We start from the raw sequence: 107,500 nt of genomic DNA on the forward strand, positions 1-107,500 counted from the left end.
AGAACGTTTTAATGGTAAGCCAGGAGAAGGGGAAGTGGTTGGGCAGCTCTTTCAGTGGGTTGGAAAAACAAGTAGGCCTTGCCACAACAGGCACGTTGTGGTGAGAGAGATGGGAAGGGAAAAACAGCACTTGATTACCTTGACTGATTCGTAATCACGTACGGTGGAGCACAATTACCCTAAATACGAGTGAACATTGCTCTCGCTGCTGCTGCCGATGGACATGGAAGCAAGCCCCCTATAACTACATTACAAAGCAATTTCTTCAATAATAAACAGTCAATTACGGTAATGACGTTTGGACAGGAGTGCTCAAATCCCCCCCGAACGTAGCGCCCACCGTCGAAATGCGAGAATCTGGTTTTACCACACATTACAGAAACAACAATAAACTGAACTCGAGTGGAAGTTTCAAATGACTAAAGAAAACAAGACTTCATTCTTTTGGCCTATCCTACTACTTACCCACCCCATACACTCCCATCCAAGTCTTAAAATTGGAAGTCTTCAACCTAAAACGCTAGTCCTTAAACTAAAAGCCCTTGATGAGAGAACAAAAGGAGTTAGGAGAAAAAAACAACAGTTAAACTCTGTAGGCAGTCTGGCGAGGGAGGGATGAAGTGCATTGTTTTGTTAGCTGGTTGCCAGGTTGGAAGCGGGTCTTAAGATGGACACTCAAGGCCAGAGCCATGTGAACCCACTCCCTCCAATCTGGCAGCTATTTTATTTTATGCTCCTCCCCGGCACATGTGTAAATATCCTACTGTGCCTTCCCTGGATTTATATTCCTGCTAAATGTACTAAATGTTTTATTACATTGAGTTTATTTTGAATTATTCTTAACTTGCTTACTCTTATCATGTGGCATCGTCGATAGGGAACCTGCAAGTAAGCATTGTACCATGCGTACCATGTGTATCCTGTGCATACAATGCCTTCAGAAAGTATTCACATCCCTTGACTTTTTCCATATTTTGTTGTTATAACCTGAATTTAAAATGGATTAAATTGAGATTGTGTCACTGGCCTACACACAATACCCCATAATATCAAAGTGAAATTATGTTTTTTGACATTTTTACTAACTAATAAAAAATGAAAAGCTGAAATGTCTTGAGTCAATAAGTATTCAATCCCTTTGTTATGGCAAGCCTAAATATTATTAAATAAGTTCAGGAGTAAAAATGTGCTTAACAAGTCACATAATACGTTACATGGACTCACTCTGTGTGCAATAAGTGTTTAACATGATTTTTAATGACTCTCATCTCTGTACCCCACACATACAATTATCTATAAGGTCCCTCAGCCGAGCAGTGAATTTCAAACACAGATTCAACCACAAAGACCAGGGAGTTTTTCCAACGCCTCGCAAAGAAGGGCACCTATTAGTAGATGGTAAAAAAACTAAATAAGCAGACATTGAATATCCCTTTGAGCATGGTGAAGTTATTAATTACACTTTGGATGGTGTGTCAATACATCCAGTAACTACAAAAGATACAGGCGTCCTTCCTAACTCATAGTCACTTTAACTCTACCCACATGTACATATTACTTCAACTACCTCAACTAGCCAGTGCCCCCGCACATTGACTCTGCAACGGTACCCCCCTGTATATATAGCCTCCCTACTGTTATTTTATTTTACTTCTGCTCTTTTTTTCTCAACACATTTGTTGTTGTTTTATTTTACTTTTTTATAAAAAATAAATGCACTGTTGGTTAAGGGCTGTAAGTAAGCATTTCACTGTAATGTCTGCACCTGTTGTATTCGGCGCATGTGGCCAATAAAATTTGATTTGATTTGATACCGCTCAGGGATTTCACCATGAGGCCAATGGTGACTTTAAAACAGTTACAGAGTTTAATGGCTGTGATAGGAAAAAAATTGAGGATGGATCAACAACATTGTAGGTACTCCACAATACTAACCTAACTGACAGAGTGAAAAGGAAGCCTGTAAAGAATAAAAACATTCCAAAACATGCATCCTGTTTGCATCAAGGCACTAAAGTAATACTGCAAAAAAATGTGGCAAAGCAATTCACTTTTTGTCCTGAATATGTTTGGGTCAAATCCAAGACAACACATAACTGAGTACCACGCTCCATATTTTCAAGCATAGTGGTAGCTGAATCATGTTATGGGTATGCTTGTAATCGTTAAAAACTGGGGAGTTTTTCAGGATAAAAAATAAACATAATGGAGCTAAGTACAGGGGAAAACCTGGTTCAGTCTGCTTTCCACCAGACACTGGGAGATTAATTCACCTTTCAGCAGGACAATAACCTAAAACACAAGGCCAAATCTAAACTGGAGTTGCTTACCAAGAAGACAGTGAATGTTCCGAAGTGGCCGAGTTACAGTTTTGACTTAAATCTGCTTGAAAATCTATGGCAAGACTTGAAAAAGGGTGTCTAGCAATGATCAGCAACCAATTTGACAGAGCTTGAAGAATTTTGAAAAAAAAAAAAAATGGGCAAACATTGTACAATCCAGGTGTGCAAAGCTCTTAGAGACTTACCCAGAAAGATTCACAGCATTAAATCGCTGCCAAAGGTGATTCTAACATGTATTGACTCAGGGTTGTGATACTTATGTTAATGAGATATTTCTGTATTTAATTTTCAATACATTTGCAAAAGTTTCTAAAAACATGTTTTCACTTTGTCATCATGGGGTATTGTGTGTAGATTGGTGAGAAAAAAACACAATTTCATCAAATGTGGAATAAGTCAAGAGGTATGAATACTTTCTGAAGGCACCGTATGACAAATAAACTTGACTTATGATGGATGGGAATGTAGCATATGTAGTCAAACGCACATAACATTTCATAGGGTATTGGATGAGGCCGGAAAAATATTGTAGTAGTTTGTTCAGTTTATTTTCTTCTAAATGTATGGTTATGGACTGCACTTAGGCATGTTGTATAATTTCGGGCACAGCAAGTCTTTATTTTGTATGGGTGTAGGGCATCTGAAGGGAAGGGATCATTACCACTACCTCGCTTTCCAACAACGGTGAATGAATTGTGGAGACAACTGAAGTAGAGAGAAGATGCAGCATCTCTTGGAGGACAATGGAATTACATTAAAAAGCTTCTTTATCCTCAGAAGGCCCCAAAAAAGCAGAAACGCGTTGGATCTACTTTTAACAATAAGGAAGCTTTTGTGGTGCATTTGATGCCAGGCTGTAAGATCACACAGACAGATGATGGGCCATTTCTCTTCAGGCTGCATTGTGTTCCCCAGAACAGAACTGAACATAGCTCAGTCTGGTCTCAATGATCATCTCCCCATAACCCTGACTACATGATTAAAGCACAGCAGCAGACTTCAAACAGCTAGACAAGCATCAAGTAAAGACAACACAAAGGGACAGAAATAATATTCAACTTTCTAAGTCTAAATCGGACTGTCCCATTATATTACATCACTGTGACCATCAGGCAATTTAAGTAGCCTCCAGTTCTCGAACTGTGCTCCCAAGTGTACTCATTACTTTGGCTTGTGTTACAGACTTTGTCAGGTCCATAGAAATAGAATCCATGGAATGGACTTGGCTGCCAGTCCACCCATTATTTCAACCATTGACTTGAATGGGGAGGACCGTTCTATGGGTTTTATTTCTATGGTCAGGTCACTGCTAGCTTACCTCAGTGGGGCCGGCGTACATCATGGGCGACGGGAAGATGGCCACGATGGTGTTTTGGGGTTTGAGCACGCCCTCGTCCAGCACGGCGGCGTGCTGCTTCATGCGCCACTCTAAAGGCACGTCGTCGTCCTTGGTCCAACCGCCCAGTGGGTGCAGCAGTAGGACGGGCCGGCGGTAGCCCCGTTCCATCAGACGCCTGTGGGTGTCCTGCATGAGGAGGGCGTGGCCGTTGTGCACCGGGTTACGCAGCTGGAAGGCAAACACTGCGTCTGGAGGGAGAAAAAGGTCAGAGAAAGACTGATTGAGATCCTGCTTTTCTTAAACTGAGAGGAGAGGAGAGGAAAGGAGAGATGGAGGCTCAACAGATGGTTAGGCTGTTCTCTGTTCGCTAACTCTCTTCACATTACCTGCATTCATCTCCTTGAACTTGTGTTTGAGCTCAGTGGGGGTGAGTCTGTACTGGTCCAGGCCATCGTTCCAGCTGATCTTGTCCAGGACCTGCAGGTCTCCTCCTACCAACCAGTCTCCACTCTCCATTACCATCTAGACCAGACAGAGACAACACTCTGACCATCAGCATCATACAGTACTACACCCACTTCACTGTGACCCATATATTTTCCAGGTATCCCACTTCTTTTTTAAAACAACATTTTCCAGGACATTACAATTACCTTTTACCAGAACTTATTTCACTCCGGGTATTGTGCAGATCTGAAAGGACTGGATAGGTGTAAGCAATATGGTGAACATTTCAGATAGCCTATCAAAGAAGAGCAAGGTGCAGTAATGGTCATATTGCTTATACCTATCCAATCCTGTCAGAGGTACATGAAGAGCCTGAGGCTATGGATCAATTTGAAACTGAGGGTAAAAAACTCCTCTACCATGTTCATACTGCAGTTATGACATCCATTAAGGACTGTTCAAACAGTAAACCTTCCCAATCTGGCAACCGCTGCAAACAGTAAACCTTCCCAATCTGGCAACCGCTGCAAGTGGGGCGGGATTACGTATATAAAATCAATAACAGCCCCAGACAACTTTAAATACAACATATAAAAAAGTTGAACGAGAGACTCCTACAAATTGGAACCCAGTGAGAAAGAATGAAGAATCCCCTTTGCTTTATGCCTTTGACCGCATCTCTCTCTTGACTTTCGCAAAAAAAACTCAGAGGAAGACTAAATATGATGTGTAATGTAATCCACAATGAGACACCATCCATGATGAGCTCATGGACCGCATTTAAGCGATTTTTCCCCTTACAAGATTGTTCTAATGTCCCCAAAGTACTGCTAAACTCAGGCAAAGCCAGCTTTGTTTCAGGCTATAACTCCTGGTCTGCCTCTCTGGGCATTTACTACTGGAGTCTGTGCTGGCTACACTGTAACCACTGGACCTGCCCCGTAATAGAGCTCTCTATGGAGTACACTCTGCAGGGTAGGTACTAAAGCCATCAAAGCGTCAGGACTATGGATAGACTATGGCAGGACCAGGGAGTCCAGAAGTACACAACGGTGTCTTATAGAGATGGCTATTCAATATTACTCAAGGAGTTAAGGTTAGAAAATAATATGAGCCTGCTAGTGATCAGTTATGATGTCCCAGATAACATGGTCACACTGGCATGTAATGGTTTTGATTTAAAGGGGGGGGGGGTTTATTCATATGGATTTAACTGTATGGGGGCTGAGTCTTAGATTTCACTGGCTATAATTTTATATTCTGAGGAGGATTCCACAGTAGCACTGACTGTTTCTGACAGACGTTGGTAGTGCACTTGGCCCAAGCCTTTGCAAGTTGTGGAAGGCAGGGGGTTGTTTTTCACAACACAACTAAGAAAATGGCGCTTATATTATTCACAAGATGATGTACACTGCATATATCTTTAGTCTTCAATGAAACATATTTGAGAGAGAGAACAGAAGTGGCTACAAGTCTGCCCTCTTTTTATTATCATGAATAAGCCAGAGAGGAAGGATGGATGGAGGAGTTTAGTGTAACGATGTGAAGAAGTGCATTCATTCCACTAAATCCAACTACATTTTTACATTTTAGTCATTTAGCAGACGCTCTTATCCAGAGCGACTTACAGGAGCAATTAGGGTTAAGTGCCTTGCTCAAGGGCACAGACAGATTTTTCACCTAGTCGGCTCGGGGATTAGAACCAGCGACCTTTCGGTTACTGGCACAACGCTCTTAACCACTAAGCTACCTGCCGCCCCTAGTCTGATCTACTGGCTTCAGATCAGTGGTAAAGCAGACGAACAGCCCTTACTTTGGAGGCTGAGACAGAAAAGACCAATCTGAGGAAAACCGGCTTCAATTCAAATCCCAAACACACATTAGATCTTTTTTAAACATTCTAAGATGGAAAATGATAGTAGTATGCTAGCTCAGGGTAACCCAAAGCAGCATTTACACGATAATACACACACACACACACTGTGTTTTAGATATAAGGGGGCTCCTGCTAAATTAAACAATTCAGCATGCTGTAGTTTCCGACGTGAAGGCTCCTGTCGCCCTGACAGGAGTAAACAGGAAACGTGGATTAACCGCAACGTAATACGGAGCAGGTTATTCCTAGTCTCAGAGAGAGACGGAGACGGGATGAGGGGCTGCCGCCCGCGAGGGGTGTGTTGATGGATCGGCTCCAGCGCAGGGAGTTAAACACACACACACACGCTCTTTAACGAGTGACACCTTAATCATAGCAAGCTGTACACACACAGCGGAGACAGGACAGGAGGCACGGTTGGAGAAACAGAGTGAGTGACAGGTCTGGGAGAACCCACTACCCAGCATGCATTGCCTGCAGCAGGGCCAGAGCCACCAGACTCAGAAGCACTAGAGGATTATGGGTAGCTGATGGACAGCCAACCACGCTGCTTTCTTGGTAAACTGAGTGTCTCCAACTGAACACCAACCTAGAATGGATGACAGACGCTGAAGATAGTGTTGACTGTTCAACTCAAGTCTTTGTTGAATTGAAGGTCAGTTTGAGTGAAACAGGAGAGACGCCTAGCTCACTAGGCCTATGTGGTATTCAGATTCACAGTACCTCACCCAGCCAATGACTTTCAACAGGGCAGGGCTTTACAATTAGGTTAAGTGTTAAGTGTGTCTGTTCAGTGTGTTTAAAATCATCAGACTGAGTTAGGCTGAAGACAGTATAGCACTACTCCAGCTCCCTCTGTGTGTGTGTGTGTGTGTGTGTGTGTGTGTGTGTGTGTGTGTGTGTGTGTGTGTGTGTGTGCAACAAGGCACAAAATTGTCCCGAGACAGTTAGCAAAAATAACCCTAGCCCGGCTACTGCCACCATCAGTCTAGAGGATAGGGTTTAGGTCTCCGGTTATAGGTCTCCAGTCCTGCTGTGTGACGTGGCGGCGTGTGTGTGCAACTGCACTTGTGTGTGTGTGTGTGTGTGAGAGATACAGCTTTTCCAGGTTTGATCCCTCGCCACGGCTCGGCTGGTGCCTGTTATTTTTTTTAAGCAAAGGGTTGGGATAATTTCACTCGCCATCAAGTCTACCTGAGCACCCACTGATATAATAACAGTCAATATGAGGCAGATGGAAACAATTGTTGCTATATTTGCTGGGGTATATTTGGAATGGATAAGGGTGGGTGGCTGCTGGCGAGGGTTAGCGTGTGTATGTGTGTGTTCAGCGGGGCCAGCTCCAAGTCCAGGATAGCTTTACTAAAAGCCCTGTGTAAATAAAATGCAGTTTGAAGGGGCCAGATGGAGAGAGAGGGCCGAGAGAGAGAGACTGTGATCCAAATAAAACATGTGTGCGAATTGAGGGCGGTCCGAGGGGGATGGAGCGATTACACAAGCAGTTCTGACAGGGGAAGGAGGCGAGAGCAGCTCCTTTCTTTATTCAGTCCTTCCATAAGCAGCATTGAGGAAAAGGGTCACCTAGAATCTGTCTTCTATTAGAACGAATGTGTGTGTGTGTGTGTGTGTGTGCGTGCGTACAAGTCCAAGGGGAGAGTTGGTTGGGTTGGACATGGGGAGAGTGTTTACCAAACAGCACGTTAAGGGTAACCGTCTCAGGGCCCTGCCTGTATTGTTCAGTATTATCACCAGGGTTCCATTTCATAATAACCATCAGTGGGATATTCTAAAGAGCTCTGGAGACTGTGTAGCCGTAACAGAAGGTATGGGTGTATGATAATAAACGTGGTGGAGGGAGGTGTGAGAACTTCAAGGCTCCTCCCTGTCACACATGACATACACTGTCACCTGAAGCTGTCACGAGCACCAGTTTGAGCAAAACAAAGATAACAAACACTGTCGTTTCAACATGTTACATGACAGTTTTCAATAGTGACAGCTTTCGTCGGCAAGTCAAGACACCCCTTTCTGTGCAGTGGAACGGTCCGTAGCCCCCACTGTCCGTTTATGTGATAGGCTCTCTGGAACTAACCACTGACCTTGATGCAGGGGTGTTACTCAACAGTTTTCAACATTGACAGCTTTTTCCTGGCACAACACCCCTCGCGCTGCAGTGGACCGGACGGTGGCTGCCCTGCCTGTCTATGTGGTAGGGGTATCTGGAACTAACCACTGACCTTGATGTAGGGGTGGTCCTTGCAGGTGGTGCCCCACTGGCGGGCGCAGCGCTCCTCCTTGCGGTGCTCGTAGAACTCGGGGTTGCGGAGGATGGCCACGCGGCGGCCCTCGTACACCAGGGCCATGGCCGTCACGCCGTCCAGACGCTCCTTGTCCGCCCCGGACACCGGCAGCACCACCGGCACCGACAGGTTTATGACGCCACCTAGGGGACGGGAGGGGAACAGGTGGGTTGGTTGATTGAGGGGGTCAATTGTACTTGATACATTTGTAAAATACGACAGTGGTTGAATGAAGGAAAGGAGACGTGGAAGTTAGCCGTGTTAGTGCATAGAAACACAGACTAAATCAACTTCAGGCAGCTAATAGAGGAAGTTGATAGGTCAGAAACCAGACAGCCCCATCAGCAAAACTGCAGCATCACAGTCCCTCTTACAATAACTTCAAGTACAGCATACCTACTGCATACTATGCCAGGGAATACTTAGAAGTTTTAGATATACGAGGTGATTAGTGAACAACCACCATCCAGTCTTGTGCATTCAGCTGGTTTCTGACCCTCGTAGAAAGAAAGAAAGAAAGAAAGAAAGAAAGAAAGAAAGAAAGAAAGAAAGAAAGAAAGAAAGAAAGAAAGAAAGAAAGAAAGAAAGAAAGAAAGAAAGAAAGAAAGAAAGAAAGAAAGAAAGAAAGAAAGAAAGAAAGAAAGAAAGAAAGAAAGAAAGAAAGAAAGAAAGAAAGAAACAGGGAGAGAGAGAGAGACAGAGAGAGAGAGAGAGAGAGCACGAGAGAGAGAGAGAGAGAGCACGAGAGAGAGAGAGAGAGCACGAGAGAGAGAGAGAGAGCACGAGAGAGAGAGAGAGAGAGAGAGAGAGAGAGAGAGAGAGAGAGAGAGCACGAGAGAGAGAGAGGCCCTGTGTTGACATGACGTTGGCAGATTAATTTAGCCCTACACCTTGATTAAACCAACATGACCGGCACGCTTTTCACATCCTATTGGATCAGATGGTGTGTTGTTGGATGGGATGCCATTGCTGCCAACCCCCACCCCCCCGCCCGCCCCACTCCTTGGTCCTCTGTCACTGAGTTAGCACACACAGCTGGCTTCAATAAGACACGCAATCACAGACCTGCCTGCTGTCCCAGCCTGGCCCATGCTAAACATGGAGCTGGCACAAACACACAACACAGTCGTACACCAGGGAAATGCTGTTGTCCTTGTCTCTCCCACTAACTGGGACTCCAAATCAGGGACAGATTACAATGAAGTGACAGTAGGGTTGCAAAATTCCGGTAACTTTACCAGAATTCCCTAGTTTACCAGAAATCCTGGTTGGAAGATTCCCGTATTTCCTGCTTATTCCCTCGTAATTCCAGGAATCTTCCAAACAGAATTTCTGGAAAACCAGGGAATTTTGGGAAAGTTACCAGAATTTTGCAACTCTAAGTTAAAGTGAGGGTAAAAGGGTCATTTAACTACAAAAGTTGTTATTCAAATGAACGAATGATCTGAAGTCTATCCGATCATGTTTGGTTCAGTTGTTATTGTGTGGAAGGAAGCTCCTCCAGCATTGTGAAATCCCTAGAAGGAACTGGAAATAGACAAGTGATCGTTTGTGGAGGCAATCAATATTGAGGCTTCATCCTTTTCCTCCGCTCACATTTCCCTCGCTAGGACAAACACGCCAAACCCGAGTGAGGACACTGCACATCGACACATTTCATTCAGCGTTCTCTCCCAAGCACACACACACTACACAGGCCCAGTTCCCTTTACTTTCCACAGCATAGTCGCCATTAGCTCTGGTCCAAAACATATTGAAACGATATCAAAAGAAAACCCAGACCTGATCCCAACATTTTTTGGGACGTTCAGACTCTTGTTGGATACAGTGCTGTGAAGAATGGAGAGTTGTTGTTGTAAGGAACACCTGTGATATCGGACAGCTAATGAAACACTGGCTTGGTTATCATTTCGGCTATTTAACAAATTTTTATGCTGCGTGTGTGCGTTCGCGCCAGTATGTATTGGCAACACATCACACACGTCGCCTTAAGGGTCAGTGTTATGTGGGCAATAAAAGCAAATTGACTATTTTTTGGAAATTCAAACGCTGTGTAGGAAATTGGTGTAATTACACAGTTTCAACAATACCAAGACTGGGTTACAAGACGGAGCGCCCCGCGGCGCTCCTTTAGCCCAACTCAAAAGATACCGGTTATATTTGTTTCCAGAGAATATAAATGACTGAGTCTTGAGCCTGAAGCGTAAAACGATCCCGATGACTCAACACAATAGCATGGTCAAATTATCCCTCTGTTTCTTTCATCTAAAATCAGACTTACTTTTGATTGACTAATGTATTCAATTGTATTTGGTCATTTTGAGGTAATATATTGAGGATAATCCGACCACTTGTAAAGTTCCACCATGTCCTTTTGTGAGCCTTCATCTCCCTCTAGTGTCCATTATAGAGTATGACACCCATCAATTCATTTGACTTCACTGTGAGAGAAATACACCTGTGTTTTTCACAGCAGATTTACAACCTCCTCAAAATGTCAGTGGGAGGACTAAGAAAGGCGGACATTTTGAGAAGGAGGCGAGGACAATAGGAAAACATGAGGGGATCAAGGAAAGACTATTGAGAAAGGGCCGCCGTGCTGTCTTACCGTCCAAGAGACAGTCAAAGTGGAGACACTGCAGGAACTCCCTCTCCCTCATGAAGCCGTTCAGGGGCGTGGCCCAGCCCTCAGCAAGCACCTGAACCCACTGCATGTCCACCTGTGGTCAAACGGCGGTCAATCAGCACTCAAATAATGGTTCAACAGCATTCAGAGTGTGGTCAAACATGCTTTCAGAAATGTTCTCATCACATTCACTTATCACTTTCACATAGGCCTTTAGAATCTTACAACCAATTATCTTTCCATACCCCCTAGACTCTCGAAAAATACCAGAAGGTGTTAGCACAAATGGTATTTGATGATAACGGTTACCTTTCCAATCTGCACAGCAGGCAGTGTCTCAGCATCTGTCTTGGCCAGGTCCAGCTTGTTCTCCACTACGTACAGCTCCTTCACTTCATAGGAAGCATCCACCGGCACTATATCCTACAAATATTCATTCATTATATCAGTGAAAATGCACAAAACGTTATTGCAAAACGAGTACATCCAAGAGGTTGATTGCGTTGGATATGAATTCAGGGGTGTGAAAGTGGCAGTTATACAGCTGTGAGGAGTTAGTTTTCTGGAAATGTGAATCCCAATCTGAAAGTGTGAAGACATTACCCTCTAGTGGTGGGAATTAAATGTGACACCATGCCTCCATGTTTCAGGTTTCAATTCATCTGTTTATATCAAACCTCATCTATGAATGGATGGATGAATGGATGGATGTTTCTCTCACCTTCTCCTGTAGCAGGTCAATGAGCTGCTGTATAGACTCATTGACACTGCAGGAGTCAGTCTTCAGCACCAGCTCTGGGGCCTCTGGTTTCTCATACTCCGAGTCTATCCCAGTGAAACCTGATACAACACATGGAGAAAACATTCACAATGCATTCATAAAATAGCTGAATCAGTCACTCAATTGGCATGAATAACAATAGCTGAATATGAATCAATATGTAATTTCCTAATTTGCAGAAAGGTTGTGACTTCATTAAAGTTGCAGGGAAGGTAATATCTATCCACTAACATTTACATTTTAGTAATTTAGCAGACGCTCTTATCCAGAGCGACTTACAGTTAGTGAGTGCATACATTATTTATTTTTTTCATACTGGCCCCTGTGGGAATCGAACCCACAACCCTGGCGTTGCAAACGCCATGCTCTACCAACTGAGCTACATCCCTGCCGGCCATTCCCTCCCCTACCCTGGACGACGCTGGGCCAATTGTGCGCCGCCCCACTAAGTCAGTGGTTCCAAAACTTTATCAGTTACTGTACCACGAACTGAATTCTGCTCTGCCCGGAGTACCCCTGAAGTACCTCCTCATGTGCATTTTAACAGTAACCCTACGGTCTCATTAGTCTCCTCAAGTACTCCCAGGGGTCATAGTACCTCTGGTTGGGAACCACTGCACAAGTCACACAAATTAAATTAAATCAGGCTTTTTGTAGACATGGTTCACACTGCTTATCATCCAGATTGGCATGACTTGAAGAGACAAGCTTCTTAATAGTGTGGTCTGAGGACACGCTTGATCGGGGCTGAATCCCACCCCATCCCCCATTCAATGTTTCATTCCACAACCTGGCATACAGCACATGGTAGATCATGTCTTGACCAGTTTGACCATTAGGACAGCATAACTAGGCTTCACAGTACGTTGTCTCATGCGTACAACTCAGAGCTTAGCATGAAGGAACCTACAAGTAAGCATTTCATTGGACTGTGCACACCGTGTTTATACTGTCTACACCGTGTTTATACTGTCTACACCGTGTTTATACTGTCTACACCGTGTTTATACTGTCTACACCGTGTTTATGCTGTCTACACCGTGTTTATACTGTCTACACCGTGTTTATACTGTCTACACCGTGTTTATACTGTCTACACCGTGTTTATACTGTCTACACCGTGTATATACTGTCTACACCGTGTTTATACTGTCTACACCGTGTTTATACTGTCTACACCGTGTTTATACTGTGCACACCGTATTTATACTGTCTACACCGTATTTATACTGTCTACACCGTGTTTATACTGTCTACACCGTGTTTATACTGTCTACACCGTGTTTATACTGTCTACACCGTGTTTATACTGTCTACACCGTGTTTATACTGTCTATACCGTGTTTATACTGTCTACACCGTGTTTATACTGTCTACACCGTGTTTATACTGTCTACACCGTGTATATACTGTCTACACCGTGTTTATACTGTCTACACCGTGTTTATACTGTCTACACCGTGTTTATACTGTCTACACCGTGTTTATACTGTCTACACCGTGTATATACTGTCTACACCGTGTATATACTGTCTACACCGTGTTTATACTGTGCACACCGTGTTTATACTGTCTACACCGTGTTTATACTGTCTACACCGTGTTTATACTGTCTACACCGTGTTTATACTGTCTACACCGTGTTTATACTGTCTACACCGTGTTTATACTGTCTACACCGTGTTTATACTGTCTACACCGTGTTTATACTGTCTACACCATGTTTATACTGTCTACACCATGTATATACTGTCTACACCGTGTTTATACTGTCTACACCGTGTTTATACTGTCTACACCGTGTTTATACTGTCTACACCGTGTATATACTGTCTACACCATGTATATACTGTCTACACCGTGTTTATACTGTGCACACCGTGTTTATACTGTCTACACCGTGTTTATACTGTCTACACCGTGTTTATACTGTCTACACCATGTTTATACTGTTTATACCGTGTTTATACTGTCTACACCGTGTTTATACGGTCTACACCGTGTTTATACTGTCTACACCATGTTTATACTGCCTACACCCTGTTTATACTGTCTACACCGTGTTTATACTGCCTACACCCTGTTTATACTGTCTACACCGTGTTTATACTGCCTACACCATGTTTATACTGTCTACACCATGTTTATACTGTCTACACCGTGTTTATACTGTCTACACCGTGTTTATACTGCCTACACCCTGTTTATACTGTCTACACCGTGTTTATACTGCCTACACCCTGTTTATACTGTCTACACCGTGTTTATACTGCCTACACCATGTTTATACTGTCTACACCATGTTTATACTGTCTACACCGTGTTTATACTGTCTACACCATGTTTATACTGCCTACACCCTGTTTATACTGTCTACACCGTGTTTATACTGCCTACACCCTGTTTATACTGTCTACACCATGTTTATACTGTCTACACCGTGTTTATACTGTCTACACCGTGTTTATACTGTGTATAACTTGAACTCAGAGCTTAGCATGGTGCACTAGACTAGATTGAGATCTTAACCCAGCAACTTCCTTAGCTTGTGACTCACTGTTTCACTGAGCGATAAACGACACAGCACTTTGTCTGGTAACAACAGCCAAAGACATGAGATCATGTACCTTCTGGTCAAAACCAATACACTTTACATACTTTCTCTAGAGACTTTTCTCGTACACTTTTTCATACTTACTAATGCTATAAGAGATAAAGATCAGAGATAAAATGCCTACATGTATAAGCTATATGCATGTGTTATTTAGCTTGCGTTACCTCTGATCTCTCCCGCCCTGGCTCTCTTGTAGAGACCCTTGACGTCTCTCTGTTCACACACGTCAAGCGGCGCGTCCACAAACACCTCGAAGAAGGGCAGGCCTGCAGCCTCGTGGATCTTCCTGGCGTTCACACGATCCTGGACGACGGGGAGACAAACAACGGGATAGTTAACTCCTGATGACGATAGAGTGTTTCTGAAATCATCAACTGGGAATTACAGGCAAAACATAAGTAGCAGCATATTAACTCTCCCCATCTCCACCTTCATTTTTCCTCTCTTCCTCATGACTTGTCTCCTCTTCCTCTCTGTCTTACTATATCCCCCTTCTATTCTGTCCTCTACACCCCCCCCCCCCCCCAACTCACCCGTCCGTAGGGCGAAATGAAGCTGGCGATGCAGACGAGCCCTGCGTCGGCGAACAGGCGGGCCACCTCGGCTATACGCCTGATGTTCTCCTCGCGGTCCTCGGGGCTGAAGCCCAGGTTCTTGTTCAAGCCTTGGCGGATGTTGTCTCCGTCCAGCGAGTAGCAGGGGATGCCGTGGCACACCAGGTACTCCTCCAGGGCCATGCTCACCGTGGTCTTCCCAGCCCCAGACAAACCTGGGTGGGAGAGAGTGGCGAGAAATAGGTGTTGATGGTGGTTGGTCAATATTAGCATTGAGTGTAGCCAGCTAGCAATACCCAATTTGAGCATTGGGTCAATATTACCATTGAATGAATGACAAAAATGGTGGCCATCAATGTTAGCATTGAATGCATGATAACAAATGGTGCCTGTCAATATTAGAATTGAAGGCAGAGCGTGGATGAATGTGATGCATTCTTTAAAAATGCTACCGTTGATTGAATGCTAATATTGTCTTTTGGTAGTACATGAAACCCAAATACGTCAGTAAACCTTGTTCAATGGTGAGTTACAATGTGAGTGAATATAAAGTGACTGAAAGAAAGGCTTGATAAAACATTTGTATTTCATTGAAGACTGTAACTAACGATAACCTGGTCCCAGATCTGTTTATGCTGTCTTGCCAACTCCTATGGTCATTCTCACAACAACCAATGACCCTAGGAGTTGACAAGACAGCACAAACAGATCTGGGACCAAGCTAACTGAACTTTAGTTATTCTGTATACCTGTGAGCCAGACAGTGCATCCACGGAAGCCTCCTCTCGTCCCCACCACCTGACCACGCTTGTTCCTGCTGACATGGTGAGCCTGGTAGGTCACATTAGTCGCCCTCTGCATTCCCTGCAATCACAATATTGTTCTGTCCTTTAGTTTCATATCAAATTACACTGACTTAGCCCCAAATGCAAAGGAACAAATAGGACTAACACTGACTGACTTTGCAACATACAGTAGCCACAGAGTCCAGGACAGGACAGGCACATCTCTTACTCATTAAGCAAAAGGTAATCAGCAATATTATGACAAAAACGTTGAAGGACTGGTTTGCACCTAATGTACAGTAAGGTGACATAGGGCTAAGTTACATTCCAATGCATGTTCTCTGTCACTAGGCTGCTGCTGAGTAGATTAGCAAGAAGCATTTTGAGGGTCACACAGAAATGTACATCAAGGGACACGGGTCATTTTGCAGCAGATACAGGATCATATAGTTAGTTAGCTAGCTAGCTAACTGCAGCATGCTTTTGGAATGTCGTGCAAGATATAGCTAGCTAGCTACAAATGGCTGTCTGTCTGGCATTTGGTGGCAATACTAAGAAGCTAACTAGTTGCATTTATCCAATCCTAGTAACACGACCATTCGCGCAGCTAAGAAATTATTGCATAATTTAATCATAGCAGTAAATGTTTTACTGGGAACAGAAATTGCAGAAACAAGAGACAACATTAATAGTTTCGCAACATATTAGTGGACGTGGCAATGGTCGTGGGGGTGTGAATGAATGCAACAACTCACCCAATTCTCGCTCGACGCGTTGCTCAGCTTCGGTTTCTTGTGAGAGTTTCCGGTAGTCTCCATAACGGTCTATAATGAAAGCTTTCTTCACCAGTTACGGTTTATGCGACCTACAAAATAAATTACTAACGCGTTATCTTTTTACGGACAGTTATCTCTTTGAATGGAGGAACCTTAAACAGGAACCGAGGAGGACGACCTACGTCATCAGAATCGGAAGTGATGTCTATCGGCTGGTGAACTGTCTGTTATTTGAAAACTGATTTGGAGTCAGTTTTATCCGCGCAAATCTCAAACGACACCGTGATGACATCAATGGATGACATAGCTAGATTACATAACATATCCTGGACCAGTTATTAATGACCTGTGGTGTGTATCGCAGAGATAAATACGGAATGCACATTGGATAAAAATATGTTCAGATTAGACTATACATTTCGATTGAGACATTTTTGTTTTTTTGGCTCCAGGTTGAATTTTTTCCAATTCAATTATATGATTGGAAATGACCTTTTAAAGAACTATATCATGCACTGTGGCAAATCATATTCAAAAATAATTAAATAAATAAATATAATCCAACATTTAAAACAGTTGTCGGAAAGACAGACTTGATTACAAAATATTAAAAGCTATCTATGAAGAATTGAACTGTAAACTAAGACTTGTAGCCAACTGTATGTTGCATGTGGTTGGCCCTGTAGTTTACACGTGGATGGAGACTACTTTGGAAAACGCCCACCCCCACATCAAAGGATGAAGTGTGATGATAGGCTATGTACTTATTCAATGCCCTCATTACAGGACAGGCCTGGGAATAAATAGCCTATTTTTCTTAATCATCATGTAGACCTAGTTGGCTAAGCATAGGCTTTACCGCTTTTGAAGCGTGAACAATCTTGCTTCAATATAGCATGTTTATTTCTTATATGTTTTGTATGACATTTAAAAATATAAATATTTTAAAATAAATTGAATTGCAATCAAATATCCAGTTATATACATTGTAGGCCTAATTCATTATTGAACGTTAGAAAAAGATTGAAATGGATATCTTGCATTTGAAAATGCTATGCAATATATCTTTGAATGGATGGGCATTGGAAGGTTGCTTTATCATGTCTATCACCACTGGTCAGGTGAAACAATTGTATGCTTGCTGTTAAATAATCTTTCTACAAAGGAGTGGGCAGGTAAGTAAAGAAGTGATGGTTTTGGCGACAGTTTCTGCAGCTGACTGTAGGCTAGGCTATACAGTAATGCAGAGAGGGGTTGTATGTTTGCGTATGGGAGGAGCGCACGCTCAAAGACAGAGTTCATTCCAGCCATGTAAACATTATGAGTTTGAACGCGAAGAGAACAAGGCGCACGACTGGAGAGGATCTCAAGCAAGACAGGTAGGTTGATAAACGATATGCTCTACATAAAATGAATAGTAGCCAAATGCACGTATGCTAGGCTACTGAATAGCCTAGAGTGAATTGCATTATATGGAATGAATATTACAACCTATGAAGATAACTATTGTGATCCAGGTTGGTATCACCAATGTATATTATGTTGCTAGTAGGCTACATCATTGTAGTTATGATAATCAAATTATTTTTCGACAACAAATATACGTTTTTCTTTTCTTTCATTCACTGTGTAGCCTGTAGTCATGGACAGTACTAAATAGCCTAGTTTCCAAATTCAAACATGATCTTTCCCAATATTAAATAAGCAAGCAAAGATGCCTCAGTGGTGAAAGAATACTAGCCTAATCTTGTGCACGGAATGATGATGTCATTTGAAGATGCTTTATTACGGGCAAGAGAACAGGTTCCTTATCGTTCATTGGCAGCATGACGTGGGACAGGAAATACTGTAGACAAGGCACACCTCTACAGGTGATATGTTCTTTTTGAACGTCAAAACTATGCTAACTATACAGTATTTGAATAGAAAACATTTAATGTACAAGCTAATGATGTAGGCTACAGTGGATGTTGAAATGTTTCTTCTTCTAATTACATTACATTAATCCAATACCAGACCATTTCCAATTTCAGCAGGTCTATGATAGTCTGTTAATGGCCTTCCGTTGAGTTAATTACAAGAGACAGAACAGCTCATGGAACCCTTAGAACCCTTAGAATTAAAATGACTATTTCCATGGTGGAACCTTTGCCTCACGCTGGTGCCCCTTTTAGAACATGGTGGTTAATGAAGGTGGTGGGGGGGTGTTCCTGAAAAGTAAATGTTAAATGTGGAGACCTGCTGCTCGGCACACAGACACACCCCCGCCCGGCGCCCGCCTTGTAATACTGGAGCCCTAGCAGTCTCCCATACCCTGAAATTATCCACCAGGCACCCACCCATGTGTGGCTAAGCCACCAGGGCGTAACAGAGTGGTTTCACCCGAACCGAGACCGGAGACCTGCCCATGTTGGTCTTCTAAGGAGAACAGTTAAAGTTACTGTGTAGTCTACTGCTGTGTGTTGTTGGTGAATTCCTTTTTCATGTAAAAGTGTAGGAACATGCACATGTTCTTTTGTCCCATGTCTTGATGGAAGACAGACATGCGCTTGTTTACAATGCTAATCGGCTGAACTTCCGATGCGGTGGCCCCTCTTGTTGAGTGAGAAGGAGAGGTATCGGAGAAAGAGAGCGATCACTGCAATAAGAAGAAGACTCAATGATACAGAGCTGAACTCTAAGGAATTAGAAGAAGGCAAAGTAAACGTGGACATTTGGGGTGTTTCTAAAAAGGCCTTCTTAACAGACAACAATATCGCAATATTCCTCTGTTAGGCAGTACCTCATCTTGATCACTGTCCATTATCTATTCACTGACTGACCTTTATTTAAAATCAACCTCATTAATTGGACAGAGGGAAAGGACATACACTGAATCCTAACCTACAGTGGCTTGCGAAAGTATTCACCCCCCTTGGCATTTTTCCTATTTTGTTGCCTTACAACCTGGAATTTAAATGGCTTTTTGGGGGGGTTGTATCATCGGATTTACAAAACATGCCTACCACTTTGAAGATGCAAAATATTTTTTCTTGTGAAACAAACAAGAAATAAGACAAAAATACAGAACTTGAGTGTGCATAATTATTCACCCCCCCAAAGTCAATACTTTGTAGAGCCACATTTTGCAGCAATTACAGCTGCAAGTCTCTTGGAGTATGTCTCTATAAGCTTGGCACATCTAGCCACTGGGTTTTTTGCCCATTCTTCAAGGCAAAACTGCTCCAGCTCCTTCAAGTTGGATGGGTTCCGCTGGTGTACAGCAATCTTTAAGTCATACCACAGATTCTCCATTGGATTGAGGTCTGGGCTTTGACTAGGCGATTCCAAGACATTTAAATTTCCCCTTAAACCACTTAAGTGTTGCTTTAGCAGTATGCTTAGGGTCATTGTCCTGCTGGAAGGTGAACCTCCGTCCCAGTCTCAAATCTCTGGAAGACTGAAACAGGTTTCCCTCAAGGATTTCCCTGTATTTAGCGCCATCCATCATTCCTTCCATTCTGACCAGTTTCCCAGTCCCTGCCGATGAAAAACATCCCCACAGCATGATGCTGCCACCACCATGCTTCACTGTGGGGATGGTGTTCTCGGGGTGATGAGAGGTGTTGGGTTTGCGCCAGACATAGCGTTTTCCTTGATGGCCAAAAAGCTCAATTTTAGTCTCATCTGACCAGAGTACCTTCTTCCATATGTTTGGGGAGTCTCCCACATGCCTTTTGGCGAACACCAAACATGTTTGCTTATTTTTTTCTTTAAACAATGGCTTTTTTTGGCCACTCTTCCGTAAAGCCCAGCTCTGTGGAGTGTACGGCTTAAAGTGGTCCTATGGACAGATACTCCAATCTCTGCTGTGGAGCTTTGCAGCTCCTTCAGGGTTATCTTTGGTCTCTTTGTTGCCTCTCTGATTAATGCCCTCCTTGCCTGGTCCGTGAGTTTTGGTGGGCGGCCCTCTCTTGGCAGGTTTGTTGTGGTGCCATATTCTTTCAATTTTTTAATAATGGATTTAAGGGTGCTCCGTGGGATGTTCAAAGTTTCAGATATTTTTTTATTAACCCAACCCTGATTTGTACTTCTCCACAACTTTGTCCCTGAGCTGTTTGGAGAGCTCCTTGGTCTTCATGGTGCCGCTTGCTTGGTGGTGCCCCTTGCTTAGTGGTGTTGCAGACTCTGGGGCCTTTCAGAACAGGTGTTTAAAAACGGAGATCATGTGACAGATCATGTGACACTTAGATTGCACACAGGTGGACTTTATTTAACTAATTATGTGACTTCTGAAGGTAATTGGTTGCACCAGATCTTATTTAGGGGCTTCATAGCAAAGGGGTGAATACATATGCGCGCACCACTTTTCCGTTATTTATTTTTTAGAATTCTTTGAAAAAGTAATTTATTTCATTTCACTTCACCAATTTTGACTATTTTGTGTATGTCCATCACATGAAATCCAAATAAAAATCAATTTAAATTACAGGTTGTAATGCAACAAAATAGGAAAAAACACCAAGGGGGATGAATACTTTTGCAAGGCACTGTATGTTTTGGGACATGCCCTCATTCCACTAGTGTTTGCTGTGCCATAAAGCCTGCACAGTGTATGTAAACCACTGTCTAAAAATGCATAATTAACTGCTCTCACGTAAACATAAAATCATAGTTTCAATGCTGCATTTAGCATCATAGTCCACTTAGGGCTCCCCATAAAATGTCTCCTCAAATATGATGTGATTGCTTTCCAAACATTTCTAAACTAAACCAGAAAGCTCTTGAATAGTGTATGTATTTTCTCTGTGGGAGCAGAAGCAGTAGCTGTGTGTGTGTGTGTGTGTGTGTGTGTGTGTGTGTGTGTGTGTGTGTGTGTGTGTGTGTGTGTTTGTAACTATCCTCAAGTGGGGTCATTTTGCCAGTCCCCACAAGGAAAAAGTATATTTTAGGCTTCGGGGTTAGGGTTACAATTTGGGTTAGGGTTACAATTAAGGTTAGGGTTAGGGGTTACGTTTAGGGTTAGTAGTTAGGGTTAGGTATAGTTTTAGGGTTAGGGGTTAAGGTTAGGTTTAAGGTTAGGGTTATGGTTAGGTTAAGGGTTAAGGTTAGGGGTTAGGGAAAATAGGATTTTGGATGGGAATCAATTATTTGGTCCCCACAATGGTAGCAATACAAAACTGTGTGTGTGTGTGTGTATGAGAGAATGTTGAACCTTGCTGTACACTACAGTAGCTATAGCTACATTGCCTGTGTCTAACTCTTCACTATGATGAGCTCTGATTGCGACAGGGCTGGGTCACGTCTGGTAGTGACTCTGCTTTATTTTTAACCCTCCCTTTGATGGTGAATCTGACAAAATAACTGGACAGCTATCATGTAACATGTCATTACGCGGGCCCCAAAATGGCGGCCTCAGTTGCACAACTCCTCTAGAGTAAAATACAGCTTTCATGGCAACTGGGGTGGCTCCTCTCGAAATAGCTAGTATAGCTAACATGGGGAGAGTGAAGTGGAGCCGGCCAAGCCATCCATTACTCTGTCTGAGAGCATGTGGGATAGGTTTGGCTGCCCATTTTCCCATCACCACCCATCCCTGTAGACTCAGAGAGAGCACTGGGTGCAGCAGTAGGGACTGGTGGGAAAACAGGCTGTGCTGTGGTACACTGCTGGGAGGACCAGGGGAAAACTAGCGTGGTGGAGAGGCTCACTGTTGACCTCACTTGGACAGTACACACTCAGTACGGTCATGCGGAGGACGCCATTGGAAAGAAATATCTCCAATCTCCTCTGAAAAATATTAGTTACAGTAAATACGAATAGAAAGCAATTATAGACGTATTACTTATATCCACACCTTTACTTACTCATAGAACCCCTGTAGCATATTTTAACCCTCGTGACATTCTCTGCACTGTCTGTAACCTTGGGAGAGCATTGAGGGACCTGCCGTTGTTTGATAGCCTTGAGTGAAGCATCAAAACATTGAGTATTGGCCTCAGTGCTACAGAAGGAGAGGAGACTGAGAAGGCTTCTTGAAAAGGATATGCCAGGGGGAGGGGGGTTTGTACAGTAACATTTGTCTGTTGCCTTTGATGTGGTTACCTGTCTATATAATTTACTGATATAGGATTCCTATTAGAGCTTTGTTCAGAGAGTAACAGTTATTGGTTTACAGCCAACTTCTCAGAAGTTTGTTACATAAGAGAAAGCGAACCTTCTGTGAGTCAGGGAGATGGTGTTCTATACGAAACAAGAGCTGCAACTCTTAAATGCAATAACATTTACCCCCCTCGTCGAAATAGATTAGGAGGAAATTGGTGCTTTCATGGATGGACGGCGTCCGCAGTCTCTACCTTGTGTACACATTCTCTCCCTTCCATTCCTTTCCTCAAGTGCCTCCTTTGTAAGTAAACATGACATTCTGTGTGCATCCTGAAATGACAGTTATTATGATGAACAAAACTTGCAACAATTTCAAAGATTTTACTGAGTTACAGTTCATATTAGGAAATCAGTCAATTTAAATAAATTCATTAGGCCCTAATCTATAGATTTCACAACTGGGAATACAGATATTCATCTGTTGGTCATGGATACCTTTTTTTTAAAAAGGTAGGGGCATGGATCAGAAAACCAGTCAGTATCTGGTGTGACCACAATTTGCCTCATGAAGCGCGAGACATCCCCTTTGCATAGAGTTGATCAGGCTGTTGATTGTGGCCTGTGGAATGTTGTCCCACTCCTCTTCAATGGCTGTGAGAAGTTGCTGGATATTGGCGGGAACTGGAACACGCTGTCGTACACATCGATCCAGAGCATCTCAAACATTCACAATGGGTGACATGTCTAGTGAGTAGACAGGCCATGGATGAACTGGGACATTTTCAGTTTCTAGGAATTGTGTACAGATCCTTGCGACATGAGGCTGTGCATTATCATGCTGAAACATTAGGTGATGGCGGCGGATGAATGGCACAACAGTGGGCCTCAGGATCTTGTCACGGTATCTCTGTGCATTAAATTGCCATTGATAAAACGCAATTGTGTTCTGCGGTTGTGAGGCCAGTTGGACATCCTGCCAAATGTTCTAAAATGACCTTGGAGGCGGCTGCTTATGGTAGAGAAATGAACATTAAATTGTCTGGCAAAAGCTCTGCTGGACATTCCTGTAGTCAGCATGCCAATTGCACACTCCCCTCAATCCTTGAGATGTGTTGTGTGACAAAATTGCACATTTTAGAGTGGCATTGTATTGTCCCCAGCACAAGGTGCAGCTGTGTAATGATTATGCTGTTTAATCAGCTTCGTGATATGCCACACCTGTCAGGTGGATGGATTATCTTGGCAAAGAAGAAATGCTCACTAACAACAGGGATGAAATACAAATTTGTGCCAAACAATTGAGAGAAATAAGCTTTTTGTGCGTATGGAACATTTCTGGGATCTTTTATTTCAGCTCATGAAACATGGGACCAACACTTCACATGTTGCATTTATATTTTTGTTCAGTATAAGATGCATTGTGGGAGCCGGGGAAGCCGGGGATGCACTCGTATCTGTTAATGGAGCTTTTAAAAGGCGGCAGAAGCTTTTGAAGTGCAGAAGAATGGAAAAAGGCCATTCCTGAAGTGCTCTCACTTCATTAACTGAAAAGAGGTAGAGAGCAAGAACAGGCAGAGATGAGCCCCATTATTTAAAGTACATTTTACTGGCATCCATTTCCATTTTGGTTCATGTCTCCTGTATTGGAATAGTGGAATACTATACCATGGTTTATACTTCATTATAAACTGGGTGGTTCGAGCCCTGAATTCTGATTGACTGAAAGCCTTGGTATATCACACCGTACACCACGGGCATGACAAAACATATTTATTCACTGCTCTAATTATGTTGGTAACCAGTTTATAATAGCAATAAGGCACCTCCCGGGTTTGTGATATATGGCCAATATACTACAGCTAAGGGCTGTATCCAGGCACTCCGCGTTGTGTCGTGCTTAAGAACAGCCCTTAGCCGTGGTATATTGGCCATATACCACACCCCCTCGGGCCTTATTGATTAAGTATCTTCTCCTTCAGTGTTGTTGTTGGGGTGATTTTCCCCAGTGAATTAAACAATTTTTTGTACTGTTAGGTCAATCTGCCTAAGGCTAAATGACACCACCATACAGTAGATAAACAGTGCACTACAATACATTTTACATTTACATTTTACTCAGTTGGATACTCAGTTGGAAAACCAGGATGCAGCCTGTTTCGGGTCTGATGCAAAGTACTCTACTTTGCTATTCAAATTCTGTGAGTAGTCCTCTCTTATAATAATAATAATATGCCATTTAGCAGACGCTTTTATCCAAAGCGACTTACAGTCATGTGTGCATACATTTTTACGTATGGGTGGTCCCGGGGATCGAACCCACTACCCTGGCGTTACAAGCGCCATGCTCTACCAATTGAGCTACAGAGGACCCTCTCTTCTGAGGGACCTGTTCATACCAGTTTGGACCTAGTATCTAGTGGGTGGGTTAATAAGCAGCATGTGGAATTGAGTGTGTGGGCCTAACTATTTGGTATTTTATTAGGATTCCCATTGGCTGTTGCAAAAGCAGCAGCTACTCTTCCTGGGGTCAACATGAAACATGACATAATACAGAACATTAATAGACAAGAACAGTTCAAGGACAGAACTACATCAATTTAAAAACCATAAATAGAATAGTGCAGTGCCTCCACCTAGTGGGTAAAATACCCCTTAAGAATAATATATGGTCCACCTGAGGAAATATAACATGCCTCCACAGTATATGAAACAGCACAATCAGACAAACACAAGGTAAAGTTATGAATTATTATTCAGCGCAAGTCATATCAATTCAGTTTCAACTTGGAAACATGTTATAAACCAACCATTATTATCAACCCGTTTGGATCACAGATATATACACACTAATGAGTAAGGACCTGGTACCAGGGTTTAATACCTCAAAGGGCTCATAGCTGCTTTAAATGTGGATCCTCTTCGACACAATAAAAGAAACAAGAAAAAATGCTCAGTCCCAAATAAACTCATGGTCCTGTGTCCAAGAATCCGTGCTTTATACTGGCGTGTGACTGAGACGAAGCACGCGAATGGAAACTACTAGTCAACGGACCTGTGGCTTTAGGTAAGTCATGGTCCTTTGTTTTGGCTAGTTTGTCAACCTTTGGAAAGTTGACAGTAAACTATCTACAACTCCCACATCAAATTAACAATTCTTGAATTATTTTTGTAGCTACAGTTGTTCATTTTTTGAGAGTTTAAGCACGTGGTTGCAATAAAATGTTCTCGAATAATTAAAGACAACAGAGAATAATGAACTTTGAATTTCTGAAGATTTCATTTGTAGCATGCCTTGGAGTCAGAGGTTATACTGTAGCGTAGGACTCTTCAATCAAGCCAGATGCCCTCACTTTGAAAGATGGATAAGCAATGGGTTGGGCTCTCTTTTTTTAGCTCAAAGAAACCTCAAAGTACAGTGCAGTCTGTGTAATGTATGTATGTGTAAAGTGTGTATGTGTAATGTGTGTATGCATTGTGTGTTTGAACGTGTGTGTGTGTGTGTGTGTGTGTGTGTGTGTGTGTGTGTGTGTGTGTGTCAGACTAATAGCCCTGTGTGTCCTTTACCTGAATGGGCAGCTGGTAGAATGGGATTGTGTGTTCTTGTGCATCAGGACAAAGCCCTCTGATTGGTGTCCCCTCCCTGTACCAGACAGTCCATAGGTTCTACGGCATTCCACAGATACCCTCTCTCTTTCTCTCCTCTATCTCTCTCCCCCCCAGCTGTCTACCTCCCTCTCCTTCCCTCTTCTCTCACTCTTTTTTACCTCTCAAGTCTCAGACCTAGCCTACAGTACAGTGACTGTCCGGCCAACACACTACATACAGCAACTACATACACATGTGCTACATGCATCTCACAACCAATCTCCATTTCCTCTATTTCCTGTATCTCCAAACATCCATGCATGGTGGACCACACAAGCCAAGTCACATGGTGTACAGTGAGCAGCCTCTACACTGTAACTACTTGAGGCAGTCATGCAGAACATAAGGCTATACATGTGAAGCCTGCATTTGGACCGCTCCTGGCTGGAATAGATATAGTCAGACAAGAGGAGAGAGGAAGAGAGGAGGCTGGGGATATAAGCTCAGGCAGCGGAGGACAGAAAGAGAAAGAAAGAGAACAACGTTGCCGCGGCGAAGTCACTAATCATTTGATAAGCGTTCCAGATCCTCCTTGACGGAGCGAACAAACATGCAGTTCAAATAAAAGCACCAGGCCCGGGTTCAAATACTATTTGAAATCTTTCAAATACTTTGAGTGTTTGCTCTAGCCTGCCTGTAATGCCAGGTGGGCAGGGTTTGCAGTTTTTGGACTATTATACTGGTCCATTAAGCCATGCAAGATCAATCAACCACAGATAAAGCATTTGAAATGATTTCAAATAGTATTTGAACCCAGGTCTGAGAAGTAGGCTGTCTGGCACAATTGTCCGAGTCCCCAAAATAAAAGCCTTCAAAGAGTAAATGATCCAGTGCTTCTGGGAAATATCCAACTACAAAAGGTTAAAATAAACACTAAACTGCCTCCACTCACGTCAACACCCCTAGAGTAGCCTGCAGTTGTAAACACCACAAAGAGCATTTTGATAAGATTGACTCAAAAGGAACATTAAAGTTGATACAGCCAGGAACGACTAGTACAGTAAACTCCATCTCCTTCATTTGCTAATCCTAAATATAAAGAGTTGTGGAATCAAAGTAAACATCTAGAAGTTTCCACCACCTCCCTGCTTTTCATCATCCTAATCCTAAATCATCATTATGGAGCCATGGGTTTTCATGTACTAGTGTTCTATTGCATTAAAGGAAACCATCAGCCTTGCTTAGGCTACATTACGAAAACTTTTGGGGAAGTGATTCCTATTTTGGTTCTGGCGTCATCCCTGGACTACCTATTTTGAGACACGACAGTTGTGTTTCTTTGCCTGGAAGGTTGGCAGCTTTTTGGGGGAAAAATATGTGGTATTTAAATCCAAACTATTTAAATCACAGGACAGGTGCTGGTAGTTGAAGAGTTTGCAGTGAAAGGGACATACAGATAGAGGATTTGTTAGTTTGCTAGAGCATGAAGATAATCCTGCAGCAACAGGAAATGTGAATTATTATGTGGATTATAGTTAATGGAAATGTTTGTAGGTTTTGATACATTTTTCAGAAGGGTGAATCAAGTCTGAAATTTCAAATAGGAAATTACAAACTTCAGAAGCCTTTTTAAATCTCAAATACACTACAAGTTTTAAATGTCCTGCATTGCAGGAAAGTTCTCCTGCAACAGGGTGATCAGATTAAGATCCTACATCTGTAGCCTACTAGCATTTCGCAATGATGACTTCCTTGACCTCTGGTATTATTAATTAGTATCTCAGTTTACAACTGTCCTTTTGCTAATGTAATGGTAGTGGATATTAGTGTACTGTACGGCTGCTTGTTGTTTCCTGAAGAATGAGAAGAGGTTGTCATAATGACTTTCCAACAGACATCTCCAGCCAAATAGAAGACAATGAGGGAACATTAGCCAGTGATTACCCTCAGATAGACATTCCATCCTTCCATTATGGCTCAAGTGTCTCCAGTGTCTCCTTTCTGCTTTCTCCTGCAGGAAACAAGCACACAGTAAACTCCTATTGAACCAAAATGGCTTCCCTTGTTGATTGAAATGTGGAAATAGGCTAATATCCACATCAGATTTAATATGTTGTCATGGTCTTTGTGAAACTGAAGTCCTAACCTCTTGTCCTTCTTCAGGGGGAAGACATTTTTGCCTCAGTCAAACCAAATACAGTAGGCCCAACAACAAGGACTAATTCCTATTTATCCAGGGCCCTCAGAGGCACTAGCTGACTTTGGGTGAACCAGAGAGCTCTTCATTGGTACAGCAGTGTGTGTGGACAGTAGACAGTGTTGGACCATGGCGCTTGTGGACCCGACTGCATCCCATCTGGATCCGGGCATGGATGGTGAGAGCGGGGTCCTCGCAAGTGTCTTTGGGGTTCTCCCCAACGCCAACTGCCCCAAACACGGGCAAAACACCCCGGCGGACACCAAACGATGCCTCCGCAAGGTCATGGGGCACCACAGGGACTACGTCAAGATCTCGCTGCCCGACACCAAGGGCAACCGGCTGCCCATGGAGTGGTGGAAGACGGCCATCGCGTTCTTCTACGCCATCTTCAACCTGGTCCTGACCACCGTGGTCATCACAGTCGTCCACGAGAGGGTCCCGGAGAAGGAGAGCAGCCCGCCACTGCCCGATAAGTTCTTTGACTACATCGACCGGGTCAAGTGGGCGTTCACGGTCACCGAGATCAACGGCATGCTCCTGGTGGGGATCTGGGTTATTCAGTGGCTTTTCCTCAGATACAAGTAAGAGAACGGTTATCTTGGGATATCTGTGTCAAAGACTATCCCCATGTATATGAAATTCTAACCAGACTATACAACATTCAGCTTAAACAGTATAAGACAGTGTTTGTAGGCTACATTAAGTGCTACAGTATGCTGAACATTACAGTTTCATTATTTCTATGTCATAGGAGGTTGGTGGCACCTTAATTGGGGAGGATGGGCTCGTGGTAATGGCTGGTGCGGAGTACGTGGAATGGTATCAAATACATCAAACACATGGTTGGATGCCATTCCATTTGCTCCGTTCCAGCCATTATTATGAGCCATCCTCCCCTCAGCAGCCTCCACTGGTCTATGTCCAAGAGAAATGTTCCGCAAGCCCTTTTTAACAGTGGCCTGTTTGATGACATCATTTATTTACACTTTGTGTGTTTGTTTCCAGGTCGATTGCAGGTCGGAGGTTCTTCTTCCTGATTGGCACCCTCTACCTGTACCGCTGTGTCACCATGTACATCACAACCCTTCCTGTACCAGGCAATCACTTCACCTGCGCCCCCAAGGTAGGTAGAGGGGTGTGTGTGTGTGTGTGTGTGTGTCAGCTGTGGCATGTGAACCAAGTCCTGCCGTGATCTCATCCTGGCTCCCTCCAGAACTCATATCGAGCTGCCTGCCACGCTCAATAGCTGCTCATAAAAAAACAATTTTGACTCAGGATAAGATTCGAACCCTGGGGACACAAACGTTATTGCATCCTGTCTTGAGTTCGATGGGAAATATATGCCCCGGGGATTAGAGGTTTTCTGGGTATTGTGGTACAGTGATCCAACGGGAGAAAGGCGACGACAGGAGTTTAATTGGAATTTCATTGGATAGGTACAATTCTATCCATTAACACAGGCTCATAGTAATCCAGAGCGATTTACAGTAGTGAGTGCATCAATTTTTATATTTTGTTTGTACTGGTCCTCCGTGGGAATCGAACCCACAACCTTGGCGTTGCAAGTGCCATGCTCTACCAAATTAGCCACAAGGGACCATTGTTTGTGTTACAGAGATGTTTTGTATAATGTTCTTCATTTCACTCCTGTAACTGAAGCTGCTTAAATTGTCTGTCAAGCTAATCTCTCTCTCCTTCTACCTCTTTCTCTCTCTTTCCATCCATCTCTCTCTCAGCTGTATGGAGACTCTCACGCTAAGATGCAGCGTGTGCTGACGTTGATCTCCGGCGGCGGTCTGTCCATCACCGGCTCCCACCTCATGTGTGGCGACTTCCTCTACAGTGGACACACCGTCATGCTCACCCTCACCTACCTGTTCATTAAGGAGTGTGAGTATTGGATAGAAAATCACACACAAACACACACACACAGTGACTCCACCACCACTCAGTCTCATCAAGGGTTCCCACTGGTACTGTCACTCCTCTGCAGCCTATTGGGGAGATTAGATCTGAATGTTGTTAATTATTGATTACTATGACTACACACGTATATAATATTCTCATCTAGATTAGATTAAATTAGATTATATGTTAGGTCAAACTAGGTCCCATAGCTACGGCATCATGATCTCTGAAAACGTTCTGGATTAGTTAGTACCGGGCAGATCCACATTTTGTTGATGGAGGGACATTTTCTAGGTGTGGCCTGATCCTCTATTATAGGGTTTCCCAAACTCGGTCCTGGTGCACATTTTGCCCCAGAACTACACAGCTCATTCAAATAACCAACTCATCATCAAGCTTTGATCATTTGAATCGACTGTGTAGTGCTAGGGCAAATACCAAAACGTGCACCCAGGGCAGGGGGGCCCCAGGACCGAGTATGGAAAACCCTGCTCTAGTACACGTGCCAAACTCATTCCACGGGGGTGTCTGTGGGTTTTCACTCCTCCCTTGTACTTGATTGATGAATTAAGGTCACTAATTAGTAAATAACTTCCCTCACCTGGTTGTCTAGGTCTTAATTGACAGGAAAAACCAAATCCAGCGGACTCTAGGCCCTCCATGGAATGAGTTTGACACCCCTGGACTATTACCTTCCCTCCCATGTGGGGCTTGTTCAAAAAGGATGCAACATCTGACCTCCCTGACGACATACACAACCCCCTGTTTCTGTCCCCCCTCTCCTCCAGACTCATATGTTTACACAGCCATCCACTTAACATTGACCAGGTTAATGAAATGAAAGAACGTCTAGGGCAGGGCTGCCCAACCCTCTTCCTGGAGATCTACCGTCCTGTGGGTTTTCAGTCCAACCCTCTTCCTGGAGATCTACCGTCCTGTGGGTTTTCAGTCCAACCCTCATTTAACACACCTGATTCTACTTATTAGCTGCTCAACAAGACCTTAACTAGCTGAATCAGATATGCTAAATTAGGGTTGGACTGAAAACCTACAGGACAGTAGAGTTCCAGGAAGAGGGTTGGTCTGAAAACCTACAGGACAGTAGAGCTCCAGGAAGCGGGTTGGGCAGCCTTGGTCTAGTGTGTGTTCTGTCTCTCCTCTCGCCCAGACTCCCCGCGGACGTTCTGGTGGTACCACCTGATGTGCTGGCTGCTAGCTGCTGTGGGGGTGGTGTGTATCCTGGTGGCCCACGAACACTACAGTGTGGATGTGGTGGTGGCCTACTTCATCACCTCACGCCTCTTCTGGTGGTACCACACCATGGCCAACGTCCAGGTGAGATGTTGATACTAGAATCTAGAATGATGCTGATACTGATACTAGATATGGTAATGGGGTGGCAGGTAGCCTAGAGGTTAAGAGGGTTGGGCCAGTAACCGAAAGGTCACTGGTTCGAATACCCAAGGTGAAAAACGGTCTGTGTCCTGAAACAAAGCATTTAACCCTGATTTGCTCCAGTGGCGCCGTACTACTTTGGCTAATGCTGTAAAACAACACATTTCACTGTATTTCTGGTGTAAGTGACAATGTAACATCTTTAAAATTACATATTCTCTTCTGGTCGTCCAGGTGAGATATTGATCAGTGGAGACTGCTGCGGGGAGGACGGCTCATAATAATGGCTGGAACAGAGCGAATGGAATGGCATCAAACCATATGTATGATACCATTCCACCGCTCCAGCCATTAACACGAGCCCGTCCTCCCCAATTAAGGTGCCACCAACCTCCTGTGATATTGATACTGTAGATCAGTGGTATTCAACTCTTACCCTATGAGGATTGGCGCCTGCTGGATTTCTGGTCTGCCTGATAACTAATTGCACCCACCTGGTGTCCCAGGTCTAAATCTGTCCCTGATTATAGGGGAACAAAATAAAAAGCACTGGCTTCGAGGTCCAGAGTTGAGGGCTGTAGATAGTTACACTGGTACCATGCCAATGTCCAGATGAAATATTGATACTGTAGACCAGGGGTGTCAAACTCATTCCATGGAGGGCCTAGTGTCTGCTGGTTTTACCTTTCAATTAAGACCAGGACAACCAGGTGAGGGGAGTTCCTTACTAATCAGTGAACTTAATTCATCAATCAAGGACAAGGGAGTAGCGATTGTTGTAAGTATGTTGAAGAGAGGGAAAGATTGAAGTGTAGGGTCATTGAGGTTGGGGGTTGGTTGGGGGTTGGTTGGGGGGGGGGTTATTAGAAGTTAGTAGAGTTCTTCTTTATTTTCTCAGAAGTACTGAGTTAGGTAGGAGGATTTAGAAATGTTGTAAACCGTGATTGACCACACACTCCAGCACAGTAGGTGGCGGCATGCACCTTTAACGTTTGTTTGCGGACACTCGGTCCTCTGTGGAATGAGTTTGACACGTGTGCTGTAGACACTAGAATGATAGAAGACAGAGTAATAGTTTATCTTCTGGTGGTGCCACACCATGGCCAACGTCCAGGTGACATTATACTATCATGTAGTAGAAGCAGATAGATAATACAGCAGATGGATAGAGATCATAAAGTCGACACTAGATGATACTGCAAATGGACTGATACTGTCCAGCAGAAACTGCTTACCAGGCTTCAGAACCTTCAAACTCAACTCTGGACCTCGAAGCCAGATCCACTGCATTTTTTTCATTCTTCCCCTATAATCAGGGACTGATTTAGACCTGGGGTGCAATTAATTATCAGGTAGAACAGAAAAGGGTAAGAGTTGAATGAACCTTCTTTATAAGGTGAATTGAATTACACCCAAGTGTTTATTTGATTTTTTTTTTAGGTGTCCCTTTTGAGAAGCAGCTTGTTCAATATCTACTGCTGACTTCTGTGGATGTGTTGACAATACAGCAGCTTAAAGGCCCAGTGCAGTCGTCAACTTGATTTTCCTGTATTTCCTTAAATATTTCCACACGGATGTTGGAATAATACTGTGAAAATGATGATAATGCCCTTTTAGTGTAAGAGCTGTTTGAAAAGACTGGCTGAAATGTCAAACTGATTTAGTGGGATGTAGTTTTGGCCTGCCTGTTGACATCACCAGGTGGTAAATTAGTTAATAGACCAAAAAGAAAGAGTTCCAAACCTCTCTGCCAATAACAGCTAGTTTTCAGTTTTCCCCTCCCCACTCAGACCACTCCCAGACAGTCCTAACACAATTCTTGCTTGAGAAATTGCTCTTTGCTAAGAAGCTATTTGTTTCTTTGTGACCATTGTATGTCAAAACACAGTAAGGTACTGAATTGTTACCTTTTATATTGAGATAAAAATGGCTGCATTGGACGTTTTAAGAATGCTTATCACCATGCCAGTTAGAGCCTTTCAAAAGTGTTTTTTACAGAAAAGACTACAAATACCACACAACAAATGAGGGCTATCTGTCAATTACCTTTTTAGAGTGTTTTTGAAAAGTCAATCAGAAGTGGTATTATCTCAAGACGTCAAAAGTACAGCATTGTCTATAGTGTTATGTGTATGCCTTGGTGTTGTAAACCAACCTCATGCGGTAGGTAGGTATTTTAACCCCGTACATTACTGTGTTTAGAGTATAGAATGTTGGTCATCTAGTGACCTCAGGGGTGTACTGGAACACTTCCGTGCATTAGGGGTTGAGCTCAGACGAGCTCTCTCTCTGTGTGTGTTAGAACCAGACCGTGTGTGCGCGTGCAATGCCAGAAGCACTCACACACTCCTCTGAACCACCTACCACAGTGTTTACACAACTCAGAGTACACCCTCATCCTCGTCCATTAAGCCTGGCTAGGCTTAATGATCGATGGCTCTACCCACCCTGTGAGATTCACCTCAAGAAAAGACCGCTAGCGACTTGTTAACATAATGATTAACCTAATGTTAACGGAATGACCTTCATGTTTCAGGGAAATGTTTATGTAAACCTCCCATAGTTCTGTGAATTACAAGTGTGAACGTTTTGTTTGAAAGCAGTGTCAACAATGTTGTGTTGGCATGGTGTTACTCTCGCTGCTGGTCAAAACTAAGACTGTTGGCATGGTGTTCCTCCCTCTGCTGGTCAAAACTAAGACTGTTGGCATGGTGTTCCTCCCTCTGCTGGTCAAAACTAAGACTGTTGGCATGGTGTTCCTCCCTCTGCTGGTCAAAACTAAGACTGTTGGCATGGTGTTCCTCCCTCTGCTGGTCAAAACTAAGACTGTTGGCATGGTGTTCCTCCCTCTGCTGGTCAAAACTTTTACTGTTTACTGTTACAGCTCCTTCCCTTATAGTTGTCAGTTACATGATCATCAACATTTTCATTGGTTATTGAATTGCACAAATTAGACACCACAAAATTACATGTTCTACATATCTATATTAGTACTATTGCTAGGCAACGTTTATGCCAAAGTTTACAATAGTTTTGGGCTTTAGCCTGCGGAGAAATAAAGAGGCCTATTTATTCTTCAGTAAGGCTCTTCCTACACTTGACTTTGTTTATTGTGCTAATGCTCACATTTTAAAGTAGTTTTTTGTTGACAGGCCCTGCGGTGCTCGCCCAACAACTACCTCACCAACACCTGGTGGAACCCAGTGTTCAACTTCTTTGAGAGGAACGTGCAGACCCAGGTGCCCTGCTCCTTCTGCTCACCAATCACCTGGCCCCCTGCCTGCCTTAAGAACTCCTGTAAGAAGTACAGTGCAGTTCAGAGCCTGCGGGAGGAGTAGGGGCTCCAGCCCAGCCCAGTCCAGGTTCATGTTCATTAGGGCACACACGTTGCAAAATGTTTTGCAACAAAAAAAACATATGAGCGTTTCTCATTGGACAAGTTCAGATAGTTTTTGGGTCCGTTTTCTTCTGTTTGGTGTCTAATGAACACGATCCAGTCCAGGCATTCACCGCCAGTGTTGCTTTGAACACACCAACCTATTTTGTATTTATGCTCTATTATGTGATTTTAAGGTATTATGTGAAGGATATTTCAAGTTTGTGAGGAAATGAAGGGTCATATAGGGAAATTATGTGCAAAGAATAACATACTCCACATTTGGTCCTTCTGTTCTTCACCACTACAATGTATTTTATTTATGAGGTCAAGTTGATCTGTTTATTGCAAAATGTTCTTTATTCTTGTGAATGTTACTGTAACAAACTCAACTGAAGTCATCATGTTGTGAAGTCATGCAGTGCTTTGCCATTGACTTGCAGATTTACTCAAAACTCCAATATTATTTTATAGCGCTATACATTGTTTAAATCAATTTGATTTTATAAAGATTTGAAGAACTTTTTAATTTCCAAAATGTGCATTTAAATACAAATGCATGCAATTTAAAATAGCAAACTTTAAGATGTTTGTTTTCACAATTGTTTTAATTTGCATTTAGTCTTTAGTCTCTGCATAAAGAGTAAGATATTGTTTTTCGTTATAATAAACTTTTGACAAAGCTTTCTCATTTTCATTTTGACACAGTCCTCTGTGATTTCAATTGTGTGCGAATGACGGTGTGTTCTAATGTACCATAATTTATACCTTCATAATAAAAAATAACACGTTGTCTTCAGTTTGTCCAATCAAAGTGCAGATATTAGGAGGAGACGTATGAAGCTCGCTCGGGTCAACCCCTTTGCCTCCGTCATCTATCAACGCACCAATCACACCACCCGTACTCTCCCCCTACCAATAGGAAGCTAGAAATCACCATGCGTCGTTTTCTTTCACAAATAACATGGCAGACACTTTATCCTTTCAGAAAATACTTCGAATATTTTGACGAGTCAGAATATTCAACTCGCTTCTAAGTATTACGAGGTTACATTTTTTGCTTTGCAGCCGAGATAGACACCATGGTTATTGAATCATGGCACGAGCTCCTGCGCACTTCTGCACTGTCCCATGTCTGCATTCTGGCCTTGACAGTATTCGTGGCAGTCTATTATCTAATGTACACATTTCGCGAACACCAGGATTTCTCCAATATTCCTCCTGGTCCTAAACCATGGCCAATAGTTGGCAATATCGGGGGGTTTCTGGTTCCCAATTTCATCTGGAGGACGTTTGGAGGCCGGGGAGAGGAGAACGTCCCAAAGTCAAAGACACGAACTGTAATATCGCCTCAAGTTATTATCACGGAACAAGCTAAAGTTTACGGTAACATCTACAGCATGTGGGTAGGGAGTCAGCTGGTAGTAGTACTGAACGGATATGAAGTTGTCAGGGATGCCCTCTCAAACCGGGCAGATGTGTTCTCCGACAGACCAGAGATTCCCACCGTTACCATCATGACAAAGCGGAAAGGTAAGTGCTGATTCTAGACACAACCTGTGCGTAATAACGCATGAAAGCATAATAGTCAATACATTTTGGAGAGGTCGACTTTTACTCATCGTATGAGCGGTCTTGGATGAGCGTTTTGCTCAGTGAATATTATATTGTTCTATAAAACAAAAAATAATTTGATGCTGGATAGTAAACAATGCTGGAAAAGCCATTGTGCAAACGAACTTCCAGAAGTAATCATGTAATGGAAAAATTAAAACGCCTTCATTGTTTTATGGCTCATGCATGGTAAGAATAAAAAATGTTTTAAAAACGACGTTGCGGCTACAACAGCCTTCATCGGGGTGACAAAGAATAGTGGTGGACAAACAGGTGTATATCCCAACTCTCACAGAAAGTGACTCACTTCATTACCATATGTAAATGTTAAAGTAAAAAAAAAACTTTGGGAAAAGACACATTCAAGATACAAAGATAAACATGGCATAACAACAATACAACACCACAAAATAAATGCAATATCATAAAAGGAAAAAACTAACTGAACACATGAGCTCATGTTACCAAACTTAAGAAGGGAGAACCAAAAAATAAACCACATATCTTTTACAGGAAGGGAAAATAATCAATTTCCTCATTTAGACCTGACAATACAGTGGCCCTTAGTTTAAAGATCCAGAACGTTCCACATTTTAGGAGGCGTTTGAGACGTTAGCAGTCCTTATAGCACAGACATGTTCAGACACCCTGTCCTTGAGCCTTCTCTTAGTATGTCCTATGTAAAAGTAAGTCCTATGTAAAAGTACCCATATGGACACTCCAGCCTGTACAACACATAGTCAGCCCAAACTCTCTGAAGGCCATGGCCATTGAAGTGGTTCCCAGTTCTCGCAAAACATTCTGGATCTTTAAACTAAGGGCCACTGTATTGCCAGGTCTAAATGAGGAAATTGATTATTTTCCCTTCCTGTAAGAGATATGTGGTTTATTTTTTTGTTCCCCATTCTTATATTTGGTAACATGAGCTGATGTGTTCACAGTTAGTTTTTTCCTTTTATGATATTGCATTTATTTTGTGGTGTTGCATTCTTGTTCTGCCATGTTTATTTTGTTAATCTTCATATCTTGAATGTGTTTTTCCCCAAGTTTTTTTACTTGATCAATTACATACAGTATGGTAATGAAGTGAGTCACTTTCTGTGAGAGTTGGGATATACACCTGCTTGTCCACCACTATTCTCTGTCACCCTGATGAAGGCTGTTGTAGCTGCAACGCGTCAGTGATTTTTTATTCTTGCCATGCATAAGCCGTAAAACAATAAATGCTTTTTTTTTTTTTTACCACTACATGAGAGTGCCTTGATTACTTCTGGAAGTTTGTTTGCACAAAAGCTGTTCCGGCATTGTTTACTAACCAGCATCTACTTCTTTTTGTTTGATAGTATTTCATCCCATGATCAAAGAGCACTTCATGGATGAACTATAAACCGAAGAAGCCCTCCTCTCCTGTGTCCCTGTTCTATTATTATATTATATTATTCTCATCAAAGGTCTTCCAAGCAGAAAAAAAAGATGAATTCTATTTTGCTCTGTAAATAATTACATATGTACTAGTGCGTAGTGAGGGCATTATTAGCCGACCTCTCCTCTTATAATTTCTCTGATCCTTAGGCATAGTTTTTGCACCTTATGGCCCAGTATGGAGAAGGCAGCGCAAGTTCTGCCACACCACGCTGCGGAACTTTGGCCTGGGCAAGTTGAGCCTGGAGCCCTGTATCCTTGAGGGGCTGGCTGTGGTCAAATCTGAGCTGCTGCGTCTCAGCGAGGAAGATACTGAGGGTTCTGGAGTGGACCTGACTCCTCTGATAACTAACTCTGTGTCCAACGTCATCTCCTACATCGCCCTGGGCCAGCGCTTCCACCACGCTGACCGGGAGTTTGGCGCCCTGCTGGACCTGATGGCCCGCGGCCTAGAGATCATCGCCAACAGGTAGGCTAGAGGTTAGAGAGGCAGATCAGTAGCCGGCAGGTTGGCTTGTTCAAACCCCAGCCGGGCGTAAGAAGTGGGAACTGAACTGGTAACTGGAGGGCTGCTGGTCACTGATGTCAAGTAGCATTTCCTGTGTGCCATTAAGCACTTAACACATTTCAGTTTCTCTCAAAAAACAGGAAGTAACTTATCTATCCTATTCTAACAGTGCAGCGGTCCTCATCAATGTCTTCCCCCTGCTCTACTACCTGCCCTTCGGTGTCTTCAGAGAGGTACGGCAAGTGGAAAGGGACATCACTGCCTTCCTGAAGCAGATCATCACCAAGCACAGGGAGACGTTAGACCCAGCCAACCCCAGAGATCTCATAGACATGTACCTGGTAGAGATGCTGGCCCAGGAGGCCGCTGGGGAGACGGACAGTAGCTTCTCAGAGGACTATCTGTTCTACATCATAGGAGACCTCTTCATCGCTGGTACTGATACCACCACCAACACAGTGCTGTGGATGATGCTCTACATGGTCGTGTATCCAGATATCCAAGGTACTACATCATCAAACAGGGTTCCTGAAATACAGAAAGAGGGGTGTGGAGGACCAATTCAATGTAACCTAAAGAGAACTCCTTGTTGTAACATGATGATGCAGTACAGTACCCAATCATTATGCTATGTGTAACTTATCCAGTGTCCCGTTTCCCAATGCTCTTGTTGCTTTGTAATAATGTTTCCCATGTCATTTGTACCCGTTTACACCACAGAGAGGGTGCAGGCGGAGATCGATGCGGTGGTGGGCCCAGACAGGGTCCCGTCTCTCACTGATAAAGGCAGCCTGCCGTTCACAGAGGCCACCATCATGGAGGTGCAGAGGATGACTGTGGTGGTCCCCCTGGCCATCCCTCACATGGCCTCAGAGACCACAGGTGAGGAGAGAGAAACCGTAGCGATAGAATCCCATACTAGTCATTCTAATTCTATGGTAGAACCTGACTCTTCCGTTATGCACAGTCAGATCAATAAAGTTGTATTGAATTGCTTTCTCAACAACTTGGTCAGTTCCACCAGACTAACACTACAACAGGGACTAGGCTGCTGCAGCAGAAACAGAGGAAAGTACAACCCTTTTACTATGGTTCTTCTGTTGTTGTCTTGCAGAGTTCCGTGGCTATACAATCCCTAAGGGCACAGTGATCATCCCCAACCTGTGGTCTGTCCATAGGGATTCCACTGTGTGGGAGGAGCCAGACGACTTCAACCCCTCTCGTTTCCTAGACGACCAGGGGAAGCTCCTGAGGAAGGAGTGGTTCATACCGTTCGGAATAGGTAGGTCATAAGGAAGTCTCTCGACAGACGTATGTGTGTGTCCTATTAGAGACGTGCTCTACAACTGGCAAACTGAGTGTAGTCACACGGTATACACTGAGAATGAAGCATTTCTACTGTGGACATTAACAGTTAGGCTACTGTAAAATCCACAGAAACAAGTTTTAAAAGGTTAATTCACACTCTCTCTGGGTTATTGAAGTCCCACAATACCCCCTGCATGACTATGGAGCAGTTAGGCCACGACTGAACATTTTAATAATTTTATTTCACAATTTTACTGGATTATTGGCATGCATGTAGTATGACCATGAGTTTTTTATTTTGTTAATTTTTATTGAACCTTCATTTAACTAGGCAAGTCAGTTGAGAACAAATTCTTATTTACAATGACGACTTAATGTGTATCTTTACAGTGTTCTTTTCCCTCTTTCTCAGGACGCAGGGTGTGTATGGGCGAGCAGCTGGCTAAGATGGAGCTGTTCCTGATGTTCACCAGCCTGCTGCAGGCCTTCAGTTTCAGACTGCCCCAGGGGCTGCCCCCTCCTCCCATGCACGGGCGCTTTGGCCTCACCCTGGCCCCCTGCCCATACACTGTGACTGTGAGGCCCCGGCGGTGAGGCCACCAGACAGACTACGATCCCTGGTACCGTAATTAAGCCATAAGGCACAAGAGGCAGTGGTGTATCATGAATACAGTCACAGGTAAATGACGTTGTTCGGGCCGACGCGATATCCTTATTGCTTTTATAAAACTATTACCAACATATTAAAATAACAATTAATTACATATTTTCATGAAAACTTTATTTTGATAATTCAATTCATTCCATTTAATTCTTCCATCAGAAGATATAGTCCAGACAAAAATCTGGTTGTTAGTTCTTTTGGTCATGTTGCTACAGATGCCACCCAGTCTTTAATTATTTTTGCATAGTTGCTATGCAAAAGTACTGGTAGTCCGTTCTAAACAACATTGGTGCTATGCAGGGGGACCATGTCTGTTACCTCGGCCCTATGTTACCTCGGCCCTATGTTCCCTCAGCCCTATGTTACCTCGGCCCTATGTTCCCTCAGCCCTATGTTACCTCGGCCCTATGTTCCCTCAGCCCTATGTTACCTCGGCCCTATGTTCCCTCAGCCCTATGTTCCCTCAGCCCTATGTTCCCTCGGCCCTATGTTCCCTCGGCCCTATGTTCCCTCAGCCCTATGTTCCCTCAGCCCTATGTTCCCTCAGCCCTTTAAACCGGTCAAATTGGTGTAATTTGGAAATCTCCCTGGTCCCTAAACGCCTTTGCTCCGCGAGAGAAGCAGAAATTTAAGAGAAATCTTTACAAATGTCAACTACATTGTTGATGATGCAATGATCATTCTATCGATTTATGACATTTCTGATGAGCGAGGCTTTATTTAGTATTCTAGATGAGCACCAGGTAATGACAGAAGAGAAGCTGCATGTATCTAATTATAGACAAGTTTACTACCAAATAACCTACCAAATGTCCAAAATTATAAGCAGAAAAAGATCTAAATGAGCCATTCCTGAGTAGCGTGTGCTGGTAGCCTAAATTAGCATTTTGAAGTAATTGTTTGACAACCTGATGAAAACATCATGACTGGTTGTGTTTATGACACATTAAAAAGGTAGGCTAATACATTTAAAAAGTTAAATGACAAATCTTTTACTATTTGGCCAATAGAGATCCTATTAAATTAATAGGGATTCTATATGTAATTCTATGATTAGGCCCATAAAAAAAAGTGTTTGCAGACATAGGAGGTCCCCCTACCGAGAAGTGTGATGCCACTATGGTGTAATAAAAGTGTCTGCTAAATGACCAAAATGTTATGTGAACATGAACACTTGCAAAGCAAACTAGGTATTATTCTAATGATATCCGTCCCCAAACAAGGCCAAATGTAATTACAATACAAATTATTTGGGGCTGAGCTCATTAGAATAATTCCCAGTGTGCTTTGCAAGTGTTTATTTTTACCTTTACATTTTGGCCATTTAGCAGACACTCTTACTCAACTAAGGTAGATAAAACAACCACCGTTACTAAGAATTATGTTGTTGTTAAGGGGGCTACTTGCAAATGTGATGTGTATTTTAATTACTTTGCAAAAGTATTTTATAATTTATTTTGAAACATTGTTCTTTAGAGTATTTTGTAATTGTATTTTGTATTATATTTTGTAACTTTTGCCCATCCCTGTGAATTAGTAAATAAGCACCATCAATAACAGATCAGATGCATGTTTATTGTAATATCGTTTTTGTACCTTGCAAAAACCAATAAACCATCAAAAAAACGATGTTCATTGTCTGTGGTAGGTTTTCCCTGTTTCAAAAACTTTCAAAACTAGCAGCACATTTGACAACTCCTGTTCTAAACTCAAGTTGACTTTGTGGGTGTGTCACAGCACATGCCACTCAAAGTTGTCTGAGCAAATGAATCCCGTTAATGTTAAAATAGTAAGAGTATAAGCGTGTTCAAACATTCTCTACATATAACTTAGTCATTGTCTTAACTCTTTCCAAGGGGTGACAACATTCAGTGGAGGTGCTGAAGATGCAAATCCAAATATGAGTACTCGAGGTCCATGACCATGTGCATCCCCCAGAAGTGGGAATGGTGAGCACAACCCCATCCTGACAAAGTGTTACAGCAGAGGTGAGGTGGGATCTGACTGGACCAATAAACCAGGTTTACAATGCGGAATGTGTTTGACTGGGCCGGCAGGGAGGTGGTGTGGCCACCAAAAGCCTCAGATCAATCAAGTCCATCAGATCAATCATGCAAAGAGCCAGGTCTGAAGCGATGCCACCCATTCCACTGTGGAAGAAGTGGTGATCGAAGGCCAATGGGCTGAAACATGGGCCCAAGAACGATTTTTGTTACACACCGACAATGACTGGGGAATAATGGTGTTTGCAACGAATGAAAACCTGACAGAGCTGCAACGTTGCAGAACAGTCTACATAGATGGTACCTTTAAAAGTTGTCCTCGACCCTACAGAAACATTTTAACCAAACTGGGGAGCCATCGTGGTTTTGTAGTACATGTGCTGATGGAGCAATGCACCATTAGACACTACAGGCAAGTGTTCCAAGCTATCAGAGCAGCCATCAGGCGAGTGACCCACCACAGCTGGCGCCCTCAACTTGTGGTCTGCGACTTTGAAAACTTGTTGAAGACTGCACTGGAAACCGAGTTTCACCAAGCCACCGTCGGTAGCAGTTACTTCCATTTCAACCAAGCTCTATGGAAGAGGTTCCAACAGCTCGGATTGGCTGTTCCCTTTCAGCAGATCGTCACCTGGCTGAGGTCATCCGCAAGATCACGGCCCCGGGGTTACCTGCCTCTGGTCCAGATTAACTTTAGCACGCTTATTAATGACAGACGCACCTGGCAAGTTGTGAGACGCTACCCTGAGGTGTAGAACGTCATGTTTGCAAACGTTTTGTGTCCTGTTTGCTCTTTCTTTTAATGTTTTAATATTCTCTCTCTCTGTAGTTTACCACCGGACACTAAATGATGCAGTGCAAGTGCGCCATCCTCCTCTCTGGCTATTCATCTGTCACCTGACAGATTGTCAGTCACTGGCAGAGTGAAAAAACACAATGGCAGAGAGAGGTGAGGCACCTCCACCGAGGAAACGGAAGTGGAGGGATTTGGAGGCCCAACTTCTCAGACTGAAGGGACAATGTAATAATGGGGATAGAGACATTGAGTCCAACTGGAGAGCAGTCAGCCGCTGTGTCCTGGAAGCCATGTAGAGTCCTTTCCAGTGTGAACTGTATTGCATTAAAGACTGCATCCAGGTAATTTCGAGAATGTGTTCATTTCGCATTTTGAAACTGAAAGTGACTGGGAAGCTTTCAAAGTCAGGTGCCACTCAAATGTAAGTGTGTTAAAGTTCATCTGGACCAAACGGATACCAGTTTTGAAGAAAAAATGCAATGTTCCCTCAAAATATTAACATCATGACGATGTTGGTTATTACCTTTTTTTTCTTTTCTTTTTTTTTAAAAATCTGTTAACTTTGTTGGGGATGCCTATTGTTGTGTTATGCATAATTAAATTAGTTATTTGTTTATTTCATGATTTGTTGGTAATTTTTTTGATGCTCTCACCCAAAATTCTTTCATATAATATTCCTTTCCTGAAACAAATACTTCAGTCTACTGTTGTTTACAAAAACACAATAAACGTTTTTCTATTAGCATTTATGATAATGACGTTGATAGGTGATTTCGACTGGCTCAGAAAAAGTTGTCTCGTCTCGTCTGGGCACGGTTCACCCTATGTATGGTCCTACAGAGATCGAAATTCAAAAATGAAACATTGTTGCGGAGGTAGGACGGGCAGACAGCGAGGTTTATATTAACCCCCGCTGTACCAAATTAAATGCTATGCTGGAAGCAAGGGGAAATCATGTGCGAGTTGAGATAAATACAAGAGATGATTAGGACAGCAACATGAGCATGATATTATTATGGAGGCGCAGTGACCATTTTCAGATGAAACTGTTAGCAGGCATAGGTGTGTCTGTGACGGCCAATACAGCAAGGCTTGGAACGCTGCTCGTCCAATCAGCATCCAGGATCCAAACAACTAGATTTATAATTCTCGTGGCAGGGCACTCACTACTTGGATTCCAGTGATCATGAGGTTCTGTGACCCATAGAAAACTCATAGAACACTAATTGAACCCAAATAACACTATGAGGATTTTATTTGAAAGGGGAATGTGAGGAGATGCATCATGGATGGACTTGAAGTTGATTGTCAACAATAGCTGATTGTGATTTGTTGATTAGCACAGACCTGTTTTCAAAGAAGCCATGATGTTGATATTATTATAGGTTTCATCTTACTCATTAAGGGCTGCTTACTACCTTCTCACAAGAGCTGTCTCATTTGGAACCGTGCAGTGTTTATAGCTATTTAATTTCTTTATTTTGATGCTGAAAATGTGCACAGGGAATGTAAAAGTGTGTTAATGTAACATTTTGCAATTTTAAATGTTTTAACTGAACATTTTAACGGAACATTTTATTACAGCTTGGAATATCTATTAACTGTTTGAGGTTTTAGTTTAGGCCTTTCTGCGTTACGGAATAAACGAAAGGATTATGGGTGATTTATTTGCATTCAGGTTACCATAGTTATTTTGAAGAGAGCTGTCTATTGCATTATGGCAATAAAATAAATGAAATGATGATCTTGATTTGCTTTGATGCAACAGTTGCACACACTTCTTGTTTTCTCAGTAGAAAGTGCTATTGCATCCTATCAAACTACAATGTTATTATTGACTTATTCCTATATTAGAGCAATAGTAGGGATCTCTAATAAAACACGCCTCATCAAAACTGTGTGAAAGGTCGTGGAATGGGCTAAATAGTCACGTGACCACTGCCTACAACGACCTTCCACGCTGTCTGAGTGTCAGTCTGCCTGTACGTTCAGCCACAGCCAGCTCCTTTATTCTGGTGCGGTCCTCTCCCCCTTGAAAACCATGGCTTTCTTCACTCACCAAGTCATCAGAGGTCTCTCCTCTTCTGCAGTCCGAAATGCAGCGATCAAACACGTTACGATCATCGGGGGTGGTCAGATGGGTGCAGGTATCGCACAGGTGGCTAACTGTTAATGACAGAAGTTTGTTTGCTAACATTAGCTTGCAAGCTAGCTAGCTAGCTAGCTAGTTAGCTTGTAAGCTAACCAGCTATGTAGCTAACGTTGCAAGCCAGTTAAATATAGTAATGAAGTGCACGAACTTGCCGACTACTTGCTGGTTAGTTAACCGCTAGCTTGATATTAGCTAGCTGGATACCCACTTGAGAAGCCAACCAAGGCAATTCCCCTGATGCAGGGGAGGAGTTACACAACTTTGTATTATAAACAAATGGCAATGGGTTGTTCATCTCTGGGTAAGAAGTACAGTATGTATCACAAGCTGTCTCCGGTTGATCAGTGCAAAACAGATTGTGAAGATAGCTGCATGAGGTGGACTTTGGCCTATATCTACTGTAACTAGTTAGTTATATAAGGGATTTTGGTGCCTATCTGACATTTCCTCTGCATTCAACATCCTAATATCTTACTTTCGTGGCCCTTCAATTCAGGAGTTGTATCACCAAAGTGACTTTTTGACAATCAAACCTGGAACACCAGTCCCACCCACTCGTGACTGACTCACACTTGTGTCCCCCCTTTCTAATAGGTTGCTGCTACAACGGGCCATTCGGTGGTACTAGTTGACACAAATGAGGAAATCCTGAATAAATCCGCCAAGGGAATAGAGGGCAGCCTGAAGAGGGTGGTCAAGAAGAAGTTTGCTGACAAGCCAGAAGTTGGTCACTAATATGTTAATGTTGCTGTTTCCAATGAGGAAATGTTGGAAGAACCACATTTTAATAACACCATTGATTCAAACAGGGTTTTGACCGTCATCATGTACGTTTCAGGCAGGAGCAGAGTTTATCGCGAAGGTGATGGCCAACGTGTCGATATCGACAGACGCGGTGTCTGTGGTGGGGAGTACAGACTTGGTGCTGGAGGCCATCGTGGAGAACCTCAAGATCAAACAGGGCCTCTTTGGTGCTCTGGACAAAGTGGCACCAGCGTAAGTATGACCGACTAGGGCTTGAACCTGTGTCTCCTACACGCCACAAGACTGTCTTATCCCACTGAGCTAAATCCTAGGCATTAGCTTGTGGGTCCAACCCACGTCTTTGGTCTCAAGGTTACTCACCAAGCGAGCGTGAATCCAAACCATCCCTGCTAGACTACATAAGCACTGTTCTGTCTCCACTGCCTGCGACTTGAAATCTCCATTATTTTTAGTTTATGTAAATTCTGGGTTGCCATTTTGAATATTTAGCCTAAATATCAAAATTCCTTTATCTGCATTTGAGCTTTTTTTCTATACTTACTATAAAGCTATGCTGGTATCCTTGAAATGTGCTTAAAATACACTATTTCAAGACTATTCTAATTAAAATAAAATATTTCAAAGGGAAAGGCGTTGTGTAGCCCACTAATTGATGTTACTAATTGGGGTGTACCTCATGGGAGTTGCTTGCTGCTTATTGCCTGATGTGTTTGGTTCCTCTAAGACACACCATTTTCGCCAGCAACACGTCCTCTCTGCCCATCACCGACATAGCCAGCTCCACCAGCAGGCTGGATAGATTTGGAGGGCTGCACTTCTTCAACCCCGTCCCCATGATGAAGCTGGTAGAGGTAAGGATCAACAGTACGGTGTACATTTTAGGACATCCCTCCCTATCATAAGTCTCTATATAGTCTCCCTCTATGTCATGATGGAGATGTTTAAATTAGAAACATATGTATCAGCAAGATTCAATTGAAAGATGTTGAGTTGTTTACATGTCCTCTTCAGGTGATTGGAACATCAGCCACAAGCCAGGAGACCTTCGATTCCCTCCTCGCCTTCAGCAAAGCACTGGGAAAGACACCAGTGTCCTGCAAAGTAAGATCCTCGCTTCTTTTAATACATATAAAGTATTTCGCTAGTATGGTACAACCTTAAAGATAATACAGTCACATACCATATTGCACCATACATTATGTTCATCATCTGCAGTTATAAACGGTTCACTAACATCACTACGTTCTGTTCATCTTCAGGACACTCCTGGGTTCATTGTGAACCGCCTGCTGGTGCCCTACATGATGGAAGCCATCAGGTTACATGAGAGAGGTACACCACCCCTGCATGACTGAAAGATATATTCAAACTGATTGCCTGTATATTAATCAAAATAGCATCAGAGCCAAGAGGGATGTGACAAATGGTTGTGTATGAACATCTATGGTTAAAAAAAAACTGTGCTCTGTATATGAAACCATTATGTCACCCTTCATTCAAAATCAATGGCTGAGTTTGTGTGCTCTTCTCGTCAGGCCACGGGTCAAAGGAGGACATTGATATTGCCATGAAGCTGGGCGCTGGGTATCCCATGGGGCCCTTTGAGCTGCTGGACTACGTAGGACTGGACACAGCTAAATTCATAATTGACGGTGAGTGTTGGGCTGCTTCACAAGTGTGTTCCTATTACAGACTACAATCCCAGTTAAGAGGACTATATTAGCAGCTAGGGATAGGGCCAATAGAAAGAACTGCAGTTCATATGGCACAGAGGAGGAGCACTGTTTTGGTTATAGATGTTGAGATGGACGAGAGGTGCCGGTGGTCTTTGAAAATTGTGATAAATATTTGAACAAACAAAATGAAGCAGATGCAGGAAGTGTGAAACCTGCAAAAATTCAAATGAAATGTTTTTGTGATGATTACTTGATTCCAGGCTGGGTTGAGAAGGATCCCGACAACCCTCTGATGCAGCCCAGTGAGATGCTGAACAAGCTGGTGGCTGATGGCAAGTTCGGCAAGAAGACCGGAGAGGGCTTCTACAAGTACAAGTAACCCCGCCCCAGCATCAACACTAGCTGGAGCCTGTTCATTAAGGCACACCGTGACAAAATGTTTTGCAACAGGAAATGAAAATGAGCACTTCCTATTGGACAAGATCATGTAGTCCCTCCCATTACTGATAAGGGCATGAGTGATAGAGAAAACGCTGGTTCATCTTGACAACGCTAGAACAGAAATGCAGCTGGTACAAACCTCAGTGCCTTCCTGAAGAATGGTAGACTGGTATTATGAATTCAAATCCACTGTCTTTGACTGTATATTCTGAATGTCATCTTTACATGTGGTGGTTTGTAAGTAGTTTGTGGCATTAAACGGACTTTTCCAAATGCTTCCCATAGATTGTTCTATTCATACAGTTTCCCAGGGAAGGATGAACTCCAAGGCAACCTTCAACTATGTAACATACTGGTGTATAAACACTGCTCCAAAAAAATAAAGGGAACACTTAAACAACACAATGTAACTCCAAGTCAATCACACTTCTGTGAAATCAAACTGTCCACTTAGGAAGCAACACTGATTGACAATAAATGTCACATGCTGTTGTGCAAATGGAATAGACAACAGGTGGAAATTATAGGCAATTAGCAAGACACCCCCCAATAAAGGACTGGTTTTGCAGGTGGTGACCACAGACCACTTCTCAGTTCCTATGCTTCCTGGCTGATGTTTTGGTCACTTTTGAATGCTGGCGGTGCTTTCACTCTAGTGGTAGCATGAGTCGGAGTCTACAACCCACACAAGTGGCTCAGGTAGTGCAGCTCATCCAGGATGGCACATCAATGCGAGCTGTGGCAAGAAGGTTTGCTGTGTCTGTCAGCGTAGTGTCCAGAGCATGGAGGCGCTACCAGGAGACAGGCCAGTACATCAGGAGACGTGGAGGAGGCCGTAGGAGGGCAACAACCCAGCAGCAGGACTGCTACCTCCGCCTTTGTGCAAGGAGGAGCAGGAGGAGTACTGCCAGAGCCCTGCAAAATGACCTCCAGCAGGCCACAAATGTGCATTTGTCTGCTCAAACGGTCAGAAACAGACTCCATGAGGGTGGTATGAGGGCCCGACATCCACAGGTGGGGGTTGTGCTTACAGCCCAACACCGTGCAGGATGTTTGGCATTTGCCAGAGAACACCAAGATTGGCAAATTCGCCACTGGTGCCCTGTGCTCTTCACAGATGAAAGTAGGTTCACACTGAGCACGTGACAGACATGACAGAGTCTGGAGACGCCGTGGAGAACGTTCTGCTGCCTGCAACATCCTCCAGCATGACCGGTGTGGGGTGGCATTTCTTTGGGGGGCCGCACAGCCCTCCATGTGCTCGCCAGAGGTAGCCTGACTGCCATTAGGTACCGAGATGAGATCCTCAGACCCCTTGTGAGACCATATGCTGGTGAGGTTGGCCCTGGGTTCCTCCTAATGCAAGACAATGCTAGACCTCATGTGGCTGGAGTGTGTCAGCAGTTCCTGCAAGAGGAAGGCATTGATGCTATGGACTGGCCCGCCCGTTCCCCAGACCTGAATCCAATTGAGCACATCTGGGACATCATGTCTCGCTCCATCCACCAACGCCACGTTGCACCACAGACTGTCCAGGAGTTGGCGGATGCTTTAGTCCAGGTCTGGGAGGAGATCCCTCAGGAGACCATCCGCCACCTCATCAGGAGCATGCCCAGGCGTTGTAGGTAGGTCATACAGGCACGTGGAGGCCACACACACTACTGAGCCTCATTTTGACTTGTTTTAAGGACATTACATCAAAGTTGGATCAGCCTGTAGTGTGGTTTTCCACTTTAATTTTGAGGGTGACTCCAAATCCAGACCTCCATGGGTTGATACATTTGATTTCCATTGATAATTTTTGTGTGATTTTGTTGTCAGCACATTCAACTATGTAAAGAAAAAAATATTTAATAAGATTATTTCATTCATTCAGATCTAGGATGTGTTATTTTAGTGTTCCCTTTATTTTTTTGAGCAGTGTATTTGCCTCTGGACCTTTCAGCCAACACACACTGCCATTAATGTTAATGATACCCAGTGATGCATATGGGCAGTTTTAACCCCTGCCTGTTCAACCCCACTGTTAATTTCCAATATTGTTTCAAGAGTTCCTTTGATGTTATCCCTACTATTCAATTAGAAAAAAAAAAAAACATTACCCTCTTTATATCCCGACATTAAATTGATCATCTTGGAGGATGAGACATCACGTCTCACCTTTTTCCATGGATTTATTTTACAAGCAGCTTCAATACTCAAGATGTGGATTTCCCCTTTCGTTAGCATAGCCATAATACTGTATGAACGTAGCCTCAGTCAGTATGCTGCTGGAGTTTTAATTGGTCGGTTTTAGAGCCTTTTGAAGTTTCCCCTCAAGATTTGAATGTGAGTTATAGTCAATAATTCTGCTTGGTAGTTCTATGTAAGACCACTAAGTGGCAGTGTTGACAAATGCTGAATTTCTGGATATGAACCATATGATAGGCCTACTAATGATCACACACTACAAGATTATTGGGCTGGTTTCCTGGACAGAGATTTAGCTCTAGACTAAAAACAATGCTCAATGAAGAATCCCCATTCAAATAAGTGTTTAGCCCAAGACTAGGCTTAATCTCTGTCCAGGAAACCAGCTCTGTCAGTAAGGTATACCTTCTATCACATAATTCCGGTCGGGAGATCAAATGAGCCAATGCCTTTTTATTTTTCTTTAAAAAAACAAAACATGTTGAAACTGTTAATGTGACCACTTGGGAAGCAAAGTGCTTATACCAAGATGACAGTGATTCAAAATACGACAATGAATAAAAAATGAATCAAGTAATACTAAAAATAGAGCATAAAATCAATCAAATGTTACAGAAATGCTTGCATGGAATAAACAACATGGGCAAAAAGACCACACTATTAGCTACCAGATAGAGAAGAGACAAAAGTCCATCGTAATCAGGCTTGGGGTCAATTCAGGAAGTACACTGAAATTCTCCAACTTCTCTTCAATGCTTTCCAATGAGGAAAATGTCAAATTGCAATTGGAATTTGGTTTACTTTCTGAATTGACCCCAACCCTGATAGCAATAAAAGAAAAACACTGCCAAGTGCTGGGGTAAATATATATCTGCTTCATATGTCAGTTTAGAACAATAAAATATAGGCCTCTGAGCAACCACTTGCCTTTGTCCTAACGTTGCCTGCAAAAATACCAAGAAAAGTGACATATCCTGACAGTTTCTTTAAAAAGTACACATACTGAGCTTTATTTTACATCTGAGCAAGACTCGAGTCAAGGTCACTATTTGTTACAAATAGTATCAAAAGAAGCCTTAATTTTCATTTTTCTGCAAGACTCTAACAAGAAAAAAAATGGCTTTCCTGTGTTCAAAGCTTATTTTCATATATACCAGTATATATATATATAAAAAAATAAAAATAAAATAAACAATCACTGAAAATATACACCAAGAAATTTAAACCAAGTTCAAAATACAAAAAAGCATTCCATTAATTCCAACTCAAAAGTAAAAGCTATAATCATAAAACGTTGATCTTTTTTGCACCAACTGGTCGTTAATAAAAACAAAATGGAGGATAGGAGCCTTGAGAGGATGTTTCCTTGACAACCTGTGATTGACATCCCTCCATCTTCCTTGTGATAGTGCAGTCAGTCTAAAAGGTGGTGTGGGTCAGGCCGCAACCCAAACATGTGGTCTGAAATCCAGTGAGAGAGAGGAGAGGGGAGTGTTGAGGGTCGAACATAGTGGGCTGTACAAAGGAAAGGAACGGAGGTGGCAAATAACTTAGAAATAACTTAGAAACTGGTGTTTTGTGTGTTGGGGTATGTGTGGGGAGGTGTTAAGTGTGTTTGACAATGTGAAATCGCTGAACTGTTTTCAGTGCAGTGCCTTGGATTGAGATAAAGCTGCTTGTAAGAAAACAAAACCAAAAAACACGATACATTGGATTCATCTTTTTGTTCGATGTGAGGAGTGAGGGACTGGGGAGTGAGGGGGCTGGGGTGTTTGAATGCGGTTGGTTGATGGTCTTTAGTAGTGATTGTCTTGTTCAGTTCAGAGTCTCTACATCAGATAGGAGAGTCACTGCAGGAGAGGAGTGTAAAGTTAAGTTCGGGGGGGTGGTATTCCTCTGAGAACGGGAGTTGAGGCTTGGGGGTTGGGGATAAGGGGGAGGGTTCATGGAATCTAGCAGGCCTCCATCTCTAGCAGGAGGCCCATAGCTGCTGCCTTCGCTTTGCATGACGTGGAGAAAGTGTTCAGTTTTCCTCCTGAAGGACAGAGAGAGAAACATTGTCAGTTCAATGGGCAAAAACAGAGGGCCTAAACGTGTCCATAGTGACTGCTGTTATACGTCATTTGCAAGTGCTGACTGTCTTTTTCATACAAGTCAGAAACAGAGAGATGCAATGAACTCATAACCCATTCAAAAATCCCTCACTAACTAAAAAGGAGCTCAAACATGAAACCACAACACATTGCTGTCAACGTCATCTGAAATCAGACAGTCTCACACATCCCACATACAGTGACTGAGTGCTGCGTCCTCTGATGTATGTAACCTCACAATGCTAGCTCTGCCTCCTGTACAAACACTGGAGGAGTGAAGGAGCCCTACAGTTCTGCCGTCTTCAGAGAGCAGTAATGGCGTTGCCGACTGAACAGTAGGTCAAAAGGTTAGTGACAGGATGTGGGTTGGCTTTAGCTTTGATCTCTCTCTGACATCAGGTCACTGTGACCCAGCTGGCTCAATCTGCTCTGCCCCCCTCTCTGACTCACACCCTGATATCGTCTACCTACTGCTACCCCTCTCTCTCTGAACGCAACCAGCCATCTAGTTAGGCTATAGCTTTTTGTTGACATTTATGCTGCCACCGCTGTGTGTGGGCAGTGGAGAGGTAGAGAGAGTCTTCTCAGCCTGCTCGAGTCCACTTCACAGGGCCTTCTAAAAAGCCCCGCCGGCCACCATCCACCCGTCCATGCAAGGGAAATTGTTTGTCAAACCACAAAAGCGGTTTTGCTCAAAATACTGTTCTGTGGCGAACGTAGCTAACAGAGTTAGCTTCAGTTATTGACGGACAGGCGGTGTTGGTTATTTTTGAGCATCAAATGGAATCAGTGATCAAAGTCAGAGAGGGGGAAGAGATTCAGAGGTAGCTATCCGACCGGGTAGTGAGTGAAAGATGTGAGGAGAGAAAGATAGAAAATGTATTAGTGGAAGGACTGCTCCCTTGTGGTGAGGTCAGAGAAGTGTGTTTGTGGGTAGAGAAGTCAGCTGAGCCCTGCAACTCCACCCTGGTACCACACACACTCACGCTCTTCCCCCCCCAGATTGCTTTACCACACGTGGATGAAAGGGACGGAGGACGCCTTTTCCAGGGACGGCTGACCCTGAGCCTCCCGCACCAAGGAGAGGAGGGCCGCAGAGAGAGAGACAGAGCCTCTGTCGCTGTTCATTTACCTCCACTGCCCCCTTTTTATCCCAGGATCTGAGAGCCCAGCCCTCAGCCCTCAGCCCCAGCACCCTCTTCTCTTCCTGGGGAGCTTTTTCCTTCCCTCCCGGCCACAAGATGAAAAGCCCTGGCCTGGTCTTTCCGGTCTTGGGAAAAAGCCTGAGGGGCTTGGGGGGGGGGTGGGTGGTGGTGGGTCAGGAGGGGGCATCAGGCCAGGTCTTCATAGCAGACCCACCCGACACCAACACACAAACGCGGGATTCAGGAGCAACTTGACCCCTTCCCTGCCCCCTCCCCCTCTACCCACATCCTCTCCCCCCAGTTAGCACTCAGGAATGCCGGCTGGACTTCTTTGCAGGAAATGAAACGCTCCTCTGTTCCAGTGGAGGCCGGGTCCTGGCTCTGGCTCTCTCTCTCCTTGGCCCAGGGAGGGGATGGGAGGTGGGGGGAGCGACTGAGACCAACGGCGCCCAGGCTCTGGGTCTTTGAAGCGTGGGAGGTTAAGATAACTGGCACGGCCCCGCGTCTCACAATCGCCGCCTCCAACTTCCCGGGGCAAATCAAAGAGCCCGCAGCTGGGCCCGTCCCGCCTGCCTTACACTACTTCTTCCTCCTTCCCCTCCTCCTGTCCTCCCTCCTTCCCTGCACTGCAGCGGAACTCTGGGGTTTATTTTGGTGCCATTAAAAAGGAAAACACGGCCGACAAATTACTAAAAATAAGCCAACTGGAGCGAGGGGTCTCCAACCCAGGCAGGAGTGTAGACTTTACAATGGCAGAGGGAGAGGGAGAGTGGGGGTCTGGAGGAGGAGAGGAAAAAGAGAAAGAAAGAGTTCTGGGAGAGAGAGGAGAGGAGGAAATGCCAAATCAGCTGACTCAGTTGCCATGTCTGTCTCGACCACAGTCAGAAACCTAGACAGACAATGTTCTTATTTTATGAAATATGGGTTTAGTGGGTTCAGAGATCAACTCCAAATCACTGAAACACGGGAATTTGTACATCTAGACTGAAATGTTTTCCAAGATGGCATAAAAGCTGAAAATGAACCTGATATTTCTCTGCCAAATTATCTAAATGGTCAGAATCAAGTTAACAGCATTGGCTGGCTGGAAAGAAAAGGAATATATTCAAATCCAACCAGTGATGGAGACAATGCATTAAGTTCAGGAAACAAAGTCAGTCGATGGAAAAAAACAGAGATAGCCAACCTTTGCACTGACTATTGCTCCGTATTGGTGAGATATTCACCTTGCTGTGAAGAGTTTAACTATGGTTTTGTTTGGCGATGCCCTCTCGGGTCAGGCAGTCTCACTCTCTCTATAGAATTGTGACACTGCCACAACCGGCAACCCTCAGCTTGAGGAGGAAGAGGTAAAACCAAAGAAGAAAATGTATGTTTTAAACAAACGGCTTCATCCTTCCAGCACTTTCTCTGGCCGGGAGACAGAACATTAAAAGGAAAACCTAGAATAGTTACATCTGTAATTTCTAACCTCCAACCAAAAGTCAGGGTGGTTGTGTGGGAGAAACGTCGTTGTTGTTCTGTCTGGGCTGGGAACACTGACAATGGTATCATTGCTAACAGGGGGATGTTTGGGGGAATTTAGTTAAAACAGAACGAGGGAGAGGGGGATGAGAAGAAACGAGAAATGAAGATGAAGGGAAGTGGATAAAGGAGGTTTCTGTCTATGCAAGGCTAGAGGAAGGGAGAGGGGAAGGGTTTTGGTTGTGGGGAGAGGAATGGTAGGAGGTAAGGCTCCCCCCCCCCGAGCCACCAAAAGCCCAAACCTCAGGCATGTGCTGGTGAGACTGGGGTAAGGGGTGGAGTTGGGGGTCTGGCGGTAGGAGCCCCCTCTCCTTATCCCTCTACCCACATCTGATGCTCCGTCGCTGGGGGCCCGAGCCGCTGAAGTCTGGCCAAGCGCGGCGTGGTGTAGTGTGTGGTGTGCCCCCGCAGTACTGCACAGCTACAAAGCTGGAGCTGGGGGCTGGAGGCCAGGGCGGCACTATCAAAGGGCCCGCACAATGACTGTTCCCTGTGCTGCGGCATACTTCAAAGGAGCTCAACCGCCACTCACACTCACCATCGGATGGGAGGGAGGGAGGGAGGGGCAGGGGGAGAAAGCGAGAGAGAGTAGGAGGAAAAAAAAGAGGGAGAGAAGGGGGTTCCACCTACATCTACAATAGGAGCCACATTTTGTTCAGCAGCCACATCTCAAAACAGAGTTTCACGTTTATAAAAAAATAAAGAGAAAAATTATATCTTCCTGCGACCTCTCTCCCCTTCCTGTCTCTCCCCTCTGTTACCTGGGGGCCTTTCATGATCCAGAGATAACGACTCAGAAGGGGGGACGTTTTACAAGGCAGCCCACCCCCACCACCCCCTCAATCTGCAGCGTCTCAAGGAGCCACCGGGGAGAGACAGAGAAGGGGGGAGGGAAGGAGAAGGAGAGGAAGTAGAGAAGACATGATAAAACCTGGCAGGGAGGGAGAGGCTCTACCCTCATACGGTCGCTCCCTGCAGCTGGCCAGACCTCGGCACAATAGGCCAGTTACTCAACCAAAACAAACCCACAGACCCAGTCTAAACAGAAAGCCCCGCTATAGGTGATTCTCAGAGTCCCAAATGACACCCTATTCCCTTTATAGTGCACTACTTTTAGCCAGGGCCCATGGGGCTCTGTTCAAAAGTAGTGCACTGTATAGGGAATAGGGTGTCATTGGGGTTGCACATCTCAGTCTCACACATATAAACTAGAGCCCCCCAAGAAGTATCAAAGAGACCCCTTTTCTCTGAAGGAGGAGAGGCAAGAGATCAAGTCCAGGAGTTGACTAAAACGGTGTGTTAGACACCTGCATAGTTGAGCGTTTGACATTCCACTACTGCTACTACACCCCTGGAAGGACAGAAGTGCTGAGGTTGTCTATTTCTCCTTCACAGAGCTCTGCTGTGTGTGTGAGAGAGATTGAGAGAGAGGGGAGCAGACGTTTCCGTTTCTATTTCCTAACCCACAGTAACATTAGCCGGTGGCTGTCGCCCTGATTTATGCTAAGGCCACTCTTTTCTTCTTCTTTGTGAAGTGTAGTTTTAAAAAGAGGAGACAGGAGCTCCCTCTCCTCTCCTCTGCTGAGCTGAGACACTCAGAGCAAGACCCTGAGTGTTTCACAGCCCCCGAAACCATTCCAATTATCCCAGGTCACTAATAACGCTGTGGTGGTGGGGGGGTGTATGTCCTCCACCAAATCCAACCGGCTCTGGAAATGGAGGCAAGACTCTGAACCTTGCCTAATTGCAGCCGGAGAGTGCGGCTGGCTGCTTGAGAGAGAGGAACGACAGTTGGGAGAAAGAGAAGAGCGAGACCACTACAGCTCCTGCTAGAACAGCACTTTCTTTCATGCCGTGTGTGGATCCTGGGTATGTTCTCAGAATGCCTTCACCTCAACGCTCCGCACTGCACTAGTTCACCAGCTACTTACACAAACACACAATTTTTTAGGGCAGTTTAAAAAAATACATTCAAAACAGCCCCCCCCTCCCCCCTAAAGATGAACTACCTCGCACAAAAAAAAAAAAAAACAGGGGAATTTCAAGTTTGCTCTCACAGAAGTTTCCGGTTACCGGGTGGCAAGAAAAGAGCACGTTCATAAGAGTTGGACTGAGATGACTCAGTCAGTTCCAACGCTGGGGAGTTTTTATGAGTGTTTGTGACTCCTGGCCCACGCTGTTCGTCGGATTAAAAGGCCACCTATATTATTGGTCGTCTCCCTCCCTTTGGGACAAATGTAGATAGCCTTAAGGACATGTCCCGACCAGATACACATCTCAAAGGCCTGTGAAACAGACCGGCTTAGTCAGACAATGACACTAACAGAGGGAGGGAGAGAATGAGTCAGAGTGAAAAGTTCTGAGTGTCAGACAGAACAAATGAGTGTCAGCGAGAGAGGAAGAGCGAGAGAGAAAGCGTCAGAGAGCAAGAAGGAGGAAACACTAATTTCACAATGTCAAAAATAATAGCTAGATTCCCAGAGAGCTATTTAACTGCAAGGTAAGAGAACCAGCAGTGTGCCAGCAGTGTGCTGGGTCTGGTGTCTGACCCACTGGGGATAAACAATCCACTCCAAGAAATTAAACACTGTTGAACTGCTGCACTCTTTGGCGTGGCCTTTTCAGCCAGACATTTAAAATCAGTACACCACCGATATGCCAGAAGAGAAAACAAGGACGTTTTATTGATCCTTACCCTACTCTCCTTTAAAAGGGTATTCTGATTAATCACGCCCTGAAAATTAATGTGCAAACAATATCAACAAAAATAAAGAGGGAATGGATAGACGCACTCCATTACAAAACCCAGGTCTGATTTCTCGGGGTTGGGGGGGGGGGGGGGGGGCGGTCAAGAATCAATCAAGCGGAAAATCTTTGTCTGGTTCAGGGTTTGATTTCGTTATAAGATTTGCCAGAGAGCGAGAGACTTTAACTACTATTTGCACATTGTTGTTACAACACTGTGTATATATTTATATACAGTGAGGGAAAAAAGTATTTGAACCCCTGCTGATTTTGTACGTTTGCCCACTGACAAAGAAATGATCAGTCCATAATTTTAATGGTAGGTTTAATTGAACAGTGAGAGACAGAATAACAACAAAAAAATCCAGAAAAACACATGTAAAAAATGTTATAAATTGATTTGCATTTTAATGAGGGAAATAAGTATTTGACCCCCTCTCAATCAGAAAGATTTCTGGCTCCCATGTGTCTTTTATACAGGTAACGAGCTGAGATTAGGAGCACACTCTTAAAGGGAGTGCTCCTAATCTCAGCTTGTTACCTGTATAAAAGACACCTGTCCACAGAAGCAATCAATCAATCAGATTCCAAACTCTCCACCATGGCCAAGATCAAAGAGCTCTCCAAGGATGTCAGGGACAAGATTGTAGACCTACACAAGGCTGGAATGGGCTACAAGACCATCGCCAAGCAGCTTGGTGAGAAGGTGACAACAGTTGGTGCGATTATTCGCAAATGGAAGAAACACAAAATAACTGTCAATCTCCCTCGGGCTGGGGCTCCATGCAAAATCTCACCTCGTGGAGTTGCAATGATCATGAGAACGGTGAGGAATCAGCCCAGAACTACACGGGAGGATCTTGTCAATGATCTCAAGGTAGCTGGGACCATAGTCACCAAGAAAACAATTGGTAACACACTACGCCGTGAAGGACTGAAATCCTGCAGCGCCCGCAAGGTCCCCCTGCTCAAGAAAGCACATATACAGGGCCGTCTGAAGTTTGCCAATGAACATCTGAATGATTCAGAGGAGAACTGGGTGAAAGTGTTGTGGTCAGATGAGACCAAAATTGAGCTCTTTGGCATCAACTCAACTCGCCATGTTTGGAGGAGGAGGAATGCTGCCTATGACCCCAAGAACACCATCCCCACCGTCAAACATGTAGGTGGAAACATTATGCTTTGAGGGTGTTTTTCTGCTAACGGGACAGGACAACTTCACCGCATCAAAGGGATGATGGGACGGTGCCATGTACCGTCAAATCTTGGGTGAGAACCTCCTTCCCTCAGCCAGGGCATTGAAAATGGGTCTTCCAGCATGACAATGACCCAAAACACACGGCCAAGGCAACAAAGGAGTGGCTCAAGAAGAAGCACATTAAGGTCCTGGAGTGGCCTAGCCAGTCTCCAGACCTTAAGCCCATAGAAAATCTGTGGAGGGAGCTGAAGGTTCGAGTTGCCAAATGTCAGCCTCAAAACCTTAATGACTTGGAGAAGATCTGCAAAGAGGAGTGGAACAAAATCCCTCCTGAGATGTGTGCAAACCTGGTGGCCAACTACAAGAAACGTCTGACCTCTGTGATTGCCAACAAGGGTTTTGTCACCAAGTACTAAGTCATGTTTTGCAGAGGGGTCAAATACTTATTTCCCTCATTAAAATGCAAATCAATTTATAACATTTTTGACATGCGTTTTTCTGTCTCTCACTGTTCAAATAAACCTACCATTAAAAGTATAGACTGATCATGTCTTTGTCAGTGGGCAAACGTACAAAATCAGCAGGGGATCAAATACTTTTTTCCCCTCACTGTATACATACTATGAAATTTGAAATGTCTTTCTTCTTTTGGAACTTCTGAGTGTAATGTTTACTGTAAATATTTATTGTTTATTTCACTTTTGTTTACTATCTACTTCACTTGCTTTGGCAATGTTAACATACATTTCCCATGCCAATAAAGCCCTTAAATTGAATTGAGAGAGGGAGAGGATGCTATAAAAATGTGCACAGCAGGATGCTATAAGACTAACCTCAGACCGAGAGAGAGATATCTAATGGTAGAAAGATCTAATGGAGTGCATGCACTCATTTCAAAACTTGGTGACACTTTGGTACAAGAGCCCTACATGTTTGTCTGTTACTGTCGCTTGTCACAACTTACCTTTTCACAAAGAACAACCCCAACCAAATAAACCCCAGAACATTTGACTGATTACGTCGTGCTTTGTGTGTTATAGTGCTCGTACAGCACAGCAGGACCATCCACACTTCACACCAAACCGCCAACAAATCTCTATCAAACTATGTGATTTGACAGTGTTCTAGTGGAGCGTGGTGTTTCATAGCCTTCTGATCCCAGATGTAGTCTGGAAGGTCTAGTCTCCATTCAGTGTTGGTAGAACAGAAAACATGCAGACCATCTGGGCCTAGGCTGTATGCGTCCCAAATGGAAGCCTATTCCATATAGTGCACTACTTTTGACCAGTGCCCATAGGGGTATGGTTAAAAGTAGTGCACTATGTAGGGAATAGGGTGCCATTTGGGACGGAACCTCCCACTCCTCCAGGAATATCTGCTGCTATGAAGACGTCAGACTAGGAAAAAAAAGCTGTGTTTTTTTACGTTTTAGATAATGCAGAGCACTTTGTCCATTTTCGTGTTTGAGTTACATCTAATAAAGGGCATCAGTTTGAATTTAAGAAAGGACTCAACAACAATTTCTCAGCCATGCACTGCAACATTCACACAGTGGATTCAGATGATCATCTCACTAACCAGACAAAAGACTGCCATTGGAGTGCCCAGGTCAATATACACCCAGAACACAATCACACACATCTCACTCCTTGAGACTTAACACCATTGACACCACAGGAGGTTGGTGGCACCTTAATTAGGGAGGACGGGCTGGTGGTAACGGCTGGAGCGGAATGGTATCGAATACATCAAACATATGGTTTGAAGCCATTCCATTCACTCCGTTCCAGCCATTATTATGAGCCGTCCTCCCCTCAGCAGCCTCCACTGATTGACACAATGACCATGGTGAGTTTAGGGTGGACCCTTTAGGATTAGTCTGTGAACAGTATACAAGGCTTGATACATACTACCAGACCAGACAGGCATGACTGGAGAGGAGGTGGGGGGGGGGGGGGGGGGTTGTCTTACCATTTATGCTCAGATGTACGCCGTTTTCATTCTCTGGCCTGTACCTGCAGAAAATGGCATCTTTTAACATGTTTGTCTTTACATAAGGCATGTCCAGCTGAGGAAAAGAGAGCCAACTGGGCTAATGGAACGCCTCACCACAAACTAAAGCAGAAATTCAATCAAATGTATTTATAAAGCCCTTTTTACATCAGCAGATGTCACCAAATGCTTATACAGAAACCCAGCCTAAAACCCCAAACAGCAAGCAATGCAGATGTAGAAGCAAATTGATAATAGGCATCTAAATGGTAATATAGCACGTGGTCTACATGATTTCTAAATATATATTTCCCCCCCTATAGGTTCCTACACAACGGTGCAGTGTTTACACAGAGCTTTAAGCTAAGAGCACGGTGGTAGTGACATACAGCAGCTAGACCAATAAAGTGCAAAGCACAGAGAGCAGTTAAGTCAACCAGCATTTACAGACTAATCCCAAAGTAGGTGGAGTGGAGAGGGAAAGGGGGGGGGGTGAGAGAGAGGGATGGAGAAAGGAGAGAGGGATGGAGTACAAAGGAGAGGTGCAGGTTGAGTGACACTGGTACCTGCATGGTGGTTCTGAAAGCCCACTCTAGTGAGGGCGGAGGGGTCGAATGGAGTTCTATGGGGGTCTGGAGAGGGAGGAGGGGAAGGGTGGTTATGGGTGGACGGGGCTGAAACGTTTCATGCATAATCCAGGTGAAACTAGCCACATGGTCAAAGTGGGGCCTCTTGATTGGTTATTTCTAGGGAAATGCGGCTATAGCTTTCCCAATACTGTGTGACAAGCATGGCACAACACCTGGTTCTGATTATGTCAGCATTACAGGGGCCTGTTTCAGAGTGACAAGACCTTTTATTGCTTGTGGTGCATGTATGTGTTAAAATGACTTAGGCTAGTGTGAGAGACGGACACAAGAGAGACCGCATGGAGAGTTTGTAAAGGACAAACTGAACACTCATCATCTCACAGAACAACAAATCGAGAGGAAAAGAGAGGGAGAGAGAGGGGGAGAGAAAGAGGGGAAAGAGAGGAAGGGAAAGGGGTTGGTTACCTGCAGCCGGTTCCTGGATCTTCTCCCTCTTCCGCTTCTTCTTCTTTCCCTAGAAAATATCGAGGTGAACGCTTAAAGTGTGGCTCCAGCACTCACCCTCCCTCCACCACGCTTAGTCCTGCTGCCGTTTGCCCTGTTCACTCATCCCCCGCCGGGCAGCCAACCAGCACCCCTCGCTCTCTGGGCCTGCAGCCAATCACCACGCTGGGATTGGTCAGAGGGGCTGACCGTCTTTACTCCCTGCCTATGAGAGCTGGCTGTCTCTGTCCTCTCCGCACCTGGCTTCAGTATAGTGTGCTCTCTAACAAACTATTAACATAGACATGTTTGGTAGGATCCATTCCAGAATGTTAGGTTTTGAACCCCATCCTTGCCTTCCAATCGGAGCAGGTAGCAAACTTGGCTGTCCTCTCCTCACCTGTATCAGTGTGTGTTCTCTAACAACCTATCATGAACAAAACAACATCCATCACCATACTTATATAAAGACTTCAAGTGTAGAAGCAACAGCAGCGTATGTAGTCTTTTTCAGTCTCCTAGTACCAAACATCAATATGTAATTAAAACATAAAAAATGCTAAATATTACTTGGGAGAGCTGGTCCTCGACTGATTACCATGGAGAGCGTCAGTCAACCCCCCTCCAGTGAGCACTGATCACTGAGCTCCACTGTGAGTAAGTGTGTATGGATTTATAGCTTATAGCCAAATCCCCTAGGGAGGGGGACTATAGGTAGAGATAGTGGCGTAACAGTCATTCTAGTCAAATATGAGCAGCACTTTGGTTTCCTGCTGCAAAGTCTACTAATCCACTTATTTATGATGAGCTAATCTGGGTTCCTCTCACACCGCTGTGGCAGACAGAGAGAGGAGAGAGGGAGGGAGGGGGAGGGGGGCAGGTGATGTGTACAGTAGTTATGACAGTGTGTGTGGTACAGTACTATGAAGGGCTTAGTTTATGTTGGAGGGGTGCTTGGTGTTAAGTGTGTGTTATGATGGAATGGATGTGTGCGAGCAAAGCTTCTCTCTATGAGACACATACAGTGGTAGAGGCCATCAGACCATGAGGTCATCCTCTACTTCCTGGCTTATTGCTTTAGCCTATCAGATCTGTCAACACCAATAGGGTAAGGGCTAGGAGTTGACATGGAAGGAGACTAAAGTCTGTACTGTGTTGTACTGGATTGTCCTGCCCTATACCGTCCTGTCCTGCAGTGTTTCCCCCAGCATGGTGTGGTGGCGGCGGGGCGACGGAGGCAGAAGGTGAGAGGTGCTGTGCGGGGCTGTCCAGAGAGGAGGCAGATGACCACTACAAAGAGCCCCTGTGGTGGTGGAGTGAAAGTGAGTGCTGGAGCCACACTTTTTAACAACGGCAGGCGCTAGCATACAGTCACATACACGGAACGGTCTCACACACACACACGGAACAGACACACACAGATGAACAGGACACTAACATAACAGGTGCCCTGACACACACACACACACACCCACCCCTTGTTGCTGTGCCATCTGAAAATCACACAGCAATCTACTCGTCACTCTAAGTGTCTACGCTCCTGGCAGGGGCATCAACTCTGTTTACATATCCAAGGCTTCCATGTTGATACGGAACATCAAAGACTGGCAGCACCATCACAGGCCACTATTCTCAGTGTCGTATAATACGGAGTCTCATACTACAATCCATTGTGCTGGTAATAATAGCATGGAATTAGAGTGCTATGAATTACACATTAGGCTGTAGCATAGCAGCTAAAAATGGACACCATTATCATGGAAACGGCTAATGTTTATTAGAATGTTGTAGCTAGCATTGTGTTAATAAAGCTAACAAAGAATACTAGCTACTGTCCTGAAATTCATAAACAACAATTAGCCTACATCAAAACTGAACAGGCCTGGGTACAAATAATATTTGAAATACTTGAAATATTTTAGTGGTGCCTGATCAAGCTTGACTGGCTAAATGTGACCAATGGAACAGCCCCAAAAGTGCAAACCCTGCTCATCTGGCACGTCAGGCAGACTCAAACAAACACTCAAAAGTAATTGAAAAATTTCAAATATTATTTGAACCCCGGTCAGAAAAATAAAATCACAGTTGACAAATCACACACACACACACACACACACACACACACACACACACACACTCTCCGCTGCCAATCTGTTTCCGTATGATACTTACATAATTATCTCTGGCAGACCAGCCTGGGTAGAGCTGCATGTGGAGCTGCCGTTCCTTGCGGGCTAATTCGTAATACTTAGCTTGCTCTTCTCTGGATAAAGCATGCCACTGTTTCAGTACGTGGAGGGAGGTTACAAAACAAGGAGAGAGAAAAAAAAAAAGGTACAACAGCACACAGTCAATTACTGGTATGCACTTTCATGTCCCCTCCAAAGACACGGGTGCTAGTGTTTTGGTGCAGAAAAACTATTCCTTTATAAAACGTACAAACGTTTGGTAAAAAAAAATTATAAAAAAGGGCGAACATGATGAAGAGATTAACATATGGGAAAGAGAGAAAAAAAAATACTTTGATTTCATATCAAAACACTGGTTCCAATTTAGTGGCGCTTTTGCTTCAAACTATGTCAGCGGGCAATTACTGAACAAAGGCCGCAAACGGAGCTTTGCTGTGGCTGGCTGCCCCAACCAAAAAGGCTTTGTGTTAAGGTTTTAAACATGTTCTAGCGGTCTCTTTCTCATTCAGTTTCTTTCTTTCTTCTACCCCAATTCTCAAAAAGGAACACATTGTCATTTCCAAACCACACTATTATTATCTACGGCAAGTTTTTATAAAAAGTCAATTTGGTTAAAACGTCCGCTAGTCAGTCAGGCAGAAAGTGGATCCGCCTGATGAGGGAAAGTAACAGGTTCGGACAAAGAGATGGTCATCATGATTAGTCCCTTGAAGGACCTTGATGTAGAAGAGTTGAAGGAAGATCTCAAACATAGAAAGAGAATCCATAGAAAGGGCTTGGAACCTCTAACCAGTCAACCCATTATGCCATCATTTGTATATGTATTTATTAGGGATCCCCATTAGCTGTTGTCAAGGCAGCAGCTACTCTTCCTGGGGTCCAAACACATTAAGGCACTTACATTACATATAAAACAAAAGATAAAACAGTACATCATATAACATTATTACACCACATCATTACACTCTCCATGATTTGCATGGGGAGACCCGCTCTATGGATTCCATTTCTATGATCTGGAAGCCCTCTAGCTGAACGAGAGATGCTGTCAGGTGGTTTTGGTTTACAGAAGAACCCAAAATGGTGGCTTATGGCCATTCCCCTAGCACACTACCCTGGCCATCACCATCACACTAAAGGTTTCAGACAAGGGGGTGGTTAACCGTTCTCCACCCCAGGTGGGGGTGCTCTAAACATGGGTTCTCCCCTTCACCATACGTACCCTCCGTCCCAGGATCTGGTTGATGGCGGCGCTCTCCTTGAGCGTGCACTCTGCCACCACGTTGGCCCTCATCTCCTTCATGTACAGCATGAAGGCGTTCAGCGGCTTCTTGATGTGGGGTCTCTTGGGCTCCTGCTCCTTCCTCTGGTCCTGGTGCTGAGGCTTCCTGGCAAAACAATTGGCGAGAAAAGAACAAGGGAGCGAGGTAAAGAAGGAGGAGGGAACAGCGGCGGTGATAAAAAAAGAAAAAGAGGGTTGCGATGGAGAAACTGGGCCTCCTGGAGTGTGAGAACAAACGGCGAGGGGTCTGTTTCGCCTCAGCCAATTGGGAGCGAGGGTGCGTGCGTGCAAGGGGTTTCCGCGATGCCAGGAGTCTTTAATCATGTACAGTCATACAGTCTTGGCGCTTTCAAGCGGAGAGAGCGATTACTTCACCAGTAATGGCAACCAAACCTTTCCCCCCCCAGCACACACACTGCCAATCGCTTAGTAGCCCCAGCGGCACAGGACCTTGATGTGTGTCTGTGTGCGTCTCTGTGTGTGTGTGTGTGTGTCTGTTGGTATGCATGTTGTGATGCCAGGGGCCAAATGATGCGTGGTGGGGCCCTTATCAGCTCTGTGAGGCCCTTGTTGCTTATCTACTCACATCAAGGTGATAGGAGGGAGGGGAGGTTGGACTGCTGCGTTGTTGGGACATGTGGTTGAGTCACCAAATACCTGGAAGTATCCTGAACTCTGAATGTGCTGCTAATACCATGAGGAGGAGTAGAATAGTGAGGTGTGTTTTGGTAGGAACGTGTGTTTTCAGTGTAACAGGGGAGAGGGAGGCGTGAGTGTTTGTTTGATCTACACTCTACTCACGGCTGGCCCTGTGTGAAGCGGACCCAGAAAGGGCCACTGTTTGGGGGACTCACATGTGCATCAGGTCGTTGTCGTGCTGGGGCTCGTGTTTGACCTGGGGGTTGACGATGGCCGGGTGGGGGATCCCTGTGGCGTGAGGGCCTGGGGGACCCGGGACCATGTGGTGTGAGAACCTGGAACAAGAACCCATGCATTAACTTTAGAACCTCGTCCTCTCTCTCCCCAACATACTCACACTAGGTGAAATAAGAGTTAATAGATATTCAACGAAAATACAGGAGGGGGGAGGTTTGAGGAAAGTACAGGAGGAAATCATCTGGGTCCAAAGCCTCTCCTGTCTATACCAGCACTGTCCTGACACATACCAACCAGAAAAGGGGGAGAGAGAGGAAGATAAATGAGAAGGAAAGAGAGATCCAGAGTGAGGCCTCATACGAGAGCTACTAACATAGTGCAGCTCAGAGGGAGCCGCTGACACAGGGCGCCTTTTGAGCAGCTAAATAGACAGATGAATATGCGAGAGCACATATGGGGCGGTCCGATGGACTGGCCTGTTTGACATGTGCTGGGCACAGAGAGAACCAGTGTGGTTCACAGCCCTAATGAGAGAGTCCAGGGCCTGGATTTCCCCTCTGTGTGCCTGTCTGTCTGTAGGATCATCCTTCTCAATGGATCCACATGTACAGTACTGTATATAGTTTGTCTCAATCTTCACCTGTTGAATGGGTGGTTGTGTGTGTGTCATCCTAAACGTACCATCCCAGTGGGGGCGTGATCTGTCCCACTCCTCCAGGGGAGAGGGGGTAGAAGTTGGTCATGTCCGGCCCGGGGTGATGGCGCTGCATGCCTGTAGAGAGACAGGATGAGTGGTACTGTCCTGTATGAGAAGGAACAGAACATGCATTCAATGACCCGACCATGAAGATAACACGTTGTTGAAACGTTGTTCCATAGAGTGTTTTTACCATATTGTTGTTGATACCGTACATTATTTGGTAGAACATATAATATAACCGTGAATGAAGGGTAACCACCCAATGATATTCCAGCATCTTTGAATGGTTTGATCCTGCATGTCACTGACATGACAAGGACATCTGTGCCATGCGGTGTTGGAATTCAGTGTATGAACTGTACGTGTGTGTGGCGGTGTGCCAAGTGTGTATTATTATAATAATAGACACAGAAAGGTTCACATTTGCCCCCATGTAGCCCTCCAGTCCGTCTCTCTAGAAGTGGATCAGTGTTCATTAAGGCCCGTCTCTCTGTGCTTCTTGTAACGCTCCCTGCAGACAGCATTCACTGGGGCTCTGTACTGTCACTGGCTCCTCAACACAGCTAAGCTCTCCCGCTCTTCATCAACGCTAGGCCTCTTGGGCTTCAAGGTCAAGGACTCTCAGCCTCCCTCCGCTTGTTGTGGAGGCTGGAGAGAAGTTAAACTGGAATGGAGGGACGGAGAGAGGGAAGAGGGGAGGGTGAAGGAAATGAAGGTCCCTAGTAAATGGATATGTCAGACTGGGAGCTATAGTGAAGGTGTGCTGTGTAGGCCCGTGTAGAAGGCCCTGCAGTGACATACACACACACAGAGAGAGACAGAGCGAGACAGACACAGAGGAGAGACAGAGACAGAAGAGAGACAGAGACAGAAGAGAGACAGACACAGAGGAGAGACAGACACAGAGGAGAGAGACACAGAAGAGAGACAGACAGAAGAGAGAGAGACAGACAGAAGAAAAGGCAAGTGCCTCCAGATTAACACCATCTCCTAATCCCAGATGGATCCAGGCTTTTCTCCCTCACCCCTTCTCTCCATCCCCCTCCCTCTTTCTTCTCAGGCTGCAGTCTAAAAGGGGTCTAACTCCCTCAGAGGGGCAGAGAGAGGAGGCTTATCTCCAAAGCCACTGTAGCAACGCTGGATTCCAGCACCCCCAGCCCACTTATTCACCACCCCAGTCTCAGGGTGCTCTGTAGGGCACTAGGGAGGGATGGGAGGAAAGGGAGGGAGTGAAAGGAAGGGGAGAGTGAGAGAGAGGAATGGGAGATGTAAGGAGCAAAGGGTGGAGGGAAAGTGAGAAGGATAGGAAAGTCAGGAGGGAAGGGAGAGAGATGGAGACGGAGGGAGGGGAGCTCAGTGTTAACACCAACTCAAAGCACTAAAAAGGTGTGTAATTACTCGCTAACATCAACACGCTTCACACCATTTTACCCTCCTAGCCTTGCTTCTCAGAAAACACTACCTCAAACATTTTCATACCCTTATCCAAATCTAGACATACCTTGTATTCCAATATATGATCTCATATTAAAATATTATATTTTAAGTGTTTCATTTTTTCATTGTAAATTACAATGTGAAGTCTGAAATCTACATGTTCAAAGGGCTCTGGAGTTCGACCTTCGATCCGGCGTTACCGCCCGGCACATATTAGAGCTTATTAGGGCCCATAATGAGAACATCCATGATTTTTAAAAATGATTAATGAGAAGATCAAAGTCCTGATCCCGCTATGGAGTGTAGCGAGCCGAGTGGCTGATGAAAAAAAAAATATATGACACAGAGAACGAATAGGCAAAAGTGTGATAGAAAGAGCGAGAGAAAGAGAGATGGATAGAGACTGCCTTCGCTTCCCTACATATCTTTAGCTCTTTTACAGTATCTAGGTCTGGAAATGCCAGGGGACTTAATGTATAGCTAATTCATCTAGCAGATCTCTTCTACATGGACCAGTCCAGGCTATGGGAGTGTGTGGATCGATTTAAACTCAGATCTCCTCCAGCGGTTTCTTCATATAACTCCATTCTCTGCTATGTTTATCATCAACCCTCATACTCAATCCCTGGGGACTACTCACACCAAAATGTATGAGGACTGTAAGTGAGGACCAAAATGTAAAAACGGAGCACTCTGGAAAGCATTATTGTAAAGAAATCCTGTAGCTACAAGGGAAGTGAATGACTTTCTGGAGCAAATGTAGGCTTTCAAATGTGAGTTCCCACTAAATCCCCTATTCAGTTGTCCTGCTGTGTACAGGTACATAAGATCACTACGATGTCTGGATGGATCTGGTGTACGGTGGCCATATTGGATTATTTACTCAACTGCCTCGTCATCACACATCGCATCCTGTCTGGTCTGCCTCCTGCTTTTAAGTGGAGGGGGGGGGGGCTGTTGCGTTGCAGCCGGAAGGAAGAGGGGAGGAGAAGAGGGGAGGGGAGTGCATATGGAGGGCCGGGGCCAGACCAGTACAAGGCCTATGAACCTCTGCCAAAGTCTCACCCTGACCGTGCCTGGGCTTTCCAACTGCCTTTGTGCTCTAGCGCCTGTCAGGGATTTTACCTTGACGTTTTTTACCCAGACAGACAGAAAGAGAGAGCGAGAGAAAGAGTGTCAGATATAGGGTGACGAATGGAGGGAGGAAAATGAAGAGAGAAAGAGGTTTTCAGCAGTGCGGTAAAGCCGACTGCCTTGCCTTGTCTGAGGAGCTGTCTGCTTTATGCAGGTAGGTGGGGAGATGCAGTACGCCGTGTGGAGGAATGTGTTCTAGTTTTCTTTCTCTGAGACAGATCGTCACCTAACCACCTTGTGTAGGTGGTTGGGTGAACTTATGTTACATTTCCCTCAGAGGAATAGCTTTGGCTTCATGCCTCTGTGGAGATGGGTAGTGATGAACACAGTGTGATGTGAATATCTTTACTACACAGAACAAAAATATAAAAAACGCAATATGCAACAATTTCAAAGATTTTACTGATTTACAGTTCATTTTAGGAAATCAGTCAATTGAAATAAATTCATTAGGCCCTAAACTATGGATTTCACATGACTGGGAATACAGATATGCATTTGTTGGTCACAGATACCTTAAAAAAAAAAGTAGGGGCATGGATCAGAAAACTAGTCAGTATCTGGTGTGACCCCCATTTGCCTCATGCAGTTCGACACCTCTCCTTTGCATAGAGTTGATCAGGCTGTTGATTGTAGCCTGTGGAATGTTCACCCAGTCCTCATCAATGGCTGTGTGAAGTTGCTGGATATCGGCAAGGAACTGGAACACGCTGTCATTCACGTCAATCCAGAGCATCCCGAACATGCTCTTTTGGGTGATATGTCTGGTGAGTATGCAGGCCATGGAAGAACTGGGACATTTTCAGCTTCCAGGAATTGTGTACAGATCCTTGCGATATGGGGCCATGCATCATCATGCTGAAACATGAGGTGATGGCGGCGGTTGAATGGCACGACAATGGGCCTCAGGATCTTGTCACAGTATCTCTGTGCATTCAAATTGCCATCGATAAAATGCAACTGTGTTCGATGTCCGTAGCTTATGCCTGTCCATACCATAACCCCACCGCCACCATGGGGCACACACGTTGACGTCAGCAAACCGCTCGCCCACACGACGCCATACATGTAGTCTGCCATCTGCCCGATACAGATGAACCGGGATTCATCTGTGAAGAGCACACTTCTCCAGCGTGCCAGTGGCCATCGAAGGTGAACATTTGCCCACTGAAGTTGGTTCCAATGCAGAACTGCATGAGCTTCTCTGAGACGGTTTCTGACAATTCTTCGGTTGTGCAAACCCACAGTTTCATCAGCTGTCCGGGTGGCTGGTCTCAGACGATCCCGCGGGTGAAGAAGCCGGATGTGGTCTGCTATTGTGAGGCTGGTTGGACGTTCTGCCAAATTCTCTAAAACGACGTTGGAGGCGACTTATGCTAGAGAAATGAACATTGAATTCTCTGGCAACAGCTCTGGTGGACATTCCTGCAGTCAGCATGCCAATCGCATGCTCCCTCAAAACATGAGACATCTACCGGTCAAAAGTTTTAGAACACCTAGTTACTCATTCAAGGGTTTTTCTTTATTTTTACTATTTTTTAAATTGTAGAATCATAGTGAAGACATCAAAACTATGAAATAACACATATGGAATCATGTAGTAACCAACAAAGTGTTAAACAAATCAAAATAATGAGATTCTTCAAATAGCCACCCTTTGCCTTGATGACAGCTTTGCACACTCTTGGCATCCTCTCAACCAGCTTCATGAGGTAGTCACCTGGAATGCATTTCAATTAACAGGTGTGCCTTCTTAAAAAGTTAATTTGTGGAATTTATTTCCTTCTTAATGTGTTTGAGCCAATCAGTTGTGTTGTGACAAAGTAGGGGGGGTATACAGAAGATAGCCCTATTTGGTAAAAGACCACGTCCATATTATGGGAAGAACAGCTCAAATAAGCAAAGAGAAATGACAGTCCATCATTACTTTAAGACATGAAGGTCAGTCAATACGGAAAACTTCAAGAACTTAGAAAGTTTCTTCAAGTGCAGTTGCAAAAACCATCAAGCGCTATGATGAAACTGGCTCTCATGAGGACCGCCACAGGAATGGAAGACCCAGAGTTACCTCTGCTGCAGAGGATAAGTTCATTAGAGTTACCAGCCTCAGAAATTGCAGCCCAAATAAATGCTTCAGAGTTCAAGTAACAGACACATCTCACCATCAACTGTTCAGAGGGGACTGTGTGAATCAGGCCTTCATGGTTGAATTGCTGCAAAGAAACCACTACTAAAGGACACCAATAAGAAGAGACCTGCTTGGGCCAAGAAACACGAGCAATGGAGTCCAAATTGGAGATTTTTGGTTCCAACCGCCGTGTCTTTGTGAGATGCAGTGTGGGTGAACGGATTATCTCTGCATGTGTAGTTACCACCATAAAGCATGGAGGAGGTGTTATGGTGTGGGGGTGCTTTGCTGGTGACACGGTCTGTGATTTATTTAGAATTCAAGGCACACTTAACCAGCATGTCTACCACAGCATTCTGCAGCGATACGCCATCCAATCTGGTTTGTGCTTAGTGGGACTATCATGGTTAATGATGTCCACTGGTTTAGTGATTTGAGTGGAGCGGGGCATTGCCTACCTTGTTTGGGGTTGACATCCTGGGGGTGGTGTCCGGAGTGGGGTCCCGGGGCGAAGTGTTCGTCGCTATACGTGATGAGAGGGGTGAGTGGATGGACCGCATGCGACGGCTGCACCACCGGAACCTTATTGGACTGGAGAGGGGGGAGAGAGAGAAGCACGTTAGATAAGGCATTACATTACCTTTCCTCAAGTCAGTTAGCAGCTAGCATTTCCAGAGTTTTCCAGCGCTAAATCAAGTCCCGGCCCTCTCTCAAATGACAAGGGTACGGCCGTTTGGGGATTTGTGTAGCACACACACACACACAAAGGAGCTGGTAAGATGAAAGAGCCGGTGCAGTCACAATTTTCCTGTTTTTAATTATATTTCCATGAGGTCGAAATTAGACTCTGAAATTGTGAAAATTATAATGCCCTTTTAGTGTAAGAGATTTTGGAGGGGAGGAAAAACACCTGTAATTTCAGCCTGTTCAGGTGGCATGGAGTTTTTGGCCCACAGCATGACATCACGATCTGATTATTCTGGACCAATGCATACAGTGGGGAGAACAAGTATTTGATACACTGCTGATTTTGCAGGTTTTCCTACTTACAAAGCATGTAGAGGTCTGTAATTTTTATCATAGGTTCACTTCAACTGTGAGAGACTGAATATAAAACAAAAATCCAGAAAATCACATTGTATGATTTTAAAGTAATTAATTTGCATTTTATTGCCTGACATAAGTATTTGATCACCTACCAACCAGTAAGAATTCCGGCGCTCACAGACCTGTTAGTTTTTCTTTAAGAAGCCCTCCTGTTCTCCACTCATTACCTGTATTAACTGCACCTGTTTGAACTCGTTACCTGTATAAAAAGACACCTGTCCACACACTCAATCAAACAGACTCCAACCTCTCCACAATGGCCAAGACCAGAGAGCTGTGTAAGGACATCAGGGATAAAATTGTAGACCTGCACAAGGCTGGGATGGGCTACAGGACAATAGGCAAGCAGCTTGGTGAGAAGGCAACAACTGTTGGCACAATTATTAGAAAATGGAAGAAGTTCAAGATGACGGTCAATCACCCTCGTTCTGGGGCTCCATGCAAGATCTCACCTCGTGGGGCATCAATGATCATGAGGAAGGTGAGGGATCATCCCAGAACTACACAGCAGGGCCTGGCCAATGACCTGAAGAGAGCTGGGACCACAGTCTCAAAGAAAACCATTAGTAACACACTACGCCGTCATGAATTAAAATCCTGCAGCGCACACAAGGTCCCCCTGCTCAAGCCAGCGCATGTCCAGGCCCGTCTGAAGTTTGCCAATGACCATCTGGATGATCCAGAGGAGGAATGGGAGAAGGTCATGTGGTCTGATGAGACAAAAATAGAGCTTTTTGGTCTAAACTCCACTCACCGTGTTTGGAGGAAGAAGAAGGATGAGTACAACCCCAAGAACATCATCCCAACCGTAAAGCATGGAGGTGGAAACATCATTCTTTGGGGATGCTTTTCTGCAAAGGGGACAGGACGACTGCACCGTATTGAGGAGAGGATGGATGGGGCCATGTATCGCGAGATCTTGGCCAACAACCTCCTTCCCTCAGTAAGAGCATTGAAGATGGGTCGTGGCTGGGTCTTCCAGCATGACAACGACCCGAAACACACAGCCAGGGCAACTAAGGAGTGGCTCCGTAAGAAGCATCTCAAGGTCCTGGAGTGGCCTAGCCAGTCTCCAGACCTGAACCGAATAGAACATCTTTGGAGGGAGCTGAAAGTCCGTATTGCCCAGCGACAGCCCCGAAACCTGAAGGATCTGGAGAAGGTCTGTATGGAGGAGTGGGCCAAAATCCCTGCTGCAGTGTGTGCAAACCTGGTCAAGACCTACAGGAAACGTATGATCTCTGTAATTGCAAACAAAGGTTTCTGTACCAAATATTAAGTTCTTCTTTTCTGATGTATCAAATACTTATGTCATGCAATAAAATGCAAATTCATTACTTAAAAATCATACAATGTGATTTTCTGTATTTTTGTTTTAGATTCCGTCTCTCACAGCTGAAGTGTACCTATGATAAAAATTACAGACCTCTACATGCTTTGTAAGTAGGAAAACCTGCAAAATCGGCAGTGTATCAAATACTTGTTCTCCCCACTGCATGTATCCTCCTACTTTGAAGGGGTAAGTGGGGTAGGCTCTAGAGTCTAGACCATCCTATCCGCCAATCAGGGTTGTGTATGTAAATATATTTACATTTGTATCAACACGCCCACACAATCAGACTGAGCATTTCAGGGAAATAAATTATTACAAATATATTTTGTTCAGGTGGCATGGAGTTATTTTCATGAAATAAACAGATTTATTAGACATACGTAAAATAAAATAAAACTGCATGGGGGCTTTAATGGCGCAGTAAAAAATAAAACACCTTCCCGCAAGGGAGGTCTCAATGTCCTCCCCTTCCAGCCTTTCCCCAACACCTCAAAACTTTGTTTAGCCTTGGTCAGTGAGTACTGCCCCTATTTCCTGCTTAAGGGCAGAGGGGGGAGGAAAGAAGGGGGAGAGTGAAAGAGAGAGCCCCACAGGGTAGAGTTAGAGCAGAGGTCTTAACGGTGAGATCAAAGGCAGTCATTAGCCGGTGAATAAGAGCAGTTCATTACAGAGCCAGCGCCGGGGGGAAGGAGGGGAGAAGGAGGGATGAGGGATGGAGGAGGGGTGATAGAGAGAAAAAGATAGGGCAAGAGAAAGAGGGAAGGAGGATGAGAGAGAGAAATAACATATGTTTCCCATGCCAATAAAGCCCCTTGAATTGAAAGAGGAGAACAAGAAAGAGAAGGAGAGAGAGATCTCTTAGAGACGTCTGCGGTAGAACCAAAAGGCAGGGTTAATCACGTCAGCAGTGGTCTGGCCACAGCACCCCCTTCCCTACCACCCCCCACCTCTGGGCTGACACAGAGACCTGCACAACCCCCCCCCCCCCCCTCCACCCTGGCCAGACCCCCAGCCGCTTACAAGCTCCAACAGCACTGAACACATGGTACTGCTTAGCCATGCTAAATCTACTATTCACGATCAGAGCACCCAGCACTGGCCCTGGATCTGCTTGACTTGTACAGTCAAAACAGCATTTCTAAAGGATATACTGCTTTGTCTGAAAAAACTGTCAATCTATTTTGGTGTGTATAAGAATGATGGGTAAACGTATAGCATGATATTTCAAAAGGCTATACGCTTGATCTGAAAGTCATCCATCAACCCATCCTATACATTTTGACTACACCCAATCTTGCCCAACATATAAAAAATGCTAGCAAATGATATCCCTAAATAAATAAATATATATATATATATATATATATATATATATATATATATATATATATATATATATATATATATATATATATATATATATATATATATATATATATATATATATAAACAGCACTAGGTGACTTTCATTGGCTTCATTTGCAGCAAGGCGATTCATGCTAAGGTGACATTCTCAGCAAGCTAATTTGTGGCAGGTCCACCACCCCCCTGGAATTTCCTGTGTTGCCGGACCGGACCCTCACAGACTGGCACCACTCTACCACCTCTCCTCCTACCCCATCTGGGAATGTCCTAACCAGGGGTTTAGCAGTAGGGTGGGGTGGAGGGGTTTAGGTCTGCACCCTGGCCAAGGATCTCAGCTATGCACACCTTACTAAAAGGGGGGAGGGGGGCTTCATCAGTGTCAGATTCCGGGGCCTGGTTAAGCAGCAAGACTCCCAGGTCTCCAGCCCTCTCTCTTTTGCTCACACACACACACACACTCTCCAGCATCGAACATATCAAGTGCATTTGGCTTAACCACCTCTTACGTAATGTTGGATCTTGCCTCAAAATAGTCCAACGTTTTCAGAACTAATTTCCATAGTGATGAAAAACACCCAAAAAAGGGTTTCCGATCGAAAACAGAGTGAGCATCAACAAAAAAATTATAATCTCAATCCAACTTCAAACAAACAAAATTAGCTCACTCATAGCAACTAATTAGTCCCTAAACCCTGACTCTAAAGTCCTGAAGTCCCAGGAGAACCCAGGTCAGCCAGAATCAAAGGTCAGGGGATAATCTGTGTGCTGGAAATAGCTTTAATGGCACTTTATCCCACCAGGATGAGGACTGGAGAGGACTCCCTAATAGAGGGCCTGATTTGGGCCTGGAGCAGCCAGGGACATGCCTATACTAGTTGGGGCTAAAATTATACCATCCTCACCCCTCTTCGCTTAATTATTACGCCTTTCAGGTCCCATTTGCTTCCCTGTGGGAACGAGATAAGAACCTGGATGGAGGATTTTTATTTAAGCTCTCCAGTCTTCGGGTTCTCTTCTCCGACAGAGGGAGAGAGAAGGGAGGATTCTAAACCATATATATAAAAATGAGACAATTTAACAAGCATGCAGTCAGATGCAGGTACAAAAACAAACCCACTTCCCCCCATATCTCCAGCTCCATCCCATGGCAGAAAAACCAACACGGCCCGCTTGCTGACTGACTCTCTGGCACCTGAGAAAGCCGAGGAGCTTTTGAAATGCCCTAGCCTCCACCATGTTGGAGAAGACCTCTTTCGTGCTCTCCCAGTCGCAGCTGTCACAGCCCATTTCTCTCAACTTCTTAATAAACTGTGCCTCCATTGTGTACCGTCCTTAAGGCTAAAGGCAAAATCCACCAGGGGAAACCTGAGGGCTTCTGTGACCGACACAGCTTTTACTGAATCTAGGAGGCACACATGCATCCTCTACCTAAACAATAGCTCCACTACCATCCTCTACCTAAACCATAGTACCACTACTACTAGCCAGCACCATCCTCTACCTAAACCATAGCACCACTACTACTAGCCAGCACCATCCTCTACCTAAACCATAGTACCACTACTACTAGCCAGCACCATCCTCTACCTAAACCATAGCACCACTACTACTAGCCAGCACCATCCTCTACCTAAACCATAGTACCACTACTACTAGCCAGCACCATCCTCTACCTAAACCATAGTACCACTACTACTAGCCAGCACCATACTCTACCTAAACCATAGCTCCACTACTAGCCACTAGCCAGCACCATCCTCTACCTAAACCATAGCACCACTACTAGCCAAAAGCCAGCACCATCCTCTACCTAAACCATAGCACCACTACTACTAGCCAGCACCATCCTCTACCTAAACCATAGTACCACTACTACTAGCCAGCACCATCCTCTACCTAAACCATAGTACCACTACTAGCCACTAGCCAGCACCATCCTCTACCTAAACCATAGTACCACTACTAGCCACTAGCCAGCACCATCCTCTACCTAAACCATAGCTCCACTACTAGCCAAAAGCCAGCACCATCCTCTACCTAAACCATAGCCCACTACTAACCAGCACCATCCTCTACCTAAACCATAGCCCACTACTAGCCACTAGCCAGCACCATCCTCTACCTAAAACATAGCACCACTACTAGCCACTAGCCAGCACCCTCCTCTACCTAAACCATAGCTCCACTACTAACCAGCACCATCCTCTACCTAAAACATAGCACCACTACTAGCCAGCACCGTCCTCTACCTAAAACATAGCCCACTACTAACCACTAGCCAGCACCATCCTCTACCTAAACCATAGCTCCACTACTAGCCACTAGCCAGCACCATCCTCTACCTAAACCATAGCACCACTACTAACCACTAGCCAGCACCATCCTCTACCTAAAACATAGCACCACTACTAGCCAGCACCATCCTCTACCTAAAACATAGCACCACTACTAGCCAGCACCGTCCTCTACCTAAATCACAGCACCAAGATGTCTGTATACAGACGCCAAAATAACATGTTAAATTGTCACAATATTAAAATGGACAAGGAGAGTTTTGGGGGAGTTGACTTGCACAAAGAGAAGGGAGGGGTATTTCTGTTCCCCCAGAAAACCCAAGTCATTCGAGGTGACCCGGCATCACTGAAGGAGCTGCCATTTTAAAACTTTAATAGCTCCAGGTGGTTTCTTATGGACTAGCCGCGCCACGCCTTCCTTTAAAATCACTTCCTGCTTTATGCCAAGTTTACAAAGAATAGATTTTAAAAAAGTGGTTGCACAGCTCCGACTTGACCACGACCGTGGATGGTCATGCAATGTCGCCTCGATTTGATCGCCCCTTCTTATCCCCGTGACGATGGCTGTGGCAGCGGAGCGGCTGGCGGCTATATTGGAGGTCTTTTTTATTGTCAGGGAAGAAATAATAGGCTTAGGTTCTCTTTTCTATTCATATTTCACACACAGAGACAGAGAGAGACAGAGAGAGAGAGGGCACGGATTTGAAAATAAACGTTCCATTTGAGAATTTTATAACCAGGCTTGGCCGGCCCTTTTCAAGCGGCCTTAGATGTGGTTTGAAGAGAAATTCATTGCGCGGAACTGGAGCTGGCAGAGAGCTACGGTGTTTGAGAGGAGAAACTCCAGCTCCAACGCTTTGCTTTGTAAGAGAACAGGGAGGCTCAATGCCTTGGGGCGCTGCTCTGCGTGTGTGTGTGTGTGTGTGTGTGTGTCAAAAATGGGGGGTGTTGCTTGGGCAAAGGAAACTGGTGTCTTGTGTGAAGGCGGTTGGATGGATGGGTGGTCGGATACAGTCCGGTTCTTTTTCTGGCTGACCCCACTACTGTTAGATTTAAGGTTGTATTCCACACAGAGTCAGGGTCTAGTATGGGTACCACTGTGGAGGAGCATAGTCTTTCTGCTGGTACAAATCAGTGTGTTTGTGCACCCAAGTCCATATTTTTGTGTATGTGCTTGTGAATGCATGCGTGTATACCTGCATGGGTATTCAGATGTCCCATCTTAATTTGATCAGTTTCTCATAGCAGAAAAATAATCCTGCAGCAACAGGAAATGTGAATAATTATGTGGATTATAATTTTTAATTGTCATTTTTGTAGGGGTTGATACATTTTCAGTAAGTATAAATCAAGTCTGACATTTTAAAGTGGAAATAACAAACTTTAGAAGCCTTTTTAAACGGAGGTTAGCATTTTTAGTCAAGAATCTGGTTCAGGAGGCAGCTCTGCAGTAGTCACTATGCGACAGCCAAAAAGTCATAAAATCTGATTTTAAACCTAACCTTAAGCACACTGCTAACCCTAATGCCTAACACTAATATCGCCACCCCTTCCCTTACATAGTGTACAGCGCTAGTCGACAGTTGGCTAACCCCCCCCCCCCCCCCTCCCCCTGCCTGCTTGGCATCTCTAACTCTTCTTCCCCTGTCACCACTTGCCTTTTGTACTCCACTCCATTATCCCTCGCCTGCCGAGTGAGGGGGGAGGGAAAACGAAAAAAGGGGGACGTTTATAATAATCGCTTCCCACTTCTGTAATTTATATGCAATGAGGACTCAGCGTGCCCGTAGCTACAATCAAGTGTGTGCCGGAACCACGTGAGGCGTTTCCACAAACAGTCGGGGACGGAGAGACTAAAGTGGCAGATTCCCATGATTCCCCATGCTGCTAAATCCGCCGACTGAAAAGCCCTTCCTCAGCTTCTGGCTGTTCTGTTATGCAGCCAGGGCCCTTTAACAGCCACACCTGAACACACACACAGAGAGAGAGAAAGAAGAGAGAGATCGAAGAGAGAGAGGAAAAACAAATCCAATTTTGATAAACTCCCATATCTATTAGGTGAAATACCAGTGTGCCATCACAGCAGCAAGATGTGACCTCTTGCCACAAGGGCGACCAGTGAAGAACAAACACCATTGTAAAAACACAGACATACTGAAACCGAGAGAGATAAAAAGGTATAACCGCAGACACAACAGAATGTGTTAATGTGTTGGCACCCTCAGCGGGTCAGATGAAACCGGAAGCATCCGGTTTTTAGGGGGAAAGCAGAGAAGAGGCGAAGCCTGAAAACCGGATGCTTCCGGTTTCATCTGACCCCAATCAGGTCTTTCTTTTACGCCTGCTACGTTAAGTTAATGTGCTGGTCAGCTTGACGATTACTCTTCTTGGAGAGTTTTCACCCATATTCCCGCTCTGCTATTCTGATGTCTGGATTGCTGCACACCTGCTTGACCACACGTGACCTGCCGGTCTGGGTTTCAGGCGGGACTGTTTGATGACAAGCTACACACAGTCTGTCTATGAGTCAGTCAGAACATACTAGCATGTTAGAGAACAATCACAGTGTATACATACAGTACAGAGGACAATCCCAGTGTATACATACAGTAGAGAGGACAATCACAGTGTATACATACAGTAGAGAGGACAATCACAGTGTAGACATACAGTAGAGAGGACAATCACAGTGTATACATAGAGTAGAGAGGACAATCCCAGTGTATACATACAGTAGAGAGGACAATCCCAGTGTATACATACAGTAGAGAGGACAATCACAGTGTAGACATACAGTAGAGAGGACAATCACAGTGTAGACATACAGTAGAGAGGACAATCACAGTGTAGACATACAGTAGAGAGGACAATCACAGTGTATACATACAGTAGAGAGGACAATCACAGTGTATACATACAGTACATTAATGTAGACTAGTTCAACATGACACTTCAGCCTCTACTGAAATTCCCTCATCAGTCTCTCTCAGCTGAGAGAAAAGGATTCTGAAAGTAGAAAACGGAGGAGATCAACTAAGACGACAGCAAAACCAACCCTGATCCTGGCTCTCCTAGCTTGTTTGAACACTTGTTCTCAGACAGTGCCACTGATGACTCCGTACAGGGCTACTGTAAAAAGCTGAGAACACAAAGACGGTACATAGAGAGAACTGTGGGTGTGGGGCGTACTTAATCGCTATGGAGACATACATAGTCTGGCCAGGTGTTTCCTCTCAGTGGCTCTGCGTGTGTGTGTGTAATGCCAGACCTTTGCACAACAAAGGTGACCAAACACACCCCCTCCAAAAACGTCCCCCTCCCAGTTTCTCTCTGTTTATAGGCCACAAAGAAAGGGACCGCCACTCTCCTCTCTCCACTACCTCTCCACCAAAACACACTACCAACCCGGGTGAAGTTTAAATAAATAACCAATTACCATTCCCAGAGTGGTTCGAACCCCCAGGAAGTCAGTCAGCCAGCCCAGCTCTCAGTGAAGTGTTAAAAATTGAACGTTTTATTGGCAGGATGGCCTTTAGGCCAGGGGGCTTAATGTAACGAAACCCAATTAATAAGAGAAGAAAGCCAGGCCGCCAGCGAGGGATGGAGGGAGGGAGGGAAAGGGGGAGCGCCACGCGCCCAGGGTAATGAGAAGTACGAGGGGAGCGGAGGAGTGAACGAACGAGGGGATAGAGAGGAGTAGAGGAGGAAATGAAAGCCTGCCCCGGAGAGAAATGTACATCCATGAACTGGAACCCCCCCCATTCCCCTGTCCTCAATCTCATAGCGTCAGTCCAATAGTCCAAGCCAGCTCGTTGCTGCCTGAACTAGTTATTCAGAAGTGTCCATCCATATTTAGAACAACCTTAGATTAACATTGACACCCGTTTTTTTTTGCCTTTCAGTTTAAACTTCTCCCTTTACATTTATTTGCATTGACCAAATCCCATTTTCAATGCTACGGTGATGTTGACTGAATTACAGTGGAAATCTAACACGTGAAGAACCAGTCACTCATCATAAGACCCCTCTTAAACAACAAACGCCACCAGGAGAACACACAAACACAGTACATTAATGCGCAGCGAGACGCCACGACGGGCGAAACGCTAAGAACACACAGCCTGCAAAACAAACACTAATGTACACACACATTCTACAGTAGAGACTCCCATGTGTACCCACCCCACCCACCTCCCCACAGCCCTCCTGCTCTGCCTGCATATGCAAACAAAAGGGGCCCAATTTACAGCTAAGTGTCATCTTTCCATATCACCAACAGAAGCTCTGAATAGGACACAGATGAATTAGGATGTATTACCCAACATCCTTGAGTTTTCAGATTGAGGATTCAACAGAGGCTGAATGGGGCTGAATAACCCAAACCATTGACCCTCTGGCTTCAAGTGTATTGCCCCAAGCAAACCAATCACACTGGCTCACACTCTCCTCTCATGAAGGTGCCAGTTGGGATAATGTGTGTGAAATAGGCCCGCTCTGATGAAAAGACCCAGGTAACATTTTCTCAAAGTGTAGAAACTCTGTTCTTTCCTTGTGTTTTGGGAAACTAGGCCATTAGAAGCACTGAGTTATAACAAGAACTCTCTATAGGGAAACACTTAAAAAGGACTATAGAAATGCTAGTCCCCGTCAAATGGGTTAAAAAGATTCACTACAGCTATATTGGGGGTTGGGCCAATGTTCTGAAGCTCAGTGGTGGTTGAGTTCTGTGAAAGTTGCGTTTGGGTTGTGTGTGGGGGATGGGCCAATGTTTTGAAGCTCAGTGGGGGATGTGTTGTGGTTGTGTGAAGTTTGTTTGAGCGATGTGTTGTGGGTGTGTGGGTGTTTGTGTGTATGGGGGGGGGGGGGGGGGGCAATGCTGGGCCAATGTTTTGAAGCCTTCTAGTGCCTTGCCTGGTAGTTGTGTGGAGGTTGTCGGAGCGTTGTGTGAAGGTTGTCGGAGCGTGTTTTGGCAGAGCCCAGGGCACTGTGCAGGATGTTCACCTTGTGGCGGGGTGCAGGCCTCATTATCACAGCAGGACCTGGTCACATCAAAGAGCTGAGAAAAGGGCAAACATTCCACTGAAGTGCCACTGTCAGCAGGCCTGGCTACCCCCCACCAGCCTGACCAAGACCTGCAAGCGTGCTCACACACACATTTTTTAGTTACATATATAACGTAAATCGGCACTTCTCATGTACGAGCCCAGGCAGACACAGTGGAAAACCCCCACAATGAGTGAGTCACACGACTGACTGCAGCTCTTTGTCCTGGCAGAGTTTATGGGAGAGGGAGAACAAACTCTTCCACACACCCACTTCACCTACATTTCAAACAAAATTGTGATTGACCATCTAGGGATCCCCACAACACTTTTTTTAATCAAGTAACTTCTTTCGCCTATAAAATCAAAAATCTAGTGTAGTTGGCTACAATATCAGCTAAGATGACAGAAATACTGGTTTCTAATGAGGTGATGGAGAGAAATTGAACTCTAGAGACCTCTGGTCTGAATCGGGTAACCGGTAAAGCTGACCACAAGCAGAAGTTGAAGTTGTGCACCTGGGTCTGGCACCGCTCTTTATCTTTCTTATTGAATCAAAAACGGCAAGTCTCCGTCGATCAATTTTTAGCTACTACCCCACTGCTGCATGAACACACTGAATGGTTTATCATTAGAAACCTTTTGGACCGCCACATTCACAACAACGAATGCTAGCGAGCCAGGACCCTTAGAGGAGGCACACAAATGAAAACGCAGCACAAGCTAATGTTTAGCGCTCGCTAAAACCCAAGCCCGAGTCTCACGACACAATAACAGAAGGAGAGAAAGGAGAGAAAACCAACACAGAATGATGGGGGGAGAAAAAGTGCTGAGAAAGTCAGCCTCATGCGCCACGTTTTAGAAACCGAGGAACAAGAGAGGATTTGCCTGCTACACCTAGATAGTGTCCCCCCCCCCTCCGCTCTCAGCCAGGTATTCTGGGCATGAATGGCTGTCAGTTTGGATTTGGGAGCTCAGCGTTGAGGGGGGAGAGTCTGGCTGGAGTGGCGGGGGTCTTTGTGCCTGGCTCTACCTGTGGAGGAGGGAGCTGGAAGTAGCAGTCAGCTAGCAGTCCCCTCTCAAAGCGCTAGCTTGCTCCATGCTAACTAGTACCTAACATTTGATATTGAGAGCTGTAGGCAGGTAGCAGTTCCCCCTCAATATGCTAGGTTCATAAGAACTCCTACAGTAACCTAAAATCTCTTAGTGCAGTGGTTCCCAACCAGAGGTACTAGAACCCCTAGGGGTACTTGGCCTATCCACAGGGGGTACTTGAGAAGAATCATAAGACCATAGGCCTACTGGTAAAATGCACGAGGGGGTACTTCAGAGGTACTCCGGGTAGAGCAGAATTCAGTTGGTGGTACAGTAACAGGTTGGGAACCACTGTCTTAGTAGTCCTCTTTGACATGCTACCTAACAAACACTAGCCATTGAGGGAAAGGGTAGCTAGCTTAGCCATAGGGTCATGGAAGGGTGGTGAGAGCCAGTGGGAGGCAGATGGCGACAGGCTGGCGGGGAGTGAATGTTTACGAGGAAGGTTTGAAACGGCACGCGTCGAGGAGAGGAGCGCGTATCAGGGGTGAATGATTTGAATGGGAGTCGCTTGAGCTGGGGAGTGTACTGACCTAGTTTCACTCGTGCGCACACACACACACACACAACCTTGGGGAGGTAAACACTCTGGCACAGTGGTAGGTAGGGGATCTAATTCAATGACAACAGAGCAGGAGAGTGAGCCAACGGTGTGTCTGCTAATATATTTATATTATTAATCAAAAAAAGGCAGTGAAATATGATGTCCACACTCATGTAAAGGGGGGAAGTGTTGTATGCACACCTATTGTATATTAATGAATATTACTTTAAAAATAGTTTTGCTGACCGGCATTTTGCTCCTGTTTTAACCATAGCAACTCAGAGGATCCATTCTGCCCCAGAGCCATGACGCCTGTGTCCTAGCGGTCTTACATGTGAACTTCTGACCCCACAGTCACATGATCAATGGCCTTTTCACCTCAGCGCACCTCTGCTTTTTGAAGACCAACGCCTCTTAGCCGTCTACTCCCACTGGCTAGGCAGCTAATAGACTTCAGCAGGCTATTGGATTACCTATAGTGAGTCATTTCAGCTTCGTCGTGAAATATGAAGGATAAACTGACCTAAAGTCAGTCAATTTTTACAAAATTATATTTTGATAAAAAGGTGGAGGAGGTTTCTACATAAGGGGCTTTTATACTACTCCTCCTCTTACTCTCTAGCCAAGATATAGTGTTATAAGCCCAGTCATCGTTACTATAAGCCAAAGCATTAATCATTGTGGATCCGGTTACAAACCATTCTTGTCTTTTATAAAGTAATGGACAGAACTACAATAGGTCCGACTAGCAGCCCAGCTGTTGTTTAGGTACAACTCCTCGTTTTTAAAGGGTTAACCGGTGAGACACTAAACACCTGCTTTTCAGCCTGGAATTAGTCATTAAAACCCCACATTTTCAGCTTCTCTCACACACACACACACACTCTCTTCAGATCTGAATGAAAACAAAGCCATTCTAAAAAGGCGTAATCCCCTCGGAACAAATGGCTATTCTCCACCCATGTATGACTCGGGCTGCGTCCTAAATGACTCCTTGTTCCCTTTATAGTGCGTTACTTTTTAACAATACCCATAAGACTGGTCAAAATTAGTGCACTATAAAAATCGGGAATAGGGTGCCATTTGTAATGCACCCAAGGGAACACTTCAGCCAACCTTTCCAGGATCAACCCAGTCACAAGAAAAGCTCCGCCCCTATTGGTTACTTTTGTGAGACGCTTTTGTAGAGACATAACACAAACCAAAACAACGACCGTGTTAAAACACGGTCCCTGACAACGGTCGGACCATTCTCTCGACCACCTCTTAAGAAATGGTAATCGTCTTACTTTGTCATGATATATTCAAATCCTGATTGTAAAGAAAGAAACTGCATGAGGCCAAGCCCAACACATGTAGCCCATTCATTCATCTGATACTACACTTGAAATAGATGCAGAATGACAACGAAATTAACACAACACAGCACGGTTATAATTCAATTCTATTTTCTGTGGCTCTTGAAATGAATGGACTTGTACAGTATTTCCTTTGTGTATCAGTCTCATTTTAGACTTAGTGGGGGGTAGCTATGTTCCCATCAGTCCAATCATCACTCTTTACACTACAGGGCCTATCTCGTATGAGCCAAATTGTAGTGTCTCTCTTCCAGCATGGCTAGAGATAGCATGAGACCAACAGAGATCACCAACTCATGAATAGCACCCCAATATGTCATTGCATTACACCATTACAATGCTCAAAAGCTTCTGTGGTCTGAATATGGTCTATACACAGGAACACAAAGAAAATGCAACACTCCGCTGGGAGACTAGCCTAGCATTCATTCACACCTCTTTCCAGATCTCCTGCAATATCAGAGAGATGAATTAGCCAAAGCCAGGCTTGGTGCACCGTGGACTTTTATGAAGTCAAAGAATCTCGGTGAAACGTCTATGAACCTGTCATATCCCATCCTCTTTATAGCTGTCCATCTTTGTACGGAGCGAAGACCCTGTCTGTGTATAGGGTTCACATGAAGGGTGGAGTGGGATTGAATAGCGATTGAAGAATCCCCATCTCCACCAAGGCGCCCATCTTGATTCCTCTTTTCTTGGTGGCGTAAGAGGGGGATAGGAGGGGGTTCATTTGCTTTTTCCGTCCCCTTTCATCTCAAAGATAGGTGCGTGGCGGGGGCAGAGGGGGATGAGGTTGGGGCTCTGGATCGATTTGATATTTGGATGCATTGTTTGATGACGGGGAGCTCAAAGCCGAGGACGTCCCTCTGAAGTCTCTCCTGACGGGAGACATGAAAAGTCTCACCTGGTTCCCCGAGCGAAACTGAGGTGGGTAGATTGGGCAGACAGACATACAGATGCCACACCAACTGGGCAATGTTTTTCAGTGTAGCTCCCTCCATTTTCTCATTTTAGATCTCAATCCTTGTCACATATAGCCTATTAATAATTATAATTCAAAACATGTATTTTCCAATATTTTCAATACAGAATAGCAAGACTGTCAACGCTTAGTTCCTAGTCAATATATATATATATTTTTTTTTTACAGTGACAAAGGAGTAAATCCAATCCACTCAGTTTCATTTATTCACCATTTCAGTCTTTACAAAACAAACGTCACCGACATCCATATCATCACTGGTACCCCAACTCTAGAGCTGGGACGATAAACCGAAAATGATCAACACTGACCAAACCGACCACTTATCGTGGACATTTTGCTGATATCGTTCATTATGATAAATAACCTATAGGGCCCTACTAGAGAAATGTGTTAAATGCTAATATGGGTGATTGTTAAAATGGGACAATTGAGCAACATTCAAAGTAGTAGTAATAGTATTTAAGGGTAATATAAAAACAAATTAAGAACTTAGGTGGGTGTTAACGTTATACACGTAATTCAGTCGATTTATCGTAATATGGATTTGTCCATATCGCCCAGCTAAACTCCACTCGTCTTAACACCAGTGTAAATCTAATGTCCTTAGTGTGTGTGTGTACATCCCCAGGGGAAAATCACAGCCTTCCCTTCCATCACCACCAGACGAAGATGATGATCAAAAGAAAATAGAGGAGAGAGAGGAGGGAGGAGAGGAGCACAGAACAGAACACAGCGTAGCTCATCAGATGAACAAACACATTCTTACTGGATATCTTTATGGGTTTCATCACCCTGCATCAAGTGACTGCCGAGAACCAGCTAAAACAAAAGACCTGTTTTCTTCTTCATGAGAAAGAGAGAATATCTTTCCCTTTAAATGAGGTCATCTGTTCCAATAATAGGAAGCTGGTATATTGCGATGTCTGTAAATTCTAGTGGTTACAGAACAGCAACCAGAATCAAATCGAGCAGGTAGCCATAATCACTTCCGAAGAGGCAAAGATTCACAACATTTCAGCATCGTTCCCCAACAAAGCATGACCCAGGACATTTTACATTTTAGTCATTTAGCAGACGCTCTTATCCAGAGCGACTTACAGTTAGTGAGTGCATACATTTTTCATACTGGCCCCCCGTGGGAAACAAACCCACAACCCTGGCGTTGCAAGCGCCATGCTCTACCAACTGAGCTACAGGGGACTTGCTGCTAAGTGCCATGATGTGGTGTGTGTTGCATACTGTAGCAGGGGTACGGTCCAGACCCATAGCAAGAGAGAGAGGAGAGAGAGGCAGTAGTCCCATTCTACTCTGTTTTCCTCCTCCCTCTGTGACCTGCAGCCATGCAGACTAGCTCTCCAGCCGCTCTCCTCTCTCCAGCCACGGCAAATTGGGTGCCCGGGGTGTGAGCCTGGGCCAAGCCTGGCATTTGGGGGCCATCCGAGGCGTCGGGCATGAGGGGTAGAGATATGGCACTGAAGGGGGACGGAGGGAGCAGCGGGGGGGGGGGGTGATGAGGGGGCGGCACCAGGCACGAGCCCCAACACAAAAGGAACAAGGCTCGTTAGAGAGACTGAGCTAGCTAGCTAGAGCGCCATGGCAATCACTGCCTCCCGCTCTACCCCTCCCTCCCTCTCCGCTCGCCTCAGTCAAATATGGCTACATCTGCAAGTGTAATCACTCCATTGTGCTCCGATTTTCTGCTCTGCTGGACGGCGGCATGGCGGCCTGCTTTTCAGCACCTCTCCCTCGCTCTCCTTCTTTCCCTCCCCTGTCCGTGACCCAGTGCTGACTTCTCCTGGCTGGCTGGCGAGGGCCAGTCAGTGAGTCTCTGAGATTACAGACACGTAGTCAGTCACTCAGGTAACAGAGTTACTAATCTGGCCCTGTTGAATTACACATAATTGCCTCGGCACTGTGATTGATTTCAGCCCTGGAAAGGAAAAGACGACCCCCCCCCCCCTCGACACGCATACACCCCTCCTCCCTCTCTCCCCCTCTCCGGCGCTCCAGCGCGAGCAGCAGCCAAGACTCTCCAGCTAGTAGGAGGCTTTGAAGAGATCAAAGCCGAGGCCGGGAGCAGTTGCGCACCCTGGGAATACGGATACAGGGAGGCTCTCTCTGCTCCTCAGACCTATTTTCCAGCGTCATGTCGGATTGCAGCTGTATTGCATTTTGCCAGTTTTCTTAATGCTCTTGGTTTTTACTTTGACATCAGTGATTCCCTCCCCTCCTCCCCCCCTCTCCGTAGGTTTCTTCAAAAACAAGGGGGAGGAAAAAGAGGGAGGGAGGAGAATAAAGAAGGCAGGAGAGAGGGGAAAGAGAAATGTGGGGGGGGGCTGGAAAAGGAGGGAGGAGAGAGAGACAGAGAAAGATCTACGGGCTGATTTTTTTTCTCACAACTCCATAATAGGGCAGTTCAAATGAGAAGGGGGGAGAATACAGCATTTGTTTTCAATTCCGAGGCTGATATGAAAGGAGCGGCAAACTTTTATGGGTTTCCCAAAAATTAAAGACTGGCTTTTTTCACCATTCAAAGAGCGGGGTGTTTTGTTTTTATAGCCAAGACCACACAAAATGAATTGACAGCAAACCCCTCCTCCTGTCCTCCCTAGCTCTGCAAGTTCAAACAGAAAGATGAGGAAAAAGGGGATACCTAGTCAGTTGTACAACTGAATGCATTCAACTGAAATGTGTCTTCCGCAGTGTGACCGCGAGCACTCTCACACTCAAGCCAGTATATGAACAGTATGTTTGGGAAATAGAGGAAAGAAAAATGTACGCGGTCAATGTGCGCTAGCAAAAACAAAGAACAGAAAGAAGGGGGGGGGGGAAAGAGCTATATCCATCTATCAGCTTGGTTAGTAAAGCCTGGTGACGAGGCAAGGTGAGCAGCACAGACCCCTTTGTACAGTAACTATACCGGCCCTCTACACAACCTTCTACACTGAGGAGCATTCATCTTTCAGCGCTGTCAGACACACACACACAGAGCATGGGAGTCTCTTTAGCTCTCACACCCACCACAGGACACACAGAGAAATAATGAGCTTCTGAAAAATATGGAGGAGGGAGAAAAAACCAAGAGTAACTTGATGGTAACAGAGCGGCTATTGATCAAGGCCGTCACACTAGGACAAAGTCAGGACTGTTCGCTGGTTCTCTCTGAACTAGAGCGCTGGGAGGAGTTACACCCAGTGTTTCACCCCTGCAGCTCCCATTGTCCCTGTCACAGTTACAGCCTGTTTACTGACTGAGGTACATGGCGGACAAAAAGCACCAAATATAGACCTGGTTATCACTCAACTAAAAAAGGGATGATTTTATGATCATGTTACCACAGTGAGGTACTATTTGGGGGCTTTTGGGGACTACAAATAAAACTAATGGCATCAAAAGGGTTTTAGCTACACAACTTCAAAAGCCTCCCATTCATCTCCCGTTGTAGCGTGTCAATGTGGAACAACAACGTGTTTTGCTTGGCGTCTTAAATCTGTGGTGGAGTCAGTCTTATCAGCAGTGTTTAGGTGGTGGAGGGAGGCTAGGAGTTGGGCTCCGGTCCCTGTGAGCCGAGCAGAGCTCCCACAGACCGGCTTCAATAGGAGCCACGCAGCCTGGGGAGTGGAGGGACTTTCACCGGGGGCCCTTCTGACGGCCCGGGAGCCAAAAAAACAACAAGCTGGAGCGACGACAACCGACGCCACACAGAGACAAAAACAAAGCCACTATCCTCTCTAACCCTCCACTCCCACCCACGCCTCTCCCCTCCTTTCCGTATCCCCTGGTGCTCATAAGGCAGGCGGTGAGGAGTGAAGCTCCCCCTCAGCAGGTGCTGTGGCTGGGGCCTGGCCTCGCCTGGGCAGGCTGGCTCCATGGAGCAAGCCATCTTTCCCTCAGCAGGATGTATGAAGGAGGGAGAAGAGAGGAGGACTAGAGTGTTGTGATGTCCTCAGCTATGATGACAGTATTGTTTTGATGAGCGCATGAGAGCACGTGAAATCAAAACTCTTATATGCACACACACACAAATGATACAATCTATTTTTTTACCATATTCCCACACTGCTCGGTTACACGTTTCATAAAAATAAAGAAAAGATGACATACTGTCCAACTAATCAAAACATGAGCGACCAACATACACAGTCACAGATTCCTTCAGCGTGGAAACACAAATTCACACCCCGTTATATGAATACTTGGTGCATCCTTGACTGGTATTATTTTGTCTTCTCATCTTACAGGGAGACAAAAAAAAAAAAAAAAAAAAACACCAGTCGTTTCAATTTAGAGGATAATTTCTTCCAGCTCCACTTAACATGATGAAAGACTTTGATAAGGGGATTGCAACCACATGGAATCATTACTGTGGAGGGAACGCCATATGGAATAAATGTGTCAACCAGCCTCCTCGCCATATACCATACAGTACAGTAGTTTGATGCGCGCTCCGTGTCAATGAGACTGTTTATAAAGAGCTGAGACCCAGAAGCACAAAGGGTGGGAGGACGCTGGAGAGTGAGCGTTCTGTGAGGTCTATACACAGTAACACACCCTGCTGTTTGTCAGACCTGCACAGCAGATGACATCAATGCAGCAATGATCCTCTGATGGTCCTTGAAATGTAGCCCCCCCCCCCCCCCTAAAGAGTAAAAAAAAAAAAAACTTCAAATGATTTACTTTTTTGAAAATGTAATTTGGTCACAAAATACAGCAATATTGTTTATAGGCCAATTTTAGGCAACGACATCCAGCAGCAGACTCATACATCAAATAGATCCCAGCTGCTTCACAAATCACAACAAAACGCTGCGCTCGATTCAACGCCTTGAACCGCACTAAAACCCTGCAGACGTAGATAAAGAACTACACATGGCGCCACACGTTGCCGCAGACTACACTGCGCGTGGACATGGAGGGCTTCTGGGAAATGTAGTGTTCTCATATCAGGGATTGTTGCCGAATGGGGCCAGGGTTTGAGACCGTGAGGACAGATACACATGGCACTGGGGGTGACGAGGGGTACGTCCCAAATGGCACCCTATATTAGTGCACTACTTTTAACTAGTCCTATGTGGCCTGGTCAAAAGTAGTGCACCATATAGGGAATAGGGTGCCATTTGGGATGCAACCGAGAATAGGGGAGCGCGGTAAATCCCGTTAGGTAAGCCAGGGTTAGTGATTCCACACCGCCGAGCATGCCGCCAAGGAGATCCGTCACGTTCTCGCTGACATCAAAGGGGAACCACAGTCTCCCCCCACGGGCTCTCACACACCACAAGGACCCGCCACCAAGGGGGACGACAGGGGGAGGGAGGTATGGCCTGGGAGGGGCAGCAAATGGTTCCCTCAGCTCTCTCCACACCAAAAGCCCAGCTTAAAAATCAGCTATGGCGATTCCATCTTCTCCAACTGCTGCACTGACAGGCTGGAGACTGGATGCTTGGAGATCATCAACTTATGCTTGGAATGAGGTAGTGGATTCAAAGTTATAGTTTTAAAGTAAGGTAGTGTGTGAAAATGGCTTCCACTGTTGCAGGCTTGGTGGTTAAAAGTTGTCATGCTCAAATTCAGATGTTTCATGAGAAGGTGACAAAAGTTTAAACTATGACTGAATCAAGAGAGGAGCAGCATCCTTGTTTATTCAAACACACTAATCCTGAAGCTATACATTTGATACAATGACTCAAATAGCATTTCTCATTGACTCCATTGCACGTTCTATTTAAACGTTTATACAGTCAGAAAACAGAGGGGTTGAGTTAACGCACATAGGAAAGTGTTTGCTCGCTAATTCCTAGATTTTAGCCAGAGAGATGTGAGAGCTTGATGCCAAGCTGCCAGCCAATCCAGACATTGAACGTGTGGTCTTCACAAAGACTTAACAGAGGCCAGAGTAAGGAACACAATCCCCTCTCTCTTCCCAGAGTTCTGTGCAGTCCGGCCCTCTGGCTATGGGAGCTGGAAATATGAGCCATCACACACGCAAAGTCACTTTAAATAATCCAATATGCAACAGTCAAACCTCACACGACCCTACTTCTGAAGACTTGAAGAACACACACACACGAGAACATATCACTACAGCTCTCACTGACACCAATATAGAACTAGATAACACTTAAAACAGAATACTAAATGTATTTACATCACTAGGCTTCTAGAAAGACTAAATAGTGGCAGGCAGGGTTTTCAATGCAATTCCTCAGGAACAAACCACACCAACCAAGAGCCAACAAATACTGCTACAAAGTGTAAACTCTGTATTGACAATGTAATAAGCAAGTAAAAAAAACACTAATATGACACACTTTATCTGTTATAATAAAGATAATAATAATGCATTCATTTTCATTTCACCATGAAAGCTTTAGACCTCAACTGCACTGCTTTCTTAAAATTACCCCATCTCTCCTTTCATATCTAAACCTGGACAACCACTTCCAGAGATGAAGGGATATCTAACATCCAACGGAGATCCTCTCTTCCTTCCATAAAAACACAGAACTTTATTGAATCAACTACACAGGGACAAGCCCCATATGTGCCACTGGTCATGGTGCCTCCACTACGCTAACCCCATTGACAGCTGAACTACAAAAAAACCCTTCGTTCCTTCTCCATTTAAAGATGTAAAGATCTATCGCAACTCCTTAGAGGTACTATCGCTCACTCCTTGCTTCCCTCCCAAAGATCTGCTGACAATCAGTAACTCCGAACAGCTCTGTCAGTTGGGCCTCATGCACAGGAATGCCATGGTCAATGAAAATCAATCTAAACTGGAGAGGGGGATGGAGGGAGAGGGAGGGAGGGAGGGAAGAAAGGGAGAGAACGTGCCTTTGATCTGGGTGAAAACTGATCCTAGGCCTGCAGATACTGTGGCTGCGGTGGTGGTGGCCGGCAGGCTTGATACAACAGGCAGCACACACATTTCACATCCAGTCAACAGCCAGGCAGCACACACAATTCACATCCAGCCAATCAACTAGAAGAGAAAGAAGAGAGGAGTTCTGTTCCAAAGTCCATGACTGCACCGCCATCAACCGGGTCCGTTTTACTGGATAAGTGAGAGAAATGTACATAAAATGGACTACTGTTTTATTGAAGACGGGGCGAGGGGGGAAATTTGGCAAAACAAAAAGCGGGCGGCGGCCACAGTAAATGAAATGAAAGTGGGGAAAAAAAACGGTCCAGGCAGCGAGAGGGGCCACATAACAGCAGTAATTTCCTTATTTAAACAAGGTTGGATGGAAGCCTCTCAGACCTTGAGATGTTATCCATTCCATAAGATGCAAAACAATTATATTGGAGCAATAAATTGGCTGTAAAAACATCTATGGTCAGAGGACTCCTATACAAGAGCAAAGTGGGTGCCACTGCCATGAGATCAGAACACCATTCACTTTGTATTGTCAGTCAGATTCACACAGTCGCTACACAGACTTCAAACCCTTCAAATTAATTTCATGATGAAACCAACTCAGACACACAGGCAGACATAAGCCAGAGTCTTTGGTCCTTGAACAATGCGTGTATGTCTGTGTCCTCTAGTCTATGTGCTAGCAGGGTGCAGGGACAGGCTTTGGGAGGCACCGAGCCATAGCCAGACTGGGTGTATTCACCAGCACACAACCCCCCCCCCCCCCCCACACACACACCAAACAGGATTAGGGTGGACAGCTGCTGGCATGCCCTGGCGTTTTGCGTCTGTCTTGCTGGAAATGTTCATAACGGGACAGATACAGGAAGCCAGCCACCAGGCCTACAGCCTGAAATTAATACTGTTATGTTATAGGGACTATAAGCATGGTGACATACGGCAACCCTGGCTATTTCCACAAACTCCCTCTTCAAATGGGATGTTGCCGTTAGGCGTCCGCGACCATGTCAGCGTAATTGGTGGGCTTACTGTCGATATGTAAACAAAGATTGATTAAGTTAACAAGATGAGCGAAATAACACATAATATGGATGTCGTTAATCTGCTGGAAAGTATGACAGTCATGTGGGGGAGACTAGATCACGTGGTTGCCAAGGGGACAGGTAAACACAACATTACTGGGACATGTTATGTACGGCTATCCCAGCCATCACAAACCGGCTTCATCACACTAGGAAGGCGGCAAAGAACATTCTAGAGTTGAAAATATGGTAGAAAATATTAATGGAAATTTCAATATACAGGTATATTTGAATAGAAATCCCAGGTTTAGCGCACTCTTTTTAGGGGTTTAGACCTGGTTAAGTATTTAAGATCGAATCAAACTTCACAGTGAAAATGTGCTAGACACAAACGGCTGGATAGCTTGACAGATTGGTGGAAGTGATTGATTGATGGAGGTATAGTGTAACTGGACTCACCGTTCTGGGCATGGGCGGCGACAGGGAGCCGTTGTTCATGTAGGAGTCGTTGTTCATATTAGTCATCATGATGTAACCTGGGTATCCAGAGTACGAATGACCTTTGTTGTACATGTCTAGGTGTTTCCCTGGAAAAAAGCCCAGGAGACAGAAAAGTGTGACCTTGAAGCTTGGTGCAAATCGTACATTTACGATCATTAATGGAAGATTTGTTAGAGAACTCAAGTCAAGCACATTAATCTCAGTTAGGATTTTGGCCTTTTTAATAGAATAGCATCTCTAAGCAACAGTCTGATCTAGTAACATAGCAATATTCCCCGCCATCATAACTTCAGCAGTTCAGAGTCATTGGGAAAATCTCCTGGAGTTTATAGCCTACTAATACAGTTGCATGTGAATAGTCATTGCCAAGTTAGTCTCGCTATCAACACTGGGTCCATCTGGCACTATGACTATCGCATCATCACGCCATGCATGCCTCTTGATGCCGTAATGATATCGTTGTCGATCGCTGTGACCCGGTGCCCCCGTTTCACTAGTCTTTTGTCTTGCATGTCTTGGAGAAGAGGAGAGGGGGGCCGTATTATACAGAGGAACAATGGCGTCCCTCCGTGCCAATTAGCGTCAATTAGGAAGAACATACAGACTGTGTCAAAACAAGAGACGCCCCTACTGTTCCCCACGCCTCTGACCTAAAGAGAGAGCATTTGATAGGGGCCGTCCGTCCCCCTGCCTGAATAGAAACACGCGACAAACGACTTGGTGGCTGTTAGTTGTTGCTTTCTGGGGAGAGGGGGAGGGGTTGGTGTGGTGTGTCTGGTAGATTGATGGCAACATGGGCTTGTTGTGGGGAAAGGGAGTGTTTGGTTTGAGGGGGTCCTATTCAGGGCTGCTAGGGGAACAAAGAAGAGACACTCTGAACAGAACAGAGCTCCAATCATGACCTGCAGCTCTATCTGGGGTCAGAATACAGCCCCGACCAAATAATGACATCAAATGAGTCTGGCGCTGTCGCACAGCAGCAACATGTTGTACAGGACAACACACACAGAGACAGAGAGAGACAGTGATACAGAGAGACAGAGAGTATGTGTCCAAAATTAGCCAAGGAGAATATTAAGTGTCACTCACTACTAGTATCAGAGAGCCACATGTTTAAGTCACTGCCTATCATTTGAAGTCCTCTTCACAGGTTTTTATTCATGTCAATTTAACAATTTAAAAGCATCAGTATTACATCTTTCAGATAACCATGCAAGGGGCCGCAGTCATTGGGATTACTAAACAATTCTCTGCATAAATAATATTTCCTCCGGACCACAAAATACTTACATATATGACGTCTTATTTTATTCCGTTTGTACATATCCTGACTAGAATCAATTCAGATATCATCTCTGCATCAGAATGAACTGGGGTCAGATAAGAAAAAGGACCATAGTGTGACTGATCAGTTCTGAACAGAAAATTAAGTGGGTAGAACCTTTTCCAGTCTACCATCTTTCTTCCCTTTAAAAATAAAAAACAAATCTCTCAATTATCAAGCCTCCAGAAATGGATTTGAATATTTAAAGGGGGGGGTTTTAAAACCTTTATCTTGGCTCAATGTTACCCATATATAACTGCAGATCTCTAAAACATGCTGATAACTGACTGGAGAATATTTAATGTGATGTGTGTCACTTACCATCATCCTGATGGTCTCTGTGTTTTTCATGATATGAGTCTTGGGATATTTGGGATTGTCTAGTTCCCTGTGAGAGATGAGACAGAAATTAGGTTATTCAATTTGAAAAACTTCACACACACACACACACACACACACACACACACACACACACGGTTAAAAGCACAAACAAACACGCTGCTATGGCCTGCGCCATCTTTCAGCTTGTCCCCGGACCTAAGAACACATACAGTGAGGCGAGTGCGTTGGGGAGAGAGGGTTTGACGGAGCGGTCTGTATCAACCCCTCAACGAGCCACTTAATTAAGCTTCATGTCCTTAAGGAGCTTACAAATTAACTTGCATCAGTCTGCTTTCATTTTCACCAACCAATTTACCCAAAGCTCCAACCAAATTCAAAATCAAATAAATCACGGTAGTCTGATGCTTTGCAATAAAAATGTGTTCTGCAAAAAAGATTCTAAAATAACTGTGAAAATAGAGAAGAAGGGATGGTTTTTACTGTGTAGTCGACTGCTTTTCCAAAATACTGTGAACCCCTCCACATGCATCTCCCCCACCCCCGAATGGGAACGGGTAGAAAGACCTCCTTTTGGAGTTCACTTCCCTGAGGGTGGCTTCCAGCAGAGTCACGGAACTTCACTGGATTCCCAATTAACATTCAGCCTCCGTCTTATTTGCCTCTGTGACAGCTCTAACTATATGAGTCAGTAGGTACCCTAATTCCATTAACATTGGTTAATGACAAATGGCAACAGCTAATTGTGCTAGGTTTACCTTTGTATACATACAGCATCCAGAGCTAGAGAGTTAGTAACAGCTGCCTAGCCCAGATTTTTAAAAAATACATTGAGGCACAAAGTTAAAATTACTATTGAATATGAAACTCACTGCACTGAGGAGGAATTTGACAATCACACAGTCTAAAACGATGTAAGCTACACTTGTTGTTACATCTCTGATTCATACATGAGATACATGATTGAGATAAAGGAATGACAGGTGATTTAAATACATAAGCAATGTGAACAAAATAGCTACCAGCATTACCTTTAAACTTGTACTGTGCCAGTGACATTTCTTTCATACTTCAAATATGAACAAAATCTATATCAAAACATAATATTTCCATTCATTCCCCCCCAATTTAATTCCATCCTTTAACAATGTGTTGTCTCTCCATGAAATGGCCATAATCGCCCCAAAACATGCAGAAATGGAGTAGCCTTAACTCACATTGGGAACATGAGTGTCACTGTAATCTAGAGGTGACATTTTATCATGTGTGGTTTTTCTTCAAAGTTCATTTAATCTGGATTTCCCTTTGAACAAAATCCATTTGTTTTATATCAAATACGAATTTGATCTGTCGAAAAACGCTAATATTTTATATTATTCATTGCTTAGATTATCCAACCTGGTGAAAATTTTAATTAAATCACCAAACCCATTGCAATATTGATATTGTTAATGTAATAATTATCAGTAGGCCTACTTATCATTTTACTAATATTGTTTTTCTTATAAAGACAATAATTGTTACACTAATAATATTACTACTAATAACCACAATAATGCAATAGGGATAATTTAATATTGTAATAGGCCTAACAAAATAATTTAAAATGTATTCACGAATTCGTCACCTCCTGAGCAATCTTTAATTTCAAATAACCTCGTAAAAACTGTACAACAGTTCTCTGAAATGTATAAAATAATTGATCATATGAAATTGTTCTGTAGGTTTGACCTTTGGTATAATTCGTCGACAATGTTTGGAAAAGCTCTGCAGCCACGTGCACCAGCTTTATTTATGCGCCTCTGTTTACAACCGATTCCACAATGTAAACAGAACATGGCTACTATTTACAGATTAAATAGTCATATTATACACATATAATATTAGGCTACACATCACCTTGTTATTTATGGCATAACCAAACATAGTTTGGGCCTACATCCAGTCATTTTATCAGCTCAAACTTTCATAAAATGTCCAACTGACACACCTGAAATGGGGGCTATTATTTAGGGACAGGTGAACTTGAATAAATATGTTGCCGTTAGAAATTTGATGGGCATTTATTTAGGCTAGCCTATATAAAAGTTTGGCAACATGTAACACTGGACTTTTAAGTACAAGAGAGGAAATACTTACATCATGATTGCTGTTTGGACTCGTCTCTGACTCATTTACTAAAGATGACTTGATATCTGCTAAGTCTCCCTCGTCTTCCTCTGAGTGACTGAGTTCTGCGAATATTTGTTCTTGGTCTCCCTCATCCTTGAACGGAATCATTTCGTCCGTGGCACAAAGCTCAGGGTCCCCGCCACCACCACCTGCTAGTTGTGGCATTTTGAGTCAGTCAAAGTCCTCGCACTGTCCAAACTGGAGGAACTCGAAATCCCCAAAACGAAACCCAAAACGTTCCTTGAAGCCGCTAGCTACAATGTTTCACTTGAAGCGTTGCGCTAGGAACCCTGGAGGAAACGGCGTGCGAGCACGCTTTTTGTTTTGGCTAAATTAACAGGAGAGCCTTTTTTGGCGTTGTTTTTCGAAGTATTATGGATTCTTACAATGATTCAGATTTTAAATACCCGAAAATGGAAGATGTTATCGGCAAAAGCGGATGTTTAGTGCACGCTCAACCCGCCGCACTCGCCTGTTCGGCTCTTTAAAATGTCAGAAGTCAAAACCTCATCACGCGAGTCAGATGGCACAGATTTGGCAGAGGAGGGCACACACCGGGGAACTCCGCTAACCGTCAAAGTGCATGTAGAAAAAAACTTCTGCTTATATTTCCTCGTTCTGTGGTCCTGTGAGAGTTGCAGTCCTTTCGTGAAAAAAAAAATTAAGGAAAAATATAATAAAATAAAAAAATGCGTCTCTGAATCTCGTGCAGCCTGTTTGCCACAAGTAGAACACTATTTATTTTCCCCACTTAAACAATACTGCGTATCTATCCCTATTCAAATGAACATACATCCTTGAACTGAATAACGGCTAAATTAAAAGTAATAAACTATATCAAAAGATCGAGGAGTGCGTTATAAACCGATACCCTGTGGACCGACTTCCAAACTGGAGCACCGCTCCGTAAGTAATGTAGCTCTCCTTCCCGTTCTCTGTCTCTTCTCTCTCTGCTCCCTCTCTCGCAGTCACTGGGAGGATCGAGATGAAAGGGAAGCCGCCGCTGTGATTGACACCACACCGATTGACACTCCTAAGAGAGCGAGGGGTAGGGAGATTTATACATACTGTAGCTCACGACAAATGGGTAGACAGGGAAGGAGTGGGGGCGGGTCGAAGCGGTGATGAAGCTGACGCCAATGCATATGATAGAGTAGGGCCTAGGCTATAATAGACAGATTCGCTACTATGACGTTAAAATAATAAGAAAGCGCAAAGGGTGACGTTTGGATACTCAGAATTACTGTTGGATTACTGTAGGCTATGTGATTGAGGATAACTAATTCAAATGACATGGCAATGGATCACTTTTCTCCAATTTTTTAAGTAAATGTTCTAGGGAGCCCATGTATATCATAAACAGCCTATATATTCCATATTATGTGTATTTTAAGGTGGTTTAATTCGTGCGCAAACGTTCCTGAATCCATTATTTTTTTTAAAGCATGTTGGTACAAAGAAGGTTACAGTCGAATCAATAGTAGCATTGATGTGTTAGTTTGTTTGTGGACAATATATAGTAGCCTCAGCAATTTCCTAAAGTTGTCCATTTATTTTTTTAAAGTATTTTGATAAACCAAACGTGTATATTTGGTCCACTAATCAGAGGGGTGAGTGAGAGGGTGTGCATAATTTATAGAAAATCGACTAATTTGGCTAAATTGGGGTCCATTGTTGTCGGATGTTCTTTCAATTACTTGGAACCTAATAGTAAATTCAACATACATAAATTCAAGTTACATAATGTTATCTCATATGAGATTTTTCCATCAACAAAACATACGTATTTTCACCTACTCACAAAACAAGACAACTATTTCCCCCTTATTTTGAGTTTAATAGATTGGCCCATAACACATTTAACCAATTCAACCATAATGGTGATATTCTCTTTTGGATATTTTGCAGTAGCCTTTACCGGGATGTTGTTCAAAGGAGAAATAGCGGTCTGTAACTCGACTGCAAAGTATGTCGAGATTGCATTTCACTGGACTTTGGAGAAACTTTGCAGTGTCTTGATAGAAATATAATGCAGACTACTCGTGATTATGTTGTATTGCATAGGCCAGGGCATAGCTCAGATGCAATCTGATCGTTTTGAATCGTCATTTTACAGTTTGCGTAGTAGTCTATATCTTTCAGACAACAGTTCAGAGTTGAATGAACAAGCAAATAAATAACATGGGGGCTTCTTCGAGTCGGAAATGTTTAATGAGAAGAAGAAAAACATGAAGTAGTGTGTTGCTGCTGCGGCTCGCTGTGTGTGGAGAGATTGCGTGAGAATAACTTTGGAGCAGAGGCAGATCTTTATAAAGCACGGAGGTGGGGTTAGCGGGCGGAGCCGCGGCATCCTTTGATCTTTCTGGCGGCTGGCTCTTTCATCCCCGGGTTCCCCCCTCTCGCACCCTTCGCCTTTGTATGACTAAATTTGGTATGAGTCTGGAACCGGGCCAATATTTCCACGTGTGCGTTCATCCCAGCTGAGAGAGAAAGCAAGCGTTCTCTTCCGGGTAAGGAGACAGCGAAACAGATCAAAGGCTTTGGATTTGGAACGGAGTGTGGATTCGAAAGAGCAGAGACTGGCCGCATTCCAGAGTATAGCGGAAAACACACACACACACACACACACACACACACACACACACACACACACACACACACACACACACACACACACACACACACACACACACACACACACACATAGTGAGTTAATTAGAAAGATTTCACACATACAGACAGACCTGAATACAACCAAACCTTTCATTAAAAATCCTCTAACGTTTTATTTCTTGTTTGAAACCCTGTGCATTTTCCGTGTGATACAATCATATTTCTCTCTTTTCCCGCTCTGCATTCCTTAGAAATTGCCGGTTATATTTCCTTATAGAATAAGACCCTTTAATTGTATTAGTTTGTCTAAAAAAATCCCCTAATTTCTAACCGAAAATGTTAATATCCTGGCGTGAACCATTGCCAAAGAGAATGACGGATACATTTTTTGGAATAGGCCTACCATATGCAATTATAGATTTTTTCCCCTTTTAAATCAGCCTTCCACAATTTTCTAATTCTCTGCCAACATAAAAATATTAATTGTTGAGACCCCATGAAGATGCATAAAAAATAATTATGAGCAATATTTTTCTATAGTGAAATTCTAAATATATTGTCCACAATCAAACAAATCCACTGGTCATATGAGGCCATATAATATAAGTCTGAACTGATTTCAAAGTTGAATGTTTTAGATGTTGCCTAAAATGCACTGAATTGTTTTCAATAACAAAAACGTTTTCCAGTGAGCAGTTAATTGGAATCAATTATTTTTTCTGCAGTGGAATTTATTCAACCACATTTTGTCCTGATGACAGTGTTAAAGAAGGTTAAAAGAGAGAGAGAGAGAGAGAGAGAGAGAGCGAGAGAGAGAGAGAAACTTTTGTCAGTGTAATGTTTACTGATAATTTTGTATTATCTATTTCACTTGCTTTGGCAATGTAAACATACTGTATGTTTCCTATGCCAATAAAGCCCTTTGAATTGAATTGAGAAATGGAAAGGGAGTGGATTGCCTAGGTATGAGCCACCTGTGAACCTGCCATTACAGTGACCCTCTCTTGGCTATGATGAAAGGCCACTGGAGGATCATGGCTTTTGAGCGCTGAGTGCATTGAAGAGGGCTCCTCAATTGTTTGGACCCAAAATAGAGTTCACTATCACTCTTGCAAAAGGTATAAGGGAACAGAAATCATATTCAGATGAAAGATTGCAGAACACTCTCTCTGTTAAATAGAACATTTAAAGAAATGGATAGGCAAGGATAGGATAGGGACGCCACCACGTCTTGCTAGCAGGGCAGCGAGAAAAGCATCATCCTCTATTGGCTAACATTGACATGTCATGATGCTGTCACCAACACACACACACCAAAGGAGGCTGGTGGGGGGAGCTATAGGAGGACAGGCTCATTGTAATGACTGGAATGGAATTAATGGAACGGAGTCCAACATGTGGTTTCCATATGTTAGATGTGTTTGATACCGTTCCATTGATACCATGCCAGCCATTACAATGAGCCCGTCCTCCTATAGCTCCTCCCACCAGCCTCCTTTGACACACACACACACACACGCATGCTGTCACCAACACATTTCACACACTTCACACTCGACAACAGCATCCATTGAGGCGCTTCACCCTATTTCAGCCTGAATGTTGAAAAACAACAGGGAAAGAGGGGATGGGGGAAAAGGAGGGAGGAAAAAGAGAAGAGAAACATTAGAAGAGAAAAAATAGGAGAGAAACATTAGCATTTCTCTCCTAATGAGGTCATAAGTATGACCCCTCTGGATCTCAGATGAAACAGAAGCCTTCCTGCTGTGTTGTGACCTGAATCTAGTTGTCTCTCACGATGGAGCTACTGCATTTAATATGTTATATAATATAGTATAAAATGAAGGGAGGAGGACCAGGAATATATACTGAACAAAAATATAACCGCAACATGTAACAATTTCAAAGATTTTACTGAGTTAGTGTCCATATAAGGAAATCAGTCAATTTAAATAAATTCATTAGGCCCTCAAAACTTGAGACATCTGTGGCATTGTGTTGTGTGACAAAACTGCACATTTTGGAGTGGCCTTTTATGGTCCCCGGCACAAGATGCACCTGTGTAATGATCATGCTGTTTAATCAGCTTCTTAATATGCCACACCTGTCAGGTGGATGGATTATCTTGGCAAAGGAGAAATACTCATGAACAGGGATGTAAACAAATTTGTGCAAAACATTTTAGAGAAATAAGCTTTATGTGTGCATGGAAAATGTTTGTGATCTGTTATTTCAGCTCATGAAACCAACACTTTACGTGTTGTGTTTATATTTTTGTTCTATATATCATATCTATACACAGCATAATTTATCATACCTTGTTTGAATTTCTAATCTGAGCAGGAGATATGTTTTTTAATCTGGGGGAGATTAATCATTTCACCAGTTGAGGCTGCTGAGGGGAGGACGGCTCATAATAATGGCTGGAACAGAGCAAATGGAATGGCATCAAACCATGTGTTTGAAGTATTTGATACCATTCCACTGATTCCGCTCCAGCCGTTACCACCAGCCCGTCCTCCCCAATTAAGTTGCCACCAACCTCCTGTGCATTTCACCCAATGTGAGTGTTTGCATGATAAGATGAGAATGCATGCTGGTGAATTACTGATATTGATGAGGAATCAGGTTTGAGATTTTGATTTGCTAATAAATTGTAGTTTTTTTTTTCCATTACAAGAGGTTGTAATAATATTAATAATAGAAGTGGCAGGTAGCCTAGCGGTTAGAGTGTTGGCCCAGTAACCAAAAGGTCGCTGGTTTGAATACCCAAGCCGAGAAGGTGAAAATGTGTTGATGTGCCCTTAAGCAAGGCACTTAACCCTAATTTGCTCCAGGGGCGCCGTACTACTATTGCTGACCCTGTAAAACAACACATTTCACTGCACCTTTCTGGTGTATGTGACATATATATATATATAAAAAATGTGCCATATGTGCAACTGTTTTGTGGGTAGCTGGATTTCTCAAGTTCTGAGTATCTGTGACAAGGTGTGAATGAAGGAGTCAGGCGCAGGAGGTAAAACACCGAAGTCCAGAGTTTATTCCGTTTACATAAATAAAACGCACCCAGCGTCAAACGAAACTATCACAAGGGAAATAGTCCACCTTGGCAATAACAAATGGAAGAGTAGCTCAACCAAGCTACTCGCTCTCACAATGAAACAGTCACTCACAAAGACAAGGGGAACACTTATACACATACTAATTAGGGGAATGAGCACCAGGTGTGTGTGATTGACAAGACATGACAAGTGGAGTAATGAGAATGGGATCGGCAGTAGCTAGTAAGCCGGTGACGATGAACGCCGAAACCTGCCCGAATAAGGAGGGGAGGCAGCCTCGGCGGAAGTCGTGACATTACCCCCCCCCCCGACGCGCGGCTCCAGCAGTGCGCCGACCCCGGCCTCGGGGACGGCCAGGAGGACGCGGAGCAGGGTGAGTCGGATGGCGACGGTGGAAATCCCTCAACAGGGAAAGATCGAGGATGTCCCTCCTTGGGACCCAGCACCGTTCCTCCGGACCGTACCCCTCCCACTCCACGAGATACTGAAGGCCCCCCACCCGACACCTCGAATCCAGTATGGAACGGATCGAGTACGCCGGGGCCCCCTCGATGTCCAGAGGAGGTGGAGGAACCTCCCGAACCTCAGACTCCTGGAGTGGACCAGCTACCACCGGCCTGAGGAGAGACACATGAAACGAGGGGTTAATACGGTAATCAGGGGGGAGTAACAACCTGTATGTAACCTCGTTTATTCTCCTCAGGACTTTAAACGGCCCCACAAACCGTGGGCTCAACTTCCGGCAGGGCAGGCAGAGGGATAGATTCCGGGTCGAGAGCCAGACCCGATCCCCCGGTACGAAAACCGGGGCCTCCCTGCGGTGGCGGTCAGCGTTCGCCTTCTGACGACGCACGGCACGCTGGAGGCGAACCATTACTCTCGGGGTGAAATCCAGAGGTCAGGCTGACCGAGACCCCCAGACGTTCCATGAACGCCTTCCAGACATGAACTGGGGACCTCGGTCAGACACTATATCCTCTGGTACCCCGTAGTGCCGGAAGATGTGAGTAAACAGAGCCTACACAGTTTGTAGGGCCGTGGGGAGACCGGGCAGAGGAAGGAGGCAGCAGGACTTCGAAAAGCGATCCACAACGACCAGGATAGTGGTGTTACCTTGGGAGAGGGGAAGATCAGTAAGTAAATCAATACTAAGGTGAGACCATGGTCGTTGTGGAACTGGTAAAGGTTGTAGCTTACCCGCTGGGAGGTGCCTAGGTGCCTTACTCTGGGCGCACACTGAGCAGGAGGAAACATACACCCTCACGTCCTTAGCCAAGGTAGGCCACCAGTACATCTCGGTCAGGCAGCGCATTGTACGACGATACCCGGATGACCAGAGGAGGGTGTTGTGTGTGCCCAGTAGATCAGACGATCACGGATAAGCGCAGGCACGTACTGCAGCACAGCTGGACTGGCAAGGATTCAGCCTCCTCGCTGCCCGAATGTACTCCAGGTTATGGTGGTCTGTCCAGACGAGGAAAGGGTGTTTCGCCAGCAGCTCCCGATCACCAATGCCGTAGTTCTGCTCCGTCGAACTGAGCTTCTTCGAAAAGAAGGCACAGGGGCGGAGCTTGGGTGGCGTGCCCGAGCATTGGGATAAAATAGCGCCTATCCCTACCTCGGACACATCCACCTCCACTCCGAACGGTAGTGATGAATCGGGGTGAGCCAGTACCGGGGCTGAGGTGAATAGACCCCGAAGGCCAAATCAGCCTCAGCAGACCAGCGGAGCCGGGACGGCCCACCCTTCAACAAGGAGGTAATGGGAGTTGCGACCTTGCCAAAGCCCCGAATAAACCTCCGATAGTAGTTGGAAAAGCCAAGGAAGCACTGCACCTCCTTCACCGTGGTTGGAGTCGGCCAATTACGCACGGCTGAAATGCGATCTCCCGCTATCTCCACACCTGTGGTAGTAATGCGGTATCCGAGGAAGGAGATTGACTGCTGGAAAAACTCACACTTCTCTGCCTTGGCATAAAGATCATTCTCCAGCAGTCGGACCAGTACCTTGCGAACCAGGGACACGTGCTCGGCGCGCGTAGCGGAATACACCAGGATGTCATCGATGTAGACCACCACACCGCGACCAAGCATGTCCCGAAACACCTCATTCACAAAGGACTGGAAAACGGATGGAGCATTCATCAAACCGTAGGGCATCACCAGGTATTCATAATGCCCCGAGGTTGTGCTGAATGCTGTTTTCCACTCATCCCCTTCCCGAATACGCACCAGGTTGTAGGCACTCCTGAGGTCTAATTTGGTGAAAGAAAACGGGCCCCATGCATTGACTCAATCCCTGAAGGAATGAGGGGAAGAGGATAACTAAATCGTACGGTCACCTTATTCAGTGGTTGATAATCAATGCACGGACGTAAACCGCCATCTTTCTTCCTCACAAAGAAGAAACTTGAGGAAGCA

The 107,500-nt window shown here is 44.5% G+C and overlaps 5 protein-coding genes across 7 annotated transcripts; 3 read left to right on the forward strand and 2 right to left on the reverse strand.

Annotated features, from left to right (window-relative positions):
* Positions 1 to 3,580: 3,580 nt before the first annotated feature.
* Positions 3,581 to 16,628, reverse strand: LOC311113939 (bifunctional 3'-phosphoadenosine 5'-phosphosulfate synthase 1). The gene is made up of 10 exons (XM_084189212.1): positions 16,420 to 16,628; positions 15,629 to 15,743; positions 14,859 to 15,094; positions 14,490 to 14,628; positions 11,652 to 11,770; positions 11,240 to 11,353; positions 10,913 to 11,024; positions 8,242 to 8,447; positions 4,068 to 4,203; positions 3,581 to 3,929 (listed from the first exon to the last, which is right to left on the reverse strand). Exons 1-10 carry the CDS (start codon positions 16,480 to 16,482, stop codon positions 3,652 to 3,654), a joined length of 1,518 nt encoding a protein of 505 aa, XP_084045338.1. The 5' UTR covers positions 16,483 to 16,628; the 3' UTR covers positions 3,581 to 3,651.
* A 1,143-nt stretch (positions 16,629 to 17,771) lies between these two features.
* Positions 17,772 to 35,781, forward strand: LOC311113937 (phosphatidylcholine:ceramide cholinephosphotransferase 2-like). Its single transcript, XM_084189210.1, has 6 exons — positions 17,772 to 17,819; positions 28,273 to 28,890; positions 29,315 to 29,432; positions 30,046 to 30,199; positions 31,386 to 31,552; positions 34,765 to 35,781. The coding sequence occupies exons 2-6, from the start codon at positions 28,436 to 28,438 to the stop codon at positions 34,948 to 34,950; spliced, it is 1,080 nt and encodes a 359-aa protein (XP_084045336.1). The 5' UTR covers positions 17,772 to 17,819; positions 28,273 to 28,435; the 3' UTR covers positions 34,951 to 35,781.
* A 177-nt stretch (positions 35,782 to 35,958) lies between these two features.
* On the forward strand, positions 35,959 to 43,859 carry LOC311113936 (cytochrome P450 2U1-like). 2 transcript variants are annotated; one of them, XR_014611059.1, is made up of 7 exons: positions 35,959 to 36,521; positions 38,175 to 38,493; positions 38,702 to 39,036; positions 39,253 to 39,414; positions 39,647 to 39,814; positions 40,253 to 40,519; positions 43,337 to 43,859. XR_014611059.1 is itself a non-coding variant. In XM_084189209.1 (6 exons), the coding sequence occupies exons 1-6, from the start codon at positions 36,071 to 36,073 to the stop codon at positions 40,432 to 40,434; spliced, it is 1,617 nt and encodes a 538-aa protein (XP_084045335.1). In that variant the 5' UTR covers positions 35,959 to 36,070; the 3' UTR covers positions 40,435 to 42,134. The 2 variants fall into 2 exon arrangements, 1 of the variants encoding a protein (XP_084045335.1); XM_084189209.1 differs by lacking the exon at positions 43,337 to 43,859 and having other exon boundaries at positions 40,253 to 42,134.
* Positions 43,860 to 45,238: 1,379 nt separating this feature from the next.
* Positions 45,239 to 48,614, forward strand: LOC311113938 (hydroxyacyl-coenzyme A dehydrogenase, mitochondrial-like). The gene is made up of 8 exons (XM_084189211.1): positions 45,239 to 45,461; positions 46,050 to 46,178; positions 46,294 to 46,451; positions 46,945 to 47,071; positions 47,232 to 47,321; positions 47,480 to 47,552; positions 47,756 to 47,872; positions 48,157 to 48,614. The coding sequence occupies exons 1-8, from the start codon at positions 45,345 to 45,347 to the stop codon at positions 48,273 to 48,275; spliced, it is 930 nt and encodes a 309-aa protein (XP_084045337.1). The 5' UTR covers positions 45,239 to 45,344; the 3' UTR covers positions 48,276 to 48,614.
* A 3,865-nt stretch (positions 48,615 to 52,479) lies between these two features.
* Positions 52,480 to 99,566, reverse strand: LOC311113940 (lymphoid enhancer-binding factor 1-like; the record flags this gene model as incomplete). Of its 2 annotated transcripts, none has more annotated exons than XM_084189213.1 (10): positions 52,480 to 52,562; positions 62,280 to 62,328; positions 64,470 to 64,577; positions 65,709 to 65,874; positions 66,623 to 66,742; positions 67,326 to 67,416; positions 72,502 to 72,634; positions 95,525 to 95,652; positions 97,212 to 97,278; positions 99,369 to 99,566. In XM_084189213.1, 10 exons carry the CDS (start codon positions 99,564 to 99,566, stop codon positions 52,480 to 52,482), a joined length of 1,143 nt encoding a protein of 380 aa, XP_084045339.1. The 2 variants fall into 2 exon arrangements, with proteins under 2 accessions (XP_084045339.1, XP_084045340.1); XM_084189214.1 differs by lacking the exon at positions 52,480 to 52,562 and adding an exon at positions 61,213 to 61,247.
* Between the last annotated feature and the right edge of the window lie 7,934 nt (positions 99,567 to 107,500).

This window comes from Coregonus lavaretus (assembly GCF_964263955.1).
Source record: "Coregonus lavaretus genome assembly, contig: HAP1_SCAFFOLD_1425, whole genome shotgun sequence".
Classification (NCBI taxonomy): domain Eukaryota; kingdom Metazoa; phylum Chordata; class Actinopteri; order Salmoniformes; family Salmonidae; genus Coregonus; species Coregonus lavaretus.

Excerpts from the sequence above, each read along its gene's own strand:
- LOC311113939 (XM_084189212.1), bottom strand. The coding sequence starts at position 16,482 with ATGGAGACTACCGGAAACTCTCACAAGAAACCGAAGCTGAGCAACGCG. Across the intron at positions 15,744-16,419 it reads ACGCGTCGAGCGAGAATTGG|GGAATGCAGAGGGCGACTAA; the intron begins GTGAGTTGTTGC and ends TTGTGATTGCAG. Across the intron at positions 8,448-10,912 it reads CTTTGACTGTCTCTTGGACG|GTGGCGTCATAAACCTGTCG; the intron begins GTAAGACAGCAC and ends CCCGTCCCCTAG.
- LOC311113937 (XM_084189210.1), top strand. The coding sequence starts at position 28,436 with ATGGCGCTTGTGGACCCGACTGCATCCCATCTGGATCCGGGCATGGAT. Across the intron at positions 30,200-31,385 it reads CTACCTGTTCATTAAGGAGT|ACTCCCCGCGGACGTTCTGG; the intron begins GTGAGTATTGGA and ends CCTCTCGCCCAG. Across the intron at positions 31,553-34,764 it reads ACACCATGGCCAACGTCCAG|GCCCTGCGGTGCTCGCCCAA; the intron begins GTGAGATGTTGA and ends TTTTGTTGACAG.
- LOC311113936 (XM_084189209.1), top strand. The coding sequence starts at position 36,071 with ATGGTTATTGAATCATGGCACGAGCTCCTGCGCACTTCTGCACTGTCC. Across the intron at positions 38,494-38,701 it reads CTAGAGATCATCGCCAACAG|TGCAGCGGTCCTCATCAATG; the intron begins GTAGGCTAGAGG and ends CTATTCTAACAG. Across the intron at positions 39,415-39,646 it reads CATGGCCTCAGAGACCACAG|AGTTCCGTGGCTATACAATC; the intron begins GTGAGGAGAGAG and ends GTTGTCTTGCAG.
- LOC311113938 (XM_084189211.1), top strand. The coding sequence starts at position 45,345 with ATGGCTTTCTTCACTCACCAAGTCATCAGAGGTCTCTCCTCTTCTGCA. Across the intron at positions 47,072-47,231 it reads CCATGATGAAGCTGGTAGAG|GTGATTGGAACATCAGCCAC; the intron begins GTAAGGATCAAC and ends TGTCCTCTTCAG. Across the intron at positions 47,873-48,156 it reads AGCTAAATTCATAATTGACG|GCTGGGTTGAGAAGGATCCC; the intron begins GTGAGTGTTGGG and ends ACTTGATTCCAG.